The sequence below is a fragment of the Henckelia pumila genome, chromosome 2 (assembly GCF_033568475.1).
Source record: "Henckelia pumila isolate YLH828 chromosome 2, ASM3356847v2, whole genome shotgun sequence".
Lineage (NCBI taxonomy): Eukaryota > Viridiplantae > Streptophyta > Magnoliopsida > Lamiales > Gesneriaceae > Henckelia > Henckelia pumila.
The window spans coordinates 54,635,123-54,779,301 of NC_133121.1; the positions used below are offsets into that span (position 1 = coordinate 54,635,123).

At 39.3% G+C, this 144,179-nt stretch overlaps 1 protein-coding gene across 1 annotated transcript; it reads left to right on the plus strand.

Annotated features, from left to right (window-relative positions):
- The first annotated feature begins 80,311 nt into the window (after nucleotides 1-80,311).
- On the plus strand, nucleotides 80,312-83,437 carry LOC140877621 (uncharacterized). Its single transcript, XM_073281160.1, has 8 exons — nucleotides 80,312-80,367; nucleotides 80,644-80,860; nucleotides 80,957-81,429; nucleotides 81,536-81,638; nucleotides 81,741-81,746; nucleotides 82,223-82,461; nucleotides 82,774-83,191; nucleotides 83,261-83,437. The coding sequence occupies exons 1-8, from the start codon at nucleotides 80,312-80,314 to the stop codon at nucleotides 83,435-83,437; spliced, it is 1,689 nt and encodes a 562-aa protein (XP_073137261.1).
- Nucleotides 83,438-144,179: the final 60,742 nt, after the last annotated feature.

The following is a 144,179-nucleotide window of genomic DNA, read 5'->3' on the forward strand; positions in this document are numbered from 1 at the left end:
TAAGTTGTAATCTTATCTATGATAGATCTTAATTAGAGTGTTTGTGATGAGACCAGCACAAAGCTACATATGAAAAGATAGTTTTAGCAAGATACTCTATCTCCTAATGAATTCGAAGAACAGAGCTTCCAACAAATTGCACGAAACTCATTTGAACTTTGTGAAAATATACAACCGAATTATAAGCTATACAAGCAATAAATAATTTCTAAGACAGCCGGATAACAAATCCAAATGACCTGACATATATGATTTTCACTTGTCAAGAAATGACTATAAAGAATGTTTTTTTTTCATTTTACCTTAACAACGGTCTTGAACTGATCCAATACATCAGGAACATAAGCTCTAACTTCATCTGTTGTCTTGTTGAGGAAATAACCCGCTGTTAAATCATTTTGTCCTATATCAAACGTATACAACGCCCTCAAAAAATCCTCAGCCTTTGGCAGTAGTCCCTTGAAAACTCCTCCTATGAGTGATTCAATAATCGACGAAAACAATTACATACTTATTACTCCAAATCGATCATGCGGGTGTGGGTGTGTGTCTTTGATAAAATCACATGTTTTGCTAATTAACAAAAGGAAATTAAACAGAAAACGGAGATTCACACGCATGAATAAAATCCAGGGAAACATAGCAGCAAAAAGACTTCCATAAAGCTTCGAAGAAGCTCACACAGAGATTCACACACACGAGTAGAGTCAAGGGAAACATAGAAACATTCAGTAAAAATACGTCCATAAAGCTTTGAAGAAATCTCACCCTCTCGAGTGCATTTTCTCAAATATAGATAGTGCTTCTATTGCAATGCATGCGACCATTTCAACAGACATCCTGAATTTGACAACATAAAAGGTTAATCAAGCAATGGTAAAGTACCAATCACTGACAAAAACTTGTATCTTAGAGATGATCCACTCACGTGTGGGAGTTATTATTCCACACATCCCACAAACTTGGTCCAAGCATATCCATGGCCTGCAAATGAAGTCTCCAACTGATCAATGGAACATTCATAAATCAAAAGGGGAGAGGAAAAAATTTTATAAACAAATCAAACTGTATAAAATCAGTGACCAACATACCATCACATAATAGTCACCTTGTCGACCCTTGAAATGCACTCGTGGAACACCGTGACTTCCACCCAGAGTACTGAGCACAAGATAATTTCAAAGTAAAACATCCATAGCATCAACAACTAGCACACAAAGCATCACAGTACATTACTTACTTGTACACTTGCCATTCATAAGGAGGGCCATAATTACACCCTTTGCTATTACGATGTTCAAAATTTAGGGCCACCTGATGAATTCAAGCACAGATACGTAAATATAAAAAAGAAGATCATGAAAATGTTTGACATTGGTCAAAGCAGAATGTATACCTCTGTAGCCCCAGGGCCCGTTCTTTCACTTATGGAACCACCAGAAACACGACGACCGACATATACTTGTCCGAAACCTCCCTTACCAAGCTTCCTCTCAGTTCTGTACATTGGTGAACCACCAACCTGAATCTGTAGCACACAACCTTGGAGTTAAATTAATTTAAAAATTGGGTATCTTATATCATAATAAGCGCCCAACAATGCAAATCAAGGTTGATTAGATTCCGCTGCTATTTCACTAGTAAACTTCAACTGCATACAACATAATATCTTTTACACACTCAGTTCTTCAATATATAGTCTAACTAATACGTAAGAGTATTCTTTTTTTTTTTAATCTCGATGGCCCTACAAGAACAGAAAAATATAATTTCTAAGGATTGTATGCGATAAAACCCCTAGGACATTCACAACATGATGGGAAATTAAAAGCCTGTATTTATATGAAGTCATTCTAGCAGAGTAATACTAACCAAATACATCTCCTAAACGTTCCAATTTGATATAATAGGTATTTAAGTACTCAAAGTCGAGAAAGAACAAGAACCCGCGCAGCTCCAGTCGCCAACGAGGCGTGACAATTTGAGCTTTGGTCCGAGATTCCTCAATATTTTGGTATTAAATTGAAGCCAAGTACGAATGATTACCTTTTCTAGCTTCAATCGATAGCTTTCCGGCGGCTAGGGCGGCGAATCGATGGCATGTTGAGGCTGCTAGGGTTTGGGGAGAAAGGGGATCGCGAGAGCTGAGAATGGCTTTGGGAAGGAGAGAGAAGTGTCGTTTTCCTTTTTTTTTTCCTTGTAGTCATTTTAATTTTTATTTAAATTTTTTTTTAAAAAAAGTTTATCTACAACCCTTTTTAAAAAGTGTTGTAGTACATATAAAAAATAACGCTCAAAGACAATGCTTTTTTAAAGCGTTGTCTTAGACCTAAAAAAAGTTTAAAGACAACGCTTTTTAAACAATGCGTTGTCTTTTATGAATTTAAAAAAATAACGACAACGCTTTTCCTTAGAAGCGTTGTATTTTTAAAAAAGACAACGCTTTTTACCAAAAGCGTTGTCTTTTTAGTGTTGTGTTTGAACATTTTTGTTGTAGTGCGAGGCAGAGTTGAATTTTATTCACGCCTCTGTAGTTGCGACAACTATGATCATCACCTTCACTACAGATTCCATAACAGTATAGCTATGAAGGAAGAGATAGTGACAACATCAGCAAAGATCAGTTCAGCCTAAAATCCAGCAGATGAAGAAATATAAGAATAACTCCCCTAGCTGAAACAGATCAAGAAGAAATTTGAATGACAGATAATCTCATAGGAAATAAGCAAGTATAGACAATTGGGCTCAACTTGCACCAGATAATGAGATAGCAGGTAATTGAGTAATTTAATTAATCTGCTTATATCTTAATTGCATAGCATATATTCATAGATCAGTGATTTGTTACGCTATAATCTTTATCTTTTGAGCCTTTATTAATTGTATTTGCTGAGATGTTTTTTGCCTTTGAGTAGAAGGAATGCACTTGAATGATTAGACAGAGAAGATGAAATGCATATTTGAGGAAATAAGATTGAATGTGCTAATATCAGACGCAAGATATTAAGCTAGAATGCATTATAGATATTAATGCAATATCTGAGTATCAGATAAGAATTGATTGATTCTATGCAGTGATTAAGTTAGATTAGCAATAGAAATGAGTAGAGATCTATTTGATATGAGTTTCAGAAAATAAAATTTCTATTATTTTTGTACTAGTTATAACAAGATGAAAGTAGAAGAACGTCGGAAGAATTTTAGTCGATGTACTGAATTAGTATAGAACTAACATAGAATTGACAGATATGTCAGTGGTTAGAATATACAATAATATTCAGAAGACATATTACGAATTTTCTATGAAATGAAAGGAGTTCTATAGAAAGTGATGTCTAGTATGAAAGTCTTATGATAACCTGTATAGAAGTGCATTACTTGAACTGAAGAACTCCAGAAACAACTGGAAGATTGAGTATAAAAGAGTTATTTTAGTACCGAAGTAGTTATTAATTTGACGACAATAAGTTAAGTCAAAATGATTCTTTTCGACTATTGTCAGCTGGAAATTAATAGATAAACTCATATCAATAGAGAATAAGAAAAATCAGTTACAGTTGAGCTTTATCTTCGATTTTGCTGAAGCTATTACATCATAGAATTCATGATTCTTGAATTTCTTGATATCGATTCTGAGGTTGTGTTATTTGACCTTGATCGATTTTGATTGTCTCTTATTCTTTTGCTATAGTCTGCTTTGATTCACTCGCTGTCATTCAGAATATTTGATTTTGGCTGAAATTTCCTTGAGCGAGTTCCGTTGATTCGAATTTGAGAGTCATTGATTATTTGATGTGTATATTCAGTATATTTTGAAGTTTTGCCTCGTAACTGATAAAAAATCAGATTCAAAGTATCCACAATATTTATGGGTTGATTGCATGATTTTCTAGTACTTGGGAAATAGAAAGAAGAAAAGTAAATGAATGCTTGATCGAGTGATTACTGATCTATAAATTTTATACGTGAGTTGCTAGACAGATACTCAGATAATTAGAATTGTTGCAATCCAAGCTAAGCTATACTAGTTTGGAAATATTACAACAACATTGATATTAGATCAAGCAATGAAAATTTGATTGAGAATGCTAGATTCATATATCATACAAGAAAGCAGATCAGAATATATGGATTATGAGGTAAATACGTAGTTTGCCTATGTCAGATATTCTAGAAATGGAATATCCGCTTCTGAAAGAAGCATACTACAACAGATTTCATATCCATCAAATTGTTTAACAATGCATGAATTACATGTATGAATTACTTGGAAAGTGGTATTGGTGAAAGAAAATAACAACAGATACGACAACATTGAAATTGACGATACTAAATTCCAATAAAAGAAGCAGAAAAGAAGAGATCAAGTGATTTATGTAACATTTTAGTTACATAAAAGCCGAAATAAGATCAACTTTACGCAAGATTTGTGTTCAAAACTACTTAAATCGACATGAATTTGCGATTTAGATTGTAGTAGATTTCGACAAATTCAAGAATATGTTGTATTAGACATGATATAGACATAAACAACTTAGCAAGATGATAAGATTGCAGGAATTATTAAAATCTATTATAAAGATTGAGACTTTAGATTTATTTTCTAGATTGTGGCACTGATTTTCAGATGTTCTGAGTGTTTGGTTGCATGAGATTTCATTATACCATCCTCTGAGCGATGGACTGTCAGATGTGAATATCCAGATTTCCGAGGATATGCTCAGAACTATAGTACTATATTCGGTACTAGATGATTGACTTTCTGCCACTTGATTACTATAATTCCTATGACATATATATGATAGAAAGAGAGACGGTGTTTTTTTTTTAGATAATGAGAAAAGCAGAATTTTATTTTATTGAAACGATATTTCAGAAATATTAGCTATCAGACCAGATATGAGTCAAGAAAAGAGAGATAATTTGAAGAGTGATTGAATAGAATAAAAACAGAGCAGCATAGACAGAGTTAGCAGACGAATAACAGATATAGATTTTGAAACTTGAACAAAGTTTTCAGTAAGAAAATTTCTTTTATGAGAATTATCCAATTCAGAAAGAGATTTTAGAAATGATCTAAATATGGATCATTGTGAGTATTCAATCTAGCTTATTGATTCATACTCAATCCAGAATTATCAGATATACGAAATGTGATCCATACATTTAAGCTGAAAAACATCAATTAGAATACGTTATGTGAATTCAAGCAGATGAAGCAGAAACTGGTAAGAGAAGCAGACTAACCAATGCAGAGTTATATCACTAGAAAGAGCAAATCAGATATAAGTTGACTCAGTGATTATATGTTAATGAGATGAGATATGATTGCAGAAGCAATCAGAAAGAAAAATAAGATATGAGAGAAGAGAAGATATCAGAATATATATCTAAAGCTCACAGAATTGAAGTAAGTATTACTTCAGTCAACTATACAGCCTACGAGATTCAGTAATAAGATCGAATGAGATTTCGAGGACGAAATCTTTCCTTAGAGGGGAGGAATTGTAAGGCCTGGAAAATATTAAGTTATTAATTATGGGAATTAATATTTAAATTCCGAATATGAGAAAATATGAATTTGAGAAATGTCAGAATTAGAGATTTAAATTTTGGGTCGAAAATATTTAATTTGAGAATTTTCGGATTTTAAGATGTTAATATCAGGAATTCTTAAATTAAAAGATAAAAATATTTGAATTGATATTTTTGGAATTTAAGATGTGAATTCCAAGATTAGAAATATCAAGGATTTAATTTGAGGATGAAATCCGAGCAAGGACCAATTTGCAAATATGGAGAAGTTCAAGGACTAAAATGCGATAATGCCCGATATTATTTAATTTTAATCCAAGAATATTTAATTTGAGAATTTTAGAGTTTAGAATTAAATTCTAATATTCTTAAATTATTTAAGATTGAAATTGAATTAAATCGCTTGTCCGGGGGCTGATTTGCAATTAGGACAAAGTTAAAGGACCAAAGTGCAAATTACCTTGAAACTTGCTTTTGAAACGTGTAAGAAGATTGGAATTCATCAGATTCTCAGCCCAAAAAGTCAGAAGCAACCGAGAGAGATGATGTAACACCCCGTTTTTATCTTAAATGAGTTTATTTGAGTTAATCAGAGATTACAGAGTTCAAGAGCCGACTTGATTTTGATCAGGGTCTATTTTGCAAAATTTGGATTTTTTCACGGACTAAAATGCAAATAGTGGATTTTATATATTATCTACACTTTGTCTTGACCTCTCATTCACTCCATCTCCTTCCCCAAGCTCGCCTCCTCCATTGAAGATGCCCCATTGAGTTTTCTAGCTTTCAGATTTCTCCCCGAGCACGATCCGTCCGTTAGAATTTATTTCTGAAAGCAGATTAGCGATCACAGCTGCGAGAGCTTTGTTCTATCGTAAGTTTTTATACGATCAGTTACATTTTGTTCTTCGGATGTTGTTAGAATCGTTCGTGTAGTGACCCTTACCCAGATCACCTACTAAACAGAACTTAGGCATGCAATTAACTTAATAAAATAGATATCAGAATAAAACTGCGGAAACCAAAAAACATTATACAATCCCAAGTAAAGGAATCTGTAATTTATCCAATAATATACAACCAAATCGAATAGCTTTATAAACCCAAACAACAGAAATAAAACCTAAGCGAAGCTCCAGCTGGCCAACCACTGACTAGCCCCTCCTGGATCCACCCTCCTCGTCCAATCGCAAACCTGCCCCATGGAATAGGGTGTCCAAAAAATACAGAGTACGAGACGTGAGCATAAAACGCTCAGTACGAGAGTATGAGTATACATGCATGCAAAGTGAACTCCCTATAGACTCGAGGTCAAGGATCAGATAACAGAGACAGACCGGGCCCTGGTATGTAGCACGCTGTGCCGTCGCTTCAGGAGGTGGCTCCCATACCGAGATAACCGTGGATACGCCGGACCCAAATCGATGGAAGTCCATCCACTAACAGGATAGGGTACAACCCTACTAACAGACATCTCGAAAGAGATACAACAAGATTCAAATGAATGCAGCATAATATCATGACATATAAATCATGCAGTCACATAATACATGCATACTCAGTCAGGATATCTCGAACAGTACTTTCGTACCTCAAAATAGAGCAAGCTCTACCAACTCTAGGCCCATGCCTATAGTCTGCTCTACACTGCCAAATGATACTACTATCATTAAAGTGATCTAAAAGCCTTAACTAAGCTATTGCATACTCCTAAATATTTATAGGAAGCAAAAGCTATACCTTCGTCCGTCGTTAGCCCTTTGATGTCGATGCCTCCAGAACTTGGGCACAACTCCGCTACGACTACCGAATGCCTCGCTGACCTCCGGACCAAGCCTAAGAAGACTAGAACAAATCCAAAAGGACTAGAATGGAAAGGAGAACTCGGAATTGGCAAATGAAAGTGAAGCCTTGGCCTTCTATTTATAGACAACGATCGGAACTTCCGATCCTTGATCGGAACGTCCGAACCTCGATCGGAACGTCCGATCCTGCCATCGGAGCTTCCGAAGATCCTGATCTGCCACGTGTCAAAATATCACTTGTTGACTCCGGATAGGGGTGATCGGAGCTTCCGGTCCTGATCGGAGCTTCCAATCTCGCCACACGTCATGCCTGACGTAATATCGATCGGAGCTTCCGATCCTGATCGGAGCTTCCGATCTCACCTTCGGAGCTTCCGAACTCTACCCAAGTAATTATGATTAATTCCTTAATTACTGATTTTGGTTACGGGCAACTACATTCTCTCCCACTTAAGATATTTCGTCCTCGAAATCAGATCTTAAGTACCGAAAGCAAAAACAGAAATCAGAATATTTCTTTATTCAAATCAAACGTTTACAGAGTTTGCAACTGAATACAACTTAAAGAATGAAATCAAAACAACTCAGGATGGTCTTTATGCATCCTTTCCTTGAGCTCCCAAGTAGCTTCCGCAGTGCCTCGGCGCTGCCACTGAACTAAAACCAAAGGAATGACTTTGTTCCGTAAAACCTTATCCTTATAATCCAGGATACGAAGAGGTTTCTCAACATAAGTCAAATCCTTGTCTACCTGAACCTCAGACCGCTGCAGAATATGAGATTCATCCGCCACATACCGTCGCAACAGAGATACGTGGAACACGTCGTGAATACTGGATAGATGCGGTGGCAAAGCTAGTCGATAAGCCAAATCGCCAATGCTTTCCAAGATCTCAAACGGACCGATAAATCTGGGAGACAACTTGCCCTTAAGGCCAAATCTGAGAATCTTGCGGAAAGGTGACACTCTCAGAAACACTTTCTCCCCGACCTCGAACTGCAAAGGCCTACGCTTGATATTAGCATAGCTGGCCTGACGATCCTGTGCAATCTTAATCCGTTTCTTGATCTGATCAACAATGTCTATCGCTTGCTGGATAAACTCTGGTCCTTCAGCCTGTCTCTCCCCCACTTCTTCCCAGAAGAGTGGAATACGACAACATCGCCCGTACAACGCCTCAAAAGGTGCCATCCCAATACTAGTATGATAGCTATTGTTGTAAGCGAACTCGATCAACGGCAAATGATCCTGCCAGGCTGAACCAAAATCCATGACGCACGCTCTAAGCATATCCTCTAACGTACGGATAGTGCGCTCTGACTGACCATCAGTCTCCGGATGATAGGCTGTACTCAAACTGAGAGTAGTACCCATCGCACGCTGAACACTCCCCCAGAATCTAGAAGTAAATCTGGGGTCCCGATCGCTGACAATGCTCACAGGCACTTCATGAATTCGGACGATCTCCTGAATGTACATCCGTGCCATGCGATCCACAGAGTACTCTCGGCTATAGGAAATGAAATGCGCTGACTTGGTGAGTCGGTCCACCACAACCCAGATAGCATCACAGTTCCTCGGGGATACCGGCAAATGGGTCACAAAGTCCATTGTGATAAACTCCCATTTCCATTCAGTAATAGGCAGACTGTGAAGCAATCCTCCAGGTCGTCGGTGCTCTGCCTTGACCTGTTGACACACCAAACATCTCGAAACAAACTGATAAACACTGCGTTTCATTCCCTTCCACCAGAAACGAGTACGTAGATCTTTGTACATCTTGTTGCTCCCAGGATGAATACTCAACTTAGTGCGATGCGCCTGAGACAAAATCTCCTCTCGCAACTCTACATCCTGCGGAATCACAAGCCTACCAGACAAACACAGAAAGCCATCTGACTGATAATGAAATCCAGACGAGCTACCCTCGTTAGCTAGACGAGCTAAACGCTGGGTCTTTGAATCAGACATCTGAGCATCTCGGATCCGCGAATACAAGACTGGCTCAGATAATATCGCAAACATCTGGATACTCTGCATACCTTTCTTATGCTTGAAGGTATAACCTGAAGTACAACAGTCACTGATGGCACTAGACATCGAACAAGTCTGAAGTGCGGATAGTCGCACCTTGAGACTCAAAGCATCAGCGGTGAGATTAGCAGTTCCCGGATGGTACTTAATCTCGCAATCATAGTCCTTAAGCAAGTCCATCCAACGTCTCTGCCTCATGTTCAACTCTGCCTGAGTGAACAAATACTTGAGACTCTTATGGTCGGTGAAGATCTCAAATTTCTCGCCATACAGATAATGACGCCAGATCTTCAAAGCGAACACAATGGCTGCCAATTCCAAATCATGGACTGGGTAGTTGTCCTCGTGAAGCTTTAGCTGTCTAGAAGCGTATGCGATCACATGCCCATTCTGAGTCAGGACACAGCCTAACCCCTGAAGAGAAACATCCGTGTAAACTACATACCCTCCAGATCCTGACGGTAATGCCAACACCGGAGCAGAAGTCAATCGCCGTCAAAGCTCACGGAAATTCTTCTCACACTCGGAGGACCACTCAAAATCCACACCCTTGCGGGTAAGCTGCGTCAACGGTCGAGCTAACTTAGAGAAGTTCAGAATGGAGCGACGATAATACCCTGCTAGACCCAGAAAACTACGGATCTCAGCAACTGTCGTCGGACGCGACCAATTAAGTACTGCTTCAATCTTGCTTGGATCAACAGAAATCCCTTCTCTGGATATGATATGGCCAAGAAAGACCACTCTATCCATTCAGAACTCACACTTGCTCAGCTTAGCGTACAACTGCTCATCTCGAAGAGTCTGCAGTACTAACCGCAAGTGAGAAACATGCTCTTCCGTATTACGTGAATACACCAAGATGTCGTCAATGAAGACCACGACAAACTTGTCCAAATACTCCCTGAAGACACGGTTCATAAGATCCATGAATATAGCCGGCGCATTAGTCAAACCAAATGGCATCACTATGAACTCGTAATGCCCATAGCGAGTACGGAATGCAGTCTTGGCTACGTCCTGATCACGGACTCTCAACTGATGATACCTAGATCTCAAGTCAATCTTGGAGTAAACTGATGTGCCCTGCAGCTGGTCAAACAAGTCATCAATACGAGGCAACGGATACTTGTTCTTCACAGTGACTCGATTCAGCTGCCGATAGTCAATGCACAGCCGCACGAAGAGAACAGGAGCTCCCCAAGGAGATACACTAGGACGAATGTACCCCTTGTCCAAAAGATCCTGTAGCTGATCTTTCAACTCACGCATCTCTGACGGAGCCAGACGATACGGTTCTCAAGAAATAGGCGAAGTACCCGGCATCAACTCTATGCCAAACTCGACTTCCCTAGCAGGAGGAAAACCCGGAATCTCATGAGGAAATACATCTGGAAATTCATCCACAACAGGAATGCTCTCTATCCCAATACTCTCAGCGGACAAATCAACTGCATAGATAAGGTAGCCTTCCCCGCCAGACTCTAGAGATCGACAGGCTCTCAAAGCTGATACTAAAGGCATCGGGGGTCGCGCTCCCTCACCATAGAAAAACCAGCTCTCACTCCCCTCCGGATGAAAGCGTACTAATCTCTGATAGCAGTCCACTGAAGCTTGATAGGTAGTCAACATATCTATTCCCAGAATGCAATCAAAGTCGTCCATCGCCAGGACCATGAGATTCGCTAACAGAATGTTTCCTTCGAACTCTAAAGGGCAACCCATCACTAGACGCTTAGCCAAAGCAGATTGACCCGTCGGATTAGAAACAAACATCACTACGTCTAGTGCAATGCATGGTAACTTATGCCTCTTAACAAAACGTGCAGAAATGAAGGAATGAGATGCACCAGTGTCAATAAGTACAAGAGCAGGTATACCAAAAAGCAGAAATGTACCTGCGATGACTTTCTCATTCTCCTCCACAGCCTGATCATGTCTCAGGGCAAACACCTAGCCAGAAGCTCGTGGCCTCAAATGAGAACTCCCAGCAGACTGTCCCTGCGACCTCTGCTGTACGGTGGCCTGAGAACCCGATCCTGAACCCGATCCAAAACCGCCTCCCCCAGACAGTGGAAAATCCCTCCGGATATGACCAGTCTCTCCACAATGGAAACAAGCTCCAGAAGCTCTGCGGCACTTGTCGGATGGATGGTTCTTCCCACAGTGATCACACTTGTCCTTCTTACCGTAACGAACAACACCTCCAAAACCAAAGGAAGAAGAAGATCCAGACTTCTTGAAAGTTTGGGCACGGGGACCCAAAGAACTAGCAGGCCTCGACTGAGGGAAACACCTGTTCCGCCGAATGCTGTCCTCCGCCTGGTGACAACGGCTCACCAAACCCTCATAGGACATGTCGTCGCCAACCGCCACACGGTCATGGATCTCAGGGTTAAGGCCCTGAAGGAACAAATTATACTTCATCTCGGAGCTATCAGCAATCTCGGGGCAATAGGATAACAGATCAAAGAACCTCTGCTGATACTCGTCGATAGACATGGCTCCCTGTCGCAGACTCAGTAGCTCGCCTGCCTTCGACTGACGGAGTGCAGGAGGAAAATACCGCTTTTGGAAAGCTGTGCGGAACTCGGCCCAGGTGGCCACTCCTCTCGCCGCAACAAAAGGTGCAGAAGTAAACCTCCACCACCTGCGCGCACGTCCATCCAGAAGATAGCCAAGGGTCTCCACCTTCTGCTCCTCGGTGCATTGGAAAGTCTGAAAAGTCGTCTCCATGCGGTCTAACCAGTTCTCCGCATCCTCCGGAGACTCACCTCCAACTAAGGGCTTAGGACCCATAGCTAAGAATCGACGCACAGTGAAACGCTCGTCGTCATGGTGACGATGACGCCGTTCTCGACGAGGCTCCCGGTCGGCATCACCCCAACGCCCACCAACACTGCCATGAGAACTCTGGTCGTCACGATTTTGACATCTACAAAAATACCTCAAGATGAGACTAAATCCCAAGAATTCTTTTGCATGCTCTGATACCATAAATGTAGTGACCCTTACCCAGATCACCTACTAAACAGAACTTAAGCATGCAATTAACTTAATAAAACAGATATCAGAATAAAACTGCGGAAAACAAAAAACATTATACAATCCCAAGTAAAGGAATCAGTAATTTATCCAATAATATACAACCAAATCGAATAGCTGTATAAACCCAAACAACAGAAATAAAACCTAAGCGAAGCTCCAGCTGGCCAACCACTGACTAGCCCCTCCTGGATCCACCCTCCTCGTCCAATCGCAAACCTACCCCATGGAATAGGGTGTCCAGAAAATACAGAGTACGAGACGTGAGCATAAAACGCTTAGTACAAGAGTATGAGTATACATGCATGCAAAGTGAACTCCCTATAGACTCGAGGTCAAGGATCAGATAACAGAGACAGACCGGGCCCTGGTATGTAGCACGCTGTGCCATCGCTTCAGGAGGTAGCTCCCATACCGAGATAACCGTGGATACGCCGGACCCAAATCGATGGAAGTCCATCCACTAACAGGATAGGGTACAACCCTACTAACAGACATCTCGAAAGAGATACAGCAAGATGCAAATGAATGCAGCATAATATCATGGCATATAAATCATGCAGTCACATAATACATGCATACTCAGTCAAGATATCTCGAACAGTACTTTCGTACCTCAAAACAGAGCAAGCTCTACCAATTCTAGGCCCACGCCTATAGTCTGCTCTACACTGCCAAATGATACTACTATCATTAAAGTGCTCTAAAAGCCTTAACTAAGCTATTGCATACTCCTAAATATTTATAGGAAGCAAAAGCTATACCTTCGTCCGTCGTTAGCCCTTTGATGTCGATGCCTCCAGAACTTGGGCACAACTCCGCTACGACTACCGAACGCCTCGCTGACCTCCGGACCAAGCCTAAGAAGACTAGAACAAATCCAAAAGGACTAGAATGGAAAGGAGAACTCGGAATTGGAAAATGAAAGTGAAGCCTCGGCATTCTATTTATAGACAACGATTGGAACTTCCGATCCTTGATCGGAACGTCCGAACCTCGATCGGAACGTCCGATCCTGCCATCGGAGCTTCCGAAGATCCTGATCTGCCACGTGTCAAAATATCACTTGTTGACTCCGGATAGGTGTGATCGGAGCTTCCGGTCCTGATCGGAGCTTCCGATCTCGCCACACGTCATGCCTGACGTAATATCGATCGGAGCTTCCGATCCTGTTCGGAACTTCCGATCCTGATCGGAGCTTTCGATCTCACCTTCGGAGCTTCCGAACTCTACCCAAGTAATTATGATTAATTCCTTAATTACTTATTTTGGTTATGGGCTACTACAGTTCGAGATTCGAGTATGTTGTTCTCGGCGGAGTTCTGATCGTTTAATATTTGTCGGTTTTGAAATAGAGCGACGTTCGGAATTTTTATGATTTTTGGAAGTCATTTTCGAAAAAGTGGTTTTTAGATGTGTTGGGTTTGCCTTGTTTTTGTTGTCTTGGCATGATTATGAGTTGATATCGATATTGAACTGCTGTCTGCATTTCCGGTTTGTTCAGTATATAGCCGTTATGCCGTCAGTTTGAGTTTCGAGATTTGGAACCATTTTGAGTTGTTGAATTTTGGCTTGTAAGTTTGATCGTTGTTGTTGATCCTCTATTTGTATTTGAACAGTTTTGTTTGGAGTTGTCAATCCAGGAGTTAACAGTTGTTGATCATCAAGAGTGGGGCGAATATCGGTAAAGAGATTACCTTGAACCGTTGTTGTTGTTGTTGGATTGTTTAGTTTTTGATTAAACCTTTTATTGTAGAGTTTCCAGAGTTGGAGCTACTGCATTGAAAGGTAAAAGTAGTCATCGTAGCGGGATAGCATACTCGGGACAATTGGTTCTCGAGTTTCCCTTAAAATCACATATTGCATCAATACTTGTTCTAGCATGTGGAACTGTATTTTGTTGATTGATTGAGATTGGTTATGTGGTTTACGTTTTATGTCTCTGTTATGCATTCATCTTGAGCCAACTTTGATTTCAGCGGGCAGAACAACCCTTTTTGTTTAGACGTTTGGGAGCTATAATCTGAGTGGCCTAGGTCGTAGCCATCTCGCCTAGTGCTAGAAAACTCATTATAGTTGTTCAAAGTCTAGAGGAGTGGGATACGTGGCACCACCTCGATTGGGAGAGTCGGTGAGTCGTCACGTGATCTCATCCTCGGGATCCCAAAAGTACAATAGCAATCCCTCGTTTATCAGAATTGATAACCCGATTTAAAGACATGAATTTCATTACGTTGATATTGATAACGTATTGCCTTGAAAGCATGTTTATTAATTGTATTACTTGTTATGTTGCTTTTACTGGGAGTATCTTTCTCACCGGTTTATCCGGCTGTTGCTTTGTTTTGCATGTGTACTTGGAAACAGGTGGGGCAGGATCAAGTTAGCGAAGACCTGGTTAGCAACAAGAGGGAGAGAGTGGGACTCGGTTTAAAAGTCTTATTAGCATGACAATCTAGTTTATGTTTTGAAGCATGTTTAGAACTCGAACTTAGATTGGAGTTTGTCTTTCATGTGGTTAGAACTGGTTATGTTTTGTATTCGGTTTGTAATAGCTAGTACCGATGCATGTTCTATTCTGTTGAGCGGTTGAACAACTCTATTAGTCTTGTATTGTATGTTGTTGGAATTTTGTACCAATGCATGATTTTGTTGTTAGAGCGATGATTGTTTCACTCCCCCGAGCTTTGGTCGTACGTTGGAATTGTTTTTAGCAGCAGGAGCAGCGCGCCGCGTGCCGCGTGCCGCGCAACCCATTTCTTCCCGGGCAGGGCGCCATGCGCGCCCGCGCCTCGCAAGGGGGCGACCGCGCGTTGGCCAGGGTGCCATGCGCGGCCGCACGTTGGCCAGAGCGCCGTGCTCGGCCGTGCGGCCTCCTTTAAAAAAAATGTTCACGGCTTTTATTGCTTGCTAGTTAGTTTACTCTTTGATTAGATGTTTAGAACCGAGGTCTCACATTAAGTGGTATCAGAGCGTTAAGATTCTTGGTTGAACTAGAGTGAGCGGGGTAGTTCGAGTCTGCATGTATTGGCTCCTCGCATGTGTTTGAGTTCTGTAATTGTTTAATTAATACCATGCGAGCATGCTTTATTATTTAAGAATTAATTGAATTACATGATGTCGTGATTTAATTTATAAAGTATGAATTACTTGTGATATAACTGTTTTTGTTATCGGCGGGTATCCGATATTCCAAGCGGTTGTAAGGGCACCAAATTGTAGCGATTGAGATATCTTGTGTCCTAACCTTTGATTATCAGATGGGTCCTCATCGAGTGATAAACAGAAACCCACCGCCAGTTATTCCTACGAGTGAGCAAGCTAGTACTGAAGTTGATCAGTTGGATGCTACAACGACTTCTATGGAAACCTTGCTGAAGAGGTTTCAGTCGTTTAATCCGCCTTTGTTGAGGGGTACTGAGAATCCAGTTGACTGTGAGAGTTGGTTGGATGACATTGATCAGCTGTTCAATTCCCTTGATTATACAGATGACCGTCAAACCAGGTTAGTCATTCATCAGCTTCGTGGTGTTGCCAAGAACTGGTGGATCACGACCAAGAGATCCATGGAGAACAGAGGTACAGTTGTTTATTGGTCTCTTTTCAAAACTGAGTTTTATAAGCGGTTTTTCCCTGTTTCGTACCGAAAGGACAAGGGAGCCGAGTTTGCCAATCTGAGGCAAGGGAATCTGAACATTGAGGAGTACGTAGCCAAGTTTGAAAGCTTGTTGCGTTTTGCACCGCAAATTGACGACAGTGAAGAAGCCAAAGCCGATCAGTTCATCAATGGCTTGAATCCCGACATCTTCACATTGGTGAACACTGCTAGGCCAGATAACTTTGCGGATGCCATGAATCATGCAAAGGGAGCTGAAACAGGCTTGTGGAGGCAGAGAGGTGATCAGATGGTGTCTCAGCAGCCAAGACAGTCTCAGAATCAACCATCTCAGCATCAGAATCAGCCACCTCAGTATCAGAACCAACATCAGAGGTACGAAGGTGGAAACAGTGGGGGAAACAGAAGGGATCAATACAAAGCAAGGGGGAAACAGTTCAAGAGGCAGGGGAATAGTTCTTCTAGTTCCAATGGTTCCAAACAATTCGGTTCAAGACAAAGTTCTGGATCTTCATCCTTGTACTGCATCAAGTGTGGGGGAAGACACTCACCGGATTAGTGTGTGGGAGTCTTCGGAAACTTCAACACTTGTCAGCAACCGGGACACTTTTCTAAGGTGTGCCCTCAGCGTAACAGAGATCGAGATCAGAGTGGAAGTTCATCTCGACCTACAGCTCAGCCTGAGAGGCAGTCTTCTGCAGTATACTCTTTTCAGCCCCAGCAGTAGAACAGACAGGGAGGTAACCCTACTACAAACCAGCCTCCAAGACAGCAAGCACGAGTCTTTGTTTGACAGAGGATCAGGCTCAGGCAGCACCTGATGATGTTTTAGCAGGTAACTGTTCGATTTTTGGTTATTCTGCTCATGTTTTGATAGATACATGTGCTTCCCATTCCTTTATCCCTGAGAAATTTGTGTTGTTGCATGCTTTGTCTACTGAGTTGTTACCTACTGTAGTAGCTGTTACTTCACCTTTGGGTGGAGGAATTGTTTTTGTCAGATTAGTCAGGAACTGTGAACTCTGTTTTGAGGGGAATTTGTTAGAATTCGACTGCATTGTACTTGGGCTGTCAGATTTTGATTGTATTGTTGGTATAGATGCTTTAACCAAGTACAGGGCAACAGTAGATTGTTTTTTGAAGTTTGTCAGATTCAGACCTGAAATGGTAGAAGAGTGGAAATTCTTTGGTAAGGGTTCTCGATCTAGAATTCCTTTGATTTCAGTGTTATGTAGTGACCCTTACACGGATCACCTACTGAACAGAACTTATGCATGCAATTAACTTAATAAAACAGATATCAGAATAAAACTGCGGAAACCAATATCATTATACAATCCCAAGTAAAGGAATCTGTAATTATCCAAAAATATACAACCAAATCGAATAGCTGTATAAACCCAAACAACAGTAATAAAACCTAGACGAAGCTCCAGCTGGCCAACCACTGACTAGCCCCTCCTGGATCCACCCTCCTCGTCCAATCGCAAACCTGCCCCATGGAATAGGGTGTCCAGAAAATACAGAGTACGAGACGTGAGCATAAAACGCTCAGTGCGAGAGTATGAGTATACATGCATGCAAAGTGAACTCCCTATAGACTCGAGGTCAAGGATCAGATAACAGAGACAGACCGGGCCCTGGTATGTAGCACGCTGTGCCGTCGCTTCAGGAGGTGGCTCCCATACCGAGATAACTGTGGATACGCCGGACCCAAATCGATGGAAGTCCATCCACTAACAGGATAGGGTACAACCCTACTACAGACATCTCGAAGGAGATACAGCAAGATGCAAATGAATGCAGCATAATTTCATGGCATATAAATCATGCGGTCACATAATACATGCATACTCAGTCAGGATATCTCGAACAGTACTTTCGTACCTCAAATACCAGTTAGGCACTACCAGCTCTAAGTCCAAGCCTAAAGTCCGCCTACACAGCGAAATGATACTACTATCATTATAGCGCCCTAAAAGCCTTAACTAAGCTATAGCATACTCCTAAATATTTATAGGAAGCAAAAGCTATACCTTCGTCCGTCGTTAGCCCTTTGATGTCGATGCCTCCAGAACTTGGGCACAACTTCGCTACGACTACCGAACGTCTAGACGACTCCCAGTTCAAGCCTAGGAAGGCTAGAACAACTCGAATATGACAAGAAATAGAGAGGAAATCCGGAATTGGCAAGGAGAAATGAAGCCTCGGCCTTCTATTTATAGACAACGATCGGAGCCTCCAATCCTCGATCGGAACGTCCGAACCTCGATCGGAACGTCCGATCCTGTCATCGGAGCTTCCGAAGATCCTGATCTGCCACGTGTCAAAATATCACTTGATGACTCCGGATATGGGTGATCGGAGCCTCCGGTCCTGATCGGAGCTTCCGATCCAGCCACACGTCATGGATGACGTAATATCATCGGTGCCTCCGATCCTCATCGGAGCTTCCGATCCCGATCGGAGCTTCCGATCGTCCCTTCGGAGCTTTCGATCCGTCCAATCCCCAATTTATTTGATTAGCATTAATCCTTTAATTACTCAATTAGGGTTCGGGCTACTACATTCTCCCCCACTTAAGATATTTCGTCCTCGAAATCAGATCTTAAGTACCGAATGCAAATACAGAAATTAGAAATATTCTTTATTCAAACAAATGTTTACAGAGTTTGCAACTGAATACAACTTAAAGAATGAAATCAAAACAACTCAGGATGGTCTTTACGCATCCTGTCCTCAAGCTCCCAAGTAGCTTCCTCAGTGCCTCGGCGCTGCCACTGAACTAAAACCAAAGGAATGACTTTGTTCCGTAAAACCTTATCCTTATAATCAAGGATACGAAGAGGTTTCTCAACATAAGTCAAATCCTTGTCTACCTGATCCTCAGATCGCTGCAGAATATGAGATTCATCCGCCACATACCGTCGCAACAGAGATACGTGAAACACGTCGTGAATACTAGATAGATGCGGTGGCAATGCTAGTCGATAAGCCAAATCGCCAATACTCTCTAAGATCTCAAACGGACCGATAAATCTGGGAGACAACTTGCCCTTAAGGCCAAATCTGAGAATCTTGCGGAAAGTTGACACTCTCAGAAACACTTTCTCCCCGACCTCGAACTGCAAAGGCCTACGCTTGATATTAGCATAACTGGCCTGACGATCCTGTGCAGTCTTAATCCGTTTCTTGATCTGATCAACAATGTCTATCGCCTGCTGGATAAACTCCGGTCCCTCAGCCTGTCTCTCCCCTACTTCTTCCCAGAAGAGTGGAGTACGACAACGTCGCCCATACAACGCCTCAAAAGGTGCCATCCCAATACTAGTGTGATAGCTGTTGTTGTAAGCGAACTCGATCAACGGCAAATGATCCTGCCAGGCTGAACCAAAATCCAAGACGCACGCTCTAAGCATATCCTCTAACGTACGGATAGTGCGCTCTGACTGACCATCAGTCTCTGGATGATAGGCTGTACTCAAACTGAGAGTAGTACCCATCGCACGCTGAACACTCCCCCAGAATCTAGAAGTAAACCTGGGGTCCCGATCGCTGACAATGCTCACAGGCACTCCATGAAGTCGAACGATCTCCTGAATGTACAACCGAGCCATACGATCCACATTGTACTCCCGGCTATAGGCAATGAAATGCGCTGACTTGGTGAGTCGGTCCACCACAACCCAGATAGCATCACAGTTCCTCGGGGATACCGGAAAATGGGTCACAAAGTCCATAGTGATAAACTCCCATTTCCATTCAGGAATAGGCAGACTGTGAAGCAATCCTCCAGGTCGTCGGTGCTCTGCCTTGACCTGTTGACACACCAAACATCTCGAAACAAACTGATAAACACTGCGTTTCATTCCCTTCCACCAGAAACGAGTACGTAGATCCTTGTACATCTTGTTGCTCCCAGGATGAATACTCAACTTAATGCGATGTGCCTGAGATAAAATCTCCTCTCGCAACTCTTCATCCTGTGGAATCACAAGCCTACCAGACAAACACAGAAAGCCATCTGACTGATAATGAAATCCAGACGAGCTACCCTCGTTAGCTAGACGAGCTAAACGCTGGGTCTTTGAATCAGACAACTGAGCATCTCGGATCCGCGAATACAAGGCTGGCTCAGATAATATCGCAAACATCTGGATACTCTGCATACCTTTCTTATGCTTGAAGGTATAACCTGAAGTACAACAGTCACTGATCGCACTAGACATCGAACAAGTCTGAAGTGCGGATAGTCGCACCTTGCGACTCAAAGCATCAGCGGTGAGATTAGCAGCTCCCGGATGGTACTTAATCTCGCAATCATAGTTCTTAAGCAAGTCCATCCAACGTTTCTGTCTCATGTTCAATTTTGCCTGAGTGAACAAATACTTGAGACTCTTATGGTCGGTGAAGATCTCAAATTTCTCGCCATACAGATAATGACGCCAGATCTTCAAAGCGAACACAATGGCTGCTAACTCCAAATCATGGACTGGGTAGTTGTCCTCGTGAATCTTCAGCTGTCTAGAAGCGTATGCGATCACATGCCCATTTTGAGTCAGGACACAACCTAACCCCTGAAGAGAAGCATCCGTGTAAACTACATACCCTCCAGATCCTGACGGTAATGCTAACACCGGCGCAGAAGTCAACCGCCGTCGAAGCTCACGGAAATTCTCCTCACACTCGGAGGACCACTCAAAATCCACACCCTTGCGGGTAAGCTGCGTCAACGGTCGAGCTAACTGAGAGAAGTTCAGAATGAAGCGACGATAATACCCTGCTAGACCCAGAAAACTACGGATCTCAGCAACTGTCGTCGGACGCGACCAATTAAGTACCGCTTCAATCTTGCTAGGATCAACAGAAATTCCCTCCCTGGATATGATATGGCCAAGAAAAACCACTCTATCCATCCAGAACTCACACTTGCTCAGCTTGGCGTACAATTGCTCATCTCGAAGAGTCTGCAGTACCAACCGCAAGTGAGAAACATGCTCTTCCGTATTACGCGAATAAACCAGGATGTCGTCAATGAAGACCACGACAAACTTGTCCAAACACTCCCTGAAGACACGGTTCATCAGATCCATGAATATAGCCGGCGCATTAGTCAAACCAAATGGCATCACTAGAAACTCGTAATGCCCATAGCGAGTACGGAATGCAGTCTTGGCTACGTCCTGATCACGGACTCTCAACTGATGATACCCAGATCTCAAGTCAATCTTGGAGTAAATTGATGTGCCCTGCAGCTGGTCAAACAAGTCATCAACACGAGGCAATGGATACTTGTTCTTCACAGTCACTCGATTCAGCTGCCGATAGTCAATGCACAGCCGCATCGACCCATCCTTCTTCTTTACGAAAAGAACAGGAGCTCCCCAAGGAGATACACTAGGACGAATGTACCCCTTGTCTAAAAGATCCTGTAGCTGATTCTTCAACTCACGCATCTCTGACGGAGCCAGACGATACGGTGCTCTAGAAATAGGCGAAGTACCCGGCATCAACTCTATGCCAAACTCGACTTCCCTAGCAGGAGGAAAACCCGGAATCTCATCAGGAAACACATCTGGAAATTCATCCACAACAGGAATGCTCTCTATCCCAATACTCTCAGCGGACAAATCAACTGCATAGATAAGGTAGCCTTCCCCGCCAGACTCTAGAGCTCGACAGGCTCTCAAAGCTGATACCAAAGGCATCGGGGGTCGCGCTCCCTCACCATAGAAAAACCAACTCTCACTCCCTTCCGGATGAAAGCGTACTAATCTCTGATAGCAGTCCACTGAAGCTCGATAGGTAGTCAGCACATCTATTCCCAGAATGCAATCAAAGTCGTCCATCGCCAGGACCATGAGATTCGCTAACAGAATGTTCCCTTCGAACTCTAAAGGGCAACCCATCACTAGACGCTTAGCCAAAGCAGATTGGCCCGTCGGAGTAGAAACAGACATCACTACGTCTAGTGCAATGCATGGTAACTTATGCCTCTTAACAAAACGTGCAGAAATGCAGGAATGAGATGCACCAGTGTCAATAAGTACAAGAGCAGGTATACCATAAAGCATAAATGTACCTGCGATGACTTTCTCATTCTCCTCCACAACCTGATCATGTCTCAGGGCAAACACCTGGCCAGAAGCTCGTGGCCTCAAATGAGAACTCCCAGCAGACTGTCCCTGCGACCTCTGCTGTACGGTAGCCTGAGAACCAGATCCTGAACCAGATCCAGAACCGCCTCCCCCAGACAGTGGACAATCCCTCCGGATATGACCAGTCTCTCCACAACGGAAACAAGCTCCAGAAGCTCTACGGCACTTGTCGGATGGATGGTTCTTCCCACAGTGATCACACTTGTCCTTATTACCGAAACGGACAATACTTCCAGAACCAGAGGAAGAAGAAGATCCAGACTTCTTGAAAGTTTGGGCACGGGGACCCAAAGAACTAGCAGGTCTCGACTGAGAGAAAGACCTGTTCCGCCGAATGCTGTCCTCCGCCTGGTGACAACGGCTCACCAAACCCTCGTAGGACATGTCGTCACCAACCGCCACACAGTCATGGATCTCAGGGTTAAGGCCCTGAAGGAACAGATTATACTTCATCTCTGAGCTATCAGCAATCTCGGGGCAATAGGATAGCAGTTCAAAGAACCTCTGCTGATACTCATCGATAGACATGGTTCCCTGTCGCAGACTCAGTAGCTCGCCTGCCTTCGACTGTCGGAGTGCAGGAGGAAAATACCGCTTTTGGAAAGCTGTGCGGAACTCGGCCCAGGTGGCCACTCCTCTCGCCGTAACAAAAGGTGCAGAAGTAAACCTCCACCACCTACGCGCACGCCCAACCAGAAGATAGCCAAGGGTCTCCACCTTCTGCTCATCGGTGCATTGGAAAGTCTGAAAAGTCGTTTCCATGCGGTCTAACCAGTTCTCCGCATCCTCCGGAGACTCACCTCCAACTAAGGGCTTAGGACCCATAGCTAAGAATCGACGCACAGTGAAACGCTCGTCGTCATGGTGACGATGACGCCGTTCTCGACGAGGCTCCCAGTCGGCATCACCCCAACGCCCACCCACACTGCCATGAGAACTCTGGTCATCACGATTTGACATCTACAAAAATACCTCAAGATGAGACTAAATCCCAAGAAATCTTTTGCATGCTCTGATACCATAAATGTAGTGACCCTTACACGGATCACCTACTGAACAGAACTTATGCATGCAATTAACTTAATAAAACAGATATCAGAATAAAACTGCGGAAACCAATATCATTATACAATCCCAAGTAAAGGAATCTGTAATTATCCAAAAATATACAACCAAATCGAATAGCTGTATAAACCCAAACAACAGTAATAAAACCTAGACGAAGCTCCAGCTGGCCAACCACTGACTAGCCCCTCCTGGATCCACCCTCCTCGTCCAATCGCAAACCTGCCCCATGGAATAGGGTGTCCAGAAAATACAGAGTACGAGACGTGAGCATAAAACGCTCAGTGCGAGAGTATGAGTATACATGCATGCAAAGTGAACTCCCTATAGACTCGAGGTCAAGGATCAGATAACAGAGACAGACCGGGCCCTGGTATGTAGCACGCTGTGCCGTCGCTTCAGGAGGTGGCTCCCATACCGAGATAACTGTGGATACGCCGGACCCAAATCGATGGAAGTCCATCCACTAATAGGATAGGGTACAACCCTACTACAGACATCTCGAAGGAGATACAGCAAGATGCAAATGAATGCAGCATAATATCATGGCATATAAATCATGCGGTCACATAATACATGCATACTCAGTCAGGATATCTCGAACAGTACTTTCGTACCTCAAATACCAGGTAGGCACTACCAGCTCTAAGTCCAAGCCTAAAGTCCGCCTACACAGCGAAATGATACTACTATCATTATAGCGCCCTAAAAGCCTTAACTAAGCTATAGCATACTCCTAAATATTTATAGGAAGCAAAAGCTATACCTTCGTTCGTCGTTAGCCCTTTGATGTCGATGCCTCCAGAACTTGGGCACAACTCCGCTACGACTACCGAACGTCTAGACGACTCCCAGTTCAAGCCTAGGAAGGCTAGAACAACTCGAATATGACTAGAAATAGAGAGGAAATCCGGAATTGGCAAGGAGAAATGAAGCCTCGGCCTTCTATTTATAGACAACGATCGGAGACTCCAATCCTCGATCGGAACGTCCGAACCTCGATCGGAACGTCCGATCCTGTCATCGGAGCTTCCGAAGATCCTGATCTGCCACGTGTCAAAATATCACTTTATGACTCCGGATAGGGGTGATCGGAGCCTCCGGTCCTGATCGGAGCTTCCGATCCAGCCACACGTCATGGATGACGTAATATCATCGGTGCCTCCGATTCATCGGAGCTTCCGATCCCGATCGGAGCTTCCGATCGTCCCTTCGGAGCTTCCGATCCGTCCAATCCCCAATTTATTTGATTAGCATTAATCCTTTAATTACTCAATTAGGGTTCGGGCTACTACATTTATCTATGACTCGTTTGTTACAGAGAGGTGCAGAGGGATTTTTGGTTTATGCAGTTGATGTACTGAAATCTAGCCCTGAATTGGTTGATATACCAGTGGTTAGAGATTTTGCTGATGTGTTTTCGGAAGATGTTCCTGGATTGCCGCCTATTCAAGAGATCGAATTCAGCATTGAGTTAGTGCCAGGTACTCAACCAATTTCCAAAGCTCCTTATCGTATGACACCTATTGAACTGAGAGAGTTGAAGGAGCATCTTGAGGATTTGATTGCCAAGGGATACATCAGACCTAGTGTATCTCCTTGGGGTGCTCCTGTTCTATTTGTTCGGAAGAAGGATGGTTCTATGCGACTCTATATTGACTACCATCAACTGAATCAAGCTACAGTCAAGAACAGGTATCCTTTACCCCGAATAGATGACCTTTTTGATCAGCTGCAGGGTTCTTCTTTCTATTCGAAGATTGATCTGAGGTAAGGTTATCATCAACTAAGAGTGCGAGAGGAAGATGTTCCTAAGACCGCATTCAGAATGAGGTATGGTCACTTTGAGTTTATAGTCATGCCATTTGGTTTGACTAACGCTCCAGCGGTTTTTATGGGCTTGATGAACCGTATCTTTCAGTGTTATTTAGATGAGTTTGTCATTATCTTCATCGATGATATTCTTATCTATTCAAAGAACCGTACTGACCATGCAGAGCACTTGAGAATCATCTTGCAGATTTTGCGAGTTGAGCAGTTGTTTGCCAAGATGTCTAAGTGTGAATTTTGGTTGGATCGAGTTGTCTTTCTCGGTCACATTATTTCTGGAGATGGGTTTCTGTCGATCCCAACAAGATTGAAGCGGTTATGAATTGGCCTAGACCGACATCAGTACCTGAGATCCGAAGCTTTATGGGTTTAGCTGGTTATTATCGCCGATTCATCGAGGGTTTCTCGTCTATTACCAAGCCGATTACCAAGCTGAGATAGAAGAATGTGCCTTTTATCTGGATTGCAGATTGTGAGACTAGCTTTGTTGATCTAAAGAGGAGACTGACCAGTGCTCCGATTCTTTCTATTCCGGAAGGTACTAAAGGTTTCACAGTCTATTGTGATGCTTCTAACCGAGGCTTGGGTTGTGTTCTTATGCAGCATAAACATGTGATAGCGTATGCATCGAGGCAGCTGAAGCCGCATGAGACTCGTTATCCGGTTCATGATCTTGAACTAGTTGCAATTGTTTTTGCTCTGAAGATCTGGCGTCACTATCTTTACGGTGAGTCATTTGAAATCTTTTCTGATCATAAGAGTCTTAAGTACTTGTTTTCACAGCCAGAACTAAATATGAGACAGAGAAGATGGTTAGATATGTTGAAGGATTTCGACATGAAATCAAGTATTATCCGAGAAAGTCGAATGCAGTTGCAGATGCCTTGAGCCGAAATCTTTGTTCTTTATCTCTTTCTACTATTGGTGTTTCTCAGTTGATCGATGATTGTTGCACTTCTGGTTTAGAGTTTGAAATAGATAGGAAGACTATCAGAGTGTTTGCAATTCAAGCCAAGCTGGAGTAATTTATTGCGATCAAAGAAGCAGAGAAGACTGATCCGAGCGTTCAGGTTTCAGTAGAGAAAGTCAGATCTGGGCATCAGTCTGAATTCCAGGTTAGAGAGGATGTCTTGTTTGTGAATAACCGTATTGTTGTGCCTGATATTTTAGAGTTGAGACAGCGTATTCTCCGAGAGGCTCATTGCAGTCGATTCAGTGTTTGTGAGACCTCGTTTCTAATCAACTAATATCAGACAACAAGCGATATGTAAACAAGAACCCAAAATTTTTTTTATTATTATTTTTTTTTAAAAGGATGCTCGCGCCCGCGCTGACATCAGCGTGCCCGCGCCTAAGCCCCGCAAAAACCAGCGCGCCCGCGCCCATACCTCGCAAAGAGGCCGCGTGCCCGCGCCAACAACCGCACGCCCGCGCCCTCCCCTCGCCCAGAAGTGTTAAGGCATTGAAATAAACTCAATCAAAACCTAAACACTTGCATTAAGAGTATTTGACATACCAATAACAATACAATAAAGGTTTAGGGAAGAGAAACATTCAATTAGATAGTACCTACATCGTTTCTTGCTTCCAAAACAAATACGAGAATTTCGAATGACTAAACATGTTCGCAAAACATAACTAGGTTGACATGCTGATTGGACTTCTAAACGAGTCTCACTTCTATCTCTTGCTCTGGACGCTAACCAGGTCTATGCTGACTTGATCCTGCCCTTCCTGTTGCCATGTACACATACAAAACAAAGCAACAGCCGGATAACTGGTGAGAATGATAATCCAAGTAAAAGCAACATATCAAGTAATACAACAATAAACATGCTTCCAAGACAACAACAAAATCAATAACAACGTAATGAAATGCATGTCTTTAAACCGGGATATCAAATCTGATAACAAAGGATTGCTGCTGTGCTTTTGGGATCCCAAGGATGAGATCACGTGACGACTCACCGACTCTCCCAATCGAGGTGGTGCCACGTATCCCACTCCTCTAGACTTTGAGCAACTATAATGAGTATGCTAGCACTAGGCGCAATGACTACGTCCTAGGCCACTCGAATATAGCTCCCAAACGTCTAACAAAAGGGCTGTTCTGCCCATCGAAACAATAGTGCTGGCTCAATATGAATGCGTATGGAAACAAAAGGAACTTAGCCATATAATTCATTCAAATAATCAACAAAATACAGGTTCCATAAACTAGAACCAATATCGATGCAATATGTGATTTTAAGGGAAACTCGAGAACCAACTGTCCCGAGTATGCTATCCCGCTACGATGACTGCTTTTACCTTCCAATGTCGTAGATCCAACTCCGGACAAGCTCCAACAAAAGATTGTATCAACAACTATACAACCTAAACAACAAACAACGGTTCAAGGAAATCTCTTTACCATTCTTCGTCCAACTCTCGACGAACAATGCTGCTAACACAGGGCTCGACAAACTCCAATGAATCTGTATGAATACAAGAGTTGATCAACAACCACTATCACTCACAAGCCAAGGCTTCAATCAATACAAAAACGATTCGAAAACCCAAAACTCAAACCGACGGCATAACGGCTATAAACTGAACAAACCGGAAACGCAGACAGTAGTTCAATACTGATATAACCTCATATCAATGCCCAAAACAACAATAACAAAGCAAACCCATCAATCTCAAAATCCAAATTTTCGAAAATGGCTTTCAAAAATCATAACAAATCCGAACGTCGCTCTAATTCAAAACCGACAGATAATAAACGATCAGAACTCTGTCTAGAACAACATACTCGGATCTAGAACGATTCTAACAACATCCAAAAACTAGAATGTATCCGATCTTAGAAAAACTTACGATATAACGGAGCTCTCACTGCAGTGATCACTAATCTGCCTTCAGAAATAATTTCCAACGGCCGGATCGAGCTCGGACTAAAATCCCAAAGCTTGGAAGCAAAAGGAATCGGCTACAATGGAGGAGGAAGGAATGGGGAAGGAGATGAAGACTTTGTCAACCAATTTCTAAGAGTAGATAATATATAAAATCCACAATTTGTGTTTTAGTCCCTGAAAAATCCAATTTTTGCAAAAAGGAGCCTGATCAAAATCAAGTCTGCTCGTGAACTCTGCAATCTCCGATTAACTCAAATAAACTCATTTAAGATAAAAAAGGGGCGTTACAATTCTCCCCCACTAAGAAGAGATTTCGTCCACGAAATCAACAAGAATCACAACTCATAAGATAGAATAAAGAACTAAAGACAGTAAGAAGAACTCACGTCATCCGAATAACTCCGGAAATCGCTGTCTCATGTCAGATTCTGTCTCCCAAGTCGCTTCCTCGACGCCGTGACGGCTCCACTGCACTTTCACCAACGGAATCGACTTGGTTCTGAGTTGTTTCTTCTTCCGATCAAGGATCTGAAGAGGTCGCTCAAAGTAGCTCAGAGTCTCGTCTAACTCGGCTTTGTCAGGCTGAAGAACAGGAGAAGGATCTGGATGATACTTTCGCAGCATAGAGACGTGAAAAACGTCGTGAATACCAGATAAAGACGGAGGAAGTGCAAGTCTATAAGCAAGATCGCCTATCTTCTCGAGAATCTCGTACGGACCGATGAATCTCGGAGATAACTTTCCTCTCTTCCCAAATCTAACAGTTCCTCTGAAAGGTGAAATCTTCAGAAAGACTCGGTCTCCCTGATCAAAACTCAGAGGTCTACGCATGACATTCGCATACTTCGCCTGTCTATCTTGAGCTGACTTCATTCTGGTCTGAATGATCTTAACCTGCTCTGCCATATCTCTAAGCATCTCCGGTCCCAAATCTGGTGACTCGGACAATTCATCCCAAAACAACGGAGATCGACATTTCTTATCATACAAAGCCTCAAAAGGCGTCATACCGATACTCGCTTGGAAGCTGTTGTTGTAAGAAAACTCGACAAGAGGCAAAGAATCCTGCCAACTAGTGCCAAAGTCTAGCACTAACGCTCGCAGCATATCCTCTAACGTATGGATAGTCCGCTCTGACTGTCCATCGGTCTGAGGATGATAAGCTGTACTCAGATGCAATCGAGTACCAATTGCCCCCTGAAGAATGTGCCAGAAGTGAGAAGTGAATCTAGGATCTCTGTCTGAAACGATCGACTTTGGCACACCATGCAGTCTCACAACATTGCTAACATACAACTCAGTCATCTGATCATGACGATACGTCATCCTATACGGAATAAAACACGCAGACTTCATCAATCGGTCGATCACTACCCAAATGGCATCGCATCCTCGAACGGATCGTGGTAGCTTCGTGATGAAATCCATGGAAATGTGATCCCACTTCCATTCAGGAACAGATAGACTGTGCAACAGACCTCCTGGTCGCTTCCGTTCTGCTTTCACATGCTGATAATTCAAACACCGAGATACAAACCTCGCTACGTCACTCTTCATTCTCTTCCACCAAAACTGAATCTTCAGATCGTTGTATATCTTACGACCTCCAGGATGAATACTAAACCGACTGCAATGAGCCTCTCGAAGAATACGTTGCCTCAACTCCGAAATATCAGGCACAACAATACGGTTATTCACATACAGTACATCATCTCTAACCTGGAATTCAGACTGATGTCCAGATCTGACTTTCTCTACTGAAACCTGAATGCTCGGCTCAGACTTCTGTGCTTCTCTGATTGCAACAAACAACTCCAGTTCGGCTTGAATAGAAAACACTCTGATAGTCTCCCTATCTGTTTCAAACTCTAAACCAGAAGTGCAATCATCGATCAACTGAGAAACACCAATAGTAGTAAGAGATAAAGAACATAGCTTTCGGCTCAAGGCATCTGCAACTGCATTCGACTTTCCCGGATAATACTTGATTTCACAGTCGAAATCCTTCAACAGATCTAACCATCTTCTTTGTCTCATATTCAGCTCTGCCTGTGAAAACAAGTAATTAAGGCTCTTATGGTCAGAAAAGATCTTGAAAAAGACTCACCATAAAGATAGTGACGCTAGATCTTCAGAGCAAAGACAATCGCAGCTAGTTCAAGATCATGAACCGGATAACGAGTCTCGTGCGGTTTCAGCTGCCTCGATGCATACGCTATCACATGCTTATGCTGCATAATAACACAACCAAAGCCTCGGTTAGAAGCATCACAATAGACTGTGAAACCTCCAGTACCCTTCGGAATAGAAAGAATTGGAGCACTGGTAAGTCTCCTCTTCAGATCAACAAAGCTAGCCTCACAATCTGGAGTCCAAACAAAAGGCGCATTCTTCTGAGTCAGCTGGGTAATAGGCTTGGCAATAGACGAGAAACCCTCGATGAAACGACGGTAATAACTAGCTAAACCCATGAAGCTTCGGATCTCCGGCACTGAAGTAGGTCTAGGCCAATTCATAACCGCTTCAATCTTGCTGGGATCGACAGAAATCCCATCTCCAGAAATGATATGACCGAGAAAGACAACTCGATCTAACCAGAATTCACACTTAGACAGCTTGGCAAACAACTGCTCAAATCGCAAAATCTGCAGTACTGTCCTCAAGTGCTCTGCATGTTCAGTACGGTTCTTCGAGTAGATAAGAATATCATTGATAAAGATAATGACAAACTCATCTAAATAACACTGAAAGATACGATTCATCAAACCCATAAAAACCGCTGGAGCGTTAGTCAAACCGAACGGCATGACTATAAACTCAAAATGACCATACCTCGTTCTGAATGCGGTCTTAGGAACGTCTTCCTCTCGCACTCTCAACTGGTGATAACCTGACCTCAGATCAATCTTAGAGTAGACAAAAGAACCCTGCAGTTGATCAAAAAGGTCATCTATTCGGGGTAAAGGATACCTGCTCTTAACTGTAGCCTGATTCAATTGGCGGTAGTCGATACAGAGCCGCATAGAACCATCCTTCTTCCGAACAAAAAGCACAGGAGCACCCCAAGGCGATACACTAAGTCTGATGTATCCCTTGGCAATTAAATCCTCAAGCTGCTCCTTCAACTCTCTCAATTCAACAAGTGCCATATGATAAGGAGCTTTTGAAATAGGTTGAGTACCTGGCACTAAGTCAATGCTGAATTCAACCTCTCGAATGGGTGGCAATCCAGGAACATCTTCCAAAAACACATCCGCAAATTCTCTAACCATCGGTAAATCCAAGCTGGGCTAGATTTCAGTACATCAACTGCATACACCAAAAATCCTTCTTCACCTTTCTGTAGCAAACGAGTCATAGATAACACTGAAATCAAAGGAATTCTAGATCGAGAACCCTTACCAAAGAATTTCCACTCTTCTGCCATTTCAGGTCTGAACCTGACAACTTTCAGAAAACAATCGACTGTTGCACTGTACTTGGTTAAAGCATCTATACCGACAATACAATCAAAATCTGACAGTCCAAGACCAATACAGTCGAATTCTAGAAAATTTCCCTCAAAACAGAGCTCACTGTTCCTGATTAATCTGACAGAAACAATTCCTTCACCCAAAGGTGAAGTAACAGCTACTACTGTAGGCAACAATTCAGTTGGCAAAGCATGCAATAATACAAATTTCTCAGAGATAAAGGAATGGGAAGCACCTGTATCTATCAAAACATGAGCAGAATGACCAAAAATCGAACAGTTACCTGCTATAACATCATCAGGTGCTGCCTGAGCCTGATCCTCTATCAGAGCAAAGACACGTTATTGCTGTCTCGGAGGCTGGTTTGCACTAGAGTAACCTCCCTATCTATTCTGCTGCTGAGGCTGGAAAGAGTGCACTGCAGACGACTGTCTCTCCGGCTGAACTGCAGGTCTAGATGAACTCCCACTCTGAGCTCTATCTCTGTTACGCTGTGGGCACACCTTAGAGAAGTGTCCCGGTTGCTGACAGGTGTTACAATTGCCAAAGACTCCCACACACTGATCCGGTGAGTGTCTTCCTCCATACTTGCTGCAGTACAAGGATGATGATCCAGAGCTCTTTCCTATACCAAACTGTCGGGAACCACTGGAACTAGACGAACTGTTCCCCTGCCTCTTGAACTGTTTACCTCTTGCTTTATACTGATCTTTTATGTTCCCCCCACTGTTTCCACCTTCATACCTTTGCTGCTAGTTCTGATGCTGCGGTGGCTGATTCTGATACTGAGATGGTGGGTTCTGATACTGCCTCTGTTGCTGAGGTGCTACTTGGTTACCTCTTTGCCTCCACAAGCCTGCTTCCGCTCCCTTTGCGTGATTCATGGCATCCGCAAAGTTGTTAGGCCTGTTGGTATTTGCCAACGTGAAGACGTCGGGGTTCAAACCATTTATGAACTGATCTGCCTTAGCTTCTTCATCTCTGGCAATTAGCGGTGCAAAACGCAACAGACTATCGAATTTAGCCATGTACTCTTCGATGTTCAGATTCCCTTGCTTCAGATTTGTAAACTCTGCTCCCTTATCCTTACGATACGAGATAGGGAAAAACTGATTATAAAATTCAGATTTAAAAAGAGTCCATGTAACTTCCGTACCTCTACTCTCCATTGCTTTCTTTGTCATGATCCACCAGCTCTTAGCAACCCCACGTAGCTGATGAATGACTAACCTGATTCTGCGATCATCTGTGTAATCAATGGAATCAAATAGCTGATCAATATCATCCAACCAACTCTCACAGTCAACTGGATTTTCTGACCCCATCAATAACGGCGGATTGAACGACTGAAACCTCTTCAGCAAGGATTCCATAGGCGTTGCTGAAGCATCCAACTGATCAACTTCAGTGCTAGCTTGCTCAGTCGCAGGGATAACTGGCGGTGTGTTTCTATTTATCACTCGACGAGGACCCATCTGATAATCAAAGGTTAGGACACGAGATATCTCAATCACTACAATTAGTGCCCTTACAACCGCTTGGAATACCGGATACCAGTCGATAACAGAAACAGTTATATCTCAAGTAGATCATGCTTTATAAATTAAATCACATAACCATGTAATTCAATAATTCTCAATAATAAAGCATGCTCGCATGGAATTAAGTACACAGTTAAAATAATTCAAACACATGCGAGGAGCCAATACACGCAGACTCGATCTACCCGCTCACTCTAGTTCGACCAAGAATCTTAACCCTCTGATACCACTTAATGTGAGACCTCATTTCTAATCAACTAATATCAGACAACAAGCGATATGTAAACAAGAACCCAAATTTATTTATTTATTTTTTTTAAAAGGATGCTCGCGCGCCCGTGCTTACATCAGCGCGCCCGCGCCTAATCCCCGCAAAAACCAGCACGCCCGCGCTCTAAGTAAGAGCGCCCGTGCCCATACCTCGCACAGAGGCCGCGCGCCCGCGCCCTCCCCTCGCCCAGAAGTGTTAAGGCACTGAAATAAACTCAATCAAAACCTAAACACTTGCATTAAGAGTATTTGACATGCCAATAACAATACAATAAAGGTTTAGGGAAGAGAAACATTCAATTCGATAGTACCTACATCGTTTCTTGCTTACAAAACAAATACGAGAAGTTCGAATGACTAAACATGTTCGCAAAACATAACTAGGTTGACATGCTGATTCGACTTCTAAACGAGTCTCACTTCTATCTCTTGCTCTGGACGCTAACCAGGTCTATGCTGACTTGATCCTGCCCTTCCTGTTGCCAAGTACACATACAAAACAAAGCAACAACCGGATAACCGGTGAGAATGATAATCCCAGTAAAAGCAACATATCAAGTAATACAACAATAAACATGCTTTCAAGACAACAACAAAATCAATAACAACGTAATGAAATGCATGTCTTTAAACCGGGATATCAAATCTGATAACAAAGGATTGCTGCTATGCTTTTGGGATCCCAAGGATGAGATCACGTGACGACTCACCGACTCTCCCAATCGAGGTGGTGCCACGTATCCCACTCCTCTAGACTTTGAGCAACTATAATGAGTATGCTAGCACTAGGCGCAATGACTACGTCCTAGGCCACTCGAATATAGCTCCCAAACGTCTAACAAAAGGGCTGTTCTGCCCATCGAAACAATAGTGCTGGCTCAATATGAATGCATATGGAAACAAAAGGAACTTAGACATATAATTCATTCAAATAATCAACAAAATACAGGTTCCATAAACTAGAACCAGTATCGATGCAATATGTGATTTTAAGGGAAACTCGAGAACCAACTGTCCCGAGTATGCTATCCCGCTACGATGAATGCTTTTACCTTTCAATGTCGTAGATCCAACTCCGGACAAGCTACAACAAAAGATTGTATCAACAACTATACAACCTAAACAACAAACAACGTTTCAAGGAAATCTCTTTACCGTTCTTCGTCCAACTCTCGACGAACAATGCTGCTAACACAGGGCTCGACAAACTCCAATGAATCTGTACGAATACAAGAGTTGATCAACAACCACGATCACTCACAAGCCAAGGCTTCAATCAATAAAAAAATGATTCAAAAACCCAAAACTCAAACCGACGGCATAACGGCTATAAATTGAACAAACCGGAAACGCAGACAGCAGTTCAATACTGATATAACCTCATATCAATGCCCAAAACAACATTAACAAAGCAAACCCATCAATCTCAAAATCCACATTTTCGAAAATGGCTTCCAAAAATCTTAACAAATCCGAACGTCGCTCTAATTCAAAACCGACAGATAATAAACGATCAGAACTCTGTCTAGAACAACATACTCGAATCTAGAACGATTCTAACAACATCCAAAAACTAGAATGTATCCGATCGTAGAAAAACTTACGATATAACGGAGCTCTCACTGCAGTGATCGCTAATATGCCTTCAGAAATAATTTCCAACGGCCGGATCGAGCTCGGACTGAAATCCCAAAGCTTGGAAGCAAAAGGAATCGGCTACAATGGAGGAGGAAGGAATGGGGAAGGAGATGAAGACTTTGTCAACCAATTTCTAAGAGTAGATAATATATAAAATCCACAATTTGCGTTTTAGTCCCTGAAAAATCCAATTTTTGCAAAAAGGAGACTGATCAAAATCAAGTCGGCTCGTGAACTCTGTAATCTCCGATTAACTCAAATAAACTCATTTAAGATAAAAATGGGGCGTTACAGTGTTCATCCTGGAGGCCGTAAGATGTATAACGATCTGAAGAATCAGTTTTGGTGGAAGAGAATGAAGAGCGATGTTGCGAGGTTTGTATCTCGGTGTTTGAACTGTCAGCAAGTGAAAGCTGAGCGAAAGCGACCGAGTGGTCTATTGCACAGTCTATCTGTTCTTGAATGGAAATGGGATCACATTTCTATGGATTTCATCACGAAGCTACCGCGATCTGTTCGAGGATGCGATGCTATTTGGGTAGTGATCGACCGATTGACGAAGTCTACTTGTTTTATTCCGTACAGGATGACGTATCGTCATGATCAGATGGCTGAGTTATATGTTAGCAATGTTGTGAGATTGCATGGGGTGCCGAAGTCGATCGTTTCAGACCGAGACCCTAGATTCACTTCGCACTTCTGGCACAGTCTGTAGGAGGCACTTGGTACTCGTTTGCATCTGAGTACAGCTTATCATACTCAGACCGATGGACAGTCAGAATGGAATATCCAGACATTAGAGGATATGATTCGAGCGGTAGTTCTAGACTTTGACACTAGTTGGCAAGATTCTTTGCCTCTTGTCGAGTTTTCTTACAACAACAGCTTCCAAGCTAGTATCGGTATGGCGCCTTTTGAGGCTTTGCATGGCAAGAAGTGCCGATCTCATTTGTTTTGGGATGATTTGTTCGAGTCACTTGATTTGGGACCGGATATGCTTAGAGATATGGCATAGCAAGTTAAGATCATTCAGGCTAGAATGAAGTCAGCTCAAGATAGACAGGAGAAGTATGCGAATGTCAGACGTAGACCTCTGAGTTTTGAACAGGGAGACCGTGTATTCCTTAATATTTTTCCTTTCAGAGGTACTGTCAGATTTTGTAAGAAAGGAAAGTTATCTCCGAGATTCATCGGGTCGTACGAGATTCTCGAGAAGATAGGCGACCTTGCCTACAGACTTGAACTTCCTCCGTCTTTATCTGGTATTCACGATGTTTTTCACGTCTCTATGCTGTGGAAGTATCATCCAAATCCTTATCATATTCTTCAGCCTGACGAAGCCAAGTTAGACGAGACTCTGAGCTACTTTGAGCGACCGATTCAGATCCTTTATTGGAAGGAGAAGCAACTCAGAACCAAGTTGATTCCGTTGGTGAAAGTGCAGTGGAGCCGTCACTGCATCGAGGAAGCAACTTGGGAGACAGAATCTGACATGAGACAGCGTTTTCCTGAGTTATTAGGATGACGTGAGTTCTTCTTATAGTATTAAGTTCTTTATTCTATCTTATGAGTTGTGATTTGTATAGATTTCGAGGATGAAATCTCTTCTTAGTGGGGGAGAATTGTAACGCCCCGTTTTTATCTTAAATGAGTTTATTTGAGTTAATCAGAGATTACAGAGTTCAAGAGATGATTTGATTTTGATCAGGGTCTATTTTGAAAATTTTGGATTTTTTCAGGGACTAAAACGCAAATAGTGGATTTTATATATTATCTACACTTTGTCTTGACCTCTCATTCACTCTATCTCCTTCCCCAAGCTTGCCTCCTCCATTGAAGACGCCCCATTGAGTTTTCTACCTTTCAGATTTCTCCCCGAGCACGATCCGTCTGTTAGAATTTATTTCTGAAGGCAGATTAGCGATCACGGCTGCGAGAGCTTCGTTTTATCGTAAGTTTTTCTACGATCAGTTATGTTTTTTTTTTTGGATGTTGTTAGAATCGTTTGAGATTCGAGTATGTTGTTCTCGGTGGAGTTCTGATCGTTTATTATCTATCGGTTTGGAAATAGAGCGACGTTCGGAATTGTTATGATTTTTGGAAGTCATTTTAGAAAAAAGTGATTTTTAGATGTATTGGGTTTGCCTTGTTTTTGTTGTCTTGGCATCATTATGAGTTGATATCGATATTGAACTGTTGTCTGCATTTCTGGTTTGTTCAGTTTATAGCCGTTATGCCGTCAGTTTGACTTTTGAGATTTGGAACCATTTTGAGTTGTTGAATTTTGGCTTGTAAGTTTGATCGTTGTTGTTGATCATCTATTTGTATCTGAACAGTTTTGTTTGGAATTGTAAAGCCAGGAGTTAACAGTTGTTGATCGTCAAGAGTGGGGCGAATATCGGTAAAGAGATTACCTTGAAACGTTGTTGTTGTTGTTGGATTGTTTAGTTTTTGATTAAACTTTTTATTAGCAACAAGAGGGAGAGTTAGACGTGGGACTCGGTTTAGAAGTCTTATTAGCATGACAATCTAGTTTATGTTTTGAAGCATGTTTAGAACTCGAACTTAGATTGGAGTTTGTCTTTCATGTGGTTAGAACTGGTTATGTTTTGTATTCGGTTTGTAATAGCTAGTACCGATGCATGTTCTATTCTGTTGAGCGGTTGAACAACTCTATTAGTCTTGTATTGTATGTTGCTGGAATTTTGTACCAATGCATGATTTTGTTGTTAGAGCGATGATTGTTTCACTCCCCCGAGCTTTGGTCGTACGTTGGAATTGTTTTTAGCAGCAGGAGCAGCGCGCCGGGCAGCCCATTTCTTCCCAAGCAGGGCGTCATGCGCGCCCGCGTCTCGCAAGGGGGCGGCCGCGAGTTGGCCAGGGTGCCATGCGCGGCCGCGCCAAGCTGAGGCGCGGCCGCGCGGCCTCCTTTAAAAAAAATAAAATGTTCACTTTTATTTCTTGCTAGTTAGTTTACTCTTTGATTAGATTTTTAGAACCGAGGTCTCACAGATGAGGGAAAAGCTTCCAAGCCATTTTTTATTCTTTTAACTCCGATAAAAATTGATCCGCTCGGTAGAATTTCCAATTGATCGTACATTTGCGATCACATCTTTGAGTGCTAAGTTTGACGTAAGTTATACGAAGTTCTACCATGTTTGAATTTTATGATGTTTTTAGAATTAGGATTTGATTGCATAAATGTGTTCTAGTATATACGACGATAGCATATCTAAGACGGATCAAGAAAAGATCGTCGTTTGAACATGTATTTGATTTTTTAAAGACTTTTTGAAATTCTATTTTTTGGGGGATGTATAATTCGAAATATATATGCTGAATTGGTGATGATAATGAGTTTAGATGTTTGTTAAGATGGTGTTTACGCTTTCGGAATTACCGATTTCGAACTGTTACGCCGGCGATTTGCAATTTAATCCGATATCAGCTATAGATTGAACTTAGCACTAAATATCAAATTTGAGAATGATATTAAGCATATTGTACACTTCATTTCAGTTGGGAATTGAAGTTATCGAAGTCGAATCGACGAGTTTGAGCCGTTTGAACAATTAAAGTTGAATCAAGACTTTGATCAACTATCAACGTCAATGAGAAAACGTTAATGAATAGACGTTTCGAGATGCCATCTAAGTTGAAGCTAGCAAGCTTGAATATGTCAACACGACGATTGGAAGGTATGATTCAACATTATCCTCACTAGGTAGAACAACTCGAGAACGTGGTGGTTTTCGAGTTTTCCTAAAATCACATACTTACTTGTTTAAATGCTCTTATTGACTTGAATGAATCATAAATGGTGTGTTCAAGATATTTATCAGTATGTGTATTATTTAATGCATCAAGATTATCTTGCATTCATCTTGAACCCCTACCTTAAAAGCATAGATGGCAGATTGGCCTAGATTGCAAAATGATGTTTGGAGAACTATAGTTGAGTGACATGGATTGTAGATTCGCTTCCAGAGCTAGATGACTCACTATAGTTGCACCAAAGTCAGGGGACTTGAGATATTTGACGCCACCTCGATGGGGAGAGTCGGTGGTTAGTTAAAGATTTTATTTCCCCGGGATCCCAAGAACCAAGATTTATGCTTATCAGCCTTGATAGCCTATTCCTTCAAACTTGCATTGCATTTACACATTAGCCTAGAGATTGCTATGCTTTAGAATATGCGTTTATCAATGACAGATTGTTATTATATACTATTCAAGATGTGAATGTGTTTATATGCTTGATTTGAGATTGCTAAAGCTGATATGCTTCTATGATTTACATGTTCTTACATGTTTATGATTTAAGATTATTATAGCATATAGATTTCATATGCTTAAATAATGTATATGCATGTCTTTCATACTGAGAATTATATTCTCACCGGATTTATCCGGCTATTGCTTTGTTTGTATGTGTGCATTGCAATAGGTGGGGCAGGAGCTGGTCAGAATTGATGTGGAAAGTTCAAGAGTGAGTTTTAGCATGTGGTGACTCGGGTTTAAGCAGATGACATGGTGTTTAGATATTGAGCCTTGGATAAACATGCTAGAACAAATACAAGAACTTTGTATATATGTTTCATTTGTTGGATACTTGTTCATATTCTAGCTTGTCTTGTATTTGAATCACTAGATAGTTGTGATATGAACTCGTGCACATGTTTCACTAAAAGAAAAATGCACAAACACAACACTTAAAAGACAACGCTTTTAACGAAAAGGGTTGTCTTTTTTTAAAAGACAACGCTTTTAGTGAAAAGCGTTGTCGTTATATGTTTTTTATTCATCAAATACAATGCTTTTTTTAAAAAAGCGTTGTGAATACGCATTCTTTTAGGGTCAAAGACAACGCTTTTAAAAGTGTTGTCTATTAGCGTTTTTTCCCATGTATCACAACACTTTTTAAAAAGTGTTGTGGAAAAACTATTATTTTTATTTAAAATAAAACATAAAATAAATAATATTCCCTTAACCCAAGATCCCCAAATCAGACCCCTTCTCTCGATTACTTCTCCAGATCCGTTCTCTTTCTTCTTTTTCTCTCTTTCAATTCAAAATCCCATGTCGATTTTTGCTCGATTCTTCAAACGATTTTTGAAGTGACTCCGACAACCCACCTCGCAACGTTATCGCTTGAGCCGTCGGGAAGCCCACCTTGCATCTGCTTCTACGCTCCCAGTGAGTATCAGAGCTCTTTCGCGGTCTCAAAGGGTGTTCTGCACAAAGGCTGTTCTATCAGAGTTTCCAAATAAAAAATCGTTCCGCAAAGTGGGTGCTCAATCAAAGGGCTCCATTCCTTTTGATCAGCTTCTTCATGTTGTTCAAACTTCTGCTGAGACTGGTGCCCAGGTTTGCTAGCTTTTTGCCTTACTGTGCAATGTATCGAATACTATGTAGCAAATGGTGATTGTATTGATGCATTTTGCTTTAGGAGAAAGTAAATGCTTTTCAAACACAAACATGACATCTACCGTGAAAATGAAATTGAAATTATTGATATGTGAATCTAAAATCATTGATGATTATACTAACATTTGTTTGAATGTGTTCTATCACACTTTGAATGCCATAATCTTCTTTTTGTCTCAGGTCGTAATGGAAGCTGTGAATAAGCCTCGAAATATCACCTATAAGGGACTCACTGATCTTTTATCCTACATGTTGATTATGCCTACCTTCCCAAAGAACCCAAGATTTCATGCAAAAAATCCATTCTAGATTAATATCTTAAGTAGAAGATGACAATCTGGAATTTGCCATCTTGATAAATGATATTTATCTGTAAAACTTTGAGATATTTGGCTGATAGGGATGAGGTTTTGCTCAAAAGTATCGTGCTATGAGTGGAGTCTTTGGTTGGCCATCTGCAGCTGTTTAAGGTCATGGACACAGTGAAGCAGAAATTCAATGCTTTTAATTTGGAAGTCATTTGTTGGTCTTCTTTTCCTTGCAAAATATTTTAAACTATATTTATGTATTAATTTCATGATTAGATACGATGTATGATATGTATGCTATTGTATTATTACTCATGGTTAAATAACAGTTCTTTTAATGACATAAATGATCTATTTTGGTTAGAATATATATCACGTTTTGAACAGTTTCGAGAATAATTTGCAGATATTGGCGCTGAAGAATTGATCTGTTTGCTCTCATGCTTTGACAGCAGCTTTAGCGCTCGTGTAGCTTAGAAATTGATTAGAATGAACTTGAATAGTACAGATTCTGAATCTACATTATGAAGAAAACTTGTAGTGCTCTGTGTTTCTTTGATTTGGCACTGGAAACAGGTCATTTGAATTAAAATTTAAAGGGATATGCCCATTTTTCTGAAACTGCATTGTATGAAGAATAATTTTTTGCACCTACTATCATTTCAAAATCTGGTATTGATCAGTGCATATTTTGAGGTTGAAATTCCATAAAACTTGTATATAATTGTGTTTTCTTTGATTTGCCACCGGTTATAACTCATTCGGATGTAAAATGACTTTTATATGAATTTTCTACTGAACTCGCTCAAATCTGCAAAATACATAATGTCCGAGTTTCAGGTGTGTTCTTGCAGATAGATTTAGGCTTATTAGATGATTTTATTGTTGGAGAACGGCGATCAGATCAATTAGAATTGATACCCGGTGCAGCGGAAGTTTAAAAATTTTATATGGAACGATTCCATAATGGGTATCAAAACTTTACGATTAAATTGTGTGTGTAAAAATTAAATAACAATTATAAATTTTTACCTCCAATCTCGAATCGAGATTATGGACACCAACAGATTACTCTGCTCTTGTTGTATATCCCTGGAACTGATGGACGAACTGTTCTTCAATCAGGTCCACGAACAGAGATTTAATCCCTCTGATAGATTGCACTAGAAAATCTATCAGAAGTTTCTACGAAGAGAATTAACGAATTTGATCCGTTAAACCAGACTGTAATTCAAAATTCACAGGCTGGATTTTTCCCGAGCAGAGGGGAGGGGGGCGGCCACTTTTAGAGAGAAAACTAGGGTTTTTCGAAAATTGTGACCTGTTGTTGTATAATTTCTGTACTGCAATAATTTATTTATAATGTAGGCCGCTAACAGCTTAAGGCCCATTAGTCATAAGTTCAAGCCTGACAAGCAAAGCCCGCATGTTCAGAAATTAATATAAAATTCATCGTGACTCAGATTGATAAACCAATTTCACCAATGTTCACAGAAACCATTTCTGCATCTTTTAGAGTCAAGATAAATTTTCTGAATCCGTATTCAGTGATTTCCAAAAATGCCCATCCCTATGTCATTTTAGAAAATCTTACTCCTCTACTCTTAAATAAGAAGTCCCACTTCTTTGTTCATTAAATTTAACTCTTTAAATTTAACTATCTCAACGGGGATTAAAAATCCATTACTTTGTGTGACCCTCAATGGTTCAGGGATACAGCTAGCCGTGGGCTCACAACTCCTTGTGACTCGGAACAACAATTTCCGACTTGCCCATCGAATCATGGTAAGAGCGCCTAGCAACATCGCCCCATGATTCCCTAGGTATCACTGATAGTGCCTGCAAGAACCAATAGATTTTGGTTAGCATACAGTACGGTCCCTTCATCCATATATCCCGATCGAATCAACAACCATTGATAAATCGAGAGTCGTTCGAGATTCGATAACTATGCAATACATCTTGAAGATCAAATAGTGACATCACATGTGCTACTAAGAAACCATTTCTTAAATCACATCATGTACTCTGGCCAGAGATTCGTCACACTAATATCTCCTCAGATCGCATAGGATATCCACACTCGCAAGTATGTGGTGAATCCTTGACAACAAAGCATCGACTCCTATATGTGTTGTAACTGTACCCAATCCCGACACCTGATGACCCCAATAGAGTCGGTAAATGAGTCAAAACACAGTACTAGCATATAGAGTCTCAATGATGTTTCAAGTAGTAAGGACTAATGGTGTACAACCAAAACCGCGGACTTTATCCACTCGATAAGTGATAACCACTTGGAAAGTCCGGATAGGGTAGTTCGATCATTCATCGTATGAATATCCATTTGCATGCTTCGAACATCTCTATGTTCCTTACCAATGAAACGTGGTACTCTGCATCGCAAATGCTAGTCTCAAACTCGAGCGATCCTTATCCTTATTAACGGACGGCTCAATCGATAGGAACTGTTTAGAATATACAGTGACTATAAGATGTGTTTCATGATAGACATCCCCATGTACTACTACATCTTACATACACTATAGTATATTCAAGGTCTTTATCAAAACAACAATAGTATATCACAATATAACAACATGAAGAAAGATAAAGTCATTGCCATTAATAAAAGTGTAAATTATATTAAACAAAAGATTGTTTATACAAAGAGTCATCAAAGCCCTTAGCCACAAGTTGGCTCACCGGGCACCCACTCTTTCAATCTCCCACTTGCCCTATAGCCAACTAGTCATACTACGTAGACCCATTGCTTCGCGATGTTTGTCAAATAATGGTCCTGGCAAGGGCTTTGTAAGTGGATCAGCGATATTGTCTGTAGAGGCTACTCTTTCAACAGTGATGTCTCCTCTTTCCACAATCTCCCGGATGATGTGGTATTTCCTCAGTACGTGTTTGGATCTTTGATGAGACCTTGGTTCCTTTGCCTGAGCAACGGCACCTGTGTTGTCACAGTACACCGGGACTGGACCAACAACTTCAGAAATGACGCCCAACTCTTGGACGAAATTTCTCATCCAAACGGCCTCTTTAGCAGCAGCCGATGCTGCAATGTATTCTGCCTCAATGGTGGAATCCACTGTGGTGTCCTGCTTGGAACTCTTCCAAGAGACAGCACCGCCATTGAGCATGAACACAAATCCAGAGGTTGACTTCGAGTCATCCACGTCACTTTGAAAGCTAGAGTCGGTATAGCCTTCCAATTTTAGTTCTCTTCCTCCATATATCATGAACATATTCTTAGTCCTTCGTAAGTACTTAAGAATGTCCTTCACGGCTTTCCAATGCATTTGACCGGGATTAGCTTGATATCTGCTCATGACACTCAGAGCAAATGCTACATCCGGTCTGGTAGATATCATCCCATACATGATACTACCAATGGCTGACGCATATGGTACATGTCTCATTTTCTCTATCTCTTCATCAGTCTTGGGACACATAGACCTGGATAGAGAAACTCCATGACACATAGGTAGATGTCCTCTCTTGGACCCATCCATTGAAAACCGTTTCAATATGGTGTCGATGTATGTAGTAGCCCGTACCCTAATTGAGTAATTAAAGGAATTAATCATAATTACTTGGGTAGACTTCGGAAGCTCCGAAGGTGAGATCGGAAGCTCCGATCAGGATCGGAAGCTCCGAACAGGATCGGAAGCTCCGATCGATATTACGTCAGGCATGACGTATGGCAAGATCGGAAGCTCCGATCAGGACCGGAAGCTCCGATCACCCCTATCCGGAGTCAACAAGTGATATTTTTACACGTGGCAGATCAGGATCTTCGGAAGCTCCGATGGCAGGATCGGACGTTCCGATCGGGGTTCGGACATTCCGATCAAGGATCGGAAGCTCCGATCGTTGTCTATAAATAGAAGGCCAAGGCTTCACTTTCATTTGCCAATTCCGAGTTCTCCTTTCCTTTCTAGTCCTTTTGGAGCTGTTATAGTCTTCTTAGGCTTGGTCCGGAGGTCGGCGAGGCGTTCAGTAGTCGTAGCGGAGTTGTGCCCAAGTTCTGAGGCATCGACATCAAAGGGCTAACGACGGACGAAGGTATAGCTTTTGCTTCCTATAAATATTTAGGAGTATGCAATAGCTTAGTTAAGGTTTTTAGAGCACTTTAATGATAGTAGTAACTTTTGGCAGTGTAGAGCAGACTATAGGCATGGACCTAGAGTTGGTAGAGCTTGCACTGTTTTGAGGTTACGAAAGTACTGTTCGAGATATCCTGACTGAGTATGCATGTATTATGTGACTGCATGATTTATATGCCATGATATTATGCTGCATTCATTTGCATCTTGCTGTATCTCTTTCGAGATGTCTGTTAGTAGGGTTGTACCCTATCCTGTTAGTGGATGGACTTCCATCGATTTGGGTCCGGCGTATCCACGGTTATCTCGGTATGGGAGCCACCTCCTGAAGCGACGGCACAGCGTGCTACATGCCAGGGCCCAGTCTGTCTCTGTTATCTGATCCTTGACCTCGAGTCTATAGGGAGTTCACTTTGCATGCATGTATACTCATACTCTCGCACTGAGCGTTTTATGCTCACGTCTCGTACTCTGTATTTTCTGGACACCCTATTCCATGGGGCAGGTTTGCGATTGGATGAGGAGGGTGGATCCAGGAGGGGCTAGTCAGCGGTTGGCCGGCTGGAGCTTCGTTTAGGTTTTATTACTGTTGTTTGGGTTTATACAGCTATTCGATTTGGTTGTATATTATTGGATAAATTACAGATTCCTTTACTTGGGATTGTATATTGTTTATGGATTCCGCAGTTTTATTCTGATATCTATTTAATTAAGTTAATTGCATGCCTAATTTCTGTTTAGTAGGTGATCCGGGTAAAGGTCACTACATTTATGGTATCAGAGCATGCAAAAAGAATTCTTGGGATTTAGTCTCATCTTGAGGTATTTTTGTAGATGTCAAATCGTGACGACCAGAGTTCTCATGGAAGTGTTGGTGGGCGTTGGGGTGATGCCGACCGGGAGCCTCGTCGAGAACGGCGTCATCGTCACCATGACGACGAGCGTTTCACTGTGCGTCGATTTTTAGCTATGGGTCCTAAGCCCTTAGTTGGAGGTGAGTCTCCAGAGGATGCGGAGAACTTGTTAGATCGCATGGAGACGAATTTTCAAACTTTCCAATGCACCGAGGAGCAGAAGGTGGAGACCCTTGGCTATCTTCTGAATGGGCGTGCGCGCAGGTGGTGGAGGTTTACTTCTGTACCTTTTGTTGCGGCGAGAGGAGTGGCCACCTGGGCCGAGTTCCGCACAGCTTTCCAAAAGCGGTATTTTCCTCCTGCACTCCGTCAGTCGAAGGCAGGCAAGCTACTGAGTCTGCGACAGGGAGCCATGTCTATTGATGAGTATCAGCAGAGGTTCTTTGATCTGCTATCCTATTGCCCCGAGATTGCTGATAGCTCAGAGATGAAGTATAATCTGTTCCTTACGAGGGTTTGGTGAGCCGTTGTCACCAGGCGGAGGACAGCATTCGGCGGAACAGGTCTTTCCCTCAGTCGAGGCCTGCTAGTTCTTTGGGTCCCCGTGCCCAAACTTTCAAGAAGTCTGGATCTTCTTCTTCCTCTGGTTCTGGAGGTGTTGTCCATTACGGTAAGAAGGACAAGTGTGATCACTGTGGGAAGAACCATCCATCCGACAAGTGCCGCAGAGCTTCTGGAGCTTGTTTCCGTTGTGGATAGACTGGTCATATCCGGAGGGATTGTCCACAGTCTGGGGGAGGCGGTTCTGGTTCTGGTTCAGGATCGGGTTCTCAGGCCACCGTTCAGCAGAGGTCGCAGGGACAGTCTGCTGGGAGTTCTCATTTGAGGCCACGAGCTTCTGGCCAGGTGTTTGCCCTGAGACATGATCAGGCTGTGGAGAAGAATGAGAAAGTCATCGCAGGTACATTTTTGCTTTATGGTATACTTGCTCTTGTACTTATTGACACTGGTGCATCTCATTCCTTCATTTTTGCACGTTTTGTTAAGAGGCATAAGTTACCATGCATTGCACTAGACGTAGTGATGTCTGTTTCTACTCCGACGGGCCAATCTGCTTTGGCTAAGCGTCTAGTGATGGGTTGCCCTTTAGAGTTCGAAGGGAACATTCTGTTAGCGAATCTCATGGTCCTGGCGATGGATGACTTTGATTGCATTCTGGGAATAGATATGTTAACTACCTATCGAGCTTCAGTGGACTGCTATCAGAGATTAGTACGCTTTCATCCGGAAGGGAGTGAGAGTTGGTTTTTCTATGGTGAGGGAGCGCGACCCCCGATGCCTTTGGTATCAGCTTTGAGAGCCTGTCGAGCTCTAGAGTCTGGCGGGGAAGGCTACCTTATCTATGCAGTTGATTTGTCCGCTGAGAGTATTGGGATAGAGAGCATTCCTGTTGTGGATGAATTTCCAGATGTATTTCCTGATGAGATTCCGGGTTTTCCTCCTGCTAGGGAAGTCGAGTTTGGCATAGAGTTGATGCCGGGTACTTCGCCTATTTCTAGAGCACCGTATCGTCTGGCTCCATCAGAGATGCGTGAGTTGAAGAATCAGCTACAGGATCTTTTGGACAAGGGGTACATTCGTCATAGTGTATCTCCTTGGGGAGCTCCTGTTCTCTTCGTGAAGAAGAAGGATGGGTCGATGCGGCTGTGCATTGACTATCGGCAGCTGAATCGAGTCACTGTGAAGAACAAGTATCCGTTGCCTCGTATTGATGACTTGTTTGACCAGTTGCAGGGCACGTCAGTTTACTCCAAGATTGACTTGAGATCTGGGTATCATCAGTTGAGAGTCCGTGATCAGGACGTAGCCAAGACTGCATTCCGTACTCGCTATGGGCATTACGAGTTCCTAGTGATGCCATTTGGTTTGACTAATGCGCCGGCTATATTCATGGATTTGATGAACCGTGTCTTCAGGGAGTATTTGGACAAGTTTGTCGTGGTCTTCATTGACGACATCTTGGTATATTCGCGTAATACGGAAGAGCATGTTTCTCACTTGCGGTTGGTACTGCAGACTCTTCGAGATGAGCAATTGTACGCCAAGATGAGCAAGTGTGAGTTCTGGATGGATAAAGTTGTCTTTCTTGGCCATATCATATCCAGGGAGGGGATTTCTGTTGATCCAAGCAAGATTGAAGCGGTACTTAATTGGTCGCATCCGACGACGGTTGCTGAGATCCGTAGTTTTCTGGGTCTAGCAGGATATTATCGTCGCTTCATTCTGAACTTCTCTCAGTTAGCTCGACCGTTGACGCAGCTTACTTGCAAGGGTGTGGATTTTGAGTGGTCCTCCGAGTGTGAGGAGAATTTCTGTGAGCTTCGACGGCGGTTGACTTCAGCGCCGTTGTTGGCATTACCGTCAGGATCTGGAGGGTATGTAGTTTACACGGATGCTTCTCTTCAGGGGTTAGGTTGTGTCCTGACTCAGAATGGGCATGTGATCGCATATGCTTCTAGACAGCTGAAGCTTCACGAGGACAACTACCCAGTCCATGATTTGGAATTGGCAGCCATTGTGTTCGCTTTGAAGATCTGGCGTCATTATCTGTATGGCGAGAAATTTGAGATCTTCACCGACCATAAGAGTCTCAAGTATTTGTTCACTCAGGCAGAGTTGAACATGAGGCAGAGACGTTGGATGGATTTGCTTAAGGACTATGATTGCGAGATTAAGTACCATCCGGGAGCTGCTAATCTCACCGCTGATGCTTTGAGTCGCAAGGTGCGACTATCCGCACTTCAGACTTGTTCGATGTCTAGTGCGATTAGTGACTGTTGTACTTCAGGTTATACCTTCAAGCATAAGAAAGGTATGCAGAGTATCCAGATGTTTGCGATATTATCTGAGCCAGCCTTGTATTCGCGGATCCGAGATGCTCAGATGTTTGATTCGAAGACCCAGCGTTTAGCTCGTCTAGCTAATGAGGGTAGCTTGTCTGGATTTCATTATCAGTCAGATGGCTTTCTGTGTTTGTCTGGTAGGCTTGTGATTCCACAGGATGAAGAGTTGCGAGAGGAGATTTTATCTCAGGCACATCGCACTAAGTTGAGTATTCATCCTGGGAGCAACAAGATGTACAAGGATCTACATACTCGTTTCTGGTGGAAGGGAATGAAACGCAGTGTTTATCAGTTTGTTTCGAGATGTTTGGTGTGTCAACAGGTCAAGGCAGAGCACCGACGACCTGGAGGATTGCTTCACAGTTTGCCTATTCCTGAATGGAAATGGGAGTTTATCACAATGGACTTTGTGACCAATTTGCCGGTATCCCCGAGGAACTGTGATGCTATCTGGGTTGTGGTGGACCGACTCACCAAGTCAGCGCATTTCATTGCCTATAGCCGAGAGTACTCTGTGGATCGCATGGAACGGATGTACATTTAGGAGATTGTCCGACTTCATGGAGTGCCTGTGAGCATTGTCAGTGATCGGGACCCCAGGTTTACTTCTAGATTCTGGGGGAGTGTTCAGCGTGCGATGGGTACTACTCTCAGTTTGAGTACAGCCTATCATCCGGAGACTGATGGTCAGTCAAAGCGCACTATCCATACGTTAGAGGATATGCTTAGAGCGTGCGTCTTGGATTTTGGTTCAGCCAGGCAGGATCATTTGTCGTTGATCGAGTTCGCTTACAACAACAGCTATCACACTAGTATTGGGATGGCACCTTTTGAGGCATTGTATGGGCGACGTTGTCGTACTCCACTCTTCTGGGAAGAAGTGGGGGAGAGACAGGCTGAGGGACCGGATTTTATCCAGCAGGCGATAGACATTGTTGATCAGATCAAGAAATGGATTAAGACTGCACAGGATCGTCAGGCCAGCTATGCTAATATCAAGCGTAGGCCCTTGCAGTTTGAGGTCGGGGAGAAAGTGTTTCTGAGAGTGTCACCTTTCCGCAAGATTCTCAGATTTGGCCTTAAAGGCAAGTTGTCTCCCAGATTTATCGGTCCGTTTGAGATCTTGGAGAGCATTGGCGATTTGGCTTATCGACTAGCTTTGCCACCGCATCTATCCAGCATTCACGACGTTTCCACGTATCTCTGTTGCGACGGTATGTGGCGGATGAATCTCATATTCTGCAGCGGTCTGAGGTTCAGGTAGACAAGGATTTGACTTATGTTGAGAAATCTCTTCGTATCCTGGATTATAAGGATAAGGTTTTACGGAACAAAGTCATTCCTTTGGTTTTAGTTCAGTGGCAGCGCCGAGGCACTGAGGAAGCTACTTGGGAGCTTGAGGACAGGATGCGTAAAGACCATCCTGAGTTGTTTTGATTTCATTCTTTAAAGTTGTATTCAGTTGCAAACTTTGTAACGTTCGATTTGAATAAAGAATGTTTCTGATTTCTGTATTTGCATTCGGTACTTAAGATCTGATTTCGAGGACGAAATATCTTAAGTGGGGGAGAATGTAGTAGCCCATACCCTAATTGAGTAATTAAAGGAATTAATCATAATTACTTGGGTAGAGTTCGGAAGCTCCGAAGGTGAGATCGGAAGCTCCGATCAGGATCGGAAGCTCCGAACAGGATCGGAAGCTCCGATCGATATTACGTCAGGCATGACGTGTGGCAAGATCGGAAGCTCCGATCAGGACCGGAAGCTCCGATCACCACTATCCGGAGTCAACAAGTGATATTTTGACACGTGGCAGATCAGGATCTTCGGAAGCTCCGATGGCAGGATCGGACGTTCCGATCGGGGTTCGGACGTTCCGATCAAGGATCGGAAGCTCCGATCGTTGTCTATAAATAGAAGGCCGAGGCTTCACTTTCATTTGCCAATTCCGAGTTCTCCTTTCCTTTCTAGTCCTTTTGGAGCTGTTCTAGTCTTCTTAGGCTTGGTGCGGAGGTCGGCGAGGCGTTCAGTAGTCGTAGCGGAGTTGTGCCCAAGTTCTGGAGGCACCGACATCAAAGGGCTAACGACGGACGAAGGTATAGCTTTTGCTTCCTATAAATATTTAGGAGTATGCAATAGCTTAGTTAAGGTTTTTAGAGCACTTTAATGATAGTAGTATCTTTTGGCAGTGTAGAGCAGACTATAGGCGTGGACCTAGAGTTGGTAGAGCTTGCACTGTTTTGAGGTACGAAAGTACTGTTCGAGATATCCTGACTGAGTATGCATGTATTATGTGACTGCATGATTTATATGCCATGATATTATGCTGCATTCATTTGCATCTTGCTGTATCTCTTTCGAGATGTCTGTTAGTAGGGTTGTACCTTATCCTGTTAGTGGATGGACTTCCATCTATTTGGGTCCGGCGTATCCACGGTTATCTCGGTATGGGAGCCACCTCCTGAAAAGACGGCACAGCGTGCTACATACCTGGGCCCAGTCTGTCTCTGTTATCTGATCCTTGACCTCGAGTCTATAGGGAGTTCACTTTCCATGCATGTATACTCATACTCTCGCACTGAGCGTTTTATGCTCACGTCTCGTACTCTGTATTTTCTGGACACCCTATTCCATGGGGCAGGTTTGCGATTGGATGAGGAGGGTGGATCCAGGAGGGGCTAGTCAGCGGTTGGCCGGCTGGAGCTTCGTTTAGGTTTTATTACTGTTGTTTGGGTTTATACAGCTATTCGATTTGGTTGTATATTATTGGTTAAATTACAGATTCCTTTACTTGGGATTGTATATTGTTTATGGATTCCGCAGTTTTATTCTGATATCTGTTTAATTAAGTTAATTGCATGCCTAAGTTCTGTTTAGTAGGTGATCCGGGTAAAGGTCACTACAATTTAGGTTGCTTGAGTGAGTCCTATCATTCTCTTAGATCTATCTCTATAGATCTGTATCCCTAGAATATAGGATGCCTCACCCAAATCCTTCATCGAGAATCTACCTGATAACCATACCTTTGTTGACTGCAACATTCCTACGTCATTCCCAATGAGTAGGATGTCATCAACATAAAGTACTAAGAATGTCACAGCATCCTTAACTACTTTCTTGTACACGCATGGTTCCTCCGGGTTCTTGATGAAACCAAAATCCTTTATTGTTTCATCAAATTTCTGGTTCCAACTTCTTGATGCTTGTTTTAGACCATAGATTGATCTCTGAAGCTTTCATACCTTATGCTCGCTTCCCATGGATGTGTATCCCTCAGGCTGCGTCATATAGATCTCTTCCTTAATGTTTCCATTAAGAAATGCAGTCTTCACATCTATTTGCCATATCTCATAGTCATACCAAGCAGCTATGGCAATAAGGATTCTTATGGACTTGAACATTGCAACTAGTGAAATTGCTTCCTTGGTTTGTATGCATCGAATCTATTTCCGACTGCATAGCTTCAAGCCATAAATTTGAATCCGCATCAGAAATTTCTTCTTTGAAGTTTCTTGGATCACATCCAACATCGGGTTCATCTTGATCCCCTTCAAGAAGAAGACCATATCGAATAGGAGGTCTAGAAGTCCTCTCGGATCTTCTAGGTATAGGCGTGTCTATCAATGGTTCCTGAGGTGTAGAATCGTTATTTTGTATTTCGGGTTCTTCTCAAATTTCTTCGAGTTCCATCATCTCGCCTTTCTTATCCAATAAGAACTCCTTCTCCAAGAAGGTGGCATTCCTTGAAACAAACACCTTTGTTTCAGCAGGATGATAGAAATAATATCCGATTGAATTCTTCGGATACCCTACAAAATAACATAAGGTGGATCGACTATCCAACTTATCTCCCACTGTCTGCTTCACGTAAGCAGGACATCCCCAAATCCTCAAGTACGAATACTTAGGAGCTTTGCCATTCCATAACTCATATGGTGTTTTGTCCACTTCTTTGGTGTGGATGTTGTTCAACAACAACACCGCCGTTTCAAGCGCGTAGCCCCAAAATGAAGGTGGAAGCTCAGTGAAGGTCATCATGGATCGAACCATGTCCAACAAAGTTCGATTACGACGCTCCGATACACCATTTAGCTGAGGTGTCATAGGAGGAGTCCACTGAGAGAGAATCCCATTCTCTTTCAGATAGTCTAAAAACTCGGTACTTAAGTATTCTCCACCTCGATCCGATCGAAGTGCTTTAATACTTTTACCTAGCTTGTTTTCTACTTCAGCCTTGAATTCTTTGAACTTTTCAAATGCTTCAGACTTATATTTCATTAAATATAAATACCCATACCTAGAATAATCATCAGTAAAGGTAATGAAGTAGGTGTGGCCATATTGAGTACCAATTCTAAATGGACCACAAACGTCTGTATGGATCAAATCCAACAGATTTTGACTACGCTCAGGTTTCCCCTAAAAAGGAGATTTAGTCATTTTTCCTTTCAGGCAGGACTCACAAGTAGGTAGAGAGTTAATAACAGACATATCAAACATGCCCTCTCCCACTAGCTTGTTCATCCTCCTTGAGGAAATATGACCTAGCCTAGCATGCCAAAGGTTTGCCGGGTTTTGACTATCGATTTTCCTTTTGTTTGTTGTTACCGGTTTATCAACATAATTTATTGGAACGTCTTTTAATTTTAAGTTATATAGATCGTTTTCAAGTTGTCCATTTCCAATCAAACATTCATTCTTGTAAATATTGCAAATTCCATTCACAAAATTGCAAGAATAACCATCTCTATCAAGCATAGAAACAGAAATAATGTTTTTAATCAAATCTGGAACAAATAAAACATCTCTCAAAAGTAACTTAAAACCGTTCTGCAAAATTAAATAAACATCTCCCACAGCTTTAGCTTCAACTCTGGAACCATTTCCGAGCCTCAGCTGGGTCTCACCCATTCTAAGCCTCCAACTTCTTGTCATCACCTGCAAATCATTGCAAATGTGAGATCCACATCCGGTATCCAATACCCAAGAAGTAGTATTAAGTGAAACATTTATTTCAATATAGAACATACCCTTCGCAGTTCGCAACTGCTCTAGATATTCCTTGCAGTTACGTTTCCAATGACCGGGCTTCTTGCAGTAATGGCAAACATCCTTGGACTTTTCCATGTTTGAAGCCTTTGTCTTGTACTTCTTCTCGGGTTCGGTTTTCTTGGGTGGGGCAGAACGTTTCTTACCCTTTGTACTTGGCCCCTTCTTAGCATAAGAAGAGGAGCCCACCAAGAAAGCCGGTTTATCCTTCTTTAAAGTGGATTCATATGTTACAAGCATATTGACCATCTCTTCAAGGGAGGCCTCTATCTTGTTCATATTGAAATTCACCACAAATCCGTCAAATGAAGAAGGAAGAGATAGAAGTAATAAGTCCACGTTGAGTTCATGCTCCAACACCAAATCAAGCGTTACCAACTTCTGTATGAGCCAAATCACTCGTACCCCATGATCACGGACCGAAGTCCCTTCACGCATGCGACACGTCATTATCTCTTTTACAGTAGCGAACCTTTCAGCTCTCGATTGAGCCCCAAAAAGTTCCTTGAGTTGTACGTGAATGTCAGCAGCATTCACGGTATCCTCAAATCGCCTCTGGAGTTCATCAGACATCGAGGCTTGCATATAGCATTTGGCCTTGATATCATGGTCCCACCATGTATCAAGTTTGGCCAACTCTTCTGGACTTACATCAGCTGGTGCTTCCTTCAGAGGAGATTTTTCTAACACGTAGAGCATCTTCTCCGAGGTCAAGACAATCTTCAACTTACGGAACCATTCCGTATAGTTTGCGCCAGTCAGTTTATTTTGTTCGAGGATAGAGAATAGTGGATTACGCGAATTCATCTTTATGAAATACTGAAAAGAAAAAGACAATAATCAGTGATTGTTTAATTAATTTACTAAGACATAAAATAGGCGAAATTTATTTTATGAATCTCACTCCCACTATTTTAACGATTTCACTACCCTCTAGTGAAAACGGGAAACTGTTTTCCTTAGTGAGAACATGGAGTCCAATTGACAAACTATGGTCCCGAATAATATCAGCCAACCATAATTTTCAAAAGGTAGAGCCCAATTGCTTCCAAAGCAACCTCTACGTTTTTACCTCATGTCCAATAAGGGCCCAATAATATGACGCCGTTTATTGTGACATGTCAAGATGACCCATCAATATTAAGTTGTGATGGACGGTCGCCATGTGGATCCCCCAATAATATGAGCCGATCCCATGGGAGTTCCACCCAACTTACAACATGTGTCGATCCAATGTACATCTTTCCGACGAACGGGCCCCCCCAATAATATGAGCCGGACCGTATCCGCGGGTAGCATCTCATACATTGATCGTTGATGGAAGGTAGGAACATTTAAACAATTTTAAATTTCCTTTATTTATCTTGATATCAATTTTAAATCATATTTAAAATGAGGGATTTTAATTTTGAAAATTTGTCTCATCATTTTAAAATTTGTATGCTTGCGGGATTCATACAATTTTGTCTAAAACATGCATACAACTATAATATCATATATTATATAGGATGATCGATTCCATTTCTAATCGACCCGTGGTTGCCAATCACGAGTCTAAGTCCAATCCTAGGTAATATGCAGGTATGCAATGCAATCCTATTACATTGAGCTTCCAATTTACATTTCTTCTGTCTTTATTGTCTGCTGGGCCCACCTCCATCTTCAAATCTTCATCTCCCACTAAGTCTAATGTATTTACAATAAATAACCATGACAAGTAGGGGATACATTTTAAGGGGTGGGAACGGGCCATAAACCAGGCCCACTTTTATTACATATGACAATTCATATTGAGCCATAAACCAGGCCCATTAATAAATCCAACAACAATAAAAACAAATGTAAATTCCTAACATACACCTACAAAATTGGTCATGGCAATCGATCATCCTTATCCAATAATATTTAATTCAAAATTAATTTATTGGATAACATGCAATGACAATTTAAATTAAAAGGATAAAATCATATTCCATATATAAAATCTTATTTTACATACAAAATCATATTTTATCTTTTTATCAAATAAAATCATATTTTACATATAAAATCCAATTTTATACATAAAATCATATTTTACTCAATATTTCCATAAGATCATATCTTATCATCAATTGTACCAAAAATAATTAATTTCATAAAATCTGATTTAACGGATAAAATCTATAAATTTTCCAAAAATTCAAATTTATCCAAAAATAAATTTTAAAATTTTTGGACTCGAACAATTCGATCCGACGCCTCGTAGACCAATCAAAAACAATTTTCGATCGGACCAAAAATAGAATTTTAACATATTAAAATTTTAATTTTAAAATTAAAAATTAATTTTCCGCGGGCCGCCCAGGACGCTCCCGGGCTGCCCGCGCCCCAAAAGGGCTCGAGCCGGGCAGCGATCCAATCGCTGCCCGTGTTTTTGCCCGAAAAATTTTTAATTTAAAAAAAATTTATTTTGTTTCAAAAAACCGAGGCTAAAAATTTTTTGTACAATCGATTAATTTAATCTCTTGATCTGAGCAACCTGGCTTTGATACCACTGTTGGAGAACGGCGATCAGATCAATCAAAATTGATACCCGGTGCAGCGGAAGTTTAAAAATTTTATATGGAACGATTCCATAATGGGTATCAAAACATTACGATTAAATTGTGTGTGTAAAAATTAAATAACAATTATAAATTTTTACCTTCAATCTCGAATCGAGATTATGGACACCAACAGATTACTCTGCTCTTGTTGTATATCCCTGGAACTGATGGATGAACTGTTCTTCAATCAGGTCCACGAACAGAGATTTAATCTCTCTGATAGATTGCACTAGAAAATCTATCAGAAGTTTCTACGAAGAGAATTAACGAATTTGATCCGTTAAACCAGACTGTAATTCAAAATTCACAGGCTGGATTTTTCCCGAGCTGAGGGGAGGGGGGCGGCCACTTTTAGAGAGAAAACTAGGGTTTTTCGAAAATTGTGACCTGTTGTTGTATAATTTCTGTACTACAATAACTTATTTATAATGTAGGCCGCTAACAGCTTAGGGCCCATTAGTCATAAGTTCAAGCCTGACAAGCAAAGCCCGCATGTTCAGAAATTAATATAAAATTCATCGTGACTCAGATTGATAAACCAATTTCACCAATGTTCACAGAAACCATTTCTGCATCTTTTAGAGTCAAGATAAATTTTCTGAATCTGCATTCAGTGATTTCCAAAAATGCCCATCCCTATGTCATTTTAGGAAATCTTACTCCTCTACTCTTAAATAAGAAGTCCCACTTCTTTGTTCATTAAATTTAACTCTTTAAATTTAACTATCTCAACGGGGATTAAAAATCCATTACTCTGTGTGACCCTCAATGGTTCAGGGATACAGCTAGCCGTGGACTCACAACTCCTTGTGACTCGGAACAACAATTTCCGACTTGCCCATCGAATCATGGTAAGAGCGCCTAGCAACATCGCCCCATGATTCCCTAGGTATCACTGATAGTGCCTGCAAGAACCAATAGATTTTGGTTAGCGTACAGTACGGTCCCTTCATCCATATATCCCGATCGAATCAACAACCATTGGTAAATCGAGAGTCGTTCGAGATTCGATAACTATGCAATGCATCTTGAAGATCAAATAGTGACATCGCATGTGCTACTAAGAAACCATTTCTTAAAACACATCATGTACTCTGGCCAGAGATTCATCACACTAATATCTCCTCAGATCGCATAGGATATCCACACTCGCAAGTATGTGGTGAATCCTTGACAACAAAGCATCGACTCCTATATGTGTTGTAACTGTACCCAATCCCGAAACCTGATGACCCCAATAGAGTCGGTAAACGAGTCAAAGCACAGTACTAGCATATAGAGTCTCAATGATGTTTCAAGTAGTAAGGACTAATGGTGTACAACCAAAACCGCGGACTTTATCCACTCGATAAGTGATAACCACTTGGAAAGTCCGGATAGGGTAGTTCGATCATTCATCGTATGAATATCCATTTGCATGCTTCGAACATCTCTATGTTCCTTACCAATGAAACGTGGTACTCTGCATCGCAAATGCTAGTCTCAAACTCGAGCGATCCTTATCCTTATTAACGGACGGCTCAATCGACTAGGAACTGTTTAGAATATACAGTGACTATAAGATGTGTTTCATGATAGACATCCCCATGTACTACCACATCTTACATACACTATAGTATATTCAAGGTCTTTATCAAAACAACAATAGTATATCACAATATAACAATATGAAGAAAGATAAAGTCATTGCCATTAATAAAATTGTAAATTATATTAAACAAAAGATTGTTTATACAAAGAGTCATCAAAGCCCTTAGCCACAAGTTGGCTCACCGGGCACCCACTCTTTCAATTATTTGGAAAATCTTTATGAAAATGAAATTTATAAAAATGAGTTAGATTTCATTTCCAATTTATAGAACTATTTTTGAATGAGAAATGAATTAAATATGATTTTTACACTATCGGCTGACGAATCTGGAATTTGGTTCCGACCTTGTTGCATGTACTGTCCGTAGAAGTTAGATTCTGCAGAAACTTAGACAAAAAATTCAACTAATCAATTTCATCACAATTTTATCCTTTGATATCAGTAGCAACAAATTTTACCTAGGATAATGAACCTTTCTAAACCTTGATTATGATTTTTTTTTTTTGCAGCTGCCAGAATGCCTCTAGGTGATTGGATACTTGCGCCGCATTGCTGTGTACTTGATATTTGATTTCACGTGTCTGTTAATTTTAATTTTCATGTTATACTTGTGTTCGGTGCTGTGTTTTGCAGTATTGTGCTATGGGCCTCAGATGGGTTGGATTGGATTTCTGAGGACTACTTCCCCTTTAGTTGAAGAGTAAACACATATTCACATAGTTGTTTATTTATGTATTTTGGAATTTTAATTTGCTCTCATTGTAGACATATTATTTTTTTTACATAGTAGTGCTTAATGTTTTTCGAAGAACATGAGTACGGCTGTTAAAAATTTTCAGGTGTAGTGTCCTATAACTGATATTGTCATTCCTTGCATGTTACAAGGTTCTGGTAAATCTAAAAGAGATGGTTGGAGGACTGAGTTGCCCATAGCTGGTTTAGAAGGTGGGGTCATTGACAAAATTAAAGATGAGAAACAGAAGGATGAGGCATGGTAGGGCAAATAATCTGGTACAGTGTACGTATAAGGGTCTCACTTTTTTATATAGTGTTATATCGAAAGCGGTTCGAAGATTGGATGTCGTTTACCATTGTTATGATTTCTAGCAATAATTCAAACCTTTGAACATCTGATATACTGAGATTTTGGATGTATTCTTGCTGGTTTGATGTGATATATGCTGATATGAGAGTGATATGCAAGTTCGATATTGTTTCGGTTACCGATTTTATTCCGTTATGCCATCGGTTCAAGATTTTGATCAAGTTTGAGTTTAGATTGCTTGAGCTGAGTTAGGTAGGAGTTGATTGCTGATATATGCAGCATATTTACACTTCCTATCAGATTATATTTGAATGTTTTGAGTTCAAGAATCTAAATTTTGAATCGGCCAAGAATTGAATAAAGTTGGTAACTAGTTTTGCATTGAAGTTTGAGATGTGATTGAGCAGATTTTTATGTGAGTTCGTAGCTGATATAAATAGCTTGATATGCTATATTTCAGATTTATAAAGAAGCGATTCGGACTCGAGACTTTAGCTTTTGGGAAACGAGATCGAATAGCTCAAGATTGAAGTTATTCTACCTTGAAGATGAGATGATGAACTTGAGCAGACTTTTGTGACATGTTTGATTTGAAGCAACGACAAATCAATGAAACGAAAGGTATAAGATGACATCGAGAGTCAGGTATTTGATACTCGAGAATGATGCTTCTTGAGTTATCCCGAACAAATCACATACTTGTTTATTTACTTGTTCTTGAGTTAGAACTTATGTTCTTGTCGATCTATCATAGGTAGTGGATCTCTGATTTTGATATGATATGAGATATGAATTGATTCTAATTCCAAGGTTTGATGAACCTTATTTTCGAGTCTGATGAGACGACGATAGATGGATATCCATGTCAAGATCGGATACGAATCTTGATGACAATGATTTGAGATGAATCAATTCTTGCTAGCGCGCTATATAAATCTTTTGATTTGAAGTATGATTTGAAATCTTGATTTAGATATGAGTTATATTACTCTATCCTTGATTTGAAATGATTAGAGTTGACATGTTTATATTTTAACGCATGTATATGTCTTTTATACTGGGAATTATATTCTCACGGAAGTTTATCCGGCTGTTGTCTTATTTTGTATGTGTGCATGACAACAGGTGCGGCTGGAGCTTGTCAAAGACGACATTGAAAACTTGGGAGAGATTTTAGCACGTGAAGACTCGGGTTTTAGTTGTGTTGTCTAGAAACATCAAACATGTTAGAACTATGTTGATTTGAAGTACATTTATGCAACTTGATGTAGTTGTGTATTGTATCGTCTTCTAAATGATCCGTTTGATGTAATAAATGCATGCTTATATGCTTGAGACTTCATATATGTCCATATGCATGTTTCAGATTTTATACACCATGATTTGAGTTGGTGTTTGAATGATTTGGATTGAAGATTCAAAGTTTGACAGCAAAAGAAATCTGCAGATTTTTTAAACAGGGCACGCTCACTTGATCGCATGAACTCGTAGGATCGAGCGCAACATGTGATTTTCTCAAACAGAGAATTTGATTTTGAGGCCCGCTCGATCGGGTGAGTTCGTGGGATCGAGCGCGGCCAAATATTTTCCAGACCCAAGAGCTGAGGATTTAAGCTCGCTCGATCGGGTGAGTTTACCCGATCGAGCGAGGTGCTGAAATTTAAAAAAAAATCTTTTTTAATCTCTTCGTTTAAAAATTCTTTTATTGTTTGATTATTGTTCATTAATCCTTAAATGATTTGAGCCTTTATTAATTAATCATGTTTAGTGATTAATTGGCCCAAGATTTGATTAGCAACCCGAGTCCCCACAGCTCAAGTGTCCTCTCATATTGTATACATCTTTGAATTGGAAATTATATGCCAAATTTTAAACTAATTATAAATTATGGGATGTTAGAAATCTTATTTTCAGAGTGGAGATCGTGATTACGCAAGTGGCCTGGACCAGTAATTATAAAGAAGAATGAGCATTATGTGTACAATCTTGAATTCAAACACATTGTAGTAAAGTTTTTGTTCTTTTTTCTTTTTTAGGTGAAATGGCGGAGTGGTTGTTTCATCATTATCGATTCTACAAAAAAATTATGAAAGAACATGCCAAGGTATGACTTGAAGTTGTTTAATTGTCCCAACCAAATTTGCAGTCGTTTAATTGTTTTTGTTAACTTAATTTACCTTATCATAATTTCACATAATCATTTATACAGTAATTAGGCCAAACAAAAATCCTGCTTGCTTGATTTGAAAGAACATGCCAAGGTATGACTTGAAGATCATCCATCGTTTTTTGTGTTCTGTATTACGTACATCGGCATAATGGACGTGTAAATATTATTTATGCCATGTTAATAAATCTGAAAAATATCATGAGTTATGACCAGTTCGTACATTTTTTAGTTTACTTCATGCATTGTACAAATAACATTACATTTTTTCCCATACATTGTTACCTTATATTCCCTTGCATCTGCAGTGCCTCCTTTAATTTGATTCAACAATAAAGCTCTGGAAAGTGGACATTGGGCGTGTTCTCCACAACTTAAATGGCCACAGGTTTGGCGCCTAGATATATAAATTTTACAGAAGAACCATATGGAACTATGTTTGAATTTTACATAAAACTATAGAAGTGTTTCTCGTGCGTAATGATCCTATAAAACAAGAAAAGGATTTGACAAACATTATCATCTCTCACATTCAAAACATGAATTTTCTTTTACTAAGTTTGGTGGGATAATTAAGACTTTGAACTTGATGACAAACCCAAAAATAAAACACTTATTACAGAGCTTGACTTCATTGAATAGAGCTAGTGTTTAGTTCTACTCACTATAATGTCCACCAATCCGAATATTGCAGGGATCTTGTTTATTTCGTTGCATTATTTAGCCCAAATGGCGAGTATCTGGCCAGCGGATCATTGGATAAATTCTTGCACATATGGTCTGTGAAGGAAGCCAATATGATAACTTTCTATTATCTGGTCAGAATTTCTGTATAAATGCAAGCAAATTATGACGAATAAAAGGAAAATAGCAAAACAAAATTCTTTCGATTAATATTTTTGAATACATGGCATGTGGAAATTTAGTTTACATGTGATTTTCATGCTTGGGTATGGAACACTTTTCATTACTTTTAATAACAAGGGTGTATTATTTGGTGTTCTGCATACATCCCAGTCATTGTTACTTTGTTAGTATATCAAATAAATTCGTATTGCCTCTGATTTGATTGTTATTTAATGCATAAATTAAGGGGGTTGCAACTAGGAATATAGTTTGTTCAACCATTATAATTTGTTCAACCATTCATTTTTAGCAACTTGTGGCTTGAATTTCGTAATTCGTAGTTCATGTTCTTTGCTGCCAAATATGTGTTTGCTTTTACTTTTCATTTTAATCTATTCATATTTTTTTTATGTTTGTTTTTATTTTTAATAATTTACAGTATGGAGATACAAATTAAAGGAAAAGAGATTGTTGCGGCTTTTATGAAAGCTTGGGATGCTAACATGTGCTAAAGGAAGGAATCAAAGTTTTTCGAGATTAATGCATAGTTTTTTCCTAGTGTTCATTAATTTAGAATTCGATTATTTTTATATTTGAATGATTTATAATATTGGAATACTCTATATTAAATTTTATTTTACAAATTTTTGAATTTTGAGTTATTTATAATATTGAAAATTTGTGAATTAAATTTTTTTGTTTGTTTTTTATTTGAACAAAGACAACGCTTTTTTAAGCGTTGTCTTTTCCAGATACAACGAAGCTTAAAAAGTGTTGTCTTTTCCAGAAACAAAAACGCTTTTTAATCGTTGTTTTTTCCAGAAATGACAACGCTTTTTCCGCATTGTCTTTGAGCGTAGTCTTTTACAACACTGCCTACGACAACGCTTTTTTTGGGGACATTAACAACGCGGAAAAAGCGTTTTCTTTAGCCGTTTTCCTTGTAGTGCGAACTTGATAACAATGTATGTGCATGTTTTAGATTGAAAAGAGCAAGTGTTGGAAGAGATTTATCAGAGCAAAGGCTAGCTGCAGCAAACAGGGCTGAGCATTGCCTCTGGCAGTGCCCGAGCTGCAGAAAATGACAACCCGGGCACAGCCCCATGTTGCCCAACCCGTAGTTTGGTAAAAGAGGGAGCGCTCGAGCGGCCATAAATGGCAGATCGAGCGCAACCCCCTCCGAGGTAAAAAAAAAAATTGATTATTTTTGCGACGTGATTTTGCGTCGCCAAATGTATAGTTTTGCGCCGCCAATTATTCTGGTTAATTTTATTTAAATTGAATTATTATTATCTAACTAATGATGCTTATTCATTAATTTCCCCTTAAGATTAGATTAGCAGCCGAGGTCCCCACAACTGCCCTAGAGCTGGCTAGAAAACCTAAGCTATATGGCTAGAACTCGAAGAGAAGTCGAGGGAAATTAGTGAAGGAAATCAATGAAATCGACTCCTATTTATAGGCTGGATCCGGATTAGTTCAGAAGATCCCGACTCTAATCTAAAATGACTCGTGTCAAAATCTCATTCGTCTAGTTGGATTACTTGGGATAAGATAATCTGAATTATTTCGCGGTGGATCCCCACATACCGATCCTCAATTAACCGATTAATTAATAATACTTAATTAACAACTCTTTAATCCCATCTTGAATCATACTTTATTAAAACAAGGATTTGGGTCATTACAATGTTAGAGCACCGTGAATAATGGACTAAACCTTCAACATCTAGTGGGAGTATTGCTTCTCTCTTGTTGTAACAGATGATTTGAAAATCATTACACAATCAAAAGTAAAGCAAACAAGGGTGATGAGATGGAGTTTGTAGGTTCAAAGTAATTTAGCTACATGTAGAGAAAGGGTTTGAGATTATTTTTTTTCAACAATTCTAGGGCAGATGAAGAAGGATGCATTTATTGGAAAGTTGAGGTTTTCCTGTCATCGGATTTGTGCTCATTCTACTTTGAGTCTTTGTTGCAGGATATTTAAGGATAAAAAAGAATCCGTGGAAGCTGAATCTGATCCAAAAAGGGACCATAGAATTGTTTTTGCATATCGCGCAGGAGCTTTGACTTCAAATTCCAACATCTCAAGGATCATTGTACTGAAACTTTTTGAATACTAATTCATTTAAATGTGTCTGATGGCCTCGTTTTGAAATTTGTCTTACTTGTAGATGCCCCTGAAGGCAACTCTGAGAGATGTATACAATTTTTTTTCACAAGCAGGAAAGGTTGGTGAGGTTTTTCATCAAAACATTTTTGATCTTGAAATTATGAAATTCCTTAAGTTTTCAATTATGTTAGTGTATGTTAGGATCGTGGGCGTGTGTGAAGAGGGGAGGGGGTGAATACACACTTTTAAATATTTTGGAGCTACAAAAGCTCGTTCTTGAAATGTTCAAAAATGAACCGAGCACTGAGAGATTATATCGAGTTTGGTTTTCAAACCGATCGGAAATCACTCAAAATAATTCCTCTAAAAACCGATTAAATTTTTTTTAGAAATTATTTGAAAAGAATGCAAGTTGAAATTATAAAAATAGTTTGGTTGTTTCGTATTTTCTTTCTCACAAGTGCACGATGTGAAGTTTTAATATATAATGAGTAGATTATTGTTCCCACAAAGATTGCAAATTTATATTCACACAAAATCTTGTAATTAAAATAATCTCAACTTTATTTAGAAAATCAAAGTTTTAAATTCAATAAAATAAAATAAAATAAATAAACTAGAATTTCAAGGACGACTTTGGGTACATGATTTGAGACGGGTTCTAGATACAAGATTTCACTCAATTTTCATTCATGTAAATCATATCAATTAATAATATGTTGTATTCTAATTTATAGGCCAAAAACCCGTAATTGTTATTTACTGCTTCTCCCGAGTTCTCATAAATCAATTAATAAATTTTATTATCATAATGTCAATTACGATATCCCTATCAGAAATCAAACAACAAAATAATTTAATCAAGTTCTATGGTTCTCTTTCAATGACCTTAAAGGAAATTGTAGGCCTCTCGAACTCTACAAAAATCCTATGTTGTGTTTTCCTATGATCCTATTCAAAATTGCCTCTCCCGAGTCTCAAATTTCAAATAAATTTAACATGAAATCTATGGACAGTAAATTGAAAGACAACCAAAACATAAATACACCAATAAATTGTTAAGAACAAATAATAGTAGGCAAAATAGTAGTCAAAACATGAAACTCAAATCAAGATCCGTCAATCTCTAGAAACAACTAATAAGTTTATAATGAAATAAACAAACACATAGACATATCCAAAAATCTCATCATAAATCAAGGCAGATAATAAAAATCACAGAGGAGAGTTGATTCTCCGTCCCTAGATGAATGTCCTCTGTCTTGTTATTCGATTATCCCTTGTCGTTCGCTCTAACGTCTCAAATTCGTGTCCCAAGCCTCCTTGAATGCGTATTTGTGTGTGGCTGTGTTGTTTGGGTGTTCTAGGGTGTGCAACTAATTATCTGTGTTTTCTTCTCGCGTCTATTCTCCCCCAAATAGAGTCAGATATTTTTCCTTTTATATATACTCAATATCCGTCGAATAAAGCCCGAAAAATCGAGACTTTTAAAAACTCAAAATTCTTCAACTCTTCTCGCGTAGGTTGGCGCCTAGGGGCCATTTTCTTCAGCCTCCTATCATATATGTATATGCAAAGAATTCTTGAAAAACTCATATTTGGAGTTCTAGCTGTTGGATCGGGATGAAATTGTGACAGCATATTTATAACATCATATGCTTCATTTTGAACGGTGGAGATCATATTTGGATATGTCTAGTGTCAGCAACAATTTCTGGACAATTGCTACTTTGCGCTTCCTTCTTGCGTCTCTTATCGGTGCTTAGGCTCTTCCATTCATCACATCATGCTTCCTTTGCCACTTCTCATTTGATTTCACATATTTTTATCAACTAAAAATTGTTTTTACCTAAACTCCTGCAAACGACACAAACGAAAGCAAAGACGCATAATATCGCTCGAGAAACAACAAAAATCCAAGTTAAATCTTATAAAATATAAGTGCAAAACTTGCACTTATCAAATCCACCAAAATTAAACTTTTTCTAGTCCCGAGAAAAATAAAATAAAAAAAGAACAAAGAAATAAAACACAAGGAACCACAAACATGAAACAAAAATAACTTAAGTCATGAAATCACGTAACTGTGTTTGGCCTCATAATGTTATGTTCAAATTTATTATTCGCTTGTTCACCAGAACTTTCTCAAGAGTTTTCGTGTGTGTATGATTTTTCAATCTCATCTACCCACTTAACTTTTGATAAAATTATGCAATCAGTAAGCGTCATAAATTCATTATCTCCGCCCTAGCCTCAAGTTTCAAAATGCAATCAACCAAGTTCAATTTTTATAACAATAGATCAAAAGGACTTTTTCGGTTATCATCAGTTCAATCAGTGTGGGCAGAAAATCATGTATCCAAGAATATGTCAAGATTAACCACAAAATCAGGATCAAAGCAAAGATATTAGATTAAATAGTCTTTTTATACTTCGGAGTGAAAAGCACGAGTAGCAAAAAAAAAATATTATTTGTACTGCAATATTTTGATCTTGGGTTCCTTATACTCTATTCATTATCTTTATTTAGCCTTGTATTTGGATTATAATTTCAATCCATATATTTTTTAAGGCCTCCCCTCACCTTACTTTCTCCACCACTACTTTTTTTGCTTTGAAATTTTTTAAGCTACTCAATTTGATTTGTACTTCCATGATCATAGAGTGGCTAAAAATCTCAATAAAAGACTCAATTGAATAAATTTTTTTTGCCTAAATCACTTTTTTGTTTATAAAAATTTACCTCAGTTTCAAGTAAAAATCACAAGAGTTAAGAATTAAGTCCTCTAATCCACATCACAAAATTCACATAATTGTTTTCTAATTGTTAGAAGTATCGATTGTCATGACATTAAGTGCATGATTTTTTTGAGAACTCAAGATCAGATGATAGCTAAAATCGACAATACTTCATAAGGTAAAAAAAATTGCACTGTAGGTCTCAATGTTTTTTCATCATAGGCCATAACAGTTACTAATTACATGAATTTGTCACAACAAAAAAATTCAAATAAACAGATAGACTATTTTTTTTATTTTTTTGGCATAAATAATAATAAACTGAAAACAGACACATAGTAACTAAAACTTAAACACAACCGCAGAAATCCAGGTAAACACGACATTAAAAATCATACACCCCCAAACTTAAAAGCATGCATTGTTCTCAATGTAGAATAAACAAATAAAATAGGAGAGAAATGCATATACCTGTGGCAACGACCATCAGTAGTCGTCTTCCTTTTCATCGTCATTTGCAGCACATTAGGGGTATAGTAGGGGTAACACCTCCAAACTTCATCTCTACACATCCTATAAAAATTTGACAAGGGAAAAAAATTTAAGACCCGCATAAATAAAAATCAAATAAATAAATAAAACTAGAAAATCTTGGGTTGCCTCCCAAGCACGCTTAGTTTATAGTCCTCAGCCCGACTGCGTCTGTACTTTCAAAACTTTAAGATCTATGAATAAACTGCAGACAAAGATAAAAAAAATAAATTAAACAAACAAAAAGTAAATAGACAATAAAAAACTCTAAATCAAAATCAAGATCACTTGGTAAAAATATTAATGCACAATAAATTAAATCCATCCCCGACAATAGCGCCAAAAACTTGTTGCGTATTTTCTTGCTCGCAGGTGCACGATGTCAAATTTGAATATATAGTGAGTAGAGTATCATTATCACGAGGATTGAAAATTGATATTCACTCTAAATCCTATAATTAAAATAATCTTGACTTTATTTAGAAAATCAAAGTTTTAAATTCAATAAAATAAAATATAATAAAATAAATTAACCAGAATTCAAAGGAATACTTTGGGAACATGATCTGAGACGGGTTTTAGATACAAAATTTCACTCAATTTTCATTCATGTAAATCATATCAATTGATAATATCATGTATTCCAATTTATAGGCCAAGAACCCTTAATTTTTATTTACTGCATCTCCCGAGTGCCGAGTAAATTTTATTATTCTAATGTCAATTTAGATATCCATATCAAAAATCAAACAAAAAAATAATTTAATCAAGTTCTATGGTTCTCTTTCAATAACCTCAAAAGAAATTGTAGGCTTCTCAAACTCTACAAAAATCCTAGGTTGTGTTTTTATATGATCCTATTCAAAATCTCTAGATTTTAAATAAATTTAACATGCAATCTATAGCCAGTAAATTGAATGACAACCAAAACAGGAATACACAAATAAATTTTTAAGAAAAAATAATAGTAGGCAAAATAATAGTCAAAACATGAAGCTCAAATCAAGATCCGTCATACTCTAGAAACAACTAATAAGATTATAATGAAATAATCAAATACATAGACATATCCAAAAATCTCATCATAAATCAAGGAAAATAATAAAAATCACAGAGGAGAGTTGATTCTCCATCCGCAGATGAATGTCCTCTGCCTTGTGATTCGATTTGTTAAAGAACGGCGATCAGATCAATCAGAATTGATACTCGGTGCAGCGAAAGTTTAAAATTTTTATATGGAACGATTTCATAATGGGTATCAAAACTTTACGATTAAATTGTGTGTGTAAAAATTAAATAACAATTATAAATTTTTACCTCCAATCTCGAATCGAGATTAAGGACACCAACAGATTACTCTGCTCTTGTTGTATATCCCTGGAACTGATGGACGAATTGTTCTTCAATCAGGTCCACGAACAGAGATTTAATCCCTCTGATAGATTGCACTAGAAAATCTATCAGAAGTTTCTACGAAGAGAATTAACGAATTTGATCCGTTAAACCAGACTGTAATTCAAAATTCACAGGCTGGATTTTTCCCGAGCAGAGGGGAGGGGGGCGACCACCTTTTAGAGAGAAAACTAGGGTTTTTCGAAAATTGTGACCTGTTGTTTTTTTTTTAATTTCTGTACTGCAATAACTTATTTATAATATAGGCCGCTAACAGCTTAGGGCCCATTAGTCATAAGTTCAAGCCCGACAAGCAAAGCCCGCATGTTCAGAAATTAATATAAAATTCATCGTGACTCTGATTGATAAACCGATTTTACCAATGTTCACAGAAACCATTTCTGCACCTTTTAAAGTCAAGATAAATTTTTCTGAATCCGAATTCAGTGATTTCCAAAAATGCCCATCCCTATGTCATTTTAGGAAATCTTACTCCTCTACTCTTAAATAAGAAGTCCCACTTCTTTGTTCATTAAATTTAACTCTTTATATTTAACTATCTCAACGGGAATTAAAAATCCATTACTCTGTGTGACCCTCAATGGTTCAGGGATACAGCTAGCCGTGGGCTCACAACTCCTTGTGACTCGGAACAACAATTTTCGACTTGCCCATCGAATCATGGTAAGAGCGCCTAGCAACATCGCCCCATGATTCCCTAGGTATCATTGATAGTGCCTACAAGAACCAATAGATTTTGGTTAGCGTACAGTACGGTCCCTTCAACCATATATCCCGATCGAATCAACAACCATTGGTAAATCGAGAGTCGTTCGAGATTCGATAACTATGCAATACATCTTGAAGATAAAATAGTGACATCGCATGTGCTACTAAGAAACCATTTCTTAAAACACATCATGTACTCTGGCCTGAGATTCGTCACACTAATATCTCCTCAGATCGCATAGGATATCCACACTCGCAAGTATGTGGTGAATCCTTGACAACAAAGCATCGACTCCTATATGTGTTGTAACTGTACCCAATCCCGACACCTGATGACCCCAATAGAGTCGGTAAACGAGTCAAAGCACAGTACTAGCATATAGAGTCTCAATGATGTTTCAAGTAGTAAGGACTAATGGTGTACAACCAAAACCGCGGACTTTATCCACTCGATAAGTGATAACCACTTGGAAAGTCCGGATAGGGTAATTCGATCATTCATCGTATGAATATCCATTTGAATGCTTCGAACATCTCTATGTTCCTTACCAATGAAACGTGGTACTCTGCATCGCAAATGCTAGTCTCAAACTCGAGCGATCCTTATCCTTATTATCGGACGGCTCAATCGACTAGGAACTGTTTAGAATATACAGTGACTATAATATGTGTTTCATGATAGTCATCCCCATGTACTACCACATCTTACATACACTATAGTATATTCAAGGTCTTTATCAAAACAACAATAGTATATCACAATATAACAATATGAAGAAAGATAAAGTCATTGCCTTTATAAAAGTGTAAATTATATTAAACAAAAGATTGTTTATACAAAGAGTCATCAAAGCCCTTAGCCACAAGTTGGCTCACCGGGCACCCACTCTTTCAATCTCCCACTTGCCCTAAAGCCAACTAGTCATACTACGTAGACCCATTGCTTCACGATGTTTGTCAAATAATGGTCCTGGCAAGGGCTTAGTAAGTGGATCAGCGATATTGTCTGCAGAGGCCACTCTTTCGATAGTGATGTCTCCTCTTTCCACAATCTCCCGGATGATGTGGTATTTCCTCAGTACGTGTTTGGATCTTTGATGAGACCTTGGTTCCTTTGCCTGAGCAACGGCACCCGTGTTGTCACAGTACACCGGGACTGGACCAACAACTTCAGGAATGATGCCCAACTCTTGGACGAAATTCCTCATCCAAACGGCCTCTTTAGCAGTAGCTGATGCTGCAATGTATTCTGCCTCAGTGGTGGAATCCGCTGTGGTGTCCTGCTTGGAACTCTTCCAAGAGACAGCACCGCCATTGAGCATGAACACAAATCCAGAGGTTGACTTCGAGTCATCCACGTCACTTTGGAAGCTAGAGTCGGTATAGCCTTCCAATTTTAGTTCTCTTCCTCCATATAACATGAACATATTCTTAGTCCTTCGTAAATACTTAAGAATGTCTTTTACGGCTTTCCAATGCATTTGACCGGGATTAGCTTGATATCTGCTCGTGACACTCAGAGCAAATGCTACATCCGGTCTGGTAGATATCATCCCATACATGATACTACCTATGGCTGACGCATATGGTACATGTGTCATTTTCTCTATCTCTTCATCAGTCTTGGGACACATAGACTTGGATAGAGAAACTCCATGACACATGGGTAGATGTTCTCTCTTGGACCCATCCATTGAATACCTTTTCAATATGGTGTCGATGTAGGTTGATTGAGTGAGTCCTATCATTCTCTTAGATCTATCTCTATAGATCTGTATCCCTAGAATATAGGATGCCTCACCCAAATCCTTCATCGAGAATCTACCTGATAACCATATCTTTGTTGACTGCAACATCCCTATGTCATTCCCAATGAGTAGGATGTCATCAATATAAAGTACTAAGAATGTCACAGCATCCTTAACTACTTTCTTGTACACGCATGGTTCCTCCGGGTTCTTGATGAAACCAAAATCCTTTATTGTTTCATCAAATTTCTGGTTCCAACTTCTTGATGATTGTTTGAGACCATAGATTGATCTCTGAAGCTTGCATACCTTATGCTCGCTTCCCATGGATGTGTATCCCTCAGGCTTCATCATATAGATCTCTTCCTTAATGTTTCCATTAAGAAATGCAGTCTTCACATCCATTTGCCATATCTCATAGTCATACCAAGCAGCTATGGCAATAAGGATTCTTATGGACTTGAACATTGCAACTGGTGAAAAGGTTTCATCATAGTCAACTCCTTGTCTTTGAGTATAACCTTTCGCCACCAATCGCGCCTTGTAGGTCAATACCTTACCATCAGGCCCAAGCTTTCTCTTGTAGATCCATTTACACCCTATTGGAACAATTCCATTGGGAGGATCTACTAAAGACCAAACTTGGTTTGTATGCATCGAATCTATTTCCGACTGCATAGCTTCAAGCCATAAATTTGAATCCGCATCAGAAATTGCTTCTTTGAAGTTTCTTGGATCACATCCAACATCGGGTTCATCTTGATCCCCTTCAAGAAGAAGACCATATCGAATAGGAGGTCTAGAAGTCCTCTTGGATCTTCTAGGTATAGGCGTGTCCATCAATGGTTCCTGAAGTGTAGGATCATTATTTTGTATTTCGGGTTCTTCTCGAATTTCTTCGAGTTCCATCATCTCGCCTTTCTTATCCAAGAAGGTGGCATTCCTTGAAACAAACACCTTTGTTTCAGCAGGATGATAGAAATAATATCCGATTGAATTCTTTGGATACCCTACAAAATAACATAAGGTGGATCGACTATCCAACTTATCTCCCACTATCTGCTTCACGTAAGCAGGACATCCCCAAATCCTCAAGTACGAATACTTAGGAGCTTTGCCATTCCATAACTCGTATGGTGTTTTTTCCACTGCATTGGTGTGGACGTTGTTCAACAACAATACCGCCGTTTCAAGCGCATAGCCCCAAAACGAAGGTGGAAGCTCAGTGAAACTCATCATGGATCGAACCATATCCAACAAAGTTCGATTACGACGCTCCGATACACCATTCAGCTGTGGTGTCATAGGAGGAGTCCACTGAGAGAGAATCTCATTCTCTTTTAGATAGTCCAAAAACTCGGTACTTAAGTATTCTCCACCTCGATCCGATCGAAGTGCTTTAATACTTTTACCTAGCTTGTTTTCTACTTCAGCCTTGAATTCTTTGAACTTTTCAAATTCTTCAGACTTATATTTCATTAAATATAAATACCCATACCTAGAATAATCATCAGTAAAGGTAATGAAGTAGGTGTGGCCATATTGAGTACCAATTCTAAATGGACCACAAACGTCTGTATGGATCAAATCCAACAGATTTTGACTACGCTCAGGTTTCCCCTTAAAAGGAGATTTAGTCATTTTTCCTTTAAGGCAGGACTCACAAGTAGGTAGAGAGTTAATATCAGACATATCAAACATGCCCTCTCCCACTAGCTTGTTCATCCTCCTTGAGGAAATATGACCTAGCCTAGCATGCCAAAGGTTTGCCGGGTTTTGACTATCGATTTTCCTTTTGTTTGTTGTTGCCGGTTTATCAACATAATTTATTGGAACGTCTTTTAATTTTAAGTTATATAGATCGTTTTCAAGTTGTCCATTTCCAATCAAACATTCATTCTTGTAAATATTGCAAATCTCATTCACAAAATTGCAAGAAAAACCATCTCTATCAAGCATAGAAACAGAAATAATGTTTTTAATCAAATCTGGAACAAATAAAACATCTCTCAAAAGTAACTTAAAACCGTTCTGCAAAATTAAATAAACATCTCCCAAGGCTTTAGCTTCAACTCTGGAACCATTTCCGAGCCTTGACTGGGTCTCACCCATCCTTAGCCTATTACTTATTGTCATCATTTGCAACTCATTGCAAATATGAGATCTACATCTGGTATCCAATACCCAAGAAGTAGTATTAAGAAAAACATTTATTTCAATGTAAAACATACCCTTTGCAGTTCGCAACTGCTCAAGGTATTCCTTGCAGTTACGTTTCCAATGACCGGGTTTCTTGCAGTGATGGCAAACTTGTTTAGACTAGTCCAATTTTGCATGTAACATTTGGCCTTGAGATCATGGTCCAACCATTTCTCTAGTTCGGCCAACCTTTCGGCAGTTACATCAGCCGGGGCTGTTTTCGGAGAAGCCTTTTCTAACACTTAGAAAATCGTTTCCGAACTTAGGACAATCTTAACTTATGGAATCATTCTGTATTGTTTGCGCCAGTAAGTTTGTTTTGTTGGAGAATTGAAACATGTGGATTACGAAGATTCATCATAATGATATACTGAGATGAAATAGACAATTATCGATGATTGTTTAATTAATTTACTAAGACATAAAATAGGCGAAATTTATTTTATGAATCTCACTCCCACTATTTAAACGATTTCACTACCCTCTAGTGAAAACGGGAAACTGTTTTCCTTAGTGGGATCATGGAGTCCAATTGACAAACTATGGCCCCGAATAATATCAGCCAACCATAATTTTCAAATGGTAGAGCCCAATTGCTTCCAAAGCAACCTCCACGTTTTTACCTCATGTCCAATAAGGGCCCAATAATATGACGCCGTTTATTGTGACGTGTCAAGATGACCCATCAATATTAAGTTGTGATGGACGGTCGCCATGTGGATCCCCCAATAATATGAGCCGATCCCATGGGATTTCCACCCAACTTACAACATGTGTCGATCCAATGTACAGCTTTTCGACGAACGGGCCCCCCCAATAATATGAGCCGGACCGTATCCGCGGGTAACATCTCATACATTGATCGTTGATGGAAGGTAGGAACATTTAAACAATTTTAAATTTCCTTTATTTATCTTGATATCAATTTTAAATCATATTTAAAATGAGGGATTTTAATTTTGAAAATTTGTCTCATCAATTTAAAATTTTGTATGCTTGCCGGATTCACACAATTTAGTCTAAAACATGCATACAACTATAATATCATATATTATATAGGATGATCGATTCCATTTCTAATCGACCCGTGGTTGCCAATCATGAGTCTTAGTCCAATCCTAGGTAATATGCAGGTATGCAATGCAATCCTATTACATTGAGCTTCCAATTTACATTTCTTCTGTCTTTATTGTCTGCTGGGCCCACCTCCGTCTTCAAATCTTTATCTCCCACTAAGTCTAATGTATTTACAATAAATAACCATGACAAGTAGGGGATACATTTCAAGGGGTGGGAACGGGCCATAAACCAGGCCCACTTTTATTACATATGACAATTCATATTGGGCCATAAACCAGGCCCATTAATAAATCCAACAACAATAAAAGCAAATGTAAATTCCTAACATACACCTACAAAATTGTTCATGGCAATCGATCATCCTTATCCAATAATATTTAATTCAAAAATAATTTATTGGATAACATGCAATGGCAATTTAAATTAAAAGGATAAAATCATATTCCATATATAAAATCTTATTTTACATACAAAATCATATTTTATCTTTTTATCAAATAAAATCATATTTTACATATAAAATCCAATTTTATACATAAAATCATATTTTACTCAATATTTCCATAAGATCATATCTTATCATCAATTGTACCAAAAATAATTAATTTCATAAAATCTGATTTAACGGATAAAATCTATAAATTTTCCAAAAATTCAAATTTATCCAAAAATCAATTTTAAAATTTTCGGACTCGAACAATTCGATCCGACGCCTCGTGGACCAATCAAAAACAATTTTCGATCGGACCAAAAATAGAATTTTAACATATTAAAATTTTAATTTTAAAAATTAAAAATTAATTTTTTGCGGGCCGCCCGGGACGCTCCCGGGCTGCCCGCGCCCCTCCGGGCAGCCCGGCTGCCCCTAGGGCAGCGACGATCGCTGCCCTGGGCAGCAATCACATCGCTGCCCGTGTTTTTGCCCGAAAAATTTTTAATTTAAAAAAAAAATTATTTTGTTTTAAAAAAACGAGGCTAAAAAAATTTTTGTACAATCGATTAATTTAATCGCTTGATCTGAGCAACCTGTCTCTGATACCACTGTTGGAGAACGGCGATCAGATCAATCAGAATTGATACCCGGTGCAGCGGAAGTTTAAAAAATTTATATGGAAAGATTCCATAATGGGTATCAAAACTTTACGATTAAATTGTGTGTGTAAAAATTAAATAACAATTATAAATTTTTACCTCCAATCTCGAATCGATATTATGGACACCAACAGATTACTCTGCTCTTGTTGTATATCCCTGGAACTGATGGACGAACTGTTCTTCAATCAGGTCCACGAACAGAGATTTAATCCCTCTGATAGATTGCACTAAAAAATCTATCAGAAGTTTCTACGAAGAGAATTAACGAATTTGATCCGTTAAACCAGACTGTAATTCAAAATTTACAGGCTGGATTTTTCCCGAGTAGAGGGGAGGGGGGCGGCCACCTTTTAGAGAGAAAACTAGGGTTTTTCGAAAATTGTGACCTGTTGTTTTTTTTTTTAATTTCTGTACTGCAATAACTTATTTATAATGTAGGCCGCTAACAGCTTAGGGCCCATTAGTCATAAGTTCAAGCCCGACAAGCAAAGCCCGCATGTTCAAAAATTAATATAAAATTCATCGTGACTCTGATTGATAAACCGATTTTACCAATGTTCACAGAAACCATTTCTGCACCTTTTAAAGTCAAGATAAATTTTTCTGAATCCGAATTCAGTAATTTCCAAAAATGCCCATCCCTATGTCATTTTAGGAAATCTTACTCCTCTACTCTTAAATAAGAAGTCCCACTTCTTTGTTCATTAAATTTAACTCTTTAAATTTAACTATCTCAACGGGGATTAAAAATCCATTACTCTGTGTGACCCTCAATGGTTCAGGGATACAGCTAGCCGTGGGCTCACAACTCCTTGTGACTCGGAACAACAATTTCCGACTTGCCCATCGAATCATGGTAAGAGCGCCTAGCAACATCGCCCCATGATTCCCTAGGTATCACTGATAGTGCCTACAAGAACCAATAGATTTTGGTTAGCGTACAGTACGGTCCCTTCAACCATATATCCCGATCGAATCAACAAACATTGGTAAATCGAGAGTCGTTCGAGATTCGATAACTATGCAATACATCTTGAAGATCAAATAGTGACATCGCATGTGCTACTAAGAAACCATTTCTTAAAACACATCACGTACTCTGGCCAGAGATTCGTCACACTAATATCTCCTCAGATCGCATAGGATATCCACACTCGCAAGTATGTGGTGAATCCTTGACAACAAAGCATCGACTCCTATATGTGTTGTAACTGTACCCAATCCCGACACCTGATGACCCCAATAGAGTCGGTAAACGAGTCAAAGCACAGTACTAGCATATAGAGTCTCAATGATGTTTCAAGTAGTAAGGACTAATGGTGTACAACCAAAACCGCGGACTTTATCCACTCGATAAGTGATAACCACTTGGAAAGTCCGGATAGGGTAATTCGATCATTCATCGTATGAATATCCATTTGCATGCTTCGAACATCTCTATGTTCCTTACCAATGAAACGTGGTACTCTGCATCGCAAATGCTAGTCTCAAACTCGAGCGATCCTTATCCTTATTATCGGACGGCTCAATCAACTAGGAACTGTTTAGAATATACAGTGACTATAAGATGTGTTTCATGATAGTCATCCCCATGTACTACCACATCTTACATACACTATAGTATATTCAAGGTCTTTATCAAAACAACAATAGTATATCACAATATAACAATATGAAGAAAGATAAAGTCATTGCCTTTATAAAAGTGTAAATTATATTAAACAAAAGATTGTTTATACAAAGAGTCATCAAAGCCCTTAGCCACAAGTTGGCTCACCGGGCACCCACTCTTTCACGATTATCCCTTGCCGTTTGCTTCCACGTCTCAAATCCATGTCCCAAGCCTCCTTGAATGCATAGTTGTGTGTGGTTGTGTTTTTTGGGTGTTCTAGGGTGTGAGGCTAATTCTCTGTGTGTTCTTCTCGCGTCTATTCTCCCCCAAATAGAGTCAAATATTCTCCTTTTTATATCTCCTCGAAACCCGTCAAATGAAGCTCGACAAATCGAGACTTTTAAAAACTCAAAATTTTGCATAGCTCTTCTAGCACAGGGCAACGCCTAGGCGCTGAATTTTTAAACACAGGGCGCAGGGGTGCTACCTCTTCGTCAAACAAGCGCCTAGGAGCTTGAAAATGGCGCCTAGGCCCTACCTTCAGCCTCCCATTATATATATATATGCGCAAAATTCTTGTAAAAATCATATCTGAAGTTCTAGCTATTGGATCGGGCTGAGATTTTGACAGCATATTTATACATCCTATGCTTAATTCTGAACGATGGAGATCGGATTCCGATCTCTCTAGTGTTGGCAATAATTTCTCGACAATTGCTGCTCTGTGATTCTTTCTTGTGCCTCTTCTCGGTGCTTAGGCTCTTCCTTTTCATCACATCATGCTTCCTTTGTCACTTTTCATTTGATTTCACATATTTTTATCAACTAAAAATTGTTTTTACTTAAACTCCTGCAAACAACACAAACGAAAACAAAGATGCATAATATCTCTCGAGAAACAACAAAAATCCAATTTAAATCCTATAAAATAGATGCGAAACTTGCACTTATCATTTGTTCAAGCATTTTATCAAACACTTAGTATGCAACATTTTGGTATTTTGTCAAACACAAAATGCTTCAACAATTCAATCCAAAACAGCAACAACAAGTAGTAAATGTAATAAATAAAAAGACACGAATTTTTTTATGAATGTTCAGAGATAAAATTCCTACGTCACCCTTCTTTCCCTGGTAAGGATCCACTAGAAGACTTTGATTTATACAATTTTTTGTACAAACCCAATCCGGTCTAGGATTTACCCATGCCTAAACAAGAACTCCTAGCACACTCCATTGTAAGCCTCAACCTCACAATCCGCATAATATTTAACGTCTCTTATGCTAAGACTACAAACACAATCTTTAATGTATTTGTGTGAATACTTACTTAACTAATTTTTGAAGCTCATATCTCTTGTATATGTGTGAGTGATTGTGTGTGAGGATTTAATCCTCTTACAGTGTATTTATCTCTCAATGTATCCTCACACATTGGGCTTGCTCTCATTCTGGCTAATTTCTTCAAGTAGGCTGCCCATGCTTTGAATCCCCTTCAAAATATTGTATTTGATCTTCAAGATATTGTATTTATAGCCTCCAAGAATGATATGAACGTTAGATTCAAGAATACGACCATTTGGGAAGTTTCTAGACACTTTCTGATGTTGAAACAATCTTATTTGAGTTGCTGGAAATTTTCTGAAGTTGAGCTATTTTACTGTTCATCGAACTCGTCTGGTCGATCTGGTCTTGTTGAACTTTGATCTGGTATAGTCTAACTTTGATCTGATATGGTCCAATTGATCTAGTTTGGTCCAACTGACCTGGTCTTGGCCAATTGATCTGGTATAGTCCGATTGATCTGATCTGTTCACTTGATTATATCTCTTGATTCACATATTTTTAGGCAAATTGATGAACATGAAAATTGTAGCCCTTTGTCTTGGATTTCAATGGAATTATGAATCACTCAATTTCGAGTTCTTACGAGAGAGATATGCTCAAAATACTCAGTTGTGCCAGAAATTATGCTCTGCAGAATTTCAGTGTAGAAACAGAAACTTTAGTTAGGTTTATCAGCTCTTTAAACTCCGATTTTGTAGTAGCCTGACTCCTAATTAGGCTAATATATTTGCTTAAACATGATTAAGGGATATTAATTTGAGCTTAAGGAGTTGAAAGTCGGATTCAAAACAATCAAAAATGGTTTTTAGGTCTTCGAGTATTTGGGACAGTTCGAAAGTTCCAAAGGAGTATCAGAAGCTAGCATAGCAGATCGGAAGGTCCGAGTGGTTCCGAAGTTCTGAACTTGCGATCGGTAGTTCCGATCATGTGACAGTCGCACATAGTATGTGCTTTGATTGGGTGATTGGACAATAGGGAGTTTGGAAGCTCCGAACTAGGATCGGTAGTTCTGAACTACTGTCGGTAACTGAGTTGTCAAATCAGAGACACGTGTTTGGTGGATATCGTTCAGAAGCACGATCGAAAGCTCTGAAGTGGGATCGGAAGTTCCGATCGTGAGTTTGGTAGTTCCGAATGTGGTCTATAAATAGAAGACCGAGAACTCAGTTACAATTTCTCATTTCCAAAACTTTCATCTCTCATTCTAGTTAGCTTTTAGGGACTTTTTTGGCGTCCCATTAGAGGGCTAAGTGGCGACGAAGTGCTACCGGGATCGTAGCGGAGTTGTGCCTAAGTTTTGAGGGCATCATCATAAAAGGGCTGACTACGGACGGAGGTGTATTGCTAGTCTCTGATTAGTTGCAGTGAGTAGCTAATAGTCTAGTTAAGGCTTTTAGTAGACAATTAGTGATACGATGGTTATCTGTTTATAGGCTTGAACTAGATAGCCAGTATACTAGGTTGTTTATTCTTATGTACGGACGTACTATCCAAGATACCCTGGTTGAATATGCATATTCTATGTTTTCATGATTTATATGGCATTATTTTATGTGCATTTATTATGTCACAGATATTATGCTGCAAGCATTATCATGTTGAGCCTACGTCTTGATATTACCTGTAGAGGGGTTGCTCAGCCCCATTATATTTTGTTGATGGATGCCATAGTTTTGGATCTGGATAGTCCACGGTTTATGGTAGGAGAGTCACCTCTTGATCCAATGACTCAGCGTGCTACGTACCATGACACCTTTGAAACAGTAGTATTCTATCGATGATAGGGTTCCGGTACCCTTCACTTGCATTTAGCATTCATAGCATGTGTATACTCATACTTTTGTACTGGGCATTATTTTCTCATGTCCTCGGTTTTGTTCTGGACACCCTATTCCACGAGGCAATATTTTGGTTGGATGGATTGGGTGGTAGCGGTCGTTGAGCTTCAGCAGGGTGGATTGTATTGTAACAGGTTTATTATTTTGGGATTTAGTATTTTATTCAATGGGGTTGTATAACAATTATAGTATTTGATTTGGACCGTTTTTATTCTGCCGGTAGGTTTTTAGTTTGAATTATTTAATTTCCGCTGGATTATCTGATTATAGAACTTAAGTTATTTTGCATGCTTAAGCTTTGATTATCTAGTAGTTCCGAGATGGGTCACTACATTTATGGTATCAGAGCATGCATTAATATTTGGGATCTTGATAAACGGTATTGAGGTTTAATTCTAGTTCTTTTATAGATGGCTGGACGTGGAGATGAGAGTCATGAGAGTGTCGGTGGTCGTTGGGGGAGATGACGAGGATAGAGAGCAACCTCGGAGGCACCATCGTCACAGAGATGAAATACACCGATTTAATTTGCGTAGGTTTCTACAGATGGCTCCTAAGCCATTGGAGGGCAGCGAGATTCCAGAATTCGCAGAGAACAGGCTCGAGAGGATGGAGAACTGCTTCGAGGTGTACCATTGCACTGACAAATAGAAGATGCAAGATGTTAACTTCCTTCTGGAAGGGAGTGCCCGCAATTGGTCGAGGTCCACTTCTTCTCCTTAGGTGTTTGAGCGAGGCGCAGCCACTTGGGTTGAATTTTGTACTGCATTCAGATTACTTTACTTTCCTCCAACAATTCGAAAGTATAAGGTGAATGAGCTGATGAACTTGAAGCAGGCAAGAATTTGGATTTACGAGTACCAGCAGAAGTTCTTTGAGCTGCTACCTTATTGCTCGTATGTTGCCAATTGCTCGGAGGACAAGTATGATCTTTTCCTGCAAGGTCTCAACCCGGATATTCATGATTCAGTAGCTATCAACGATGATCCGACATCGTATGAGGTGTTGGTGAACTGTTGTTTCCAAGAAGAGAACAACATCAAGAGGAAGATGACCTTTTATTCTTTCCAACCAAGTAAGTCCTTGGGGACTCGGGCCCAGTCTTTTAAGAAACCTTGTGCATCTTCTTCTTCAGGATCAGGTTCAGGTTCGGGATCCAGTAGAGGTGTGTTCCATTTTGGGAAGAAGCAAGGACAGTGAGAGAAGTGTGGGGGACATCATCCTACAGAAATATGCCGTGTAGTAGGCGGTGCTTGTTTCCATTGTGGTCAGATGAGTCACATGAAGAGGGATTGTCCATAGATGGTTGGAGAATCAACATCTGGATAAGGTTCGCAAGCTTCAGTTCCGCAGAGGCCATGAAGATAGTTGGTTGGGAGTACCAACCAGAGACCACGTATTCCAGGTCAAGTCTTTGAGCTGAGCCAAGATCATGTTCAGAAGGAGAATGAAGAATTTATCGCATGTACATTTATTTTGTGTGAAATTCCTGGTTTCGTTCTCATAGATACTGGTGCATCGTATTCATTTGTTTCGGCACGTTTTGTTAAGATTCATAGATTTTTGTACATATCCCTAGACGTAGTACTGTCATTATCTACCCCGACTGGTCATTTGGCTTTGGCCAAATGTTTATTCTTGGGTTGTACATTAGAGTTTGAGGGCTCTTAGTTGTTAGCGAATCTTATGATTATAGCGATGGAGGATTTCTATTATATTTTGGGTATCGATGTTTTGACCTTTAATAGAGCTACCGTGGATTGTTATCAGAAGGTTGTTCAGTTTCGTTCGGTTGAGGGAGATATTTGGTTTTTCTATGGTGAGGGAGCGCGACCCCTTATGTCTCTGGTATCATCTCTGAGGGATTTTCAGGCTTTAGAATGGGTGGGAAAGACTACCTTATCTATGCAATTGATACATCCACAGTAAGCAGGACTGTATAGGAGTTACCAGTAGTTTGTGAGTACTCAAATGTTTTTTTTGGATAAGATTCCAGTGTTTCCTCCAGTTAGAGAAGTTGAGTTCAGGATTGAGCTTGTGCCAGGGATGGCACCGATTTCTCGTACACCTTATCGTCTGGAACTAGTAGAGATTGGAGAGTTGCAGCAGCACTTGCAGGATTTGTTGGATAAGGAATATATTCGACCGAACGTTTCATCTTGGGGAGCGTCAATTCTTTTTGTCAAGAAGAAGGATGGTTTTATGCGTCTCTGTATCGATTATATACAGTAGAACCAAGCAACAATTAAGAATAAGTATCCTTTGTTGCGGATTGATGACTTGTTCGACCAACTTCAGGGTACCTCCGTGTAATACAAGATTGATCTGAGGGTAGGGTATCATCAATTGCATGTTATTGATGCAGACAGTTCAAAGACCACGTTTCGTAGCAAGTATGTCCATTACGAGTTTTTATTAAAGCATTTTGGGTTGACGAACGCACCTGCGGTGTTCATGGATTTGATGAACCGAGTCTTCCACGATTATCTAGACAAGTTTGTTGTAGTCTTTATTTAAGACATTTTGGTCTACTTTCGTAGTATTGACGAGCATGCGCAGCACTTGAGGCTTGTACTGCAGATTCTCCGTGAGAAGCAGTTATATGTCATGTTTAGTAAGTGCCAGTTTTGGATTGACCGAGTGGTATTCCTTGGTCATGTCATTTCTCAAAAAGGTGTATCGGTGGACCCGAATATGACTGAAGCTATTTTGAATTGGTCGCGTCCAACAAAAGCATCGGAGATTTGTAGCTTCTTCGGTTTAGCAGGGTATTATCATCGATTTATTGAGAAATTCTCACGGATTGCTAGAACATTGACACAATTGACGAGAAAAGATATTACTTTTGTCTGGTCAAGCGAGTGTGAGCAGAGTTTCGACGAATTGAAGAATCGACTGACTACCACGCCTGTACTTGAATTGCCATCAGGACCTAGAGGCTATGTGGTTTACACAGATGTATCTCTTCAAGGGTTGGGATTTGTGTTGACACAGCATGGGCATGTTATTGCCTATTCTTTGAGACAGCTGAAGACCCACGAAGGAAATTACCCATTGAACGACTTGGAGCTTGCAGCGATCGTGTTTGAACTAAAGATTTGGCATCATTATCTGTATGACAAGCAGTTTGAGATCTTTTCGGACCACAAGAGTTTGAATTATTTGTTCACTCTGACAGAGTTGAACATGCGTCAACGTCGTTGATGGATCTTCTCAAGGACTATTATTGTGAGTTTAGTACCATCCGAGTACTGCAAATCTAGTGGCAGATGCACTTAGCCGTAAGGTGACTATTAGTGCTCTCGCACTCATGCTAGGGCTAGTACACTCAGGAGTGTTGTTCTTCAGGCTTTATGTTTTGACATAAGAAAGGACTACAGGGGATCCGAGTATTTTCAGTGCTAGACGAGCCATATTTGTTGGTCCGTATCCGAGAAATGTAGTTTTCTGATCCGAAGACACAAAAGTTAACGAGACTTTCTCAGGGAGACATCACAACCAGTTTTCACTTTCAGACAGACGGATTGTTGTGTTTGTTCGATAGAGTGGTGGTACCTCACGAGATGAGATTCTATCTCAGGATCATTGAAGTAGATTCACCGTACACCTAGGCAGTGCCAAGATGTATAAGGATCTACGCATTAGATTCTTATGGAAAGGTATGAAGCATAGCGTTTATCAGTTTGTCTCTCGGTCTATTGCTTGTCAGCAGGTCAAGACAGAGCATCGTCTACCAAGTGGTCTGATGCAGAGTTTGGAGATTCTAAAATGAAAGTGGGATCATGTGACGATGGATTTTGTCACCCAAGCAGTGTGATGCTATTTGGGTTGTTGTGGACAAATTGTCCAAATCTGCTCAATTTTTTTTTCGTATAACCGCAAGTTCACTTTTGATCAAATGGAGAGGTTATAAATCCATGAGATTGTATGATTGCATGGAGTTCCTTTGAGCATCATCAGCGACAGAGAACCGAGGTTTACCTCATGATTTTGGGGTAGCTTTCAGCGAGCTTTGGGTACTACTCTAAGTTTGAGTACTGCATATCACCCAAAGACAGACAGTCAGTCCAAGAGGACTATTCGGACATTAGAGTATATGTTGAGGACTTTAGTGATGGATTTCAGATTATCCTGGAAGGATCACTTGCCATTGATAGAGATCCCATACAACAATAGTTATCATCATAGCATTGACATGACACCATTCCTTTATTGTCGCTGTTGTCATAGACCTTTATTTTGGGATAAGGTAAGGGAACAACAAGTCAAAGGAACAGAATTGATCCAACATATCTTAGATAAGATTGAGTTGATAAAGAATAGAATCAAGACAGTGCAAGACAGGCATGCTAGTTATGCCAACACCAAGCGCCGACCATTGCATTTTGAGGCGGGATAGTATGTTTTCCTGCGAGTATCGCCTTTACAGAAGGTGATGAGATTCGGTCTGAAAGGAAAGTTAGCGCCTAGATTCATTGGTATGTTCAAGATACTAGAGAAGGTTGGAGATGTGACTTCTCGTTTGGCATTACCACCATATCTCTCCAGCATTCACAATGTATTCCACATATCGTTACTCCGTCAGTATATTGTAGATGAGTCACACATTCTGCATCCGATAGAGGTTCAACTTGAACACGATTTGTCGTACGTGGAGAGTCCATTAAGGATTCTTGACTGAAAGGAAAAGGTACTTCGGAATAAACGCATTCCTCTAGTCATGGTTCAATGGTAGCGTCAAGGCACTGAGGAAGAGACTTGGGAGTTAGAGAGATGTATGCGTTCTAAACACCCGGAGTTGTTTTGAATGTAATTTTTTTTCTTTGAGCAGTTGAGTTCGATTTTGTAATTGCAATTTTATTGTAATAATACGGTTGTTTTAGTGTTTATTGTTCTGATTACCTTAGTCTGGATTTCGAGGATGAAATCTCTTAAGTTGGGGAGAATGTAATAGCTTGACTCCTAACTGAGCTAATCTATTTGTTAAATATGATTAAGGGATATTAATTTGAGTTTAAAGAGTTGAAAATCGGATTCAGAACAATCAAAAATGGTTTCAAGGATTTCGAGTATTTGGGACGTTCGAAAGTTTTGAAGGAGGATCAGAAGCTCCGATCATTTTTGGAAGCTAGCATAGTTGATCGGAAGGTCCGAGTGGTTCGAAAGTTCTGAACTTGCGATCGGTAGTTCCGATCGTGTGACAGTGAGACACGGTATGGGCTTTGATTGGGTGATTGGACACAATAGGGAGTTCAGAAGCTCTTTACTAGGATCGGTAGTTCCGAACTATTGTCAGTAGTCGAGTTGTCAAATCAGAGACACGTGGTTGGTGGAGATCATTCTGAAGCACGATCCGAAGCTCCGAAGTGGGATCAGAAGTTCCGATTGCGAGTTTGGTAATTATGAACGTAGTCTATAAATAGAAGGTCGGGAGCTCAGTTCCAATTGCTCATTTCAAAAGCTTTCCGCTCTAATTCTAGTTAGCTTTTAGGGTCTTTTTGGCGTCCCATTCAAGGGCCAAGTGGCGACGAAGTGTTACCGAGATCTTAGCGGAGTTGTGCCTAAGTTTTGAGGACATCATCATCAAAGGGCTTACTACAGACGCAAGTATATCGTTAGACTATGATTAATTTTAGTGAGTAAATAATATTCTAATTAAGTATTTTAGTAGACGATTAGTGATACGATGATTATTTGTTTATAGGCTTGGACTAGAGAGCCAGTATACTAGGTTGCTTATTCTGAGGTACGTACGTACTATCCGAGATACTCTGGTTGAGTATGCATATTCTATGTTTTCATGATTTATATGGCATTATTTTATGTGCATTGATTATGTCACATATATTATGCTGCATGCATTATCATGTTGAGCCTACGCCTTGATATTACCTGTAGAGAGGTCGCTCAGCCCCATTATATTTTGTGGATGGATGTCATGGTTTTGGATCTGGATAGTCCATGGTTTATGGTATGGGAGTCACCTCCTGTTGCGATGACTCAGCGTGCTACATACCATGACATATTTGACTGAGCAGTATTCTATCTAGGGGTGGGATCAGGTCGGGACCCGTCCCGTAACCCCCTTACCCGATTCCCGTCCCGATAAGAATTGAGATATTTTTTTTCTCTCGATCCCGCACCCGAGAAGTGTCGGGACCTGAATGTTCAGGATCCCGAACATTCGGGATCCCGTCGGGTCGGGAGAGGGTAATCCCGAACAATATTTCTTTTAAAAAAATTTTATGAAAATATTTTAAAAAATTTTTTTATGAAGAAACTCAAACAATTTCTTAGTAAATTACAAATAAATTAAAATTTCTTTGTATATAATTATTAAAAACTAAAATTTCTTCTTAGTACATTACAAATAAACTAAAACAACTACTTGATTATTACAATAAAAATATTTAATTATTCATAATAATAAAGAAAACAAAATAAAAATTTATAATTTAATGTTAATATTAAAAAAGATAAATATAAATATAAAAAAATAATTATATGGTAGATAATTATTAGGGATGTAAACGAGCCAAGCCGAATAGTATTAGGCTCGGGCTCGGCTCGTTAAGTATATGTCGAGGCTCAGGCTCGGGCTCGGCTCGGGTAGGGATGTAAACGAGCCGATCCGAGCCGAACAGTAATGGGCTCGGGCTCGGCTCGTTTGGTACCCGAGCCCGAACCGAGCTTTTATCATAAAGCTCGGCTCGTTTACTACATATGTCGGCTCGGGCTCGACTCATTTATCGTATTAAATGAGTCTGGCTCGAGTTTGGCTCGTTAAACGAGTTGGTTTTCAGGCTCGTCAGCTTGTTTAGCAGGTTTCTATTCTGACTTGTTAAGTGGGCTCGGGATCGTTTCGAACTCGTGAAGCCTAAATACAATACAATACATATCTATAAATTAATTACAAACTAAAATTAAATTTTTCTTAAATAAAATAAAAATGAAAAACATAATTTAAAAAAAAAAGTCTCCAAAAAGTGACACAGTAGTATTCTATCGATGATAGGGTTCCGGTACCCTTCACTTGCATTTAGAATTCATAGCATGTGTATACTCATACTTTCGTACTGAGCATTATTTGCTCACGTCATCGGTTTTGTTCTGGACACCCCATTCCACTGGGCAGGACTTAGGTTGGACGGATCGGGTGGTAGTGGTTGTTGAGCTTCAGCAGGATAGATTATACTGTACCAGGTCTATTGTTTTGGGATTTAGTATTTTATTCAATGGGATTGTATAAAAATTATAGTAATTGATTTGAACCGGTTGTATTCTATCGGTAGGATTTTAGTTTGAATTATTTAATTTCCGCTGGATTATCTGATTATTGCACTCAAGTTATTTTGCATGTTTAAGTTTTGATTATATAGTGATTCCGAGACGGGTCACTACAAATTCAAATTTCAACTTGTGAATATGATTTCTAGATCATTCTCTTAGCTTCGTAACTCATACTGAATCGTTTTATTTGGATAATCGAGCTGGAAGATATGATCAAAATAACAAAATACCAGAGCTGGTCATGTTTGATCTGGTTGCTACATCAATTGCATCCAGCTCGATATTGCAACCACCATTTCGTCTAGATAACATCCTAACTAACTAATCTGGTATGAAATATGACTTTTCGATATTTGATTCGGCTTTCCAACCATTTTGGCCTCTAGTAAATTGGATCATCGAGCTATGAGATATGTTTGAATCAATAAACTGCGCCAAAATTACAACTTGAATAAATTTGAATTCCAACTTCACAAAACTTCCAACTTTGATCTACAAACTACACACTTGATTAAATATGTTAAAAACACAATTACAAATTTTGTTATCAACAAAATCAAGATTGCTTGTGTTTCACAACCCAACAATGTAAGAATTGAATTTTTTTATTTTCAAATTGTTTTCTTCTTGCCATGGAGTGTAAAGTGCCGGTAATTGTTTGAGTTACAAATAACATATTTCTTATTTAAAGTAACTATTGAAGTATGCTTCTATCAGATTGAATAAGAATAGAGAAGAGATCAGATCAAATAGTGCAGATTAGATGAGTTCAGTGATAAGATGAATTCATGGTCCAGATCGAATACTGGGATCAGATCGAAGTGATGGTCAGATGAATCTTCGGATGAGTTCATGCAGATTGATTGCTCGAGTACTGTGACTAGGTTTGAAGTCAGATGAAGTGTTCGAGAAGCTGTAAGCTTGAAGGCAGGTCAATGCAGATCGAAATACGAGATCAGATCAGACTGATGAATGAAGGCTTATTGGGTTGGACCATGTTGACTTTATAATTGGGTCGTAAGTTGGTGTTGACCTAAAGCCCAAGATGAAAGTCGGTTTATTTCTCTATATAAGCAGATGGAAGCTGGCCGCAACGAAAATAACAAAAAATAAAAATTTTTCAGAATATATTGAGAGAGAAGAATGAGAGATTTCGGAGGAGAAAACCAAAGCGAAGATTGTGATGGGAAGAATTCAAGTATAAAATTCTTGAATTGAGTTTGTATCTAGCTTGAGAGTCTATCTTAGTCTATCTCTATAATAAGTGAAAGGAATATTTATTCCTTAAAATTACATATTTCTAAAAAGATTTTATTTTAAAGTCTTTTGCCTTTCTTGGACATGAAGCATCTTTTGGATATATTGTTTAAATATTAGTTTCCCTGTTTAAATAAGAATTGAGATATTATGATTAATTATCATATCATATTTAACTTATCTCTTTCTTATGTTTTGCAGATTTGATATGATCAAATCTAGGAGAATCCTATGCATACATGGAAAGCAAGATATCTAGGATTCTAGCCTATATATGAGATAGGTGCATACAAGCAAAGGACACCGATCGAGAAATGGGGAGAGTCGACTGTGAGAACCTACGTACGTATATTGTGAGAAAGCTGAAGATTTCTTTGAAGCTTATTTTGGTCGTGTTCTTACTTGTTGCCTTGAAGAATTGAAGAACACTTGAAGATCAAAGATCAAAGAGTGTTTCGTCTGTACAAGTTTTGGCATCAAGATTTTTCTCCTTACTTCGTTTTCTTTATTCTATTTCATATAGAATTCTTAGGAGAACTTTTACTTTTTATTTTCTCATATGTTTTGAGAAACTGGTTTTTACAATGATCACTAGTTTTAGGGTTTGTAAAATTCTTTGAATTATTTTCTAGTGAAGTTTTGCCCTGAGGCGGTGCAGGAGTATTTTATACTCTTGCTTAAATAATTTGAGTCTATTTATTTGGTTTCTTGTTTATTTTATTCATGTTTAAATTATATTCCGCTGCAAATTACTCAAGGTGTTATTGTAGGTGTTGTCAACACCTTGTGACAACACCTCAAACTATTTATGTGCAACCCCCATTCCCTTACAAGTGGCATCAGAGCCATCTTCTTGATACACTAAGAACTGATCTTGGTTTGTTTAATTTATTACAGGGAATAAGATGGACTCATCGTCTATTGCGAACTCGTTTTTGAAACCTCCGGTCCTTGATGACACAAATTACGCACTATGGAAGACTAGGATGTGATATACTATCAAAGCGATGGATGTTCGTCTTGGCAAAGCATTCTGACTGGTTGGACTCCTCCAAAGATGTTAGATCCAGAAGGAGAATATATTATCAAGCAAGAAGAAACTTGGACCCCGAGGAAACACAAAGTTCAAGCTACAATGCTAAAGCACTCAGTGCAATTTTTTCATCGGTGGATATGAGAATGTTTGGACTTATAGATGACTGCACTGTTGCTAAGGATGCTTGGGAAGCTCTACAAGAACACTGTGAAGGAACTGATAGTGTGAGAAGAACAAGACTGAGATTACTAAACACAAAATTCGAGAATATCAGGATGGATGAGAACGAGACTATTGCTGATTATGATAAAAGACTTAGGGAGATAGCTACAGAGGCGCATTCTCTTGGAGGACATATTGCTAGTGAAATTATGGTGAACAAGGTTCTTCGATCTGCCAAAGAGATTCAATGGGAAGATTTGGGCGCTTGAGGAAGTGAAAGACACCTCAAAGATGAAGATGACTGAACTGATTAGTATCCTTCAAGTTTTTGAGATGAATCTTACAGCACAAGAGAAGGACAAAGGGAAATTAATAGCACTTCAATCTTCAAAGACTTCATATGAGGAGTATGTTCAATTCCACCAAGAAGTTCATCAGTCAGATTTAGAGGATGATTCGATCTCTCTCATGACTAGGAAATTCAATGATTATCTGAAGAAAATGAAAGAGACAAGAAAGACGGATAAAAAACTCAAGGCTACAATATTTCCTAGCAAGCCTTTGAGAATTACTGGACCAGAACAGTCACCAAGGAACCCTACTGATACTCCTAAGCCTCGATTGATGTTGGAAGGGAATAAGAAGTCAGTACCAAAGAAGTTAGACACGGTACAATGTCATGCTTGTCAAGGCTTTGGACATTATGCAAATGAGTTTGCTAACACGCTTAGGAAAGGTATGAATACATCTTTAAGTGATGAAGAGTCTGATGAAGAAGAACAGGAAGATAAAGAAAGCCACACTGCTCTATCTGCCCTAATGGAGAGCAAAAAGAAGTTTCAAGTCAATCCTTTAGGTGTTGCCACGGGTGTTGCCACACCTGGACGTAACACCTCCCAAAGGTCAGTCTATTTAAATTCTTCCATTACTGATAATGTGTGTAATAATGATTCAGGTGATGAGATTATATCCATGGAAGAAGCTCGGATGATGTTTGAAGAACTACATACTGATTGGATTGAAAGGAATAAGATGAATACCATTCTTTCAAAATAAAATTCTGATTTAAAGGCTGATGTGTCAAGACTTGAAGTTATGTTGAGTAAGAAAGACATGGAACTAAATCAAGTGAAGGAAGAACTCGGAAAAGCAAAAGCTACATTGGCCAAGTTCAATTCAAGCACCTCCAAGCTTGATTCTCTACTCATGATGGGAAGAGATGGTATGACTGGTTTAGGTTTTGAAAATAGCAAATTTGAGGTTGGTGAAAGTTCTAAAGGCCCTGTGTTTATCAAAGAAAGTAGCAGTACTGAAAGCTCAATCAAAAAGGCCTTGCCATTTGATCTTCCAAAACAAAAGCCACAGACTACTGCTCCTTCAATGTCTAGAAGGAAACGTAAGCATATTTGTCACTACTGTCATAGACCTGGTCACATAAAACCATATTGTTTTAAGCTGCAGGAAGACTACAGACAAAGATCTGCATCAAAGGTGTTGCCAACACCTTTCCACAACATCTATAGAAACAGATCTTCTGTTAGAAAAGTTTAAGTACCAAAAGCTGATAATCAATGTCACATGATTTATACTGCTCTGAAAACTAATGTTTCAGGTGCTAGGTACTTTGATAGTGGCAGTTCACGTCATATGACAGGTTCCAAGAAGTTTCTCACTGACTACGTTGGAAAAAAAGTAGAAAAGTAACCTATGGAGGAGGTTCAAAGGGAAACATTGTTGGAAAGGGAACTCTGAATGTTGCTGGTTTGCCTAAGCTTTGCAATGTGCTTCATGTTGAAGGACTAACTGCAAATCTAATAAGCATAAACCAACTTTGTGATGATAATTTGCATGTGCAATTTGATAGGAAAATGTGCAGAGTATTTGATAATTCAAATTTGTGTGTCATGACAGGTACTAGGTCATCCGACAACTGCTATCAACTTGGAGAAGAGATGGCTTGTAGGCACACAAAAGTGACTGAATTTGACCTATGGCATCAAAAATTGGGTCATGAAAATTTCAAGAAACTAAAGAACTTAAGTAAGTTAGATGCTGTCAGAGGTATGTCTAACTTAAAATCTGGTATTCCATTCGTGTGTGAAGCGTGTCAAAAAGGGAAGCAGACTAGGGTGTCACACGAGGTGTTGCCAACATCTATGACAACACGCTGCCTCAAGCTTATTCATATGGACTTGATGGGTCCAATGGATTTTGAAAGCTTTGGTGGTAAGAAATATTCTTTTGTTTGTGTGGATGTTTTTTCACGATATACTTGTGTAAATTTTTTGAGAGAAAAATCAGACACATTTGATGCCTTCAAAAACTGCACACTAAGATTTCTAACCTACACAATCTGAAGGTAATCAAAATTCGCACTGATCATGGTAAGGAGTTTGAAAACTCTTCTTTTGCTAGTTTGTGTGATAAGAAAGGTATTTCTCATGAATTTTCTGCTCCTAAAACTCCACAACAAAATGGAATTGCTGAAAAGAAAAATAGGACTTTGCAAGACATGTCAAGAGTGATGTTAAGTTCGAAAAATATTTCAAAAATGTTTTTGGGCTGAAGCCTTGAATACTGCATGTCATATTTCAAATAGAGTTTATTTGAGGAGTGGTACTACTATGACATCCTATGAAATTCTCATGGGAAAGAGGCCAAACCTTAAATATTTTCATGTTTTTGGATGTGTATGTCACGTTTTAAATGATATGGATCATCTTGCTAAGTTTGATGCAAAAAGGGATAAGTGTATGTTCTTGGGATATTAATCAATTAGCCGAGCCTATAGGATGTATAACTTGAGAACTAGGACTATTTTTGAGTCAATTAATGTTGTATTTGATGATTTTGCAGATCTAAAGAAGAAAATTGCTGAGGATGAAGTTGATGATCTGTTGGATAATTCTGGAAATTCAGATGTAGTCCAAGGTGTTTCAACACCTCATGCAGAAGTTTCGGAAAAAAAAATTGAGAAACCTACTAATGAGGATACTGATGAGAATAGTGAGGTAAACAAATCTGGAAAGAATGTTCCAAGCAGAATTCAAAAGAACCACCCAACCTCACAAGTAATTGGAGATGTGCATGGAGACTTGCAAACTAGAAGGAAAGAGAAAGTGGATTATCGAAAGATGAAAGTTTTAATATGCATGAGCTCTACATGTTCTCAGGTAAGATTTTCTTGATTCGTGTCAAACATTGAACCCAAAAAGGTTGAAGCAGCTTTAAAAGATGAATTTTGGGTCAATGCTATGCATGAAGAGTTAGAACAATTTGTTAGGAATGATGTTTGGTACTTGGTACCGTGTCCTGGTCATGGTAATGTTATAGGAACTAAGTGAATTTTCAAAAATAAAACTGATGAGTCGGGAAACATCATTAGAAATAAAGCTAGGTTGGTAGCTCAAGGGTATACACAGGTTGAAGGGTGGATTTTGATGAAACTTTTGCTCCTGTAGCCCGCATTAAGTCAGTCCGACTTCTGCTTGCTATTTCATGTAACATGAGAATGAAACTTTTTTAAATGGATGTAAAAAGTGTCTTTTTGAATGAGATCCTAAATGAAGAAGTCTATGTGAAACAACCTAATGGGTTTGAGGATCCAAATCATCTTGATTATATGTATAAGTTGAAAAAGGCATTGTATGGATTGAAGCAAGCACCACGTGCATGGTATGGAAGACTAACCGAATACTTTCTCAATATTGGCTTCAAAGAAGTGAAGTTGATAAGACTTTATTTGTGCAAAAGTCTCAAGGTAATATCCTAATTTGCAAAATTTATCTAGATGATATAATCTTTTTTGCTTCAAATAACAAACTTGTTGATGATTTTGTGAAGTGCATGTCTTCTACATTTGAAATGAGCATGGTTGGTGAGTTAACTTATTTCTTGGGCTTGCAAGTGAAACAAATGCATGATGGTATATTTTTTTGTCAAAGCAAGTATGCAAAAAATTTGGTGAAAAAGTTTATGAATGACAACACTAAACACATGCGCACACCTATGTGATCTAATGAAAAACTATCTAGGGAGGATGTTGCCGAAGGTGTTGAAAACACCCTCTAAAGAAGCATGATTGGTAGTCTTTTGTATTTAAGTGCTACTAGGCCTGATATCATGAATATTGTTTGTTTGTGTGCTAGATACCATTCTAACCCAAAAATTACTCACCTAAAGGCCGTGAAACGTATACTGAAATATTTGGCAGGTACTTTGAATTTGGGTTTGTGGTACACTAAAGAAACCAATTCAAATTTGGTAGGGTTTAGTGATGCTGATTGGGCTAGGGATTTAGATGAGAGAAAGAGAACTTCGGGAGTATGTTTCTACTTGGGGAATAACTTAGTGTCTTGGTATATTAAGAAACAAAACTGTGTCTCACTTTCTACTGCCGAGTCTGAATATGTTATTGTTGGTAGTTGTTGATCACAACTCCTTTGGATGAGTCAAATGCTAAATGATTATGGTGTTAAGAGTGATACTCCTATTGTGTAATCTGATAATTCTAGTGCCATACCATTTGTAACGACCCACTGTATCAACACGGGTCTTTCCAGCGTGCTTATGTCCTCACTCACACGCACCCTGAGAAACTTTTCAAGGGGTCACCCATCCTATAATTGCCCCAAGTCAAGCACGCTTAACTTTGGAGTTCTTATGTGATGAGCTCTCGAAAAGAAGATGCACCTTCTTGATATGAGTAGTACATATGAAATCTTTTAAACCCTCCTCAACTATGTAGTCTCATACCTACACAGTCTCAAAATCCTCTCTCATTCCGGCACGAGATCGGTTCATTCATGTCCCCCTCCACCTAGAAGCCTACCAGGAGCCGCTCATTGTCCGTTCAACCTCTTGAAATCGGCGATCACTCCCCGCCTCCTCAGCCCCAAGCCCATTAATTACTTAGTCTGGCCCAATGACCCAAAAACCTAAAGACTGACCCAATAATTTCCATGGGCCCCAAGTCCCATAAAAATTAATAGACTCACTTAAATAATTACTAAAGCCCAATAACTTAATTCACATGTGGCCCAATTAATTAATTGAACTAGCCTTGGCCCATTTACAGCCCAACTTAATAATTAAATTTAAAAAAAATATACTCAAGCCCAACTAATATAACCCAGATCCGGACCCGACTAACATGACCCTTGACCCAACGGACCCAATCCGTACAAAAAACACCAAGCCCGGCCCTCCTAAAGCCTAGACACAACCTTAGCCTTTCTTTCCTTAATCCTAACTCACGGCAGCCCTAAGCGACTTTGGAAAAACTGACCGTGCCGCCTACTCCGGCAACCTTTGGCCGTAAAACCACTGCCCATACTTATCCAACATCCAGACGGTTCTAACCCAACAAATTTTACCTCAAACGGAGCTTTGTAGAAGGAGAACAAACCAAAACAATCTACCCCTATTTTTTGCTCACGTGCAGAACGCAACCAGATACTTCAGGCCGTTCGGCCGCCCATCTCCGGCAACCACCGGCCGGAGCACCACCTGTAATATCTTCCCCAAGGTCTTGGGGTTCTAACCCCACTAGAATCAACCTAAAACACGCCCTGTGGACCGAGAACGAGCCAATCTCCCAACGCTGTGCAATCTGCGAGATCTGCTGCACCCAACTTCTTTGGCTTCGGTTCTGGCCCTTCTTGGCACAAACCCCCTACCTCACTCAATCCTACAGAACCTAGGACACGATCCTAACCACAGCCAACAGCCTGGACCCGAGCCACATGAGAAAAACGTGATCAAACCTTGAAGAAAATAAGAAAACTCATGCACGTGAAGGAGTCTATGAGATTTTTCAGAAGAAGTTCAGTAAATATCATGTCAAATCCATATATTCTGATGAAAAACGTGAGTAGTAGCTTATATGGTGGTAAAGGAAAGGAATTAAACATGCCTTGTTAATTATAACGAAGATTTATGCGTATACGGGGCTCCGGGACGACGAACGGGCCAAAAACATGAATAATCCTTGAAGAACTCGGCTAAGAAGGCTGCTATCTGCTGAAAAACGTGAGGGAGGAGGTGGAGGAGATGGGGTTGGCGGCTGATGGGGTTTGAGCGTAGGGTAGGGAGAGATTTTGGGTGTAATGTTGGGTAGATTAGGATAATAACTAATGTAATTTATTTAGAAAGATAATATACCATTAACTTAAAATTTTAAACTCTTAAAATACCTACCAATCTGATAAATAGACCAAAATCCCGAAATAAATAAATAGCCTATTTTTAAAAATTAATAAAAGTCGTTAAAATGACTTATTTTGGCTAAAAATCAACCCTTAAATAAATATATAATTAAATACTAAAATTTTCTTGACAAAATACCATAAAATATTATTTTTTTTAAGGCTCATAAAATCTCATAAAATATTTTTGGCTCAAAAGTTGATATCTCATCCGTCCACGGTCCCGTCTACGCGATCAAATCAATAACATTCTGAAAAATTTAGAAATTCTAAATTCACGGGTTAAATGCTAAAATAAATTTAAATCATGCATATAATTCACATAATAACACATAAATGTCATTTAACCCAAATATATATTTTTAAATAATTATTTTCCCTAATTATGCAATTCGAATTTACGTATTAAAATTTTCGGGTGTTACAATTGATATATCCAAAAATTCAGTACAATACTCTCGAACCAAATACATTGACATTAGACATCACTTCATTCGAGATTCGGTCGAGAAAAGCATGATCTTAATTGATTTTGTTTGAACAAATAACCAATTAGCTGATATATTCACAAAAGCTTTGGATTTCGAGAGATTCTCCAGTTTAAGAAAGTCTCTCAGTATGTGTGCATTATAGACAGAATCTAGATGTTGTCAGGAGTGTTTTCAACACCCTGTGAGAACACCTATTCATGCATGTGCATTTTTAGGATTCATTAGGCATATTGCATTCATGCATTCATTCTGTTTTGTGATGTGTTGGATACTTTGTAACCATCTACTGTTTTTCACTCAGGATTCTTTGCAAAACATTTTACAGTTTAATTTGGATTAATTGAAGAAGAGTTCTGACTAAGTCACGAAGTAGTGGAGGGACGTTCGTATATTACATGATCTTGTCCCAAATGAAAAGCGACTTTGCAAAATCAGAACCACAAAAGAACAAGAATGATTAAACTTGAATTGAGTCAATCATCAAGTTTTATTGAAAATCAGAAGAAAATGGAAAAAGCTACCTAAAGGGGCCAATTGAAGATCGTTTCCTTTAGTGTGCAGGCTATCACTTCTGTAATAATGAATTGGATACCAAAATTTTTCTGAATCCTGAAGTGTTTCTGGAAGATGTTGCCAACATCGTTGAAAACACCTCATTTTGTCAACATATAATTTTGTATGTGATTGCATTTTAATTATTGTAACACTATGTTTTAGACATAATTAGGACATGCATATTTTTAATTTTTGAATATCTTGGGCTGAAAAGTTATAAATTCTGAACAAACGAAATTTTTTTATTTTTGCCCTATCCACCGAATTTTTGAATTTGAATGGGATTGGATTTTGTTTCAGTGGTGTTATATTCTGATGAGGAGTTAAAATTTAAAATATTTGGTGAAATATTTGAGCCTAGATTATCGGTGAAAATCGAAGAAATTTGTTTCCTAATTTAATTCGACTTGTTACTGTTTTGGAGTGTTACCGTTGGGGCCTACTGAGAATCCGAGTTAGAATAGGAAAAGGTTTGGTATGTTATATATTTGGGTTTTTATCTGTTTATGGAAATATATTATTTCCTTTCTTCATCTCGCACCTCCTGATTCTCAGTGTTCCCTGTTTATCAATTGCCCTAAATTTTTTTCGTATTTTCACTCTGTAAGATTTAATGGCAGGAAAGGGTTTTGATTCCCAAGATATCCGATCGGAGATGGGCTATACAGAAGATGCTGCTGAAGGTGTTACAACACCTCAGTCACCACACCCCGTGATTGAACAAGCCCTGATTCCAGTTGTTGAGGAACCTGTGGCCTTGGACTCCATTGCTCCAGGAGAGCCTGGTAATGCCATTGATGTGGAAAATTTGCCTGAAATTTCCATACTAAACAAGGTATTTCCCACGAAACCCTTGACTCACCGATCCAAGAGACAAACCGGATACAATCCTGACTACACTGCTTCGAAGAGATTCAGTGGGAAGGGTCAACCATCAAGGCCTTCTATGATGGATACAAAGTATTCTTCGGGTGATGCCAGTGATGATGAAGATTACAAGCTAATACATCAAAAAAGAGGCAAAGCTAGTGCCATGGAACCCACTGTCCCAACCATTCTAGTGTCGTTTGATTCGGAGAAATCAAAGAGGAGTTCTGAAAGAGTGGGTGCCCAGTGAGCCAACTTGTGGCTAAGGGCTTTGATGACTCTTTGTATAAACAATCTTTTGTTTAATATAATTTACACTTTTATTAATGGCAATGACTTTGTCTTTCTTCATATTGTGATATTGTGATATACTATTGTTGCTTTGATAAAGACCTTGAATATACTATAGTGTATGTAAGATGTGGTAGAACATGGAGATGTCTATCATGAAACACATCTTATAGTCACTGTATATTCTAAAATGTTCCTAGTCGATTGAGCCGTCCGATAATAAGGATAAGGATCGTTCGAGTTTGAGACTAGCATTTGCGATGCAGAGTACCACGTTTCATTGGTAAGGAACATAGAGATGTTCGAAGCATGCAAATGGATATTCATATGATGAATGATCGAACTACCCTATCCGGACTTTCCAAGTGGTTATCACTTATCGAGTGGATAAAGTCCGCGGTTTTGGTTGTACACCATTAGTCCTTACTACTTGAGACATCATTGAGACTCTATATGCTAGTACTGTGCTTTGACTCGTTTACCGACTCTATTGGGGTCATCAGGTGTCGGGATTGGGTACAGTTACAACACATATAGGAGTCGATGCTTTGTTGTCAAGGATTCACCACATACTTGCGAGTGTGGATATCCTATGCGATCTGAGGAGATATTAGTGTGACGAATCTCTGGCCAGAGTACATGATGTGATTTAAGAAATGGTTTCTTAGTAGCACATGCGATGTCACTATTTGATCTTCAAGATGCATTGCATAGTTATCGAATCTCGAGCAACTCTCGATATACCAATGGTTGTTGATTCGATCGGGATATATGGATGAAGGGACCGTACTGTACGCTAACCAAAATCTACTGGTTCTTTTAGGCACTATCAGTGATACCTAGGGAATCATGGGGCGATGTTGCTAGGCGCTCATACCATGATTCGATGGGCAAGTCGGAAATTGTTGTTCCGAGTCACAAGGAGTTGTGAGCCCACGGCTAGCTGTATCCCTGAACCATTGAGGGTCACACATTGTAATGGATTTTTAATCCCCGTTGAGATAGTTAAATTTAAAGAGTTAAATTTAATGAACGAAGAAGTTGGACTTCTTATTTAAGAGTAGAGGAGTAAGATTTCCTAAAATGACATAGGGATGGCCATTTTTGGAAATCACTGAATTCGGATTCAGAAAAATTTATCTTGACTTTAAAAGGGTGCAGAAATGGTTTCTGTGCACATTGGTGAAATCGGTTTATCAATCGGAGTCACGATGAATTTTATATTAATTTCTGAACATGCGGGCTTTGCTTGTCGGGCTTGAACTTATGACTAATGGGCCCTAAGCTGTTAGTGGCCTACATTATAAATAAGTTATTGCAGTACAGAAATTACACACAATAGGTCACAATTTTCGAAAACCCTAAGTATTTTTCTAAAAAGTGGCCGCCCCCCTCCCTCTCTCTGTCAGAAAAATCCAGCCTGTGATTTTGAATTACAGTCTGGTTTAACGGATCAAATTCGTTAATCTCTTCGTAGAAAACTTCTGATAGATTTTCTAGTGCAATCTATCAAAGGGATTAAATCTCTGTTCGTGGACCTGATTGAAGAACAGTTCGTCCATCAATTCCAGGGATATACAACAAGAGCAGAGAAATCTGTTGGTGTCCAAAATCTCAATTCGAGATTAAAGGTAAAATTTTATAATTGTTATTCAATTTTACACACACAATTTAATCGTAAGGTTGATACCTATTATGGAATCGTTCCATACAAAATTTTTTAAATTTCCGCTGCACCGGGTATCAATCCTAATTGATCTGATCGCCGCGTTCTCCAACAGTGGTATCAAAGCCAGGTTGCTCAGATCAAGCGATTAAATTAATCGATTGTACAAAAATTTTTTAGGCCTCGGTTTTTGAAACAAAATAAATATTTTAAAAATAAAAATTATTTTTTCGGGCAAAAACCCGGGCAGCGATTGGATCGCTGCCCGGGGCAGGGGCAGCGCACGGCGCTGCCCTGTGCGGCGCACGGCGCTGCCCAGGGCCGTGCACGGCGCTGCCCAGGGCAGTGATCGTCACTGCCCTAGGGGCAGCCGGGCTGCCCGGCCCGAGAACGTCCCGGGCGGCCCGCGGGAAAAATTATTTTTTTTAATTTTTAAATTAAATTTTAATATGTTAAAATTCTATTTTTGGTCCGATCGAAAATTGTTTTGATTGGTCCACGAGGCGTCGGATCGAATTGTTCGAGTCCGAAAATTTTAAAATTGATTTTTGGATAAATTTGAATTTTTGGAAAATTTTAATATTTTATCCTTTAATTGAATTTTGAAATTAATTATTTTTGGTACAATTGATGATAAGATATGATCTTATGGATATATTGAGTAAAATATGATTTTATGTATAAAATTGGATTTTATAGATAAAATATGATTTTATTTGATAAAAAGATAAAATATGATTTTATATGTAAAATAAGATTTTATGTATGAGATATGATTTTATCTTTTTAAATTTAAATTGCCATTGCATGTTATCCAATAAATTAATTTTGAATTAAATGTTATTGGATAAGGATGATCGATTGCCATGACCAATTTTGTAGGTGTATGTTAGGAATTTACATTTGTTTTATTGTTGTTGGTTTTATTAATGGGCCTGGTTTATGGCCCAATATGAATGTCATATGTAATAAAAGTGGGCTTGGTTTATGGCCCGTTCCCACCCCTTAAAAATGTATCCCCTACTTGTCATTGTTATTTATTGTAAATACATTAGATTTAGTGGGAGATCAAGATTTGAAGATGGAGGTGGGCCCAGCAGATAATAAAGACAGAAGAAATGTAAATTGGAAGCAAATGTAATAGGATTGCATTGCATACTGCATATTACCTAGGATTGGACTAAGACTCGTGATTGGCAACCACGGGTCGATTAGAAATGGAATCGATCATCCTATATAATATGTGATATTATAGTTGTATGCATGTTTTAGACATAATTGTGTGAATCCGGCAAGCATACAAAATTTTAAAAAAAAATGATGAGGCAAATTTTTATAATTAAAAATCCCTCATTTTAAATATGATTTAAAATTGATATCAAGATAAACAAAGGAAATTTAAATTTGTTTAAATGTTCCTACCTTCCATCAACGATCAATGTATGAGATGCTACCCGCGGATACGGTCCGGCTCATATTATTGGGGGGGCCCGTTCGTCGGAAAGTTGTACATTGGATCGACACATGTTGTAAGTTGGGTGGAACTCCCATGGGATCGGCTCATATTATTGGGGGATCCACATGGCGACCGTCCATCACAACTTAATATTGATGGGTCATCTTGACATGTCACAATAAACGGCGTCATATTATTGGGCCCTTATTGGACATGAGGTAAAAACATGGAGATTGCTTTGGAAGCAATTGGGCTCTACCTTTTGAAAATTATGGTTGGCTGATATTATTCGGGACCATAAGTTTGTCAATTGGACTCCATGTTCTCACTAAGGAAAACAGTTTCCCGTTTTCACTAGAGGGTAGTGAAATCGTTAAAATAGTGGGAGTGAGATTCATAAAATAAATTTCGCCTATTTTATGTCTTAGTAAATTGCTTAAACAATCACTGATATTTGTCTGTTTCTTTTTAGTATTTCATAAGATGAATTCGCGTAATCCACTTTTCTCGATCCTCGAACAAAATAAGTTGACTGGCGCAAACTATACGGAATGGTTCCGTATGTTGAAGATTGTCTTGACTTCGGAGAAGATGCTCTACGTGTTAGAGAAATCTCCTCCGAAGGAAGCACCAGCTGACGTAAGTCCGGAGGAGTTAGCCAAGCTTGATACATGGTGGGACCATGATATCAAGACCAAATGCTATATGCAAGCCTCGATGTCTGATGAACTCCAGAGGCGATTTGAGGACACCGTGAATGCTGCTGACATTCACGTTCAACTCAAGGAACTTTTTGGGGCTCAATCGAGGGCTGAAAGGTTCGCTACTGTAAAGGAGCTAATGACGTGTCGCATGCGTGAAGGGACTTCGGTCCGTGATCATGGGGTACGAGTGATTTGGCTCATACAGAAGTTGGTAACCCTTGATTTGGTGTTGGAGCATGAACTCAACGTGGACTTACTACTTCTGTCTCTTCCTTCTTCGTTTGACGGATTTGTGGTAAATTTCAATATGAACTAGATAGAGGCCTCCCTTGAAGAGATGGTCAATATGCTTGTGACATATGAATCCACATTAAAGAAGGATAAACCGGCTTTCTTGGTGGGCTCCTCTTCTTCTGCTAAGAAGGGGCCAAATACAAAGGGTAAGAAACGTTCTGCCCCACCCAAGAAAGTCGAACCCGAGAAGAAGTACAAGACAAAGGCTTCAAACATGGAAAAATCCAAGGATGTTTGCCATTACTGCAAGAAGCCCGGTCATTGGAAGCGTAACTGCAAGGAATATCTAGAGCAGTTACGAACTGCAAAGGGTATGTTCTATATTGAAATAAATGTTTCACTTAATACTACTTCTTGGGTATTGGATACCGGATGTATATCTCACATTTGCAATGATTTGCAGGTGATGACAAGAAGTCGCAGGTTTAGGATGGGTGAGACCCAGCTGAGGCTCGGAAATGGTTCCAGAGTTGAAGCAAAAGCCGTGGGAGATGTTTATTTATTTTTGCAGAACGGTTTTAAGTTACTTTTAAGAGATGTTTTATTTGTTCCGGATTTAATTAAAAACATTATTTCTGTTTCTATGCTTGATAGAGATGGTTATTCTTGCAATTTTGTGAATGGGATTTGCAATATTTACAAGAATGAATGTTTAATTGGAAATGGACAACTTGAAAACGATCTATACAACTTAAAACTAAAAGACGTTCCAATAAATTATGTTGATAAACCGGCAACAACAAACAAAAGGAAAATCGATAGCCAAAACCCGGCAAACCTTTGGCACGCTAGGCTAGGTCATATTTCCTCAAGGAGGATGAACAAGCTAGTGGGAGAGGGCATGTTTGATATGTCTGATATTAACTCTCTACCTACTTGTGAATCCTGCCTAAAAGGAAAAATGACTAAATCTCCTTTTAAGGGGAAACCTGAGCGTAGTCAAAATCTGTTGGATTTGATCCATACAGATGTTTGTGGTCCATTTAGAGTTGGGACTCAATATGGCCACACCTACTTCATTACCTTTACTGATGATTATTCAAGGTATGGGTATTTATATTTAATGAAATATAAGTCTGAAGCATTTGAAAAGTTCAAAGAATTCAAGGCTGAAGTAGAAAACAAGCTAGGTAAAAGTATTAAAGCACTTCGATCGGATCGAGGTGGAGAATACTTGAGTACCGAGTTTTTGGACTATCTAAAAGAGAATGGGATTCTCTCTCAGTGGACTCCACCTATGACACCACAGCTTAATGGTGTATCGGAGCGTCGTAATCGAACTTTGTTGGACATGGTTCGATCCATGATGAGCTTCACTGAGCTTCCACCTTCGTTTTGGGGCTATGCGCTTGAAACGGTGGTATTGTTGTTGAACAACGTCCACACTAAAGCAGTGGACAAAACACCATACGAGTTATGGAATGGCAAAGCTCCTAAGTATTCGTACTTAAGGATTTGGGGATGTCCTGCTTACGTGAAGCGGAAAGTGGGAGATAAGTTGGATAGTCGATCCAGCTTATGTTATTTTGTAGGGTATCCGAAGAATTCAATCGGATATTATTTCTATTATCCTGCTGAAACAAAGGTGTTTGTTTCAAGGAATGCCACCTTCTTGGAGAATGAGTTCTTATTGGATAAGAAAGGCGAGATGATGGAACTCGAAGAAATTCGAGAAGAACCCGAAATACAAAATAACGATCCTACACCTCAGGAACCATTGCTGGACACGCCTGTACCTAGAAGATCCGAGAGGACTTCTAGACCTCCTATTCGATATGGTCTTCTTCTTGAAGGGGATCAAGATGAACCCGATATTGGATGTGATCCAAGAAACTTCAAGGAAGAAATTTCTGATGCGGATTCAAATTTATGGCTTGAAGCTATGCAGTCGGAAATAGATTCGATGCATACAAACCAAGTTTGGTCTTTAGTAGATCCTCCCGATGGAATTGTTCCAATAGGGTGTAAATGGATCTACAAAAGAAAGCTTGGGCCTGATGGTAAGGTATTGACCTACAAGGCGCGATTGGTGGCAAAAGGTTATACTCAAAGACAAGGAGTTGACTATGATGAAACCTTTTCACCAGTTGCAATGTTCAAGTCCATAAGAATCCTTATTGCCATAGCTGCATGGTATGACTATGAGATATGGCAAATGGATGTGAAGACTGCTTTTCTTAATGGAGACATTAAGGAAGAAATCTATATGAAGCAGCCTGAGGGGTACACATCCATGGGAAGCGAGCATAAGGTATGCAAGCTTCAGAGATCAATTTATGGTCTAAAACAAGCATCAAGAAGTTGGAACCAAAAATTTGATGAAACAATAAAAGATTTTGGTTTCATCAAGAATCCGGAGGAACCATGCGTGTACAAGAAAGTAGTTAAGGATGCAGTGACATTCTTAGTACTTTATGTTGATGACATCCTACTCATTGGGAATGATGTAGGGATGTTGCAGTCAACAAAGATATGGTTATCAGGTAGATTCTCGATGAAGGATTTGGGTGAGGCATCCTATATTCTTGGGATACAGATCTATAGAGATAGATCTAAGAGAATGATAGGACTCACTCAATCAACCTAAATCGACACCATATTGAAACAGTTTTCAATGGATGGGTCCAAGAGAGGACATCTACCCATGTGTCATGGAATTTCTCTATCCAAGTCTATGTGTCCCAAGACTGATGAAGAGATAGAGAAAATGACACATGTACCATATGCGTCAGCCATAGGTAGTATCATGTATGGGATGATATCTACCAGACCGGATGTAGCATTTGCTCTGAGTGTCACGAGCAGATATCAAGCTAATCCCGGTCAAATTCATTGGAAAGCCGTGAAGGATATTCTTAAGTACTTCCGAAGGACTAAGAATATGTTCATGGTATATGGAGGAAGAGAACTAAAATTGGAAGGCTATACCGACTCTAGCTTCCAAAGTGACGTGGATGACTCGAAGTCAACCTCTGGATTTTTGTTCATGCTCAATGGCGGTGCTGTCTCTTGGAAGATTTCCAAGCAGGACACCACAGCGGATTCTACCACTGAAGCTGAATACATTGCAGCATCAGCTGCTGCTAAAGAGGCCGTTTGGATGAGGAATTTCGTCCAAGAGTTGGGCGTCATTCCTGAAGTTGTTGGTCCAGTCCCGGTGTACTGTGACAACACGGGTGCCGTTGCTCAGGCAAAGGAACCAAGGTCTCATCAAAGATCCAAACACGTACTGAGGAAATACCACATCATCCGGGAGATTGTGGAAAGAGGAGACATCACTGTCGAAAGAGTGGCCTCTGCAGACAATATCGCTGATCCACTTACTAAGCCCTTGCCAGGACCATTATTTGACAAACATCGCGAAGCAATGGGTCTTCGTAGTATGACTAGTTGGCTATAGGGCAAGTGGGAGATTGAAAGAGTGGGTGCCCAGTGAGCCAACTTGTGGCTAAGGGCTTTGATGACTCTTTGTATAAACAATCTTTTGTTTAATATAATTTACACTTTTATTAATGGCAATGACTTTGTCTTTCTTCATATTGTGATATTGTGATATACTATTGTTGCTTTGATAAAGACCTTGAATATACTGTAGTGTATGTAAGATGTGGTAGAACATGGAGATGTCTATCATGAAACACATCTTATAGTCACTGTATATTCTAAACTGTTCCTAGTCGATTGAGCCGTCCGATAATAAGGATAAGGATCGCTCGAGTTTGAGACTAGCATTTGCGATGCAGAGTACCACGTTTCATTGGTAAGAAACATAGAGATGTTCGAAGCATGCAAATGGATATTCATATGATGAATGATCGAACTACCCTATCCGGACTTTCCAAGTGGTTATCACTTATCGAGTGGATAAAGTCCGCGGTTTTGGTTGTACACCATTAGTCCTTACTACTTGAGACATCATTGAGACTCTATATGCTAGTACTGTGCTTTGACTCGTTTACCGACTCTATTGGGGTCATCAGGTGTCGGGATTGGGTACAGTTACAACACATATAGGAGTCGATGCTTTGTTGTCAAGGATTCACCACATACTTGCGAGTGTGGATATCCTATGCGATCTGAGGAGATATTAGTGTGACGAATCTCTGGCCAGAGTACATGATGTGATTTAAGAAATGGTTTCTTAGTAGCACATGCGATGTCACTATTTGATCTTCAAGATGCATTGCATAGTTATCGAATCTCGAGCAACTCTCGATATACCAATGGTTGTTGATTCGATCGGGATATATGGATGAAGGGACCGTACTGTATGCTAACCAAAATCTACTGGTTCTTGTAGGCACTATCAGTGATACCTAGGGAATCATGGGGCGATGTTGCTAGGCGCTCATACCATGATTCGATGGGCAAGTCGGAAATTGTTGTTCCGAGTCACAAGGAGTTGTGAGCCCACGGCTAGCTGTATCCCTGAACCATTGAGGGTCACACAGTGTAATGGATTTTTAATCCCCGTTGAGATAGTTAAATTTAAAGAGTTAAATTTAATGAACGAAGAAGTTGGACTTCTTATTTAAGAGTAGAGGAGTAAGATTTCCTAAAATGACATAGGGATGACCATTTTTGGAAATCACTGAATTCGGATTCAGAAAAATTTATCTTGACTTTAAAAGGTGCAGAAATGGTTTCTGTGCACATTGGTGAAATCGGTTTATCAATCGGAGTCACGATGAATTTTATATTAATTTCTGAACATGCGGGCTTTGCTTGTCGGGCTTGAACTTATGACTAATGGGCCCTAAACTGTTAGTGGCCTACATTATAAATAAGTTATTGCAGTACAGAAATTACACACAATAGGTCACAATTTTCGAAAACCCTAAGTATTTTTCTAAAAAGTGGCCGCCCCCCTCCCTCTCTCTGTCAGAAAAATCCAGCCTGTGATTTTGAATTACAGTCTGGTTTAACGGATCAAATTCGTTAATCTCTTCGTAGAAAACTTCTGATAGATTTTCTAGTGCAATCTATCAAAGGGATTAAATCTCTGTTCGTGGACCTGATTGAAGAACAGTTCGTCCATCAGTTCCAGGGATATACAACAAGAGCAGAGAAATCTGTTGGTGTCCAAAATCTCAATTCGAGATTAAAGGTAAAATTTTATAATTGTTATTCAATTTTACACACACAATTTAATCGTAAGGTTGATACCTATTATGGAATCGTTCCATACAAAATTTTTTAAACTTCCGCTGCACCGGGTATCAATCCTAATTGATCTGATCGCCGCGTTCTCCAACAAGTTCATCTTCTGATGATGATGAGTTCTCTGCCTCAGAGACTCAAATCTCTATTCCTGTTGTCAAGGAAGATGTATCTGCATTTGTTGCTGTTGATTAGACTTCCACACCTGCTCCTCTTGTTTTCTCAGATGATGAGGAAATTTCAATAGCCCAAAAGGGGGAGAAGAAAGTGAAGCTAGAGAAGAAGAAGAAGAAAAAGCAGAAGCTGATGGCTCATCTGAAAGCAATCAATTCTAGATTTGCTTTAGTTATTTTAGTTTATCTTTTATTATTGCTTTTGTTGCTCCTAATCAAAACTTTTTTTTGTGATTTTATATCTGATATTTTTTTTGTTGTTTCCCCTTGCACTTATGTTTTTTGATATAGAGTGTCGTCGCTAGATGTTGTCAACATCTCATGACAACACCTCTTCTTACACTTAGGGGGAGAATTTGTTTTAGTATTCAGGGAGAGTTTTGATTAAGGGAGAGCTAAGTTGATTTGTTTTTGGATTAAATGGGTTTTGTCCAGAAAGACAAAAAAATGGGAGATTGAAAGGAATATTTATTCCTTAAAATTCCATATTTCTAAATAGATTTTATTTTAAAGTATTTTGCCTTTCTTGGACATGAAGTATCTTTTGGATATATTGTTTAAATATTAGTTTCCCTGTTTAAATAAGAATTGAGATATTATGATTAATTATCATATCATATTTAACATATATATCTTATGTTTTGCAGATTTGATATGATCAAATCTAGGAGAATCCTATGCATACATGTAAAGCAAGATATCTAGGATTCTAGCCTATATATGAGATAGGCGCATACAAGCAAAGGACACCAATCGAGAAATAGGGAGAGTCGACTGTGAGAACCTACGTACGTATATTGTGAGAAAGCTGAAGATTTCTCTGAAGCTTATTTTGGTCGTGTTCTTACTTGTTGCCTTGAAGAATTGAAGAACACTTGAAGAATAAAGATCAAAGATTGTTTCGTCTCTACAAGTTTTGGCATCAAGATTTTTCTCCTTACTTCGTTTTCTTTAATCTATTTCATATAGAATTTTTAGAAGAACTTTTACTCTTTATTTTATCATATGTTTTGAGAAATTGATTTTTACAATGATCACTAGTTTTAGAGTTTGTAAAACTCTTTGAATTATTTTCTAGTGAAGTTTTTCCCTGAGGCGCTGCAAGAGTATTTTATACTCTTGGTTAAATCATTTGAGTCTATTTATTTGGTTGCTTGTTTATATTATTCACTTTTAAATTTTATTCCGCTGCAAATTACACATGGTGTTATTGTAGGTGTTGTCAACACCTTGTGACAACACCTCAAACTGGTTATGTGCAACCCCCATTCCCTTACAATAAGCTCTGTTCTTGAGCTTGGATTTGTTCTGTTGGTGATTAATAAAGTGGTTGTGTTGCTCTCCCGTGGACGTAGGAAAATTCCTTTCGGAACCACGTAAACACTTGTGTTGTTTATTTTCTTTCGCGTGAGTTGTGGTTCGATCTGTGTGGGTTGGGTTTTATCTGTTTTTGGGATTGTGTTCTTACTTGTCTGGTAATTCTCGGAATATCGAATTCTTATGGATTGATTCCTAAAAAGTAGCGCTGTCCATGGGAAACTCAAGCAAAGATGGTGGGATCAATGAAGTTTGATATTGAGAAATTCACGGGCAAGAACAATTTCTCTCTCTGGAGAATTAATATGCGGGCCGGCAATCCTGATACAACAAGGATTGGTGGAGGCTCTTAAGAAGAAGGATGAGATGTCTGATGAGATAAATAATAAGGATGAATTTCTCGAGAAAGCACACAATGCGATTATTCTTTGTCTGGAAGGTAGACCTCTTCGGGAGGTGGCCAGAGAAGAATCTGCATCGGCTGTGTGGCTTAAACTTGAGAATCTATACATGACAAAATCCCTCGCTAACCGTCTATACATGAAACAGAGGTTGGGAGTGATCGCCGATGCCAAGAGGTTTCACAGAAAATGAGCGGCTCCTGGTAGGCTTCTAGGCGGAGGGAGACATGAATGAACCGATCCTGCCGGAATGAGAGGGATTCTAAGACTGTGTAGGTATGAGACTGCATAATTGAGGTGAGTTTAAAAGATTTCATATGTACTACTCATATCAAAAAGGTGCATTTTTTTTTCGGGAGCTCATCATATAAGAATTCCAAAGTTAAGCGTGCTTGACTTGGGGCAATAATAGGATAGGTGACCCCCTGGGAATTTTCTTAAGGTGCGTGTGAGTGTGGACATAAGCATGCTGGAAAGACTCTTCTTGATACAGTGGTTCGTTACAAATGGTATCTGAGCCAGGTTCATGTGACGCCCGGGGCTGAGGAGGCGGGGAGTGATCGCCGGTGCCAATAGGTTGCACGGACAATGAGCGGCTCCCGGTAGGCTTCTAGGAGGAGAGAGACATGAATGAACCGATCCTACCGAAATGAGAGGGATTCTGAGACTGTGTAGGTATGGGACTACATCATTGAGGAGAGTTTAAAATATTTCTTATGTACTACTCATATCAAGAAGGTGCATTTTCTTTTCGTGATCTCATCATATAAGAACTCCAAAGTTAAGCATTCTTGACTTGGGGCAATTATAGGATGGGTGACCCCCTGGAAAGTTTCTCAGGGTGCGTGTGAGTGAGGACATAAGCATGCTGGAAAGACCCGTCTTGATACAGTGGGTCGTTACAAATGGTATCAAAGAGGACCTCCCTTAGTACGGTTTGGTTCGGGGATGAACCAATCGGAAGCTGGTGTGCATGTGACGCTCCAAGCTGAGGAGGCGGGGAGTGATCGCCCGTGCCAAGAGGTTGCACGAACAATGAGCGGCTCCCGGTAGGCTTCTAGGCGGAGGAAGACATGAATGAACCTATCCTGGCGGAATGAGAGGGATTCTGAGACTGTGTAGGTATGGGACTGCATAGTTGAGGAGAGTTTAAAAGATTTTATATGTACTACTCATATTAAGAAGGTGCATCTTCTTTTTGGGAGCTCATCATATAAGAAATCCAAAGTTAAGCATGCTTGACTTGGGGCAATTATATGATGGGTGACCCCTGGGAAGTTTCTCAGGGTGCGTGTGAGTGAGGACATAAGCACGTTGGAAAGACATGTCTTGATACAGTGGTCGTTATAGTATTTTTTTTTATCAAGGATGAGAAGAACCTGGAAGACCAGATCGAAGAATTCACCAATATATTGGATGACTTGGAGAATATTGAAGTAAAGCTTGAGGATGAAGATCGGGCTTTGATACTTTTGAATGCACTTCCAAAAGCATATGAAAATTTCAGAGATGCTTTGCTATATGGAAGAGAACAAATGATAACATTGAAAGAATTTATGTCTGCTATTCAATCCAAGGAACATAAGAGAAAGTTAAACACAAACACTGAATCACATGGAGAAGGTCTTACGGCGAGGGGAAGAAGTGATAAGAGGTCATCCTGTGGGAAATACAGGCCAAATTCCAGATCGAAGAGTCAAGGAAGATACCAGAATAGAAACTTGGTTAATATGAAGTGTTATGCCTATCAAAAGGTTGGACATCTAAGAAGAGATTGTTCGGAAAGGAAAGGGAAGCAACAGGAAAAACCCAAGGAAGATGGTACTCTGGCCATAGCTTAAGATGGATATGACTCAGCAGAAGTATTGGCGGTTTCTAAAATTATCAAAACCACGAATGGATACTGGATTCAGGATGATCCTTTCACATGTGTCCTATAAGATCTTGGTTTGAAAAACTGGAGGAATCAGATGAGGGCATGGTAATGTTGGGGAATAATCAGTCATGCAGGATAAAAGGCTCTGAAAATATCAGAATAAGGATGCATGATGGGATCGACAGAGTACTCACCAAGGTGAGGTATGTGCCCGAGTTGAAGAGAAACTTGATATCATTGGGAACACTTGATGCTCAGGGATATTCATTTAAATCAGGAGCAGAAAGTATCTCAGTGTCAAAAGGATCTTTGGTTGTTATGAAGGCTGTCAAAAGGAACCTCCTGTATGTACTAAAAGGTGACATGATTATTGGAAGTAGAACAAGTATTCAGGAACAGCAGGACATAACCAAGCTATGACATCTAAGGCTTGGAGATGTAAGTGAGAAGGGATTACATGAGCTGTCTAAACAGGGTCTGTTAGGTGGAGATAAGATTGAATCATTGGAGTTGTGTGATAGCTGTGCTTTTGGGAAATCAAAAAGAGTATCATCTGGTCAAGGAAATCACACAACTGAGCAACCATTGACCTACATTCATTCAGATCTATGGGGTCCTTCTCGGACAAAAACTCATGGTGAAGGCAGATACTTCATGTCTTTGATAGATGATTACTCAAGGAGAGTATGGATATTCATCTTAAAGACTAAGGATGAAGCATATGACAAGTTCAGAGAATGACTGCTGGCAGTTGAGAACAAGAGTGATCAAAGAGTTAAACACCTTACAACAGATAATGGGCTGGAGTACTTATCAGATAATTTTGTCAAGCTATGTAAGGAAAAAGGCATTACCAGACACAGAACAGTGATAGGAACACCACAACAGAACGGCCTGGCACAGAAAATAAACAGAACTCTTTTGGAAAGGGTCAGATGTATGTTGATAAATGCTTCTCTACCTTAGTCCTTCTGGGGAGAAGCATTATCTACTGTGTGCTATTTGGTCAACAGGTGTCCATCCAGCGCAATTGGTTTCAAGACATCAATGGAGAAGTGGAGTGGAACACCTGTAGACTATTCAAACTTGAGGGTATTTGGATGTCTTGCATATGCTCATCTGAAATAGGACAAGTTGGAAGCAAGGGAAGTCAGATGTATATTCATTGGGTATCCGGATGGTGTGAAGGGTTATAAAGTTTTGAACCTGGAGTCAAGAGGTCCAAAGTGATTCAACACTATGGATGTAAAGTTTGATGAATCCAAACAGGGATATAAAATGAATACAGATGGAAAGGAAAGTCAGATCAGTGTGAATGATATACTACCAATTGAGGTGGAGTCTTCTGTGCCAGATGAAGATTCAGAAGAGATGCAAGATGAGAATGTGACAGCGAGTGATCCAAACGAGGATTTGAGTATTTATAATCTTGCAAGATATAGAACCAGAATGGATACCAGAGCTCCTAAGAGGTTTGGTGAATCTGATCTAGCTTGGTATGCACTTACAGTAGCTGAGGAGGTGGAGTATTCAGAGCCAAATACATATGATGAAGCTATGACGAGTAAACATAAAAACAAGTGGATTGAAGATATGAATGAAGAGATGAACTCACTTGAGATGAATCAAACCTGGACGGTAGTAGACAGACCAAAGCATCAAAAGACATTGGGATGCAAATGGATCTATAAACAGAAGGAAGGAACTCCTGGTACAGATCAGATCAAGTATAAAGCCAGATTGGTTGCAAAGGGTTTTGGTCAGGTAGAAGGAATAGATTTAAATGAAGTCTATTCTCCAGTGGTCAAACATTGTTCCATCCGAATTATGTTAGAACTGGTGAACCAGCTCGATTTGAAGCTTGAGCAGATGGATGTGAAAACTGCGTTTCTACATGCTGACCTAGAAGAAACCATATATATGGAACAACCTTAGGGCTTCATACATCAGAAAACACAGAACAAGGTCTGCTTAATGAGGAAATCATTGTATGGGCTCAAGCAAAGTCCGAGGCAGTGGAATAGGAGGTTTGCTGAGTTCATGATTGGTATTGGTTTTGTGAGAAGACAATATGACATATGTGTCTATCTGAAGAAGAATAAAGGGCAGGTTATCTTGTATCTACTGATTTTTGTTGATGATATATTGATTGCAAGTAAAAGTAGGACAAAGATATCATCCTTGAAACAACAGCTCAACTCAGAGTTTGAGATGAAAGATCTGGGAGAAGCGAAGAGAATTTTGGGCATGGGCATAGTGAGAAACGGGAAAAGACAGGAGATTCATCTGAGTCAGAAGAACTATTTGAAGAAGGTTGTTCTGAGGTATAACATGAATCAAACAAAATTTTTCTTGACCCTTCTGGGACATCATTTGAAGCTATCTGCGAATCAGTCACCTGAAAGTGAGGAAGACAAGATGAAGATGGCTGGTATTCCATATGCTAGTGGAGTGGGAAGTCACATATATGGAATGATGTGTAGTAGGCCTGATCTGGCATACACAATCAGTGTTGTGTCAATATTTATTGCTAATTCAGGTACATATCATTGGGAAGCTTGGGAGTGGATTCTCCGATATCTCATAAACACAACTGGGTTGGGGTTGATGTTTGAGAAACAACAAGATGGGATTGATCCGGTAGTTGGATATGTGGATTCAGATTTTTTCTGGGAACTTAGACACAAGAAAGACATTGACTGGATATGTGTTCACCTTTTATGGCAAAATGATCACCTGGAAGTCTAATCTACAGTCAGTGGTTGCCCTTTCTACCACTGAGGCAAAATTCATAGCTGTTACCGAGGCCATAAAAGAAGGATTGTGGTTAAAAGGGATGATAGAGTAGTTGGGTGAAAAACAAGATCAAGTTGTAGTACACTATGATAACCAAAGTTCAATACACTTGACGAAACACCAAGTCTATCATGAACGATCGAAACACATAGATGTGAAGATGCATTTCGTAAGAGATGTTATTGTAAAAGGAGATGCGATCCTTGTAAAGATAGAATCAGAAGAAAACCCTGCAGATGTTATGACAAAATCACTACCGTATGCTATGTTCAAGAAATGTTTGGACTTAGTTAATGCGGTGATTGGAAATTAGCCAATGGGGTTAGGATGGAGAGCAGCATTCAACCTGAATGAATCAAGGTGGATATTGTTGAAGTATGCTTCTATCAGATTGAATAAGAATAAAGAAGAGATCATATCAAATAGTGCAGATCAGATGAGTTCAGTGATCAGATGAATTCATGGTCCAGATCGAATACTGGGATCAAATCAAAGTGATGGTCATATGAGTCTTCAAATGAGTTCATGCAGATCGATTGCTTGAGTACTGTGACTTGGTTGGAAGTCAGATGAAATGTCCGAGAAGTTGTAAGCTTGAAGGCAGGTCAATGCAGATCGAAGTACGAGAGAAGATCAGACTGATGAATGAAGGCTTATCGGGTTGGACCATGTTGACTTTATAATTGGGCCGTAAGTTGGTGTTGACCTAAAGCACAAGATGAAATTCGGTTTATTTCTATATATAAGTAGATGAAAGCTGGCCGCAACGAACATAAAAAAAAATCAAAATTCTTCAGAATATATTGAGAGAGAAGAAGGAGAGATTTCGGAGGAGAAAACCAAAGCAAAGATTGTGACGGGAAGAATTCAAGTATAAAATTCTTGAATTGAGTCTGTATCTAGCTTGAGAGTTTATCTTAGTCTATCTCTGTAATAAGCTCTGTTTTTGAGCTTGGATTTGTTCTATTGGTGATTAATAAAGTGGTTGTGTTGCTCTCCTATGGACGTAGGAAAATTCCTTGCCGAACCACATAAACACTTGTTTTGTTTATTTGCTTTCGCGTGAGTTGTGGTTTGATCTGTGTGGGTTGGGTTTTATCTTTTTCTGAGATTGTGTTCTTACTTGTCTGGTAATTCTCGAAATATCGAATTCTTACGGATTTATTCCTAACAGTAACTTTTCCTAGCGCTTCGGCTGTTTCTAGTAGAGTAATGCACCTCAATGTTCAATTACTGTTATGGTTGAACGTTGTTAATGAGTTATTGTTTATGTTCTATTGTTATATAAATTAAAAATTAAAAAAAGACGACGCTTGGATTGATGTAATGTCGTTGACTTGAGTGTTGAGAAAAATGGCATGTTTTTAGTGACTTTATGTTGAAAAAGTTTCACTTTTCCACTCTAGTTTGAGAGATTAATGTAGAAACACATCATACATATATTAAAATAAAGGAGCTTTATGTAGGGTAAATGCTGAGGTTTGGTGTATGGTGTTAAATTTTATTTCTCAAATCAATGATTTATTTATGTGAAATCAAGAAAAGGGATGTTAATTACATAGGTTTTCATGTTAATTTTTATCCATGGATCTTATAAATTTCTCATGCATATTTTTTTTATTCCTAGGTTTTTAAAAAGTGCTTCATGTCTTCCTTTTAACATTGGCTTTGACGATTGGTTTTGTTTGGAAAATGAGACTTAGAAAATTTAGGACTATGAACTAAGATGGTGTTTGGTTAAACTTATTAAAAAGAGCTTATAAGCTTTAGAGCTTAAAAGCTGTTTTACGAGCTTATAAGCTGTTAGAACTTATTTTAAAAATAAGTTGTTAAAGTGTTTGGGTAAACTTATTTTAAATAACTTAAAGATGTTGATATGTTTGGTATTATAAGATCTTTTATTGTCAAAGTAAACAAAAAGGGTATAATTCTATGAAAATAATATTTTGAGTTATACACATACGAAAATAGTTTTAGAATAAACCTATATTAAAAAAATAAAATTATTTTAATATTTTATTTTTAGAAAAATTTATGTGATTTGTAATTTTTTTAAATAATATTTAATATTTAATAAGTGGAGGATAAGATAGAGATTTATTAAAATATTCAAGGATATTTTAGAGATATGAAATATTAAAATAAGATCTTTTTAAAAAAAGTACCTCCCCCCTTACTTTTTTAAAAACAGCTTATAAGCTGTCAAACAGCTTATTTTGACAGCTTATAAGCTGTTTTTTAAAAATTTTACCAAACACATTTTTAGAGCTTAAAAGCTCTAAAACAGCTTATAAGCTATTTGAAAGAGCTTTTAAGCTCTACCAAACACCCTCTAAATGATATAACTTTTGTGCAAGAAGAGGAAGTATTTTCAACAGTGAATGTTGTCATGCTGATGATTTTTCTGCCAAGGAAGAGGTTAATGATGCCAGTGAAGCTGTAGAAAGAAAAACAAAATGGAAAAGAGAAAGCTATCTGGGAACAAACCTGATAAGAAAACCGAGGAAAAGTATGTTCTTCTTTGATTTGATTTTTATTTATGTTACCGTACGTTGTCTGCATGCTTGGGTGCTAGGTATGCGATTGTAAGAAAGTATGTATGGATCAAATTTTATTATGATGGCTTTCTGAACCTTCGAGGTATTTTATTTTTATTCCACTAATTATTGCTATCAGATTTCGGGAATTATTGGTGATCTAAGGAGTGCGGCTTTTTTCTTGGATCCGTCGGAAGAGGAAGCTGGAAAGGTATCACGGGAGTAGCTTCACATATATGGTTCAACAATATATTCCACCGAAGATGCTGTAATTTCTGTAATCGTTCTGTTTTCTCATAGTTGTTATTCAATTTCTTGTGTGCATGAAATTAGGATTCGAATTTAGAATTTTGACTCATTTATAATACTAAAAAATTGTGAATTAAATTTTATTTTCGAATTTTTGGTAATTTATATTGAAAAATTTTATATTATTATTTTTTATTATACTTGAAAAATAACAAGGGTAAAAAAACGTTGTCTATTACATGTTTAAACCAGATATTAAATGCCATGTTGCTAAAAGTGCGGTCAAATACAATAGTTTTTCACCGTTGTCATTTTGAGCATACGACGGTTTTTAACCGTCGTATGCTCAACCGTTGTCTTTGACCGCATCGTATGCTCAACCGTTTTCTTTGATCGCACTTTTAACAACATGACCTTTAACATCGTTTTTACCCACCCTTTTAACAAGGGTTTTTCACCCTTGTCTATTATTATTTTTTTGTAGTGATTACTCTCAATCAGTCAAGCGAGATGGGACAAGAATCGGATGGAGATAATGGCAAGCAAACAGCGTGGACAGTATCAGATTATAAGCTCCTTGTATAGTATCATACAAAATCATGAGCAAAGATCCAACATGATGGGATCGGTTTTGGGGGTCGTTACTCTGCGAAACTGCTTAAAAGGTGAATGCTAACTTCCCAAGATCAAGTTTCTGTAGACGTTGACCCTTGAATCTACTGATTTGAGTTTATTTGAGGTTATTTAACTGAACTCCTTTCCTTTTCGCGTGTCTATGTTAATCAACCAACTTTAATTAAGTGCAGAATGAGGTCGAATAACGGATTGAACTTGTTTAAGATGGCTCGAATGATTGTGTGATCATTTGACAGAAACTTAAACAACACAAAAATTTGTTTATGGATGTTCGGAGCTCAATCTCCTATGTCATCTTTTCTTTCACCTCGGAAGGATTTACTTTAGAACAATTTGACTATTACAACACTTTGCAAAGCCTATTCCAAGACTAGGACATACACTCAACTACCTATCCTAGAACTTCTAGACTCAATAACTCAACCCTCAACTGATTCTTGTTACAACAAAGTTTGCAGCACCTTAACTGATAAACTAATACAACACTTTTATTACAACTCAATACTTTGCACAATGTGATCCTCACTGATCTGGTGCTCTAATATGCGTGCTTGTATTCTTCGGCTTTTTGATGAGTGAATATTTCTGAGTAAACTGAAAGTGTACAGTTTACCTCTTGATAACTTTAATATATTCATGAATTTTTTATAAAGTTGGATGCTTCTTCAAGCATCCCTTGATTTCTATTTATACTGGGATTTGTAACGGCTTTTTCAAATTCAAATAGTGGTCGTTGTCTTGTCTTGTCCTCGTACATCTTCTAAAATGATAATACACTGTTGTGCTTTGGCTTTTGCGGCGTTAGCTATGTACGGAAAAGTCTATATGCAGAATTAAGACTGATGTAATGAGTTCAGTTTGGGTTACACAGTATTTGGATAGTTTTAGTCTTGCAGTTGTTCAGCTTTGGTAATTTAGTTTGGCTCAGTAGAAGCTGTTTGGCTGTGAGAAACTGATTCAGTTTAGCTCCCTAAACTGAATTCAGTTTACTAAGTGAACATAGTTTGGTTGACTTGACTGCTTGATAATTTCAATTGAAATTTGGTCAAATTCAACTCATTTTATGTCTGCAGTTTTGCTCGAAAACGTTTTCAGTCTTCTTCTTCAGTTTTGCTCATGGACAAGTGCAGTTTACCTCTGAATTTTGCTTATGAAGTTTTGTCAACATCAAAACCACGTATGTTCCAAAAATTTCCCCTTTTTTGGAGTTGGCAAAACTCTTGACATGTATCTTTCATATTCGAGCATTGAAAATTATTCTAATGCATTGATTGTAATAGCACTCGACTACTTCTTCAGTTCTTCCTTCTAAAAGAGTGTTTTTGGCTTTGTTTGGTCAATCTTTTCACAAATTGCTACAAATTCTCCCCCTTTGTAAGTATAAAATTCTCCTTTAATGGGTGATGTCTCACTGCTCCAGATGTGAGAACTAAGCTTGAATACATCATCTATCTCGATTGATTTTCTTCTATATGTCAATTGTTTTTGACCCAAATGATATTAATTTTTGGTGATGGGTTGTGTTTCGACTAATAATACTTGTTGAAATTTGGTCTGCTCAGTCTGTCTTCTTTAGTTTGGGGTGCAAAACTGACTTAATCTGTTGACTTACTGCAACATGACTTCATCCCCCCCTCAAATGATGACTTCGATGTAAGGGTTATGTTGGAAAATATGTTGTCTATTCGTATTATCAAGATTACCTAAGAAGTTTATGGGAAAACATGATCATGTGTACGATTCTTCGTATTCTTACGGTATGTATATAAAAGAGATACATATTTCCTAAATTTGAGCAACGTATCAAACAATGAAAAATACACATTCAGCTCAAGTTAGTTTGGAAGCAATAAAGAATAAATCTGAGAGCATCGTCTCTAAGAAAACAGATTCTATCAAGACTAAAGTAAAGAAGTTGCAGTCTATCATGTCTGCTTCTCTTTCGCAAAAAAAGAAAAGAGACTGGAGAAATATAGGCAATGAATTGGCACTTCCAATTTTGAAGACATCTTTAGTTTTGAAGGTGTTTTCCTCTTAACGCTCATGAAGGAGCTATAGACTCTCAAAAAAATATTCTTTACTTTCGAGTTTCCGGAGGCATCTGCGGGTGAACTGGGCACCTGGATGAGCTTCTGGATGATGGAAGTAGAATGGGAGATTGATATTGTAAATCATCACTTATAAATAAAATCTATTTCTGTTTGCTATGAGGTTCCCTTTATTTCTATTCATGCAATATATTACTTAGAAATGATTGAAACTGACGTTGCATAAACATATTGGCATTCGCGAAGCAAACTGAATTAATAAAGCTATTTAATGCTTAAATTTAAAAGTTAAGGATAAGAAGGTTTAGTCATGAATCAAGATATGTGATTCAGTTGTTGTTTTCAAGATTTACGCAATCTTCAGCGAAATTTGTAAGACAGAAGTTCCCCCTTACTTCAGTTTCCCTCCAAAACTGATTTCCTTTCATTTTCTTACTACTATAGTTTGGGTTATTATATCAGTTTGGCTGCTCATTCCGTACTAATTCCTTGACTTATTATATTCCTGTCACCTGTAAGAACAGAATAAAACTATACTATGGTATCAAATTCTACATAGGACCTCGATGGAATAGTCATTTAGGAATCCAGAATTTGATTAACCAAACTGTTCTATCATTGATTGTATCCCATAAGGTTCGTGCTTGTGTCTTGTGTGCTTGTGAGGTAAATAATATTCACTAAACTGTGAGTGATGTGTATGATGAGCATTGTGTTGTGGGTGATGTGTTCGTGAATATTCTTTTAATGCAGTGTGTGATTTCATCTTTCCCTCATCATGAATCTTTCTGTATCCTTTTGGATCAAGATTTCTTCAGGGTCTACGGTTTCGTTGTCCAGTTATCAAGATGTGTTTGGTTTGACTGGATTTCCAGTCTTGCCTTGCACAAGAGCTCAGTGGCGCATATCCAATTTCAAATTTCCCAACATTGTTCGAAGTTTCAACAGTTTCATCATTCTGTGGGGTAAGACTACTCTGTTCATGTACAAAACTGGGTTTGACAAAGTGAATGCACTTTCCTTTGCACATATTCAGTTTTGGTTGAGTGCTTGTCTCAGTGGGTCTGCAGGTCTTGTCACTAAACCTGAGACCAGTTTTGTCTCCAATAGGCTTTTGTGACTCTTGCAATTCTGTCAATAAGGCTGAGGACTTATTCCAAGTTTGAATAAGTTCAATTTGTAGCTTATCATTTTCTGTCTTGAGCTCAGAAATCTCTGTCTCTAGACTGATCTTCTCAACTGACATTTCTCAGTCGGTTTTAGTTGAGCAGTCTGGCAAATCATTTTGCTTTGCTTTGACTTCCTCAATATCTAAGCACAGTCTTTGGTACTCATGTGAGGCCTCTATTCTAATCATCTAATCTTAGGATAAAGCAAACGATCATCGCAATTAACCAATAAGAATTACAGAATAAATTTTTTTTTAAGAACAGTGCTCGCTCGATCGGTAAAATCTTATCGATCTAGCGGGCCATCTACTCCAAGTCTCTACCGAGACTTTACAAAGGCCCCCACTAGATCGGTAAAATCTTACCGATCGAGCGGACAGAAATGCTCAAACTTTCTGCCTCAGCTCAGGGGTGCTCGCTCGATCGGTAATATTCAACCGATCGAGCGAGACTGTTCTGTACAAACTTTTCTGGTTTTGTTTCAAAAATTCAATCTCCAACTCAATCAATTCAACAACAACATTTAATCCCATTCAACAAGATACAAAAGGATAAAAGTCTAGAGTTATAAAATTCTTCCAAATAGAACATGCATCAGTTCCAACTATTAAAAAAAAATACATCACAAGTTCGAACCACAAGTTTGACTTCTAAAACCAAAGACCTCACTTCTATCCATTCAACCACCTAGCCATGCTGCCTCTGACTCGGTCCTGCCCCACCTGTTGCCAAGTACACATACAAACCAAGATAACAGCCGAATAAATCCGGTGAGAATAATATTCCCAGTAAAAGAGACTAACATGCAATATCACATAAACATATCAAAACATGAAATGCATCAACTTCCACGTAATATATCAACTAAAGATATATATAAGAAATCCATTCAAATACAAAATTAAAATGATATTCATGACTTTAAAATTTCAGGATTATCAGACTCAGATAATCGAAATGCAATTCTTCTCTTCTTTTTCTTCGGTTGGGATCCCGAGGTTAAAATATCCAACAATCACACCGAACTCCCCTTTTGAGGTGGACGAGGTATACTTTAATCCTCTAGACTCCAGAGCATCATAGTGAGTTAATCGACAAGGTAGTAAATCGCCTACCAAAGCCACTCAACTACAATCCATAGATCGTCTAAATCAAAATGAATAATCAATAGGCTCAATATGAATGCATATGAATTCTCATGCATTAAAATATAAAATCAAATAACTATTCAAACATGCAAGTATGTGATTTTCTCCTAAGACACTCGAATCAATCCAAATTCGAGTTAATCGTCCCATTCCATTCCAAAGTTGTCCTATACCTTCTCGTCGTTTCACAATCTTCAATCTGTAAAACAAAAAAATCTTAATTCAATAATCATTCGAGCTCTACAATCGATAATAAAAAAATTGATACTATATCGGCTTCGATCTTCCAACTATCCAATTTCTGCAAATCTCGCAACTCAACGGCCTTCAAACAATTCTGTAAAAGAATTAATAAAGGCTCTAGATCAGAATTGACATTCAAACTTGACTTAAAACGGCTCAAATTGAATCAACCCAGATGATAATCCAAAAACACAAAACCAGCGGCATAATGGTTATGTTCTGATCAAACCGGAAATGCAGTCAGCATAATATCAATCCCATGAACTCAAACCAATATCAAAACAACCAATACAACTCAAATATAACACATCTCAAAATCCAATATTTTGAAAAACACCAATAAATTCAAAACAAATCCAAACGACGCCCTTTTTCAATTCCAGCTGAGAATAAACGATAAGAACTATCTCAATAACATCATTCCCGAAAAAAATCAAATTCCAACTACATCCGAAAAATAAAACATAACTGATCAGAGAGAAACTTACGATAGAACGAAGCTCTCAATGTCGTGATCGCTAAACTGCCTTCATAAATAAATTCCAACGGATGGATCGACCGGAAACTGAAATCTGAAAGCTCGAAGAAGCTTGGGGGCATTAATAATGGAGGGAGGCGGCTTGGAGGAGGTGATGGGGAAGAAGAATAAGTCAAAAGGAGCTTATATATTATAACAAATTGTCCAAATTTGCATTTTAGTCCCTGAAAAATCCGAAAATTGCACAATAGACCTCGATAAATAAAAAGTTGGCTCTCGAATTTTGCAAAATCTGATTATCTCAAATATACTCAATTAAGATAATTTTAGGGTGTTACAAATTCTCCCCCTCTAATAATAGATTTTGTCCTCGAAATCGAATCAAAAAAATCACATAAGATAGAATAAAGAATCATAGAAGAATTAAGAACTCACGTCAGACAAATAACTCCGGAAATCTCTATCGCATATCTGATTCTGTCTCTCAAGTCGCTTCCTCGACTTCGTTACGACTCCATTGAACCTTCACCAACGGAATCGACTTGGTTCTGAGTTGCTTTTCCTTCCGATCAAGAATCTGAATAGTTTGTTCGAATTAACTCAGCGACATGTCAAGCTCGGCCTCGTTATGCTGAAGAATATGAGAATGATCGGGATGATACTTCCGTAGCATAAAGATGTGAAAAACGTCGTGAATACTAGATAAATAAGGAGGAAGAGCTAATCTGTAGGCAAGATCACCGAACTTCTCCTGAATTTCATACGGACCGTTGAATCTAGGTGACAACTTCCCTCTCTTCCTGAATGTAACCGTGCCTCTGAAAGGAGAAATCTTAAAGAATACTCGGTCTCCCTGATCGAAGCTTAGAAGTCTACGTCTGATATTCACATACTTCACCAGTCTGTCCTAAGCAGTCATCATTCTCAAACGAATAATCTTCACCTGTTCAGCCATGTCACGAATCATATCTTGTCCCAAGTCCGGGGTCTCAAACATCTCATCCCAGTATAAAGGAGATCTGCACTTCTTTCCGTGCAACACTTAGAATGGTGACATTCCTATACTCATCTGGAAGCTGTTGTTGTACGAAAACTCCACAAGAGGCAACAAATCTTGCCAACTAGTGCCAAAATCAAGCACTATTGCTCGAAGCATATCCTCCAGAGTCTGAATCGTCCGCTCTGATTGACCGTTGGTCTGAGGATGGTAAGCTGTACTCAAGTGCAAACGAGTACCAAGAGCCTCCTGTAGGCTATGCGAGAAGTGAGTAGTAAACCGAGGATCTCGGTCTGAAACAATCAATCTTGGCACACCGTGCAATCTGACAATCTCTCTGACATACAACTCGTCCATCTGATTGTGACGATATGTCATCCTATACGGGATGAAACAGGCAGACTTCGTCAAACGGTCAATCACTACCCAAATTGCATCACAACCTCGGACTGAACTCGGTAGCTTCGTGACGAGATCCATAGAGATATGATCTCATTTTCATTCCAGAACAGATAAACTGTGCAGAAGACCACCCGACCTCTTTCTCTCGGCTTTCACCTGCTGACAGTTCAAACAACGCGATACAAACCTCGTGACATCACTTTTCATCTTCTTCCACCAAAACTAATCTCTCAAATCGTTATACATCTTCTGGCCACCAGGATGAACACTGAACCGACTGTAATGTGCCTCACGAAGAATACGCTGTCTCAACTCAGAAATATCAGGCACGACAATACGGTTATTCACAAATAAAACATCATCCCTGACCTGAAACTCAGATTGATGTCCCGATCTGACTTTCTCTATCGAATTCTGAATACTCACATCGGATTTCTCTGCTTCTCTTATCGCTACAAATAACTCTGGCTCGGCTCAAATGGCACAAACTCGAATAGATCTCCTATCAGTTTTGAAATCTAAGCCAGAAGTGCAACAGTCATCGATTAATTAAGAAACACCGATAGTAGACAGAGATAGGGAACAAAGTTTTCGACTCAACGCATCTGCAGCTGCATTCGATTTTCCCGGATAGTACTTGATTTCGCAGTTGAAATCCTACAACAAATCTAACCATCTCCTCTATCTCATATTCAGTTCAGATTGTGAAAACAAATATTTCAGGCTCTTATGATTAGAAAAGATCTCAAAAGACTCACCGTATAGATAGTGATGCCATATCTTCAAGGCAAATACAATAGCAGCGAGTTCAAGATCATGAACTGGATAACGAGTCTCATGCGGTTTCAACTTCCTTGATGCATAAGCTATCACGTGCTTCCTCTACATAAGGACACAACCAAGACCTAAATGAGAAGCATCGCAATACACCATAAACCCTCCAATACCTGATGGAATAGAAAGAATCGGAGCGCTAGTCATTCTCTTCTTCAGATAAATGAAACTGGCCTCACACTCTTCAGTCCAAACAAAAGGCGCGTTCTTCTGAGTCATCTGGGTAATTGGCTTCGCAATAGATGAGAAACCCTGGATGAATCTGCGATAGTAACCCGCTAAACCCATAAAACTTCGAATTTCAGGCACATAAGTCGTCCTACGCCAGTTCATAACTACCTCGATCTTGCTGGGATCGACAAAAATTCCATCTCCAGAGATAATATGACCAAGATAAACGACTCGGTCTAACCAAAACTCGCACTTCGACAGTTTGGCATACAATTACTCGGCCCTCAAAATCTGCAAGACGGTCCTCAAATGCTTTGCATGGTCAGAACGGCTCTTCGAATAGATAAGAATTTTATCAATGAAAATAATTACAAACTCATCTAACTACCTCTGAAAGATACGGTTCATTAATCTCATAAAAACTGCTGGAGCGTTTGTCAAACCGAACGGCATGACAATAAACTGAAAGTGGCCATACCTAGTTCTAAAGGAAGTCTTAGGAACATCTTGATCACGAACCCTCAGTTGATGATATCCGGACCTCAAGTCAATTTTCGAATAAACACATGAACCTTGTAACTGATCAAAAAGATCATCTATTCGGGGTAAGGGATACCTGTTCTTTACTGTCGCTTGATTCAATTGGCGGTAGTCAATGCAGAGTCTCATAGAACCATCTTTCTTAAGTACGAAAAGTACCGGAGCACCCTAAGGTGATACACTAGGTCGAATGTATCCCTTAGAAATCAAATCCTCCAACTGCTCCTTCAATTCCTTCAATTCGATCGGATCCATTCGATATGGAGCTTTGGAAATTGGCTGAGTACCTGACAATAGTTCAATACTTAATTCTACCTCACGGATAGGCGGCAATCCAGGAATCTCATCCGGGAATACGTCAGGAAACTCTCTAACCACTGGTATGTCATTCAACCCAGGGCTAGACTTCAAAACATCCATGGCATAAATAAAAAATCCTTCTTCTCCTTTCTGTAACAGTCGAGTCATAAACATAACAAAAATCAAAGGAATTTTGGATCGAGAACCCTTACCAAAGAATTTTCAATCATCTGCCATCTTCGGTCTGAATCTGACTACCTTATGAAAACAATCGAATGTAGCCCTGTACTTGGTCAAAACATCTATACCAACAATGCAATCGAAATCGGATAACACCATTACAATACAATCAAATTCAATCACATTCTCATCAAAAAGAAGTTCACGGTTCCTGACTAACCTCATGGAAACAATTCCTCCACCCAAAGGTGAATTAGAAACTACAGCAGGAAAAGGCTCGCAAGGCAAGGCATGTATCAAAACAAATTTCTCAGAAATAAAGGAGTGAGATGCACCCGTATCAATCGAAACATGAGCAGGATAACCAAATATCGAACAGTTACCTGCTATGACGTCATCTGGCGCTGCTTGAGCTTGGTCCTCATTCAAGGCGAAAACTCTAGCCTGCTGTCTAGGAGGTTGATTTGTGTTCTGCCCACCTCCTGTCTACTCTGCTGTGGTGGCTGAAAGGAATGAATAGTAGATTCTTGCCTCTCGGGCTGAGCTGACTGTCTCGACGAACTCCCACTTTGGGACCTCTCAGGAACACGCTGAGGACAGAATCTTGCGTAGTGTCCAGACTGTTGACAGATATAACAAATCCCAAACACACCTCTACACTGATCACTGGAGTGGCAACCTCCACAATTGTTACAAGTTCCTCCAGAGGATCCTGAACTCTGTCCTGAACTGTACTGCTTCGATACACCTGAACTCGAAGAACTGTTCCTTGATTTCTTAAACTATTTTCCCTTCGGACGATAGTAATCCTTTCTGTTGCCTCCACTGCTACCACCCTCGGATCTCTGAGACTAATTCTGATATTGGTACGGTTGGGTCTGAAACTATCTCTGTTGCTGTTGAGATGAAAACTTATTCCCTCTCTGTCTCATCAATCATGCCTCAGCACCCTTGGCCTGATCCATCCATTGCATCAGCAATGTTATTGGGTCTCCCAGTATTCACAAGAGTAAAGATATCAGGATTCAAGCCGTTAATGAATTGGTCAGCCTTGGCTTCCTCATTGTCAGCAATGTGTGGTGCAAAACGCAACAGACTATCAAACTTAGTGACATAATCTTCAATATTCATGTTCCTCTGTCTTAGATTCGCAAACTCTGCACCCTTATCTTTTCTATAAGAAATTGGGAAAAACCTCTTATAAAATTCTGATTTGAAAGGATTCCAGGTGATGGCCGTACCTCGGTTCTCAATTGCCTTCTTTGTCGTGATCCACCAATTCTTTACGACACCTCGCAGTTGATGAATGACGAACCTGGTCCGATGGTCATCAGAATAGTCGAGAGAGTCAAAAAGCTGATCTATATTGTAAGGCCAAGGATTATTTAATTTAATCCGGGATTATTTAATGTAATCCGAGATAATTTAATTTTAATCCGAGTATATTTAATTTGTGAATATTTAGAGTTTTGATTTAAATTCTAATATTCTTAAATTATTTAGGATTGAAATTGAATTAAAATAAGGGTCGAGGACTGAATTGCAATTTATAAAGTTTTTAGGGACTAAAATGCAATATTATTTGAAGCTATCAGATTATTATGTATACGTGTGATGTAGAGAGAAATTCAGAAAATGGAGAGAAATTGAGAAACAGAGCCGAGATCTTCTTTGTTTTCTTTGAAACTTCAATTTTCAAATCGCCGTAACTTTTTATTCGATTGTCCAATTTTGATTCTGAAAAGTGTTCTGGAATCCTTGTGACAAAGGCTTCGATCTCGTGTAAGTGTCTAATTGTTCTAGCATGGTTTGAAGATTGAAATATTCCAGATATCAGATTTTGATTGTGTGTTCATGTTCTTGAGCTTGTATGTGACTCGATATCGAAACCGGCTTGAAGAATTCATGTTGTTTGTACTTAATCCTGATTTTCAGCTTGTGTTCAATGGTTATAGCAACTGTTATCGTGCTATTTGAATTGTTATGGCTGATATGAATTTTATTTGAAGTCGGAAATGGTTTCGATATTTCGTCCGTTACCAAGTTTCAATCGCTACGCCGTCGATAAGATTTTTGAGACTGTTTTGATAGCCTATGTCTGAGCTGAGATGTTTGTTTTAATGTTATTGATGTTATATCATTTTTATTTCTCAGTTTCAGTTGAGTTTTGAAGGCTAACGACTCCAAACTCTGATTTGAACCGAAGAAGAAGAAGTTGAGGTTTGAAATGAAAATGATTGATGATCTATGGATGGTTTTGATTCGATTTTGATATGATGGAATTGAACAAAGTTTGATATGTGTCTTTGATATTATATTTCAGATTGAAAGTGTTCAGAACCAAGATATACAAAGGTATAATGACGACACCGCGAGTCAGGTATTTAGAAACTCAAGATCGATTATTCTTGAGTTGTCCCGCCAAAACCACATACTTGTGTTTGTGTTGATTTGATTTTGATGTTTTTGATCCATCCCAGGTAGTGGATCTTTGAGTTTGAGTCGATATGATTACGATATGATATTATATTGAATTGATTCAATGCCAAGATCAGAGGCGATCTTATTTTCTGGTCAAGAATGACTACGGTAGATGTCCATGTCAAGATCGTTTACAAATTTTGATGGCAAACAACGTTATATGAATAAATTCTTAATTGATATATGCGTTATTTACTCTATTATTGAGTCGTTTATAAATAGAGTTGATATAATTTCTTTAACGCTTTATATATGTCAATTATACTGGGAATGATTTCTCACCGGCGTTTTTCTGGTTGTTGCTTTGTTTTGTATGTGTGCATGACAACAAAGGGGGCAAGAGCTGGTCAAAGACAACATTGACAGCTTGGGAAAGAGTTTAGTACGTGAGGACTCGGGTTTAGCTGAAATGATGTACCTTAGATAGCATCAAACTTGTTATGGAACTTAAGACTTGCAGTACACATTTTGATACTTTGTGTAGCTTGTGGTGAATGTCATGTTAATGTTTCGTTTGATGTAAGAAAAGCATAGATTTATGTTCAATAATTGATACTATCAGTATATGCATGTTTCCAGATTGTATAACATGTTTATAACCCATGTATGGTGATGAATTATGCCATGTTCCAAGTTTTGACAGCAAGATTTATTTCAGCAGATTGTCTGGGCAGAGTGGCCGCTCGATCGGTAGGATTTCACCGATTGAGCGAGTTCTGTTTTGATTGAACAGAAACTTTATTTTTCTTGCTCGCTCGATCGGTAAGATTTGACCAATCGAGCGAGGCCAAATTATGCTCAGACCCGAGAAGTTGATTTGTTAGCTTGCTCGATCGGTGGACTTTGCCCGATCGAGCGAGGTGCAATATTTTTTTAAAAAAAAATTATTTGGTTTGAGTATTCTTTTAAATACATCATTAATTTTTTATTAATCGTTAATTGCCCTAAGATGATATTAGCAACCCGAGGTCACCAAAATAGGTGGTATCAGAGCTTAAGTTTCTCGGACTGAGAATAGATAATCGGGATAGGTCGAGTCTTCTATTTTGATTTATTTATGTCTATATTCTTGAAGCATGTTTATTATCTGAACTTATTTACAGCTTTAAGAATTGCATGCTATCTATTTATCTGATGAGATTGAAAGAATGTTAGATTGCAATTGAATCAGAACTCGATCTCTTGAGTAGACATTGTGTGCTTATCAGAGGAGGGACTGAAACAGAATTGTGTTATGATGTGATGATAAATTGTACACTAATCTGTTTGATTATCAGATATTCCTCCCCGACCAGCACCGACTACTAGACAGACTTTGGCAATGAATCAGCCAGAGCAGACTAATGCTGCACAGATACCCGTGACAGCACCTGAACATGGACAGAGTTGTACTTCGGCTGATGTGTTTGGTGATGCTAATCCGATGGAAAAATTGTTGAAACGATTCCAGTCATTCAAACCACCCACGTTGCAAGGAACTGAAAATTCTGTTGTTTGTGAGAATTGGCTTGAGGATATCGAGCAGTTATTTGAATCCCTCGACTATACAGATGATTGTCGTGAGAGACTGGTGATTCATCAACTGCATGGCCTTGCAAAGAGTTGGTGGATAGCGACGAAGAGAGCGTTTGAAACTCAAGGGACTGTTATTACCTGGTTAGTATTTCGAACTGCTTTCTATCAACGGTTCTTTCCTGTTTCTTATCGAAATGACAAAGGAGCAGAGTTTGCAAGTTTGCAACAGGGACAGTTAAATATTGAAGAATATGTTGCAAAGTTCACTAGCTTGTTGAAGTTTGCTCCACATATTGCGGTTAGTGATGAAGCTCAAGCCGATCAATTCATCAATGGCTTGAATCCCGATGTGTTCACTCTTGTTAATTCGGGAAGACCGAATACCTTTGACGATGCTTTGAATCGTGCAAAGGGAGCTGAAGCAGGTGTACTGAGGCAACGAGGAACACAGTTTGTGCCACAGCCTATGAGACAACCGCAAGAGCAGCCACAGATTCCTCCACCACCTTGATTTTATGCTGGAGGTAGTAGCAGTGGTAAAAAAATTTCTTTAAGGGCAAAAGAAAACAGTTTAAGCGTTCAGGTGGTAGCTCTTCTAGTTCCAGTGGATCCAGACAGTTCAGAGGTGGACATAAATCCGGTACTTCTAATGTTTACTATTTCAAGTGTGGGGGACGGCATACCAATGAGCAATGCAAAGGAGCATTTGGCAGTTGTCATATTTGCCAACAACCGGGTCATTTTGCGAGAGTATGCCCACATCGAGGTTCTGGAGGTGCACAGGGTGCAAGTGGATCTCGAACAATGACACACCTAGAGAGGCGAGCATCTTCAATGCATTCATTCCAACCTCAGCCATCAGCACAGAGCCGTACTGGAGGAAATCAAGCTGGGAGCCAGCAACAGAGGCAACAAGCTCGAGTGTTTGTACTGACTGAAGAGCAGGCACAAGCTGCACCAGATGATGTGATTGCAGGTAACTGTTTCCTTTATGGTTATCTTGCTTATGTCTTATTTGATACAGGTGCATCACACACATTTATTTCTGAGCAATTTGTTGCATTACACGAGTTGCCTGTTGAACCTTTAGCTACTGTAGTATCTATTTCACCTCCATTGGGAAGAGGTATCATATCAGTGAATTATGTACGAAATTGTATATTATAGTCTGAGGGTCATGAGATTGAGGTTGATTGTGATGTACTCGGTTTGTCTGATTTTGATTGTATTATCGGTATCGATATGCTAACCAAGTACAGAGCTACAGTTGATTGTTTTCAAAAGATTGTAAGATTCAGACCTGATATGGCTGATGAATGGAAATTTTATGGTAAGGGATCACGAGCCAGAATTCCTTTGATATATGTTCTTTTTATGACTGACTTATTACAAAAAGGGGCAGAAGGATTCCTTATTTATGCAGTTGATATGCTGAAGACTAGTCCAAACTTGGCTGACTTGCTAGTGGTTTGTGAATTCGATGATGTTTTCCCTAAAGAGATTCTGGGATTGCCTCCATATCGAGAGGTAGACTTCAGTATTGAATTGATGTCAGGTACACAACCGATATCAAAAGCACCTTATCGTATGGCACCAATCAAATTGAAAGAGTTGAAAGAACAGGTAGAAGATCTGCTAGCCAAAGGTTATATCAGACCATTGTTTCGCCCTAGGGAGCACCGGTTTTGTTTGTTAGGAATAAAGTCGGATCGATGAGATTATGTATTGACTACCGACAATTGAATAAAGCAACGGTAAATAATCGTTATCCTTTACCTCGTATCGATGATTTATTTGATCAATTGGAGGGTTCGTCAGTATATTCAAAGATTGATTTACAATCTGGCTATCATCAACTGAGGGTAAGAGATGAAGATATCCCTAAGACTGCATTTAGAACCAGGTATGGTCATTACGAATTTATAGTCATGCCTTTTGGTTTAAAGAATGCACCAGCAGTATTTATGGGATTGATTAATAGAGTATTTCAAAAGTATCTAGATGATTTCGTGATCATATTTATCGATGATATTTTGATTTACTCGATGAATTTATGTGATCATGCTAATCATTTGAGAACAGTTTTGAAGACGTTGAGGGAAGAAAAACTGTATGCTAAGCTATCCAAATGTGAGTTTTGGCTGAAACAGGTGGTTTTTCAGGGTCATATTATATCAGGAGATGGTATTTCAGTTGATCCAAGCAAAGTTGAAGTTGTTATTAGTTGGCAGAGACCGACATCTGTGCCAGAAATTAGAAGTTTTATGGGCTTGGCAGGATATTATCGTCGATTTATCCGAGACTTCTCGTCTATTGCGAAGCCTATTACACAGCTTACACAGAAGAATGCACCGTTTGTGTGGTCTGAAGCATGTGAAACCAGTTTTCTTGAGATGAAGAAGAGGTTGACTACAGCACTGGTCTTGACAATCCCTTCAGGTACTGGTGATTTTGTTGTTTATTGTGATGCTTATCACCGAGGTTTGAGATGTATTTTGATGCAGAAAGGACGTGTGGTTGCTTATGCCTCACGACAATTGAAACCACATGAAGTCAGATATCCAATTCATGATCTTGAGTTGGCAGCTATTGTTTTTGCATTGAAGATCTTGCGACATTATTTGTATGGTGAGAAATTCGAAATCTTTTCTGATCACAAAATTCTGAAGTATCTGTTTTCACAATCTGAGTTGAACATGAGACAACGAAGATGACTCGATTTATTGAAAGATTTCGACTCTGAAATCAAATATTATCCAGGAAAGTCAAATGAAGCAGTTGATGCCCTAAGTAGGAAGGTATGTGTCTTATCCTTATCTACTATAGGTGTATCTAATTTGATTGAATATTGCTGTATTTCTGGATATATATTTGAGACAGATAGAAGATCGATGAGAATTTATGCTATCAGTGTTGAGCCTGAGTTGTTGAGTCGAATCAAAGAAGCACAAAAATCTAATTTGAGTGTACAGAATTCGATTGAAATGATCAGATCAGGATATCAGTCTGAATACAAGGTTAGTGATGATGATATTCTGTACGTGAATAACCGAATTGTTGTTCCCGATCTTTCAGATTTGAAACAGAATATTTTGAAAGAAGCTCATTGTAGTCGATTCAGTATTCACCCTGGAGGCAGAAAAATGTACAACGATTTGAAGAATCAGTACTGGTGGAAACAAATGAAGTCTGATGTGACTGAATTTGTATCAAAATGCTTGAACTACCAACAGGTGAAGGCTGAGAGAAAGAAACCCGGTGGCTTATTACAGAGTCTATCTATTCCTGAATGGAAATGGGATCATATTTCCATGGACTTTGTGACGAAATTACCACGATCATCTCGAGGTTGCGATGCTATTTGGGTGATCATAGACAGATTGACGAAATCTGCGTGCTTTATTCCTTATCGAATGACTTATCGTCATGATCAAATGGCAGATCTCTATATTCGAGAAGTGGTAGGACTACACGGTGTGCCAAAGTCAATTGTATCTGATCGAGATCCTAGATTTACTTCGCACTTTTGGCAAAGCCTACAGGAAGCTCTAGGTACGCGTTTTGTAAGGCCCGGGATTAATTAGAAATTAATCCGAATTTAATTTGATTTTAATCCAAGTATATTTAATTTGAGGATATTTAGAGTTTTGATTTAAATTCTAATATTCTTAAATTATTTAGGATTGAAGTTGAATTAAAATAAGGGCCGAGGACCGAATTGCAATTACTGAAGAATTGAGGGACTAAATTGCAATTTCTATTGAAGCTATCCGATTTTAGAATTATTACTCAGCATGTGCAACGTGTAAGGATGATATCTTGTTCAGCATATTCAGAAATCAAGAACAGAGCCCGTTCCTCTTCATTTTTCCTTTGCAACTTTGAGTTTCAATTTGCCGTAACTTTTGAACCGGTTATCCGATTTCGATTCCGTAAATTGTTCTGGAATCCTTACGACGAGGGCTTTGATCTCGTGTAAGTTTTATGTTTTGTTATATGGATTTCGAAATCAATAAAGGGCAGATATCAGATGTTTGGATATTGATTGTGTTCTTGCATATGTATCGCTTCTATTTTTGAAACCGGATCAAAGTTGAATGATTGAATGTTATGGATATGACTTCTAGCATGTATATCGATGAGTATAGCTGCTGATATGATGTTATGTGACTGAGTTTTATAAGATATATGCTGATATATGAATTTGAGTTACAAGTTTCGAAGTCGGGATTACGTCGGTTATTGATTTTGAATCGCTACGCCGTTTAATCGAGTTTTTGGACTGTTTTGATATTCGATAGCTAAGCTGAAACACTTATCTTGATGATGTGAATGTTATGGGATTTTATTCTTCCGTTTCAGTTGAGTTTGGAAGGCCAACGACCTGAGACAACAACTTTGAACCGAAGAAATTGGATTGAGGTTTGAAATGAGTTTGATCGATGATCTTATGTTGTTTTCGACTCGATTTTGATATGATAGATTGAAATGAAGTTTGATATATGTATTTTGGTTGTATCTTTCAGATTTGAAGAGTTCAGAACTGAGATAAATGAAGGTATAATGACGACATCGCGAAGTAGGGACTTTGAAACTCAAGAACGATTATCTTTGCGTTGGCCCGCAAAAATCTCATATTTGTTTATGTTTTGAGTTGATTGTTATTTTGTTGATCCATCTCAGGTAGTGGATCTTTAAATTTGAGTTGATATGATGCTATATTGAATTGATTCTATGCCAAAGTTGTTGTTAACCTTATTTGCGAGTCGGTTACGAACTCGTTAGATGGATATCCATGTCAAGATCAGTTATGAATCTTGATGGCTTTGAAGTTATGTGAATCAATTTGTTTGTAAAGCGTTTACGTACTCTATTTGTTGATTCGAGTTTAAATAGAGTCAAGATGATTTATTTAACGCTTTTTATATGTTGGTTATACTGAGAATTGTTTCTCACCGGAGTTTATCCGGCTGTTGTCTTGTTTTGTATGTGTGCATGACAACAGAAGGGGCATGAGCTAGTCATCGACGTCATTGACAGCTGGGAGAGAGTCTAGCACGTGAGGACTTGGGTTGTAGATGATGTCTTGAACTTTAGAAGCATAAAACTTTAGTCTAGTTGGTTTTGAATTACATGTATAAAGTTTAAGATAATTGATGTCGTTTACGATCTTTAGCGACTTGTTTGATGTAAATAAATGCATGTATAAATGCTTATGACCTTGTTTATATGTAGATGCATGTTTTGGAGTTCATATATCATGTTTTGGATCGAATTTGGTGATTGGAAGTGATAGTGCTCGAGTTTGACAGCAAAATGTGATCTGCAGATTTTCTGGAATTTGAAGCCCGCTCGATCCGCAGAAGTTGACGGATCGAGCGAGCCCTGTATTTTGCAAAACAGAGAATTTAGTTTTTGGCTCGCTCGATCCGCAGAAGTTGATGGATTGAGCGAGGCCAAATTATACTTCCATCCGAGAGCTGAGCAATTATGCTCTCTTGATCGGGTGTTTTTCCCCGATCGAGCGAGACACTGTAATTTAAAAAAAAAAAAAATTTACTTGGCTCTTGGTTTATTAATTGATGTTTAATGAATGTTAATTTTTAATTAATTGCCCTAAGATGAGATTAGCAATCCGAGGTCCCCACAACAGGTGGTATCAGAGCATAAGTTTCTTGGACTGAGATTAGATGAGCGGGGTAGATCGAGTCTTCTATTCTTATTTATTATGGTATATGATTGATTGATTATAGATATTAAATTGTCACATGATGTTGTGATAATTTGCGAAGAATATGCTTTACAATGGTTTGAATTACATGCTATCTGGTTATTTGATTGAAGTAATAGCATGTATTGAATGAGGATGAATTGAAACTCGATCTCTTAAGAAGGAAATGTGGACTGCAACAGACTTGTTGTAATTGAGATTGAACTGTACACTAATCTGTTTGATAATCAGATATGTCTCCCCGACCAGCACCGAGAGTTAGACAGAAGTTGGCTATGAATCAGCCTAAACAGACAAATGCTGCACAGGTACCGGTGACAGTGTCTGAACATGGACAGGGTAGTACATCTACTGATGAGTTTAGTGATGCTAATCCGATGGAGAAACTTCTGAAACGATTCCAGTCATTCCAACCACCGAAGTTGCAAGGAACTGAGAATGCTGTGGAATGTGAGAACTGGCCGGAAGATATTGAGCAGTTATTTGAGTCCATTGACTATTCAGATGATCGTCGTGTGAGACTGATTATTCATCAACTGCATGGCCTTGCCAAGAGTTGGTGGATAGCGACGAAGAAAGCATTGGAGAACCAAGGTACTGTTATTACCTGGTCTGTATTTCGAACTGCTTTCTATCAGCGTTTCTTTCTTGTGTCTTATCGTAAGGACAAAGGAGCAGAGTTTGCGAGTTTGCAACAGGGACAGTTAAATATCGAAGAATATGTTGCCAAATTCACCAGCTTGTTGAAGTTTGCTCCACATATTGCTGTTAGTGATGAAGCTCAAGCCGATCAATTCATCAACGGCTTGAATCCTGAGGTATTTACACTTGAGAATTCGGGAAGACCGAATACCTTTGCTGATGCTGTGAATTGAGCAAAGGGTGCAGAAGCAGGGATACTGAAACAACGAGGTGAACAGTTTGTGCCACAGCCAGTGAGACAGTCCCAGAGCAGCCACAGATTCCACCGCCACCTCGATTTGAAGCTGGAGGTAGCAGTAGTGGAAAGAAGAACTTCTTCAAGGGCAAGAGTAAACAGTTCAAGAGATCTGGTGGTAGTAGCTCTTCGAGTTCAGGTAGTTCCCGACAGTTTAGGGCTGGACAGAAGTCTGATGTATATTGCACCAAGTGTGGTGGATGCCATACCAATGAACAATGCTGAGGTGTATTTGGAAGCTGCCACATTTGCAACAAGATGGGACATTTTGCACGAGTGTGTCCACAACGAGGTTCTGAAGGTGCACAGGGTGCAGGATCATCGAGACCGGTAGGTCAATCTACATCTTCTATTCACTCTTTTTAACCACAGCCTGCAGCACCGAGTAGAGGAGGAGGTCAGACGGTGAATCAACCTCCGAGGCAACAAGCACGATTGTTTGCATTGACAGAAGAGCAAGCACAAGAAGCACTGGACGATGTGATTGCAGGTAACTGTTTTCTTTCTGGTTATCCTGCTTATGTCTTATTCGACACTGGTGTGTTGCATACCTTCATATCTGAACAATTTGTTACATTGTATTCATTGCCTGTTGAGTCATTAGCTACTGTAGTGTCTATATCTTCACCATTGGGAAAAGGTATAGTATCAGTGAAGTCTGTTAAAAATTGTGTACTACAGTATGAAGGTAATGAAGTTGAGCTTGACTGTATTGTTCTTGGTTTATCTGATTTTGATTGCATAATCGGTATCGATATGCTAACCAAGTACAGAGCCACAGTGGACTGTTTTCAGAAGATTGTGAAGTTCAGGCCTGATATGACTGATGAGTGGAAATTCTATGGTAAGGGATCACGAGCCAGAATTCCTTTGATATATGTTCTTTCTATGATGGACTTGTTACAGAAAGGGGCAGAAGGATTCCTTATTTATGCAGTCGATATACTGAAGACTAGTCCGATATTGACTGATATACCGGTGGTGAGCGAGTTTGCAGATGTATTCCCTGACGAGATTCCAGGATTGCCACCGTACAGAGAGGTAGATTTCGGTATTGAATTGATGCCAGGTACACAACCGATATCGAAAGCACCATACCGAATGACACCAATTGAATTGAAAGAACTGAAGGACCAACTTGAAGATTTTTTGGCCAAAGGATATATCAGACCGAGTGTATCCCCATGGGATGATTCGATATTATTTGTTCAAAAGAAAGACGGATCGATGAGATTGTGTATTGACTACCGGCAATTGAACAAAGTAACGGTAAAGAATCGCTATCCTTTACCTCGTATCGATGATTTATTTGATCAATTGCAGGGATCGTCAGTATATTCGAAGATTGACTTACGATCCGGATATCATCAACTGAGGGTTAGAGACGAAGACATTCCTAAGACTGCATTTAGAACCAGGTATGGCCATTACGAATTCATAGTCATGCCTTTTGGTCTAACGAATGCACCGGCAGTTTTTATGGGATTGATGAATAGAGTATTTCAAAGATATTTAGATGACTTTGTGATTATCTTTATCGATGATATTTTGATATACTCTAAGAATCTGTGTGAACATGCTGATCATCTCCGAACTGTATTGAGAATATTAAGAGAAGAGAAATTGTATGCCAAGTTATTCAAATGTGAGTTTTGGTTGCAGCGAGTTGTTTTTCTTGGTCATGTAATTTCAGGAGATGGCATTTCAGTTGATCCGAGTAAGGTTGAAGCTGTGATTAGTTGGCAGAGACCGACATCTGTGCCAGAAATTCAAAGTTTTATGGGCTTAGCAGGTTATTATCATCGATTCATTCGAGATTTTTCATCTATAGCGAAGCCTATTACACAGCTTACACAGAAGAATGCACCATTTGTTTGGTCTGAGGCGTGTGAAAGAAGTTTTATCGAACTTAAGAAGATATTGACTACAGCGCCGATTTTAATAATCCCTACAGGTACTGGTGATTTTGTTGTTCATTGTGATGCTTCTCACCAGGGTTTGGGATGTATTTTAATGCAGAAAGGACATGTTGTCGCTTATGCTTCTCGACAACTGAAACCACATGAAGTCAGGTATCCGATTCATGATCTTGAATTGGCTGCAATCGTCTTTGCATTGAAAATCTGGAGACATTACTTATATGGCGAGAAGTTTGAAATCTTTTCTGATCACAAAAGTCTGAAGTATCTGTTCTAACAATCTGAATTGAATATGATACAACGACGATGGCTTGATTTACTGAAGGATTTTGATTGTGAAATCAAATACTATCCGGGAAAATCTAATGCAGCAGCGGATGCCCTAAGTAGAAAGGTATGTGCTTTATCCTTGTCTACGATAGGTGTATCTAATTTGATTGAAGATTGTTGTAGTTCTGGATATGTATTTGAGACAGATAAAAGGCCGATGAGAGTTTATGCAATCAGTGCTGAGCCAAAGTTATTGATTCGTATCAAAGAAGCACAAAAAGCCGATCAGAATGTGTAGAAGTCGATTGAAATGATTCGATCAGGACATCAGTCTGAGTACAAGGTTAATGACGATGATATCTTGTATGTGAATGACCGAATAGTTGTTCCCAATATTGCAGACTTGAGACAAAATATTTTGAAAGAAGCCCATTGCAGTCGCTATAGTGTTCATCCTGGAGGCAGTAAGATGTACAACGACTTGAAGAGTCAGTATTGGTGGAAACAAATGAAGTCTGATGTGACTGAATTTGTATCTAAATGTTTGAATTGCCAACAGGTGAAAGCTGAAAGAAAGAAACCAGGTGGCTTATTACAGAGTTTATCGATTCCTGAATGGAAATGGGATCACATTTCCATGGACTTTGTAACGAAGTTGCCACGATCATCTCGAGGATGCGATGCTGTTTGGGTGATCATCGACAGATTGACGAAATCTGCGTGCTTTATTCCCTACCGAATGACTTATCATCATGATCAAATGGCGGATCTCTATATTTGAGAAGTGGTAAGACTACACGGTGTGCCAAAGTCGATTGTATCTGACCGAGATCCGAGGTTTACTTCGCACTTTTGGCATAGCCTACAGGAAGCTCTAGGTACGCGTTTACATTTGAGTACTGCTTACCATCCTCAAACTGACGGTCAATCTAAACGAACTATTCAGACACTTGAGGATATGCTGAGAGCTGTAGTACTTGATTTTGGCGTTACATGGAAAAATTCTATACCACTCATGGAATTTTCTTATAACAACAGTTATCAGACGAGTATAGAAATGGCACCATTTGCAGCATTATATGGGAAGAAGTGTCGATCGCCTTTGTATTGGGATGATGTTTCTGAGGTACCTGAGTTAGGGCCAGATATGATCAGACGGATGACTGAAAAGGTGAACCTGATACAGCAAAGATTGAGAACAGCGCAGCATAGACAGACGAGATATGCAAATGTGCGACGACGGCCGTTATCTTTTGATCAGGGAGATAGAGTGTTTCTGAAGATTTCACCGTTCAGGGGCACAGTTCGATTTGGAAAACGAGGAAAATTATCTCCGAGGTATATTGGGCCGTATGAGATTCTCGAGAAGATAGGCAATCTAGCTTATCGACTCGCTCTTCCTATGTCTTTATCTGGAATACATGATGTCTTTCATGTATCAATGTTGAGGAAGTATATATCTGATGCGTCTCATGTGATTCGATCTGATGAAGCTGAGTTGGATGATACTCTTTGCTATTTCGAACGACCTATTCAGATTCTTGATAGGAAGACAAAGCAACTCCGAACGAAGACTATTCCAATGGTGAAGATTCAATGGAGTCGACACGGAGTTGAAGAAGCAACTTGGGAAGTCGAAGAAGATATGAAGCAACGATTCCTTATCTATTTCACTGATGTGAGTTCTTATTCAGTTTTCAATTATTCTTTATTCTTATGAGCATGCAGTCTGCATATCGATACTGTTTATGAATTCGAGGATGAACTCATGTCTTAGTGGGGGAGAAATGTAAGGCCCGAGATTAATTAGAAATTAATCCGAATTTAATTTGATTTTAATCCAAGTATATTTAATTTGGGGATATTTAGAGTTTTGATTTAAATTCTAATATTCTTAAATTATTTAGGATTGAAATTGAATTAAAATAAGGGTCGAGGACCGAATTGCAATTATTGAATAATTGAGGGACTAAATTGCAATTCTATTGAAGCTATCCGATTTTAGAATTATTACTCAGCATGTGCAACGTGTAAGGATGATATCTTGTTCAGCATATTCAGAAATCAAGAACAGAGCCCGTTCCTCTTCATTTTTCCTTTGCAACTTTGAGTTTCAATTTGCCGTAACTTTTGAACCGGTTATCCGATTTCGATTCCGTAAATTGTTCTGGAATCCTTACGACGAGGGCTTTGATCTCGTGTAAGTTTTATGTTGTGTTATATGGATTTCGAAATCAATAAAGGGCAGATATCAGATGTTTGGATATTGATTGTGTTCTTGCATATGTATCGCTTCTATTTTTGAAACCGGATCAAAGTTGAATGATTGAATGTTATGGATATGACTTCTAGCATGTATATCGATGAGTATAGCTGCTGATATGATGTTATGTGACTGAGTTTTATAAGATATATGCTGATATATGAATTTGAGTTACAAGTTTCGAAGTCGGGATTACGTCGGTTATCGATTTTGAATCGCTACGCCGTTTAATCAAGTTTTTGGACTGTTTTGATATTCGATAGCTAAGCTGAAACCTTTATCTTGATGATGTGAATGTTATGGAATTTTATTCTTCTGTTTCAGTTGAGTTTGGAAGGCCAACGACTCGAGACAACAACTTTGAACCGAAGAAGTTGGATTGAGGTTTGAAATGAGTTTGATCGATGATCTTATGTTGTTTTCGACTCGATTTTGATATGATAGATTGAAATGAAGTTTGATATATGTATTTTTGTTGTATCTTTCAGATTTGAAGAGTTCAGAACCGAGATAAACGAAGGTATAATGACGACATCGCGAAGTAGGGACTTTGAAACTCAAGAACAATTATCTTTGAGTTGGCCCGCAAAAATCACATACTTGTTTATGTTTTGAGTTGATTGTGATGTTTTCGATCCATCTCAGGTAGTGGATCTTTAAATTTGAGTTGATATGATGCTATATTGAATTGATTCTATGCCAAGGTTGCTGTTAACCTTATTTGCGAGTCGGTTACGAACTCGTTAGATGGATATCCATGTCAATATCAGTTATGAATCTTGATGGCTTTGAAGTTATGTGAATCAATTCGTTTGTAAAGCGTTTACGTACTCTATTTGTTGAGTCGAGTTTAAATAGAGTCAAGATGATTTATTCAACGCTTTCTATATGTTTGTTATACTGAGAATTGTTTCTCACCGGATTTTATCCGGCTGTTGTCTTGTTTTGTATGTGTGCATAACAATAGAAGGGGCAGGAGCTAGTCATCGACGTCATTGACAGCTGGGAGAGAGTCTAGCACGTGAGGACTTGGGTTGTAGATGATGTCTTGAACTTTAGAAGCATGAAACTTTAGTCTAGTTGGTTTTGAATTACATGTATAAAGTTTAATATAATTGATGTCGTTTACGATCTTTAGCGACTTGTTTGATGTAAATAAATGCATGTATAAATGCTTATGACTTTGTTTATATGTAGATGCATGTTTTGGAGTTGATATATCATGTTTTGGATCGAATTTGGTGATTGGAAGTGATAGTGCTCGAGTTTGACAGCAAAATGTGATCTGCAGATTTTCTGGAATTTGAAGCCCGCTCGATCCGCAGAAGTTGACGGATCGAGCGAGCCCTGTACTTTGCAAAACAGAGAATTTAGTTTTTGTCTCACTCGATCCGCAGAAGTTGACGGATCGAGCGAGGCCAAATTATACTTCCATCCGAGAGCTGGGCAATTTTGCTCGCTCGATCGGGTGTTTTTCCCCGATCGAGCGAGACACTGTAATTTTTAAAAAAAAAAAAATTTTTTTACTTGGCTTTTGGTTTATTAATTTATGTTTAATGAATGTTAATTGTTCATTAATTGCCCTAAGATAAGATTAGCAATCCGAGGTCCCCACACGTTTACATTTGAGTACTGCTTATCATCCTCAAACTGACGGACAATATGAACGAACCATTCAGACTCTTGAGGATATGCTTAGAGCTATGATACTTGATTTTGGTGTTACATGGAAAGATTCTATACCACTTGTGGAATTCTCTTATAACAACAGTTATCATACGAGTATAGAGATGGCTCCATTTGAAGCGTTGTATGGGAAGAAGTGTCGATCGCCATTATATTGGGATGATGTGTTAGAGGTGCCTGAGTTGGGACCGCATATGATCAGACAGATGACGGAGAAGGTGAAGTTGATTCAGCAGAGAATGAGAACAGCGCAGCACAGACAGACTAGATATGCGAATGTGCGACGACGACCATTATCTTTTGAACAGGGAGATAGAGTATTCTTGAAGATTTCACCTTTCAGGTGTACTGTACGATTTGGTAAACAAGTAAAATTGTCTCCATGATTTATTGGGCCGTATGAGATTCTCGAGAAGATATGCAATCTTGCTTATCGACTCGCTCTTCCTCCATCTTTGTCCGGTATTCATGATGTGTTTCATGTTTGGATGTTGAGGAAGTATCAGCCTGATGTATCGCATATTACCCACGTTGATGAAGCTGAACTCGATGACACTTTGATTTATTTTGAACAACCAATTCAGTTTCTGGATAGGAAAGAAAAGCAACTCCGAACGAAGACCATTCCATTGGTGAAGATTCAATGGAGTCGGCACGGAGTTGAAGAAGCGACATGGGAAGTTGAAGAAGACATGACACAGAGATTTCCTTATCTGTTCCACTGATGTGAGTTCTTATTCAGTTTTCTGTTATTCTTTATTCTTATGAGTATAAAGACTGCATATCTATACTGTTTATGAATTCGAGGACGAACTCATATCTTAGTGGGGGAGAAATGTAAGGCCCAGGATTATTTAATTTAATCCGGGATTATTTAATGTAATCCGAGATAATTTAATTTTAATACGAGTATATTTAATTTTGGAATATTTAGAGTTTTGATTTAAATTCTAATATTCTTAAATTATTTAGGATTGAAATTGAATTAAAATAAGGGCCGAGGACTGAATTGCAATTTATAAAGTTTCTAGGGACTAAAGTGCAATATTATTTGAAGCTATCAGATTATTAGTTGCTTCATCAGCATGTATACGTGTGATGTAGAGAGAAATTCAGAAAATGGAGAGAAATTGAGAAACAGAGCCGAGATCTTCTTTGTTTTCTTTGAATCTTCGATTATCAAATCGCCGTAACTTTTGATTTGATTGTCCAAT

Coding starts and splice junctions, on each gene's coding strand:
- LOC140877621 (XM_073281160.1), top strand. CDS start 80,312: ATGGATTGGGTGGTAGCGGTCGTTGAGCTTCAGCAGGGTGGATTGTAT. Junction 80,368..80,643: donor GGTGGATTGTATTGTAACAG/GTTTATTATTTT, acceptor GTTCTTTTATAG/ATGGCTGGACGTGGAGATGA. Junction 83,192..83,260: donor GCTATGTGGTTTACACAGAT/GTATCTCTTCAA, acceptor TCTTTGAGACAG/CTGAAGACCCACGAAGGAAA.